This window comes from Malus sylvestris, chromosome 2, assembly GCF_916048215.2.
Source record: "Malus sylvestris chromosome 2, drMalSylv7.2, whole genome shotgun sequence".
Classification (NCBI taxonomy): domain Eukaryota; kingdom Viridiplantae; phylum Streptophyta; class Magnoliopsida; order Rosales; family Rosaceae; genus Malus; species Malus sylvestris.
This window is the reverse complement of record NC_062261.1, coordinates 11,886,019-12,029,759: the sequence shown is the minus strand read 5'-3', so window position 1 is coordinate 12,029,759 and position 143,741 is coordinate 11,886,019. Positions and strand designations below refer to the sequence as shown.

Below are 143,741 nucleotides of genomic sequence, written 5' to 3'. Positions count from 1 at the left end.
CACTGAGCGAAATGTTGGGGGGCTGGGATCATCATTCGCGATTCCTCAGGAGTTTTTGTGGAAGCTGCATGTAAAAGCTTTCAAGGTGTCCAGTCATCTTTGTAGGCAGAGGCCCTGCTAGCTCTTCCAGAAAGGCGTGGCAATGTCAGCAACAAGGGCTAATTCTCAACGACTTGATATTAGATGCAACCCATTTCAAATTGTACCGTCAATTATGGACCCGCAACCAAATTGGTCTAGGATAGACCAAATCATTAAGGACACCAAAGCCTACCTCTCTACAATCACTGAAATTACATTATTCACCGTTCGTCAATATGTCAGTGGTGTGACACATAGCCTAGCTCGTTATAGTTTGCATATTAGAAATCCTTGTTACTATTGTGTGGATCTTTTTACTCTTATTGTAGACCTATTGATTGAGGAATTTAACATCATGTAATTTGGTTTCTGTATTTTTTCTTTTTCATTAATGAAATCCTATTGATTGAGGAATTTAACATCATGTACTTTAGTTTATGTACTTTTTCTTTTTCATTAATGAAATCAAATCGTTTCCTTTGTAAAAAAAAATAAATAAATAAAAAATAAAAAAGATTCGGGAAATTAACTGCCACGTGGAAGTTGGATTTAGTAACTAGGTTATGAAGCTGATGTTTGTTCGTGCATCGCATGGTAGTGTAACTTTTAGTCGTAGTTTTATTTGCTCTTTTCTTTACAATAAAATCAATTTACGGAAAGGAAACAAAAAGAAGGAAGAGTTGTTGTCAATCTACACTTTTTAATGTGCATTTGCACGTTGTATTTTTACTTTTTTAAGTGCATAGGATTTGAAATATTAATAACAATTTTTTTAATATAAGCAATATTTCTACTTTAAACTATATTAATATTAAAAAGAAGGGATAGGAGTTGAACTCAATACGTAATAAGTTGATAAATAAAAAATGTCTGGTAAAGTGGCAACCATAAACGTAATTCACAGCAAGATCTGAAAAACAAAAATACAAATATGATTGTAAAGTTAAGATAGTTTATGATTCGATTCTTTCTAATATAACAAAGAGAAAAACACGATAGTAAAATTAAACTCTATTGATTGTCTTTGTATAATGTACAACAAAAACCTCGATCGAGAGGGTAGAGAGTCCAGAAGCCTGAGTATGGATCAGTATAGTTTGCTCACCCGTACCTAAAAATTTCCATGGACAAAAGAAAAAAACAAGAAGAAAATATATATTTGTTTTTCTTTATTATAAAGAAATTAACTGTGTAGTAATGAATTAGATAATTTGATGATTATTTGTCTAATTTAATCAAGACTCCAGCGCGAAGGGTGTCTGTAACAGATCATATGGGCCCCACAGAGCATCCAATGGGCACGGTCGGTTGGCGTCCAGTCTCACCCACGGCTTCCCCTTCCCGCTCCAATGCAGCAAGCTCACCGGACCCGGATGCAAATCCCGACACAACCCACGAAAGTTATCTCCGCCCAGTCCGTGCTGGTTCCATCGGTGGTCGACTGCGGCGATGTTTCCGGCGAAAACCAATAGGAAAGGCGGGAGGGACCCGAGCTCGTAGATCCGCATCCGCTTCTGTAGCTCCATCCACTCCACGATCCGTTCCGTGTACCCACCGGATCTCCACTTGTCCAAGTCGATGACCATGACGCCGGTGTTGAAGTAGCAGGCCTTGCGGTTCTCGAAGGTGAGGGAGAGGGTCGGGTTGGACCAAAACGTGGGCGTAAAGTAGGAGGAGAAGTTGGCGTTGCAGTACTCCGGCGCGGCGAGGACTTGGGTGGGGCCCAGCGGGGTGGACGCCAGCTTGGAAATGTCGTCGACGAGGATGAGGTCGGAGTCGAGGTAGACGACTCGGCGGACACATGTGGGGAGGATGTTTGCGAGGTAGTTGCGGGCGTAGTTGAGCGGGCAGTCGAGGGCGGAGCGGATCGACGTCGATATGAGCCCCGCCACGGCCGAGTCGTCGAAGGGGTAGACTCGGAATTTCAAGTAGGGAAATGACGTCGCGATAATTTGCTGGAGGAGTTGGGAGTTGGAGGTGGAGGAGGAGGAGACGAAGTGGAAGATGACATTTTCCGGGCAGGAGGAGTGTTGGAGGACGGAGAGAATGGCGGCCATTGAGCCACGGAGGTAAGCGGCGTCGAGGGTCATTGCCACGTGGACCGCCTCATCCGAGCACATGGCCACCGCTGTGTGCTCGTGGTTGTTGAGGTCCGGGCAGCTGGGGGAGTTGTAGAATTTCGGTGCTTCCTTGAATCGTTGAGTGGTTGCGGTGGCGAGCGCTTCCCTGAGTCGTTCGGAAGTAGTGATGGCGGCATTGGTGGTGGTCGTAAAGAGAAGGATGAAGCTGATGAGGAAAGAGAGCATGTTAAGAAAATTTGGACAATTAGGAAAGGTAGTGATATATGAAAGAGAGGAGGTGTGTGGTGGTTTTGGTTTTTGACGGGTGGAGAGAGGGTTTAATTTTTGAAAAGGAGAAAGTTAGAAATAGGGGAGAGAAAGAGGAGTTTCTGTAGAGTGTTTGGGGAGAAGACACTTCTGCGATTTCTGCGTGGCTTTGAAACCACGTTGGTTTCAAACCTGAACTGCTCGGGAAGCCAAGTCAAGGGAGGGGGGGTCTTTGTTCAAAGACAACCAAAATGAAGGCAGAGAAGATTATTTGGATAATATTTGCATTCTCTATTTGCAAATAATGTATCTTGACTATACAAATTTTATAATCAGAACCATTATATATATATATATATTTTTTTTTATTTGAAAATCATCCTTAAAAAAAAATTTCCCAAGAAAACAATGAGATTATTCTTTTTTCCATATGTGGTATTTTACCAAATTTTTTGGAAACTAACATATTTGGTAATATGCCATCAAGACCTAGACCGCTAGCTAAGTGTGTGCATTCATTTTATCCATTCACATCAGTCTCTAGTTTTTACAAAAAAGTTCTCGAATTAAAACTTACAATTAATATCGTGGGAGGAAAAACTTGAACACAGAACCTTAGTGTACAGGTCAATACTCTTAATTACTTGCATTACAATTTAGGAACCACTAGCAATTTGCATAGCTTGCTAAGGAAAATTTGACATACATATGTGTCAATTTATTGATCATGTGATAAGTATTAGGTTATATTAATTCAAACATTTCCTTAATTAAGAGGATAACTTAATTAACATTTATATTAATTTCCAATTACTAATTTGAATATTCATTTAGTACTGGAGAGAGGGAATTGAAGCAATCCCCATTCCCTAACTCTCTAGGTTGTAAAATATAAAGTGATTAGGACATCATAACCCTGAGCTGGACTACTTTTTAAGCAAAAGTTGAGCGTGAAATATGAATTTAGGAACTTTAATCTTCTTCCCCCACCGCATCTTATATCCTTTAGGTGAACTGGTGAGGTATCCCCTTCAGGAAAATTAAACTCCAACCTCATATCATGTCTATATGTGTGTGCTTCCGTGCAAAGCTATACTCTATTTTTATATACAACTCCCAGCAAGAAGTGATTCCAAGAAGGGTGAAATGAGAATTAGAATACACAAAAGTCATTAGATGGGAAAGCTACTCTTAATTTGTAGAAATTTTCGTCACCAAGTGCATGTGCTCTAATATTCTAGTAAACAGAGAGTTGGGTTCTACCCAATGTAACACAATGTCAACAACTTACTAAACGACCGGCACACACATGACATAACATTTTTTTTTTCCCGTAACATTTTTATCATAAAAACGTACCTTCATTAAAAATTCAAACATTTCTTGTATGGACAACTTTACTAATTTTTGGGTGGGGGCTAAACATAGAAACAGTTCTAGCGATTCATGAGGAAATATTTATTATTTTTCTATTATCAATTAGGGATGACAAATTAACTTAAAATCTCTTCCAACGTTAAGAAAGACGACTAAACTAAAATACAGCCATAGTTTATTTTAATTACAATCTACGTAACATGGATGCTGATCAGTGTTCTACCCTGCATTTGCAGTAGTCCTCGGATCCCTTTATTTCCCTAATCATATAGTACCATCTTAAATCCTAATTATAATTAAATCAAACTAAACTTGGACCTAAAATGATTAGAGCAAAAGGAGAACCCCACATAGACAATTCATGTCTCACGCGATGGGGGCAACCGTGATTTGGGATCCGAAATTTGTGTTTATATTTTGAGCCACCTCATTACATTGTACACCCTGATAAACTTAAGAGAGTTGCCACCTGGCCCTTTGAATGGGACCCAAGGGGTGAAGGTTGGTTGTTTCTGAAAACGGATTGAGACGGCCAAACTAAAAAACGCATTAGAAAGTGATTTGTTTCTTGTGATCCTTCTAACACTTTTTAATCTTTTCTGGATATCTTACCTTTTAATTTAGGGATACTTTAAATGTGTTCTCTAATCCCTAACATTCTTTGACTAAAACCTTAATAATATTTAAAGTTGTCCCTTGACTTTGTACACCTCATTATATTACAATTAATGTTTATATTTTTATAGTTTTGACATTAATTGTTTGATATTTTATGAGATATATAATTCTATAAATTTAAAATCCCTTATTATAATACTATTAGAAACGGTTACAATAAAAAAATTCAAACATTTTGATAGAATAAATAGATAAAAACTATGTAAAAATAAGAAATAATAAATGGCAAAAGAATGTATCCATAGTGTTAAAAAAATTGGTACATTTCACATATAACAAAGTGGTACATTAATAAAGAAGAATGGGTACATTATAAATAAATTATGGTACATATAAAAGATTAAAAAATTATGAGTAAAAATGAATTTTTAAAAAATATAGGCGCTAAAAGAAAATAATACATGGGTACAAAATAAAACTAAAAAGAAAATACTACAAATTTAAAAAAAAAATGTTGCAAATTAAAAGTGGGTACAAACTAAAAATATAAATATATGATACAAAGTTTAGGCATAAAACATAAATATACCATATGTAATTTTTCTATCATTGATTAAATATACAATGTCACGTGACGGTATACACATGGGTACAAACTGTAACATCCCACATCACTCAGCGGAGTGATCCTTAAATGTATATTCTCATCCCTACCTAGCACGAGGCCTTTTGGGAGCTCACTGGCTTCGGGTTCCGTAGAAACTCCGAAGTTAAGTGAGAAGGAGGCCAGAGCACTCCTAGGATGGGTGACCCATTGGGAAGTTGCTCGTGAGTTCCCAAAAACAAAACCGTGAAGGAATGGTAAGCCCAAAGTGGATAATATCGTGCTATGGTGGTAAAGTGGGCCCGGGATGTGACAAATGGTATCAGAGCCAATCTCTGGCCGGAAGTGTGCCGACGAGGACGACGGGCCCCTAAGGGGGGTGGATTGTAACATCCCACATCGTACAGGGGAGTGATCCTTAAATGTATATTCTCATCTCTACCTAGCACGAGGTCTTTTGGGAGCTCACTCGTTTCGGGTTCCGTAGGAACTCTGAAGGAGGCCAGAGCACTCCCAGGATGGGTGACCCATTGGGAAGTTGCTCGTGAGTTCCCAAAAACAAAACCGTGAGGGAATGGTAAGCCCAAAGCGGACAATATCGTGCTATGGTGGTAAAGTGAGCCCGGGATGTGATGGACCCGGGCCGGGATGTGATACAAACACAAATAAAACTTTAAAAAATATGGGCACAAAAAGAAACTAATATATGGGTACAAATTAAAAATGAAAAAAAAAATTGGTACAAACTAAAAATAAAAATATATGATAAAAAATTTAGCCATAAATATAAATATAGTAATTGTAACATTTTTAACGCTAAAAGAATATATTTAAAAATAAAAATATTTTATTATTCAAATAATTAATGATGTTATTAATATCCAAGGACCATGATCAAAAATTGAAAATGAATAGGATTTTAATCAATGTACTAGCAAAAAGAAAGGTATGAACCTAATTTCTCCTTTAATTTATTACAATTATTCAAGGTTTAAAAAAGAGATTTTGATTAAGTTATTCCCTCCTTTTTGGACATTTTCAAACTAAACGCGATCACATTCACATTTGAAACTACTAGTTAAAATGAAAGAACGAAAGATTTAAAAGTCTTGATTAATTTGGAGGATTATTTGTATTTTGATGGTTAATGCATTCTTTTGTATAGAGATAAAAGTGGTAGTTTATACTAAATTAATTTAATTCAAAGTCGGGTGAGGAAATTTATAACTTAGTGCCTTAACCAGCTCGACTAAGTTGAAGTTTGCCTTCTATATCGTGTTTAGACAAATATTTTTCGTGAATTAGTTACAAGTTAATTGAAAAGTTATTCATGCATTATATGTTTTCTTGTTTATTTTGTTTCTCTGTTATCCATGCATTCTATAAATTAACTATTCTGTATACAATTTGAAAATAAATCATTTTGCTTGTATTTTGGTCATGTGTCATACTTTCTATTGAGATTTATTATATCAACGTGTTTGATATGCTATATTAGTCAGTAATTTTCGCTCTCGTGTTATATTTCTCTCTGCTTTTGTCATTTGATTTTTTTTTTTTTACAGTTAATCCAAAATAAGAAAATAATAGACGAGTACCGAGTGCTGTGATGGAAATAGTAAATACAAGAACAAGATCAGAAAAACCAACGTCCTGAGACTGTTGATCACAATGCCCTAAACCCTAAACCTTAAACCATAACTATAAATGAATTGTTTTCTTAAAAACCTGATACATCATGTATATTCTTTATTCTTGTAATTCTTATTCAGGATAATATTAAACTAAAAATTACTCCAATGAAAATACAGCCTCATGCTGTATGCCCTTCAATTATAAGTACCTTGCCTTTTGACAGAAAAGATGGAGAAATTCTTTCCATTATTTGAGCTTGGTTGCAGCATTTTTTTTTCAAACCACCATGAAACCAAGCATGTGCGACACGACAGCCACATGTCAAGCACTTTCACTCGAGCACTTTCCAATTATTTGGGTACATCTCGACTCCTACTAACACTTTTGTTAGGCCATATAAAACCCTACGTTAGTAAATATAAGCATTGTTTCACAATATATAGCGTAACCAGAATTTGTCATAACAGAGCATGATGGTGAAGTTTTAACAAAAATTCCATATGTTTCATCAATCACGATATTTTTCTCTTTAAAGAAAAACTCAAAGACTGAGATCAAAGTGTATCCAAACCTTAAATTATTCAAAGATTACAAAAGTTACTTCTCCATAATCAGGGTTGTAAATCGGCTCGAAACATTTCGAGCTCGCACAGTTCAGCTCGTCTTTGGCTTGTCGAAGTTCAGTTGTGAAAGAACCAAGCTAAGCCTAGTTTGGCTTGATTAAGAAACAAGCCAAACTTGAGCATTAGTGTGTTTGGCTTGTCGAAGTTCAGTTGTGAAAGAACCAAGCTAAGATTAGTTTGGCTTGATTAACAAACAAGCCAAACTTGAGCATTAGTGTGTTCGGCTCGTAAAACTTGTGAACAACAACAGCAAAGTTTGTTCCCACTAAGTGGGGTCGACTATATAAATCCTAGAACGCCATTGCGCTCAGTTTTGTGTCATGTCCTTCGTTAGATCCAAGTACTCTAAGTCTTTTCTTAGGGTATCTTCCAAAGTTTTCCTAGGTCTTCCTCTACCCCTTGGGTCCTGAACCTCTGTCTCGTAGTCACATCTTCGAACCAGAGCATCAGTAGGCCTTCTTTGCACATGTCCAAACCACTGTAACCGATTTTCTCTCATATTTCCTTCAATTTCGGCTACTCCTACTTTACCTCAGATATCCTCATTCCTAATCTTATCATTTCTCGTGTGCCCACACATCCAACGAAGCATCCTCATCTCCGCTACACCCATTTTATGTGTGTTGATGCTTCACCGCCCAACATTCTGTGTCATACAGCATCGCCGGCCTTATTGTTGTCCTATAAAATTTTCTCTTGAGCTTCAGTGGCATACGGCGATCACATAACACGTCGGATGCACTCTTCCACTTCATCCATCAAGCTTGTATTCTATAGTTGAGGTCTCCATCTAATTCTCTATTCTTTTGCAAGATAGATCCTAGGTAGCGAAAGTGATCTCTCTTTGGTATTTCCTAATCTCCGATCCTCACCCCTGACTCATTTTGGCCTCCATTTGCACTGAACTTGCACTCCATATATTATGTCTTTGATCGGCTTAGGCGAAGACCCTTAGATTCCAACACTTCTCTCCAAAGGTTAAGCTTCGCATTTACCCCTTCCTAAGTTTCATCTATCAACATTATATCGTCTGCGAAAAGCATACACCAAGGAATATTATCTTGAATATGTCCTGTTAACTCATCCATTACCAATGCAAAAAGCTAAGGACTTAAGGATGAGCCTTGATGTAACCCTACAATTATGGGGAAGCTTTCGGTTTGTCCTTCATGAGTTCTTACGGCAGTCTTTGCTCCATCATACATATCTTTTATAGCTTGGATATATGCTACTCGTACTCCTTTCTTCTCTAAAATCCTCCAAAGAATGTCTTTTGGGACCCTATCATACGCTTTTTCCAAATCTATAAAGACCATGTGTAAATCCTTTTTCCCATCTCTATATCTTTCCATCAATCTTCGTAAGAGATAGATTGCCTCCATGGTTGAGCGCCCTGGCATGAACCCGAATTGGTTGTCTGAAACCCGTGTCTCTTGCCTCAATCTATACTCAATGACTCTCTCCCAGAGCTTCATTGTATGACTTATTAGCTTAAAACCCCTATAGTTCATGCAATTTTGAACGTTGCCCTTATTCTTGTAGATAGACACCAAAGTGCTCTTTCGCCACTTATTTGGCATCTTCTTCGTTTTTAAAATCCTATTGAAAAGGTCAGTGAGCCATGTTATACCCGTCTCTCCCAAGACCTTCCACACTTCGATCGGTATATCATCTGAGCCCACTGTTTTTTTGTGCTTCATCTTTTTCAAAGCTACAACCACTTCGTCCTTCCTGATGTGGTGGTAAAATGAGTAGTTTCTACACTCTTCTGAGTTGCTTAACTCCACCAAAGAAGTACTCATTTCATGTCCTTCATTGAAAAGATTATGAAAATAACTTCTCCATCTATCTTTGACCGCGTTCTCTGTAGCAAGAACATTTCCATCCTCATCCTTGATGCACCTCACTTGGTTTAGGTCATTTGTCTTCTTTTCCCTTGCTTTAACTAGTTTATAGATATCCAACTCTCCTTCTTTGGTATCTAGTCGCTTATACATATCGTCATAAGCTGCTAGCTTAACTTCTATCACAGCTTTCTTCACCTCTTACTTTGCTCTTCTATACCTTTCACCATTTTCATCGGTCCTATCCTTGTATAAGGCTTTACAACATTCCTTCTTAGCCTTCACCTTTATTTGTACCTCCTCATTCCACCACCAAGATTCCTTTTGGTGTGGAGCAAAGCCCTTGGACTCTCCTAATACCTCTTTTGCTACTTTTCGGATACAACTAGCCATGGAATCCCACATTTGGCTAGCTTCCCCCTCTCTATCCCACACACATTGGGTGATTACTTTCTCTTTGAAAATGGCTTGTTTTTCTCCTTTTAGATTCCACCATCTAGTCCTTGAGCACTTCCAAGTCTTGTTCTTTTTTCTCTCCCTTTTGATATGTACATCCATCACCAACAAGCGATGTTGATTAGCCAAGCTCTCTCCCGGTACAACTTTGCAATCCTTACAAGTTATACGGTCCCCTTTCCTTATTAGAAGAAAATCTATTTGTGTTTTTGACGACTCACCCTTGTAGGTGATCACATGTTCTTCTCTCTTCTTAGAGAAGGTGTTGGCTAAGAAGAGATCATATGCCATTTGCAAAATCCAAGATAGCTTCCCCATCCTCGTTTCTCTCCCCAAAACCATGGCCACCATGAAAACCTCCATAGTTGCCTGTCTCCTTGCCCACATGTCCATTTAAATCTCCTTCTATAAATACCTTCTCCATCTGAGCAATTCCTTGCACCAAGTCTCCAAGGTCTTCCCAAAATCTCTCCTTCAAACTCGTATCCAACCCTACTTAAGGTGCGTACGCACTAATCACATTGATGAGTTCTTGTCCTATTACAATCTTGATTGCCATGATTCTATCTCCTACCCTTTTGACATCTACAACATCTTGTATCAAGGTCTTGTCCACGATGATGCCAACACCATTTCTCATTCTATTTGTGCCCGAATAACAAAGTTTAAAACTTGAGTTTTCTAGATCATTTGCCTTAAGACCAACCTATTTAGTTTCTTGTAGGCACATAATATTTATCCTTCTCCTCACCATAACTTCCACTACTTCCATAGATTTTCCCATTAAGGTTCCTATATTCCACGTTCCTCCCTAGCTTCTTCACCATCCCCCGTCTAATAGGATCAAAGTACTTCTTTTGTGTGTCCTGTGTAAAGTTGATAGGAGCATATGCTCCCAAACAACTTTGAGTGGTGTCGTTCAAAAAGAAGTTTCTATGACCCCCTACTCATTTAACACTGCATCTAGGTGCCGATGGAGATACAACGACCCTTGCTCACTTATCACTGTGCTCGAGCCACACAGCGAGCCACTTACGAGTGACGCCCTAGCTTTAGCGCGAATTTGTTCTGGATTCATTTTCATAAGGATTCGACATAGCCTAGGAGTGCTGGTTGTCAACTACCTGATGCCCTCCCCCTCCTTCTTTATTCCGGCTTGGAACCAGCAATGTAAGATAAAATTACACATGCGGAGTTCGTAAAACTTGTGAACATCTCAAAAAAAAATTAGGAGACAGCTCGAGGTAGGCTTTTTGCGTGGCTTGGTTATTCGAGGTCGACTATTGTATAGTGCATATTTTGGAGGCCCAAGTCCAACTAAATCAATTACTACGATCTAATACTTGTAAGTGAGAGGTCTTGTATTCAAATCTCGAGAATGACGAGTTCACATCCAATTAATTCACCCACCCTCTTAGTCTATACATATTGTAATCGTTGTATAAATAAATAAATCTAAAAAATTATAGTTTAATGGGGTTTCTTCTTTATGGTTGCCGCTCAAAGAAGCCTAAACCATATAAAAACAAAACCAAAACCAAAATCTAATTGCCGATTCGTTCATTGTTCCCATATCTAGTATCTACTTCAAAACATTTGAGGTAAGATGTTGCTATAAATTTAATGCTCTTATATATATAATAGTGTATATAAAACACTATATCGTGATATTAGTGACTACTGTGTAATATTTTTTTTTATAAACAAACGATATTATCTACACTAAGGGGGTGGGAGACTGGGATGAACCTCACAATGGGCAAGTCATAATAATTTGGTTCAAATTCGCCTTTGACGCTAGAGAATCGAACCTTCGACCTCTACGTAATTAACACTATATTAAAATTATTTGATATAGTAGTTAATTCTTAAGCCTAAACCCTACCACGATATCGCAAAATTTTTTAAACAACCGAACCAACTTACTATTGAAAATAGTTCGAAACAGTTTGATCCACCTGGTTATTCAGTTTTCAAAAAGAAATGTGATGGTTGAACGAAATGATTATATATCAAACAACTTTATCTCACCTAGCTAGCTTTTATATTAACCGAGGAGTACATTTTCGTAGATGTTGACCAGAACGGAATATAATATAAGTGGTTCACATTTTGCTCCTTGATTTGTACTCAAACTATATTTTGATTGAAAATTTGGAAGATTTATTTTTGGAGGGGTTGCATTTGCATGTGCTGAGTAGTTACTGTGGAGGCAGTGTCACCGACACAAATGGTGGGGCAGCCGGCGGTGGGGGCAGAGGCAATAAGGGCGGCCAGAAAAGTCAGCTGAAATGGCCAATGCATCAATCCTCCCTTATCGCTTAAACCTTTGGCTTTGTGTCTCTGTGGTTTTCTGCAAGGCTATTATGACAGTAACAATGCACATGCAAAATGCAAATGGAAGTTTCCACGATTTACTTTACCCTAAAAGACAGAAGCCCAGTGAGATCCCAGCCGTCTATATCAGCCAAGTCATTTCCTAAAGGCCTCCAAAAATGGATGGTTGAGTTTTACTCAGCCCTTTGGTGAGGTTTAAAACAAATGGTAGAAAACCTCATCTTGTAGTAGGTTTTGGATATTGGCAATTCATTTGATGACAGAAAATCAAAAAAAAAAATATTTAGATGTACAAAAACCGATACATTTGTTGACACATCATTTAATAGCTTGAAAGGGGTAGATCTTAACTTAATACTACATGTAAAGTTCACTTGTATTAAATTGTATCAATTTTGTTAGTCCAAATAACATCACTCGTAGAAACAGACTTAAATCCAAAGTTCAATCTAATGTGCCATCTTGTTCATAGAAGATTGCAGCATGCAAACAAACCGTACAACGACTTTCAAATTTTAAGCCTAACGAAACAAAATTGAGTTGGGTGGGAGTCAAAGAAATGGAAGATGAATATTCATGGAAAGTACCAAACCATTCTAAAACGTAGAAGAAGCAAATATTATTCAATTAGATTTGTCCTTTTGAATTAGGTAGTCGTACACTCATGGTACACCAAATCACCGACGCGGTTTTGTTTAGTAGGTCGGTAACAAGAAGTTAGATTGGTCCTGAGAGTGTTATTAATGTAATGAAATCTCCACTTGTGGTTTGTTTTTTATACTTTCCATTTTCGATTATTAATTTAACCAAATAATCAATTAGACTAGTTTTTTATGAGAGGGCCTATAAGGTTGCAAATCTTTGAGATTAAATACTTAAATTGGTCTCAATTTTTTTAAATATTTACTAAACCTATTGAAAATGTTACATCCGTTAAGCACCAATTAATTTTTCAAACATAGATTATATTCAAAACCCACCAATTGGGTATATCATGGTCAACATTATTAGTTGCCTCAAAATCTGAATTTCAAACATAAATCATATAATATGGAACTCAATGATCAAACGGGTATTGAATTGAATCGAAAATGGAGCTAAATTGAAATTACATTAGGAGAGCAATCTCCTAACAAAGAGGGTTAAGAATTCATATATGATTTCAAGGAGTTTGTAGGCGGTGAAGATGGTGGTGGTTGTATCATGACAGTCCATACTATTTCAGTAACCTCCATCACCTTCTTCTTGATGTTTGCAGCTTGAGTTGTAACTTGGAGTTGGTGGTTCTGTGATGGGTTTGGAGGTGATGGCATGATGGGGGTGGTGACCGTTAGTTAGTAGACTATGCTTTTATGACCTTTTATTGATTTTGAAGACAAAGTAAGGCCTAGTTAATTTAACAAATTTTTAACTAATGCTTTTGACATTTTTAATAAATTGGGTACTTGTTTGAAATGTTTAACAAGGTTGACACCAATTTGAAATAACATTAAAAGGTTGGATAGATTTAGGTACTTAATCCAATCTTTTATCTACTTCTTCAAGCAAGTGTTTGGAAAAGGATTCGAGCACGGAGCGCTTTGAGTGCCAAAACTAGAGGTGGGCTCGAACAACTGAAAACCTAATTTACACCTTTTGTTTTAAGTTAACAATTAAATTTCTGTATGGATTACTCTGCCTTTTTACAAGATTGCTTATGAGATTTATGATTTTGGACGTGTGATGCCAATCCCATGACGATGCTGACGACGATACAGAGTTCTGCCATCACTCTTCCGATAAAGCTATTTGTGAAGACCATATTCATATGGCCTTGTACAGCTCATATGACCATATTCATAACACCTCCAGCCCAGCCCAAGCCAATCTCTAGGCCGGAGTCGGAGCCGAGGAGGAGGAGGTCGGCGACGAGCATGACCTTGAGGTCGTCAGGGTGGTGGTGTTCCGGGATGGGTTCAGGAAGATTAGGGTTGGGTGTGGTTTTGCAGGAGGGGGTTGAGACCCACTCTTCGTAGACGAGCAGAGATGAGACTGCGATTAGCGGCAATAATGGGTCGAAGATGAATACCCTATATTCACTTTTAAAAAAAAATGAATAGAAAAACTGAATAAAATAATTATTAAACAACTCCAAAATGATTATCAAACGGTTCTAAGATTATCAAGACTTCAGTAAAATCAACTTCTTAACTGAATCCAATAAAATCAACTTCATCAAACATTTCAGCATCGGTCCCTGGTGGTGGCAGTGCCCACAGATCAAAGGCACATGATGGAGAGATGAATTATAACCTTGTCCCTTGTTCTTGTGTTCTTATTACGTTCATCATTGCACAGAAACCAGACAGGAAGAATACGATGTTTGCAACTCATGGCAGTGCCAGATAACATGGACATTTTCAGAATACAGTAAAAAAAATATCAGAGAGAGAGATCAAGAGAGAGCTAGAGAGAGCAAACCGTTTATTATAAATCGACCCCAAACTTCTAACCTTGTTGGTCTCAACAAACAGATATGCGACCAACGTATGTTTACACATATAAGAGCAGGAACACTAAACAACCCTGTTGGTTTCAAATCCTTGAGTGGCAAATCATTTTACGAACCAAAAATAACCGCCACGATCACAAACACACCGATAAACAAAAAAAAATACTTCCAAACATCAGCCGGCTGCCATTGGTGGTTTTCCGGCTGAACGAATCCGTGACCATGGCCTCCGTGAAATGAATTGAATGGTGCGAAAGGGAAACCAGAAGTTGTTCCATATACAGTAGCATCCGGGAACCCGTGATACTGAACGTTAAGCAAAGATGGTAACAGACCACCAAATGCAGTCGCCAAGGTGAAGTTACCAATCCGTTGAGTTGCCATTGGTACAAATCCCCCCATGAATCCAAAGCCATAATTGGCAAATTGATTGGTGTTCGGAGGAGGGGCAGTTGGAGGCCTCTGCCCAGACGGGCGATTGGGAATGTTGATCCCTGGATACGACTTTGATCTTGGGTCAGTTTGCGTCTTGCCCCTACCATAAAGCGGAACCAACTTCTCTTCCTCTATGAGGGCCTTGCAAAACGGGCACTCTTGTGAATTCGAGTGATGGTGGAGCCACCTGTAGAGGCAAGGCCAGCAAAAGAGGTGGCCGCAACGGGTTATGATCGGGTCTTGGGCTAGTTCGAAGCAAATATTGCATTCGAAATCTCCCACATCGTTGGCATTGTTACCGGAGCAAGAGACGCTTTGGGGCGGGACGCTTGTTGACTCTCCAAAACCACTTGCCATCTCAGTAACCACAAAACTTCACAGTGGAAACGCCTGCCTGCACTTCATACAAACTCATCACTAATTTATTCATTTTTCTTATGACTCAAATAAATCAATTGATACCTCGACATGAATTAGATTCAGATACAGCTGAAATACAGAGAAAATATTCAGAAAAGTTAAATTATTCAATCTCCAAGACAAAGAAAAATTACTCAAAAAAATAATTAAATTATTCAATCTCAAACCAGATTCGTATTTTACATCAAAATACCAAATTAAATCTAGAACAAGATTAGATCAGGAAAAATCAAAGATCTAGACCACGCAGATCAAGAGATTTAAGCAAAAGGAAGACCCAGATCAGAACGATTAAGCAAGTATATCCAACCAATTGCACAAATTATTCAATTTATTAGAAAATCCCCCAAAATTCCAAATCCCTAAAACCCTAATCCCTAATCATAAAGCATCTAATAAGCAAACCGAGAAAAAACTCAGAAATCCAAAACGGGAAAAATAATCGAATCAAGGTGAGAGAACAATTAAAAAGCAATTAACTGAAATTAAACTATAGAAACAATTAAATTAGAATTAAAATTACCTTTTGGGCGAGTGCAATTTGATTGGGAATCGTATGCCAAAGAGAGAGAGAGAGAGAGAGAGAGAGAGAGAGAGAGAGAATGTGCACTGCTTAAGTGGGTAGGAAAAGGTCTGTCTTCTCTCTCTAATATTTGGAGGAAGACAACCGAGAACCTCTATCGGCCCTCTCTCTGCGGTTTGTGGAAGATTCCACGCTTTCCTCCCACTTTTTCGATATGAGGACTCTCTGCGGATCTTATTCGGGACGATTCTAGGATCCTCAACTTTTCCCATTTTATCATACATCGTACAGTTAAAAGTTAAAAATTATTTTTAGTATTTTTTTAAATTAAATAAAAATAGTATTTGATAAAAATTAATCGTACGATATACAATAAATAAACATAATTTAAGAATTTCTAAAATCCCCACAAAAGATCCGAAGAGGATCCTCATCCATTTTTTCTCTTTTGGCGGGCTGTCTATTCCATATTTTAATATATAATTTAAGAATTATGTGCCCTATTAGAATCTGTAAGTATGCGTTCGTTATAATTCCCACCAAACTGTCGGATTTCCATCCGATGGCTATATTGCGTTCAGGTGTCCCAATCGGACGGTTTTGGTCATCCTAGTTCTATTCTGATGTTGGTGATGGCTTTTCTGTGATGTTGACATCTGTATTTTTGCGGGCTTACCGCTATTTACAAAACTTTTACAAAAGCCCGGCCCATAAACAGTCTTAACACATTGGATCTGTTCGAATACCCTCTCTCGAGTCTCGCTTGTTGGGCTTGGGCTTGTTTACCTACAAGTAATGACAATTGTATTGTAGAGCAAGACAAGGAAGCCCAGCCCATTTTTTGCATTAGTCTTAGCTTTCTCAAGGATCAACAAACGGCCCACACTAATGAAGTAGGTTTATAAACATTTTAACTTAGACGATGTCTTCATGGGGCATCCGTATGTAAGAATTTTTCCTCAATTTACAGTAAAAACAACCCCATTACGGTATAACTTTACTACGCATACTTCTTAGAGTTACTTATTAAGAGAATTATTTTCAATACACTCGTTTTTTCCATTGCATAGTTTATGTTTGACAGTCGGATCGAAGAAAAAAAAATCGGGTTTGTAAAAGCATTTCTCTATTTTCGGTTAACTAAATTCAGATAGTACTTAACATCGTTATACGAATCGAACCTGGTGGCTGGAATATTTGGAGTATGATTCTCTCCCTTTTTAGTCTCCATCTTCTTTTCTCCATTCATATTTGAACGATTACGATTAAGTCAAGTCAACTTTTTGTGTTAATTTTTTAATAACCAAAAGAACACAAAAAACAATTTGTGAGAAGATGGGGGAAGAGAATAAAAATAGGGTTAATCTCAGTTTACTATCCTGAAGATTCTGGATTTTCAACATTTAATACATGAAGTTTTTTTCACCCCAGAGTGGTACATAAAGTCATAATTTTGGGATACTTTCATACATTCGTTAAGTTTGATGTTAAATCAGCCGTTAACTGATGACGTGATGCTCATGTGGACAGTGACTAGGCACCACGTGTCATAGGTGCCCACATAAATATTAAAAATTTTAAAAAAATTGAAACAAAAAAAAAAATTTTAAAAAAGTTTCTAGGCTGTCCCCTAGCTCTACCCCAAGACTTTCTTCTTCGAACCCAAACACCACCAGACTCCTCATCCGCAACGACGGAAACTTAATTTACAGCACATGGGAGAGCTTCGCCTTCCCCACTGACACCATGTTGCCGAACTAGAGCATGACCGGAGCGAATTTCACCCTCATCTCCAACAATGACAAGTTCAGCGTCGTCAACGCGAGTAATTTAGTCTTCAACGACACCGACGTCTATCAGAGTCTCTTCAACGCTTTCTAGTCTTTGGACTCCGAAGGCAAAGTGCAGCAGGCAAATGGCGAGTCGTTTATCGCCTCCGATTTCGACCTGAATCGATCTCGAATACTGACGATCAATGACAATGGGAATTTCAGAATTCACAGCTTCGATCCCAGTCTATGGCAATGGAACATCGTCTAGCAAGCCGGGTATGAATTTTGCAAAGTCCACGACACGTGCAGGCCGAACGCCATCTACTTCAGCGACGGTTCGAGCTCCTTTTACTGCATGTGCGCACCGGGATTTAGAGAATCCGCCGGCGAAATCAAAGATGGAGGGTGCGAAAGGAAAATTAAGCTCACGAATTTGGGGAACAACAAATTTGAGCGGCTTGATTACGTGAATTTCATGGGCGGCTCCAACCAGACCAATCAATTTCAGCGTCTGCAAATCGAGATGCCTGGCGAGAAACGATTGCCTCAGATTCATGTTCAAATACGATGACAAAGGCTATTGCGTGCTCCAGCTTGAGAGATTGTAATACGGGTACTGGTTGCCGGGATCCGAAACCGCTATGTTTCTCCAGGTCGAAAAATCAGAGACTGACAAGTCGAATTTTACAAGGATGACGGAACTGCTGGAGATGACCTGTCCCGTTCAGAAAAGCCTCCCGCTTCCGCCAGAGAATTCCAACGCGACGACAAGGAACATTGTGATTATATGCACCCTTTTCGCGGCGGAGCTGATATCCAGTTCCGACATGCAGAGGAGAAAAGGGAGGGAGGGGTTCAAGGGTTGAGGTAGGGGACAGCCCAGAACCTTTTTTTTTCTTTTTTAATTTAATTTTTTTTGTTTCAAAATTTTTATTTATTTTTTAATATTTATGTGGGCCTCTATGACATGTAGTGCTAGTTATTGTCCATGTGAACGTCACGTCACCCGTTAACGGCTGATTTAACAGTAAACTTAACAGATGTATAAAAGTATCCCAAAATTTTGACTTTATGTACCACTCTAGGATGAAAAAAAACTTCATGTATTAAATGTTGAAAATCAAGAAATTTCAAGGTAATAAACTAAGATCAATCCAAAATATAAATGAAGAGAATCCTACGCTGAAATATTTATCCCAAAGAAGAAAAATAGATCTTTATGGCCGTGAGCATTTGATGAACTTTACCATGGACCATTGTCCTCACTGCTCTGCCACCAGTTTTCAGAGTGGCACTGAAGCTTATGGCTGGTCTACATGCATCCCATTAGACATGTTTTAGTATTAAGATGGCAGGCTTTTTTTGATCGACTCGAACTGAGTGATCTCTTTACGGAAATGGATCCCCGTTGGATCCTTTTCTTAAGGATATTTTGTGATTGTAATTGTTTATCGTACATTGTGGGATCAGAAATTATTTTAAAATTTAAATTTTTAAAATTAAACATAAATAGTACCTAACAAAAATTAACCATACGATATACGATGAATGGTCACGATCACATGATCCCTAGGATCTCTAAAAAAAGGATCCACCAAAAATAATGTTTTACTGAGAAAAAATGTGATAGAGAAAAAATGTGATAAAGATTTTCTTAGAAGTAAGATTTTTTGTGAATTTTTTATCATTTTATATTTTTTGTACAAAGTTTTATACTTTGATGCACAAATTAATGTTAAACAGTGAGGTGGCATAAGTCGATAGAGAGTTCCACTTTTAGAGTCTCATTAGCATTTCTTTTTTTAGAATTTAGGTTTGCCCAAACTTTCACGTCTCGATCTCAAGCTTGTTCAGTAAATATTTATTTAAGGGTTTATATTAAAATTAAACTTTCTAATTGACGTAACTTATTATTTTAGTCTTGAAATTAAAGATTGTTTAATTTTGTCTTTGAAATTGACCTAAAACATCAATTTAGTCTCTACAGTCCAATTCCATCAAATTCCTCGCCAATTTCAGAAATTAAAATGGCGAGTTAGATCAATTTCAAATACTAATAGTAAAAACCCTCTTGTTTAAACACGCATGTTGAAACTTGGTCCAGTTCTGAGTTCTGGCGTCCCCAGAATACCATGCACGAGTAGAGCAGTTCAAGTTAATAAACTTAATTATATGAAATGGCCTTGCAGTAACTTACTACAAGAGACTAGAGGACCCAATTACATTCGTCACCTTCAAACTTTTGGGAGACAATTTGATTGAAAGTAACTTAAAAGGAAAGTTGGTTTCAAAGTTGGGTAATGGTAGGGAGACCAATTATATTTAGACCAAATTTTGTAAATTATATATGACGTAGTTGTTGATAATTGAGTTACTTGAGTTTAATTAACATATTTATTATCTATCAGTGACACACCACATAATTTACAAATTTGATATAAAAAATTAGTCTACCTAACATTACTCTAGAACGTTAAGCAAATGATATTAGTTTAAGTATAGCTACCGCTCTCCTTCTGGGTATCTTCAGCAAAGAGATGTTCTTGTTTCCAACTTCTCAATTATATTGATAGAGACCTCCACCCGCCAAATTTTCAATAAAAAAAAACAGAGAGAGAGAGGATCTTCGTCGCATCCTCTTTGTGAGAATTCCGGGAATTCTCAAATCACATCTATTTATTATAAATTGTGCGGTCAATTTTTGTCAGGTACTGTTTATATTCAATTTTAAACAAAAAAAAAATTTACAATGATTCTAACTGCATGATATATGATAAACGAATGTGATTAGAGAATTTTCAGGATCTCCTGGATCCTCCTGGAAAAACAGATGCCACACATCACTATTTGTAGCCACAAAATCCATTAAACATGACAACTGAAATCTGGGATCATTTGAGTGTCTAGTTGACTAGTTGGTACGATGATAGGGTTACGGTGCGCCGCCCACAAATGTATTAAGGGGTGTGATATTCATGCATCTTTTTTTACTTTTCATATATTTTTTAAAATTTTTTGCCTTCAGATCAGATGAATTGAATAAAATCAAAAGATAATAAATAATAAAGAGTGTGTGAAAAGTAAAAATATATGTGTAAATAATACACCCCATTTATTAAATGTCGAAAATCACTGTATGTGCCTATACGTGCTTCCCATAACTAGTAAAATTAATAAATGTTTTAGTACACAAATCATGAGTTGGTAGTCAAGTGGTAAATGTCGGATTATAAGGTTTTTTTTAAAACTAAAAACTAGATGTCTTGAGTTCAAATATGCCGCTGGTGTCGAAGCCAAACTTGTGGTCAGTAAAGGCTGAAATGCCTCTGCGAGTCTTCCTGGACCCCGATATGGATGGATAACTGTGGCTTGCCGCCAGTCGTCCCCCTATTTTAAAAGAATAATAAATGTTTTGGTACACATGTGACAAATGTGTTTTTTTTTTGGCAAACGATATTATCTACACTAAGGAGGTATGAGAGTAGGCTAAGCCTCACAATAGGCTAGTAATAATGTGGTTCAAATTCGCATTTGACGATAATTAAACCTAAGACCTCTCACTTACAAGTGTAGAGGAATATCACTAAACCGTAGTAATAAGTAGCTAACAAATGTGTGCATGTATAGGCACATTTGAGGTTCCATGCATACATTTTCCAACACTAAAGGAATTAAAGAGCATGGAAGCTCATATGTATGCATGGACTCTAAAACTTTTTTTTCTTTTTAACAAATAATATTATATATACTAAAAAGGTGGGGAAGTGGGTTAAGCCTCACAATAAACAAGCAATAATATAGTTTAAATTCGTCTTTGGTGAGAATCGAACCTAAGACTCTAAGACTTAACTTTTAATTTTTTTGAGCAAACAATATTAACTACACTAAAGGGGTGAGGGCGTGGATTAATGCCTAGTTTGGTATTGCATTAAAAAAAAAACTACTTCACTTTTAAAAATACAGTTTATCAAACGTTTAACTAAAAAGCGCAGCAATCCCAAACTTGCCTTAAGACTCATAATGAACTAGCAATAATGCAGTTCAAATTTGCTTTTGGCAAGAATCGAATATAAAACTTCTTACTTACTAGTAAAAAAGAATATCACTAAACCGTAATACTAAGTGGCTATGTTATATATAGCAAAGAAAATGGAAGAATTGATGGATTATTTTTGTTGCCCATGGTTGACCTAACAAGATTAACAGTCCTAGCTACAACTACTTAATTTGTGATCATCAATCAAATTAATCACCTCCTAATTACATTCATAAATACACTTGCAAAAAACCCACACTTCCTCCCGAAATCCCCAAACTTTAACAGACAAACCTACTTCCTCCTAAGACTACCAAAACAAACCTTTATTTTACTCATCCCAACACGTGACAAAACTGGCCACATCAAGTATTACACACGCATCGACTACCAAACGTCTCCACGTGTCCTCCAAAACTGCAGTTTTTCCAACACTATTCCTTGGCTTCATGCGCACCAGTCATTTGATTCACTACCAATTTTCCATCCCTCAATTGAATCCCAGCACTGCCTCTCTCTCCTCTCTCTTTCTCTCTCTAAAACTAAAACGTCCCCCAAATTCCCAAAACGAAATATAAAGTTAAAAAAATAATGGTGATTGAATGACTCGATGTGAGCCAGAGTCACCAGACCCACCCGCCACCGCGTGAAGGGCCGTCTCCCGTCGTTTACCCTGCCCCCTAAAACGACGAGACACGTCACTTCCACCGTCTGATCCGCCCCCAACCCGGCAAAACCAAAATGTTGGGTCAACCCGCCATCCAGGCTCTCACATTCTGGCTCTCAGAGCACCCGTCCATCGTCGGGTTCCGCTGGTCCCACACCCACTCCTGGGGCTCCACGTGGTCCTTCCTCTTCACCGCCATCGCCGTCTACATAGGCCTCTCCATCCTTCTCCACCTCTTCCTCCTCGCCGTTAACCGGTCGGGTCGACCAGTCCCGCTCGGACCTATACCCGCAATCCACAGCCTCGCGATGGCCCTAATATCGTTCACAATCTTCGCCGGGATCACCCTCTCCTCCGCCGCCGAAATTCACGAGACACGGTGGTTCTGGCGGCGGTCCAAAACCCCGTTCCAGTGGCTCCTCTGCTTCCCGCTCGGGACCCGGCCGTCGGGTCGGGTATTTTTCTGGTCCTACGTGTACTACCTGTCCAGATTCCCCCACATGCTCCGCACATTCTTCACCATCCTCCGCCGCCGGAAGCTTGTCCCCTTCCAGCTCTTCAACCACTCGATCCTCACCGTCATCTCGTTCCTCTGGCTCGAGTTCTCGCAGTCGATTCAGGTCCTCGCCATCCTCTGCACAACGCTCGTCTACTCCGTGGTTTACGGGTACAGGTTCTGGACCGCCGTGGGGCTGCCGGGCGCGTGTTTTCCGGTGGTGGTGAACTGCCAGATTGCGCTGCTGGGTTGCAACGTGGCGTGCCACGTCGGCGTCCTGATGCTGCATTTCATGAAAGGCGGGTGCAACGGGATTGGCGCGTGGGTGTTCAATTCGGTCCTCAACGGTGTGATTCTGTTGGCATTTTTGAATTTTTACATCAGAATTCATCTGGGGTTTTTCAATAAGAAGGGGAAGGGAAGAGGTGTCAGCAGCGGAGCTGGCGGTGGCGATACGGCGGCCAAGTCCGTTGGAGTTAAGGACAAGGAGCTTTGATGGTGTAAGATGCAATTTTAGGGGGGCGGAAATTAAATTTTTGATGCGAGGGTAGGTTTTTGGAATTTGTACATGGTCCACAAATTAATACAATTACGATGACGGAAATTTTATATTTCTGGTCAATAATATGCTTCGGAAGAATGAAGTATTAGGGAAGAATCTGGAATTCAACGGTTGCAAATATTAATAATATAATATACACTGATGCATTTTAAAAAATCACTCCTAATGAAAGATTTTGTTCAAGACAAAGGACGGTTTTCTATAATATACACCGATGCATATAGCAATTCATTAGATATTATAACGTTTAGTTTTAATAGTGTGCGTTGAGGGTTAATGCAATCTCGGAAGTTTTATACCCTAAATTAGATCTTTTAGCCCCAGTTTGGGGTTGAGGTGATTTTAAAAAAAGCTCCTATGAAAAAAAGCTGGGAGTGTTTTTGGTGTTTGGTAAACTTAAAAAAAAGGGCTTATTTTGGAAGCTGCTGTGAGAATAAGCTGAAATCAAAGGAAAAAGCTGAAGCTGCAATTTGTAGCTTTGAAAAACTGGCTTTTTTTCAAAGCACACAGAACTACAGTGCTCCTTTAATGAAAAGATCCACTATCAGACTGCTTTTTTTTTCAAAAGCACTTTTTACAAAAAAGTTTACCAAACACTCTGCTGATTTATTTCACAGCCGCTTATTCTCACAGCACAACCGCTTATTCTCACAGCAGCTTTTTTTCAAAGCACAGCAATACCAAACCAGCCCTTAGTTTGGCAAGGAATTTGTACCTCATTATATTTGAATTTGGATATAGTTGATTACTTAGTTATAAACAACTTTTAGGGGTCAGCTTGATAACTATTTTGTGGAATAAATATTGGTGGAAGAAATGGCCGAGAATGTCACCCTTTCGTAAGGGTTGTTAGACAATTATTAAGGAGTTGTTTGGTATTCAATTTGAAAACAACTTATTGGTTTCAAAAATGATGACTGTAGTTAAATTACTTAGCACTCAATGGTTTAAAAACAAAAAATTGGATTCAAGAAGGATATCAAACAACCCCTAAGCTATTAGTGTTTTTCTATACAATGGTCTGGTACTATATGAGTGGGAGAAATCTAACCTAAATCACACAATGAACAAACAATAATAGTTAAGTATTAAACTCATTATTCAGGTGAACTGAACTTGAGACCTCTTATAAATGAAGATGAAAATCATTGAACCGTAATGCTAATTACTACGTTACCAAAGGTCTGAGTAAAACACAGTTTGTGCAGATAACTTAGTTTCGTTTTGTACTGGCGTTAATATCAAAGATGGGAGATTTAATTTGTTATGGAAATGCGTATATCAAATTCCAAATCAATTTGGCAAGGACACTTTAAATTAGAGTTTGGGCTTGATGAGGAAGTGACTTGGACCACAAGTTTTTGAGTCCTCCATGAATGCGAGCAATTACGTTGTGAACGTTCCCATGTTGATATGTATCGATCAGAGGTTCAGATGGGAGAGATGACACAGAAACAGAAAGGAAAAAAATACATATTACATTTTGATTTGTTTGAAATGCTGAGGTTACCAAGCATATGGAATTTCATGAAAATATCGATGCATGCTTTTTCATAGCTGAGGAGGATTTGGTGTAAAATTAGCAGTCGAAAGGGAAGTTGTTTGGATGAGAAAGTTCATATCGGAATTTGGAGTTGTAGTTTGAAAGTTAAGGAGAAAGAAAAAGAAAAAAGGGTAAATTACATACTAGCTCCTCAGGTTTGAGGTCTATTACGATGCATGATTTTTCATAGCTGAGGAGAATGTTTTAAAGATGTTGTATGAGGTTGTAATAGATCTCAAACCTAAGGGGTTACTATGTAATTTACCAAAAAAAAAAAACTAACCCAAAAGAATAAGTTGGGCCTAAATGAATGTTGGTCAGGGCCTCCATATTTGTGGTTTGACTCAAATCCAATGAACCATATAACTAACTCCACTTGATTCTGTGTCAAATTTTATTTGATTTCAGGCAATTGACTAACTCATAGTTCTCAAGTCTGCATTACTACGAAACCTTGGTTGGCATATATGGTCCATACGATTGCATATCATAGCACCGTCACATAAACAATTTCACACTTGTGCCTCTTGGTTGAATATAGATTTAACGTGTAGAGTGTGAAGAAAAAAGAAAGAAACAAAGGGTTACAAATCATGCATAGGTTTACCTACTTGTACACCGATTCGTAACTAACGTAATTTGACGTACAAAATTCATAATCGAAACTGTTTATCTTCTTTATAGTCATCAAAAGATCATCTCTTAAAAAATATTCAATTTGGAGCTCGTTTAGTCATCCATAAGTTTTAAATAAATCGATTTTAGCATTCTCATGATAAACCGTCTAATTTGTATGCATATGAATGACTAAATGAGGTCAAAATTGAATTCTTTTTTTTTTCTTTTATAAATATCATACTTAAAACATGATAAAGAAAATGAGATGTTTTGATTATGAGGCTTGTACAACGATAATATGCTAATCACAAGTAGAGTGGACAGGTAGGGGCACTCATGCGGTGGACACAAGTATTTTTCTTAATAAAAACAAGCTAAACAATACACAATTTGAAGAGTGTGTTAAAGCTTCTAATTTGTGTTTAAGAAAATATTTACGTATGAATCCGACTGTAATACGTAAATAAATAAATAAACTTCTTATTAGTAAAGAGGAAAACCATGTGTTTAGAGAACATCATCGATCATATAAACTAGGATTAAAATTTTGAAAAAGAAGACCTAACTTACACCCACATGCCTATGTCACAACAAATGTGGATTGAACCATTTCGCAAGAGCTTAAATTTGGAAATTAAAATTGCAAATTAAATGATGTGAGTATAACCATTATTCATTGAGTAATGCTAAAGAGATTAAATTTGGAGATTAAAATTGCAAATTAAATGATGTATCACAAATAGAAATGAACACGTCTATCAACATTTAAGTAAAATCAATATCCCAGCCATCTTCAAATCCAAACAGAAGAATTGTATTATTTTGAAAGAATAATTACATATGGCAAGCAAGAAAATTAAGTCGGTGGCAGGCACCATATCTAAATTGCTACAGTGCCAAGAATGGTATAGGACTAAGGGCTGGTTTGGTATTGCTGTGCTTTGAAAAAAAGCTGCTGTGAGAATAAGCGGCTGTGCTGTGAGAATAAGCGGCTTTGAAATAAAGCAGCAGAGTGTTTGGTAAACTTTTTTGTAAAAGTGCTTTTGGAAAAAAAAGCAGTCTGATAATGAGTCTTTTCATTAAAGGAGCACTGTAGCTCCGTGTGCTTTGAAAAAAAACCAGTTTTCCAAAGCTGCAAATAGCAGCTTCAGCTTTTTCCTTTGATTTCAGCTTATTCTCACAGCAGCTTCCAAAATAAGCCCTTTTTTTTTCAGTTTACCATATACCTAAAACCCTTACAGCTTTTTTTCATGGGTGCTTTTTTTTTAAGCACCTCACTTCCAAACCAGGTCTAAGATGGGTCTGGATCCACGTTACACGGCTCCACATTAAAAATTGACTCGGTCCAAAACTTTGTCACCTACCAAACGGGCAGTAAGCATAATCGTTTGACTGCGCCAGCTTCTTGGAGGTTTCTTGGTGCTCTCGCTCTACCACACGCAAGTCTGCAAATCTCTAGTTCTGAAATAAGAAATAGACGCATGGTTATAAGCATCTTTTGTTAGCAAATTGTGGTCTCTCAAATAAGATTATTTAAAAAATCTCTCAACGGTAGAGGATTGTGTTGTCACGTATCTATTTTCTACCATCTAATCCGCCAACCAAACGGATACGTAGATTGCACACATTTATGTTCGTTATCTGTGAAAACATGTATACATGAAAAGATTAATGTCATGGCGACCAAATGTTTAAACCATATATGCGAACCAAGTGATGTGTCATCTCCATCAACGCTTAATTAATAATACAATCATCTACAATTACATCATTTGGATTGCAAATTTAGTTTAAAAAATTTGATCTTCCTAGCATTGCATATATGAAAATATTACGTGGGATAACTAATTAGTTTTCTTCCTCAAGAATCAGACCCATGAACTTGGACTTGACATCAGGCTTAGTTGGAGTGAGTTTGGAAAGAACAAGCGCTTGTCCGCCTTCAATTTTGGAAGATAGGTTGCTTGACAACTTACATGAAACAATTTTATCCAACGTTGCGTTCTGATCTAGTAATACCATAACACATTATAAAAAAACTTACACATAATATTGTATCGTTATACCAATACGGTACCATAAATCCGTCATGTACAAGTCTTTCTCCAACTTAAACCAAAATGGTTAGACAGTCGATGCATTCGTTTAAATGGTCCCAATGGACATAATCTATCCCGTATAAAAAAAGCTAATAACAAGGCCGAAGGTTGGACCATGAACTGAATGAAGACATGGACTGTCCAGCTAAAACCTCCCCTGGCCGAAGCAATTCCCCACTAACCAGGAAGGCTCATATGATAGGACAAGGATTGTTTGCTCTCTTACTTCCGGTACCCTCTCGTGCATTTCTGTTTGTGTGGTCAAGGTTAAGCCATGTTAACATTTTATATTATTATTCATTTTTATCTTATTATCTCTATAAAAAATTAATATAAAATATTGACGTGACTTAACCATGATCACATAAAACAGGAGGCACGGAAGGACATCGAAAATAGGAGAGCAGACAATCCTTGTCTCATATGATATTGTCAGACGGTGATGTATTGACTGGTAAGTTCAAAACCAATGCACTTTTATTCTACGGCTGCGATTGGTTGCCGAATTGTGGACGGAAAGTAATGTTGTAGCATAAAGTGATTGACTTTCTTAAGTTCAATCGTTCATCCGTGTTGACCGATTTTTATTAAATGATGATTTAGATCACTTGTTAGAAATTGTTCGAGCGTGTAATATAACATGAATTGATAATTAGATATTAATTTTAGGGTCTATCATGTATCTGTGTCAACTCTAGACACAAAACCTCCTCTATAACCCATTACACCTTGTTTTGGTACCCTGTTACATGATAGTATTATAATATGGATAATGCTAGGGAGTTAAAATTTGTAAATTAAATAATGTGTCGCCAATAAGAATGAACACGTTTATCAGTGCTTAAATAATAATCCAATCATTAACTTCCACAATATTTTTGAAAAACTATATACTTGTTTTAAGCAAGGGGTACCCTTTTCAAAAAAGTTTTACAAAACTTTATTTTTAGACTCATTCACCCTCATTTTTCGTCCCTTCGAAAATTTAGTGGCAGAGCTCATGTTGTCAATGAGTATTACTGACAGAAGCTGACATGTAGGTGGATCCCTCCTTTCGATATAAACGTTCTAACTTTATTTTTTACTGTTGTTTATTTATGCTCTGACATCACTTGTGTGACAAGTGTTCAACCTCGCTCACATACTCACTCTAGAATTAGTTACTTTAGGTTTAAATTAGTTCGCAATTACTACATCACCATCACTTTATGACTTCGTTATTTTTCAAGAGTCGACCAATACAACTTGATTCAAGTGTCCTCGTTGAATTGGGTGTCAATGAAAAATCTTTATGTGAGCTGCAAAAAGAGACCAAAAAGAAGACAACATATAGTGATCTACCGTGGATCTTTATTTTGTAGGAGTCTATTAGCCCATAATATTACGAGGAGGAATCAAACTGAAAATCTCAAGCACACACGGATGGCCATCCAAACTACGAATGAGCTTCTTTAATAAAATTGTGTACATTATTGATGATAGGGAATTTGGCCACTAAGATTGTCAAGGAGGAAATTTGAGATAATTTTGGTGCGGGATTTTGACTTTTGTTTTTCCACCAACGTGATCGGTGCGTTTTCAGAATTTCCAACTTCATAACTTTCGAATGAGATCCTCGTATTCTTTTTGTGAGGATCTCGAAGATCTTCCAATTGCATCCATTCATTGTATATCGTACGATTAAAAATCATTGTAAATCTTTTTTTTTTTAAATTAAATATAAATAATACATGATGAAAACTACCTACACAATGTACGATGAACGGATGTGATTGAAGAATCTCTGGATCCTCACAAAAAGAATCCTCATTCATAAACTTTCGCTCTTAAGTGATTATGATATGGATAAAAAAATTAAATAAAAGAGAAATGCTAATGAGATTCTCTTAAAGTAGATTATTCATGGATTATCTGTCACTTTATAGTTTAACGTTAATTCATATCAACATAATAAAATATTGTGCCAAAAACAAAAAATTTATAAAAAGTCTCGCTTTTGAGAAAATATCCTTAGTATTTCTCTTAAATAAAGTTTAAAATACTTTTCATGGAGTACCTAATAGCACTTTCTAAAGAAGAAGAAAAAAATCACTGTTTATAAAAAAAAAACTAAAAAAAAATCTTTAGTAATGCATGAATTTAAATTTGGGTATTGTTCTTCACACATTTGTTTTTACTTTTCACACATTTTTGTTAAACATTGTCTATTGATCATCTTTAATTAATTCGATTGGGCAAACAAAAATTGAAAGTGGTGTGTGAGACCTAAAAATAGATATGTAGATATCATCATCCTTAATTTTTTGTCAAACATTGTCAAATTGTCAATACTCTTTCACTTTTATAAGTCTTTTGGATTTTAATCTATTGTAAAATCAATTCAAAACCGTAAGTTCATAAGAAATTAAAATTAAAAATTAAAATGCTTGTTTAACACTTTGTCTATTTGTGCCATTTAGTCTTACGGTAATAATATTATTCTTCATTTGTAAGCGAGATTGAGAGGTCTTAAGTTTAATTTTCTCCAAAAACGAATTTCAACCGTATTATTACTAGTACATTATGAAACTAAGTCCATATCTTCCCATTCGTATGGATAATATTGTTTATTTCAAAAAGAATAAAAAAACACTTTGTCTATTTGTGGAAGTGCTTTTGGTGGTAAAATATCGAAGTTTAGATACGTGATGCTTTTCTTTTTGTTGCCCATTTTATATCTACCCAATAAAAAGACAAATTAAATAAAAGTTTTCAAAAACTTCAATTTCATGTTAGTAACTTGTAAATCATGAACTGATAACCTAAACACACTCAACATCATTGTTTACATAAAGCCGGTGACTAAATTTGTAAAGTTAAATTTGCGGGGAAGGGAAGGGGTGTTAAAACAAAATTGTGGTTTTCCAATCAATTATATTGTTGTTTTTCTTCTTCTATTACTTTTATATTTTTTTCTTTAACTAGTGTACTGAACCAAATTGCTTCCTCTTCGCCCCATCAAAAGCAGTTGTCGGGGTCATTTCCGATGAATCCGACGAGCACGGATAACATGCTTTACGAAGCTCGTCATACCTTCCGACGTCGAAATTCTCAAGCTTCATGAGGCGCTTCTGCTTAGCCTGAAACCGGCTATGGTAAAAGCCTTCGAAAGAGGGCTCTATCGACGTCCTGAGGAAGAAGGCGTATCCAGCCATGAAATACATTGAAGTAACGTAGAAGCAGATGGGTTCCATGATGTCCCATGAGAGCTCCCAGAACGTGAGCCTCATGAATCCGGCTGTTTGGACAACCAAAAAGCCAAGACCGCACCAAAGCTCCTTTCGGACAAGGGACTTGGCCTTTCGGTCTATCTCAAACTTGTGCCTCTCCATGTCTTCCAATTCCCTAATTCTGGGGTCATCGGAGTCGGGTGGTGTTCCTGGAATGGGAAACAGTTCTTGAATTGCTTTGGCTACCTGCAGTAACCAAACAGGTTGAAACAATTGGGTAAAGCATGCTCAGCCTATCACCAATTAATCCTCACCAACTACAGGAAAAACTTTTACAAAAATTAACACAAAAACCTGTGTTTTCAACTAATTTTTCAAAAACAATAAAAAAAATTCTGGATTGAGGGGAAAAACTTATAAATAAATTTCAAAGTTATTTCAGTACACATGGAATTTTTCTCCAATATACCGGAATTAAATCTAACGACTTTAAATAATGAAATATGCCATACATACTCTGGAATAAATTTCAAAAAGATAAGTATATGGGGACAAAGTGGAAAACCCCCAAACCTAATTCGGTATGCAGACCAATTACAAATCCATAAAAGCAAATCCGATAAGTAAATCTACAAGCTATCATTACTAAGGTATGCAGACCAAATACAAATCCATAAACAAAAGCAAATCCAGGAAGTTAATATGCAAGCTATCATTACCTAAAGAAAAGCACTTCACTTTAAAAAAAAAAAAAGCACTTTTCCTATTTCAAACATTCCCATAATGTTTGTTGAGCTCAGCAAACGCTTTACCACCACCCAAAAAAGAGAAACAACCACACCCAGCTTTTCAAACTTCATGCCACCCAAAACACTAAAACACCCTCTAATTTTCTAATTTGAGAAAAATATGTCCTATATTTTTTTAGGAAAATTAATAAAAAGTTAAAAAGATAAAATTATTTTTAATAAAAAATAATAAATAAAGATATAATAAATAATACCAAAAAAGATAAAAATGAACAATAATGTTTTGTTAAAACTTCCTTTTTTTAAAATAATTTCTTCCTATTTTTCATCTACACCGTGCCACACAAGGTACTGCAGAGCATAATAGAATACTGCTAATCTCCCACCCCCTAAAACAGCCACCCAACAAAAATGTAACTTTAATATTATTATTTTTTTTGTTAATTTTAATATTATTATTTTTAAATCACTGTGGTCTCCTCCCAAAGATGAAAAACAAAATCTGCCACGGTGAAAGACTGACACCCTTTTTCACGTTTAAAGGTCTCGCCTGTTGAAGAAAACAAAATAAAATCATAAAAACTATATTAGGTTTCGGAATTTCCCATATCACACTAAATAAAATTCACTGCTCGTAAATTTAATTCTACCCTCTCGGCCATCAGACCAAGATCACCACAACATTTATCTGAATTTCTGAAACACAAAAAAAATTATAAAAATAAACAAGAACAAAAATTAAATTTGAATTTAAATTCGGATAAATTAAAAACGATAATTTAATTAGGATTTAATGAATTAAGAAATTAATTTTTTACCTGTTCGGGCTTCAAACAAACGGAATTTCCCAATACGATGACGGAGCCGTTTTCGTCCAGCGATTTCGCAAACCCCAGACCCATATCCGGATCCGCGCAGCTTTCCCTGCAGATCCGAACAAACTCCGAATACGATACCCAGCTTTTCCGGACTTCTCGAAGCTTCAATTTCACCGCCTCCAGCTGGGCCACCCTCAGCAGCTTCTTTGTTTCCTCCGTCGTCAATCCCGATTTTGCCACCGGCAAGCTCTCCGGCTCGGGCTCCGGCGGAGCCAAACCGTCCAATCGGATCCGATCCTGGCCAATGGCCATGACTTTGAGCTTCTCCATTAGGTTTTCCCCCATCGGCAAAGACCAGATCGCTGGCTTCTGGAAATTTCCCGCCGACGGTGTCTTGTGGAGGAACCTCCGGAACATGGCATTGTCACCCGGGTCGGGCGCGATGCTCGTCTCGCGAGGCTTGGAAGCGGGTCGGATGTGGACCGCCGACGACGAAATCCGGCAGTTTCTGAGGGTTTGGGTCGACGCCTTGGAGATGTTGAACAGACGCTGGGCTAGGGTTTTCTTGAACGCCATTGTAATAATCTAGAGAGAGAAAATCGAGAGAACTGTAGAGATAGAGAGAGAGAGCTGTTGAAGCTTTGTACTGGTTATTGAGCGTATCAACAATGGAGGCCTCTGGCTCTTTATATAGGTGTCCCAATTCACGGGACGACCACGATTTTTTGAAACCCTCGCGATATTTCCACTAGTTGGGAGAATTAAAGTCGGGAGATGTTTCGATTTGCGCGGCTCCCCATGACTCTAGCGATGAACTTATCCCTTACGTTCTGGGCATATTCGTTTTATCCGTACTCCCGAGTTTATCTCGCTCGTTCCAATTTATCGTACGCGGAAAAATGCAGCCGCGTTCACGGGTGATAAAGATCAGGGGTTGGTGGATTAATCACCGTACACGTGGATGGTTCGCTTCCAGCAATGTGACCTTATCGACTGTGGACGGTCGGATTAGATGACTCTGGTTACCTGTTGATGTTGACTGATTTTTGTGTGGACTAGCGAGGTGGAGTGGCGTAATGAACACGTGGAAGGTAGAGAGGCGATATTAGAGTATCCCTGGTGAGAGGGCTTTATATGAGACTGGAAAAATAATAGATATAGCCTATTTTAAAGATCTAAGGAATTTTTAAGATTTTATAAAAGAATTTCTCTTAATTAGAGGTTATATCTTTTGAGCTCTATATGAGGCTATATATATATATATATATATATATATATATATATATATATATATATATATATATATGTGTAGTAATTTGATTAAACGATGATTTTTTTCTTTTCTTTTGTGTTAGCTTTTCTTAAGTTGATATTGGGACGTGATATCTTAAATTAATTTTTTATGAACCTTTCAACCTAAAAAGTTCAAATTGTGACAAATTTAGATTTCATCACTTTTGAATCGTTCGTTTGATTATATTCTCTTATCTCAATCTCATTTGTTGAAGAAACAAACCCTCACTTCACCCTCTGAAATAATTTTATTTTTTTTTCAATACATTGTAAAAGACTTGTTGAATACTTAAAATAAACACACATTATATGCTTGTTCCCATGTTTTCATTATGTTTCAATAGCTCATAAAAGATATGTCATTCTATTTTGTAGTTTATGATGAAATCATATATATTTTATGCATAAACATATACTTATATACACGAAATATAATAGATTTAATTAAATTCGCCTAGCCGCCTTGCCGCCTATCTAGACCCCATCTAGCTGCCTAGGCGTTAAGCCCCAGCTCACCATCCAAGTAGCGCCTAACCTCTTTTAGAACCTTGAATTTTCTCCATAGATATGTCAAATTCTACGTTTTAACCCTTCTTCTTTTTCAGATCATTTGTTGTAAACTTGGTTTTGTCAAATTTTGTATGTTTCCAACACATGTTTTAATCTCCCTCTCTGTGAAATCCCGTTCCCGGATTTCATTATTTAAAAATACATATATTCGTATTATTAATTTCAACACGTTTATATTTACGACTTATGTTTTTTTATGGAAAACACATCGATTGCATATTGTGAAAAAGGAAGCCACGTGAGTGGCTGGAAAAAGAAAAAAAAAGAAGAAGAAGAAAAGAAATTAGAGCTACCAAATGGCAGCTAAAGAAAAAATAAAGGAGGCTGCTTGATGACATAAAATGAGCGGGGAAATAAGGGAGAAAGGGAGAAAAAGGAGGGAAGGGGGCGAATCGGGGGAGGAGAGAGGAAGCAGGGGGATGAATCAGAGAGGGGACGGGAGAGAAAGAGAGCAACACGGGATCAAAGATACCTACCCAATTTGTGCGACTCGATCTGGACGGAAGTAATGGAACCGTGGGTTCCTCCAGCCAAATTCCGGCGTTTTGAGCCAAGCCACCACCTGAAAATGACTCACCATTGTTCCACATTCCTGTCTCATAAAATAAAAAATGGAGTTGATTGGGCTCGGATTTGGAAGAACTGAAGTCGTCGGCTTTGAGGACACCCGGCTGCAATCCACCCATTTCTGAAACAATTATCTTCAATCACCACCACCAAAACACTTTCCTTGAGGCCTAGAACAAATCCCAAATAGCTATTGGGCGGCGGAACACCAGTGGTGTCGAATAAAAAACACCTAAATTCAAGGGTTTTCGACGGATTGAGGCAGTTTTTAGGTGTTTTTTTGGCCAAATTGGACTTTGGCCCAGGTATGAAATTTGCTCCCCTCATTGAGATCTTCATTCCTGTAAAATTTGAGAAATTTTGGACATAGTTGAATTGTGCGGCGAGTCATGGTGGCCGGCCACCGCATGCGGCGGCGGAGTGGAGCCGAGACCCCACCTGACCTTCTTAGACTAAATTGGATACCCTGATTCCATATGTGATGTTTGATTGACGAAATCTCGTCATATGACTATAGTTTGATAGAGACTGCCACTTGGACATTAAATGAATCGACGATCCGACCGTTGGATCGTCATCAAACTTTAATATGTTATAGTATGTAATATTTGAGGATCATAGGAACTTAAGGATCGGGAGACCAACGTATGGATCTTTCCAAATTGGATTTGTAAGTTTGTAAAATAAAACGGTAACCGTCATTGGAAATTGTGATTGACGAAGATCCGACCGTCAGATCGTGAAGAGACATCAGTATGATGTTCTATGAGTATAATGAGGACTTTAGGAAGTTACGGATCCAAAATCCGATGGGCGGATCTTTTGGATCAAATTATGTAGAGTTGTGGATCCTACTATTGACCGAGAGTTGACTCTTTGTAAACATGTCTCGAAACGTTCTAAATACTAGAATTGATACTACCAAAGATTAAGTGAAGTCTAGTGGACCCACATTGGTTAGAGAGTGACTTGAATATATGTGATAGGGTTATTACCTTAATTTCTTATATTCGTATCCGTTGTGAATATGAATTGGTTTTATAAATATGATCTCTATTGAAATGTGATTCTTATATATTTAGCCATAGACCTATGTTTATTAAACATGATTTGGCTTGTGTACTGATGATGATTGTGACGTATATGTGTTTAATTATCTTTTTAGTAATGTGAATGATAAATATGATATATGTTATGACAATGAGATCTTAGAATCCTATTAGAAGTAGTTTGTAGAATTTATATGCTTGTGTAACATATTAGTTGGAGGCCATGAGAAGTTGATAGTGTAGGTGACTACGTTGTAAATTATAGGGGTTGAGGTAGTGGTAGGTTGAGTGGTCCAGAATCGTATCTATTCGGATTCCGTTGAGTGATGGTCCGGAATCCCATCTACTCCGCGATTCCGTTGAGTGATGGTCCGTAATCGTATCCATTCGGATTCCGTTGAGTGATGTCTGGAATCCATTCTACTCCACGATTTCGTTGAGTGATGGTCCGGAATCCCTTCTACTCCGCGATTCCGTTGAGTGATGTCCGGAATCCCTTTTACTCCGTAATTCCGTTGAGTGATGGTTTGGAATCCCTTCTACTCCGCGATTTCGTTGAGTGATGGTCAATCATATCCATTTGGATTCCATTGAGTGATGGTCCGGAATCCCTTCTACTCCGCGATTCCGTTGAGTGATGGTCCGGAATCGTACCCTGGGTTGGATATCGTTGAGTGGTTCGAAATCTCATTCTTCGAAGAAGTAGGCTTGGCTTAATTGTGTCACTCTAGCCTTTGTTTTAGTATATTTGTGAATAATGGTTTCTAGAATCTTGTGAATTGAATTAGAAAAGTGGTTGTACGTTTGTATGACTCATTCGAGATTTTCTACGATTCGATTATGATTTCATAATATATGAATTTAGAAGATATGAGAATGATTGTTATTATTTTGACCAGATTAGTTAATTAATGTGGCTAGTGAATGGTTTTGTACTTCGTTGGTTCCTAAATATGATGTATGTTGTGAATTGCGATATCATGTTGGACATAATGATTTATAGGTTGGATGGAAGAGAAGTCGTGATTTTCATAGGGGTTTGTTATGTAGCCCTGAGTCTAGGAATTTCATGCTTGTCAGGTTCTAATAAATGTTTGATTGAGGAATGTTATGCCTTTCGGCTTGAACGGACTGTGATATATGTTGAGTTGTAGTGAATGACGAACTACGAATGGCTTGATCCCTGTTGAGGGTACGTAGGCAGTCTAATGAAGAGGTTAGATGCAACCATAAAGTATACGCAAAATTATTATGCATTTGGATCTTGAATTATATTTTGTACACATAAAAAAGGTGGGGTACGTTGAGTTACGAGCATTTAGTGACGTCACGTGTCGATCTTGGACGTATGTCGGGATCTGGGCATGACACTCTCAATTAGTTTTTCGTAAATTTTCTTATTAAATAGTTCACATAAGAATTAATATATGCTTGTATCTAAACACTTATAATTAGGGCTGGGTTCGGTTCTCAGCAGTTCGGTTTTTTCCCAAAACCGAAATCAAACTGAAATTTCGGTTCAGTTTGGTTCGGTTCAATTTTTTTCGGTTTTTTCTCGGTTCGATTTTGGTTTTGGTTTTTTTTTTTCCTCCTCCAAAAAATAAAAAATTTGGAAATAAGAAAGTTCACAATCAAGGTCACTTCAGAGTTATCCACATGAAAACCTACAAGTATGAAATCAATTTTACACATCTATATTTGACAGAAAAGGAAAGATATGCCATTTGAGAAGTGGTACTACTATCATAACCTTAGACCATATTCAACAACAAAACCATGATGAGAATCCAAAGTTGCTCCACGGTCCACCAACTTCGGGAAAGAACACTACAAGTCTGCAACAAAGAATAAGGCAACAAATTGACATATGCCAACGTTACTGACAAAGTTTAAGTCTTCCAATTTCCAAAGTCCAAACTTAAATAAATATCAAAGTTTAAGCCTTCAAAAAGTCCAAATTTAAAATAAACATCACACAAGTCAAATAAACCTTCAAGGTTTCATCACTTCATGTCTTGCACAAATAAAATCTTCCAAGTTCCCAAGCCCTAAACCAAATGTAATAAGTAAAATTACCTTTCTCAACTTCTTCACAAAACTCAAATCTCCTCAATGGTTGGCTCATGATGTAATGCTACATGAATTGACCTAAGCCAATTTTGTGTACATATCAAAGCCTCTACTATTTTTGGACTCAAAGAACTACGATATGGATCAATTATTCGTCCACTTGTGCTAAAGGAGGATTCCGAAGCAATGGTTGATACGGGAATAGCTAAAATCTCTTTTGCAACTCGTGCCAAAATAGGATACTTAGGGCTAGTTTGGTATTGCTGTGCTTTGAAAAAAAGCTGCTGTGAGAATAAGCGGCTGTGCTGTGAGAATAAGTGGCTGTGAAATAAATCAGCAGAGTGTTTGGTAAACTTTTTTGTAAAAGTGCTTTTGAAAAAAAAAAAAAAACAGTCTGATAGTGGGTCTTTTCATTAAAGGAGCATTGTAGCTCCGTGTGCTTTGAAAAAAAACCAGTTTTCCAAAGATGCAAATAACAGCTTCAGCTTTTTCCTTAGATTTCAACTTATTTTCACAGCAGCTTCCAAAATAAGCTTTTTTTTTTTTCAGTTTACCAAACACCTAAAACCCTCACAGCTTTTTTTCATGGGTGCTTTTTTTTTAATCACCTCACTCCCAAACCACCCCTTAGAAAGCTCATTCACCCTTCAAGATATCAAAGTTTGCCTCTTCTTCCCCTTCATTAGGATCCGAGAGATACCTATCCAAATCATTGTGCACAATACATGCTCTCTTTACTTTTCTCATTTCACTTTTCTCTTTCAACTTTCTTTCAATCTCTGTCATGCTTGATAAAGGATCTCCATTTGTAGTTGCCAATTGAGAACTATCACCACTACTTGTGCTTTGTTGTGTATCAAAAGACAACTCTTCATGAATCTTGTAATGATCAAACAACAAATCTTTCACCACATTTGTTGCAATTTCAACTTTTTCCTCGTCCTCGCCATATAGTATCTCATAATAATCAACCACCTTTTCCAATTTATGACGAGGATCAAACACATGTGCAACAAAAACATATTGATTCATATCCTCAATTGAACCCCAATATTTGTCATATTTTTCTTGCATCGACATGGAGATCATAGACAAGAATTCGTTATCTTTGTTTTCAAGGATGAGACTTTTGATCTTAAACAAATCACCAAAAGTAGTATGAATTGTTGGAGTATTAGAACAACAAACTTTTAAAGTGACTTCATAGAAAGGTCTAAAAAGGATGCAAATATTCCTGCCTCACTCCAATCATGAGTCGAAGGTGGCCCCTCCCTTACATTATCATGATTTTCTTTAGTAAAGTAAGGAAGGTAATGACCATCATCTACTTTCAACCTATCAAAAGCCATTTTGAACTTCAAATCTGATTCTAACATTAAAAATGTGGAATTCCACCTAGTAGGGACATCTAAAATCACAAGCCCTTTACTTTCTATTCTCACTTTCTCAACACACCTTTAAAGCTCTCTAACCTTTGAAGGGAAGATCTTACATACCTAACCGCATTACGAATGCTTTGTATGACGGTATTCAACATCTTTATCCCATCATTCAAAACCAAATTAAGGATATGAGCAATACACCTCATGTGCAAATATTTTCCATCATGCAAAAGTGCATTAGGAATCCCCCACCCACTTATTTGGTGCACCAAATCCCTTAAGCCGGAATCATTTGCCGAAGCATTGTCAACAGTAATAGTTAACACCTTCTCTATGTCCCACTCCACCAAACACTCCTCCAAAAGTTGAGCAATGGATTCTTCTTTATGATTTGGAATGACACAAAAGTTCAAAATCTTTTTCTGTACCATCCAATCATCATCAATAAAATGAGCGGTGAGAACCATGTAATTTATTTGTTGAATAGAAGTCCATGTATCCATTGTTAGACACACCCTAAATGTCTTCAACTGACTTTCAATTTCTCCTTTTTGGAGTAAAACAAGCCAAGTACATCTTTAGCTATTGTCTTACGACTAGATACTCTCCACAAAGGATATGCATGCATGCAAAAATGATGAAAACCATCTCCCTCGACGAAAGAAAAAGGTAACTCATCTATAATTATCATCTCAACACAAGCCTTAGTAACTTCCACTTGAGAAAAACCAATAGCTTCCAACTTATCTTTTGTGCCGGCAAAGGTTAAGATCTTTTGCCTATTTGCAGCAAATATTTCCTTATTAGGACCATAGCTCCTACATCTAGCTAAGTGATTTCTTATACTAGTTGTACCATTTTTATCCGTGTCGGCCATATACGATTTGTTGCAATACTTGCACACCCCTTTAACTCTACCTCCCTCAATTATCCTATCAAAATGCTCCCAAATTGTAGATCTTGAATGACTTTTTAGTGAATCCAAGAGAGTGTTTTCTTTACTTACTTGATCACTTGAGCCACCTTGTTTTGGAGTTGCATCGGATAAATTTGTGGATCCACCATGAGTAAGAGGAGTTTGTTGAGTTGCCACCATGGGGAGTTGAGGTGGAGTTGATTCACCAACAATGTCCTTCAAAAATAAGAGAAAGAATCATTACAATTAATTATTAAATAAATTGAGACATAAGAACCATAGAGAAAGTATAGAGATGACAACTTACTTGCGATGGAGTAGAAGTAGATGAGTTTATTTTTTCACGGGAGCTATTTGATGATCTCATTAAGTTTGAGTTTGAGCTTGAGCTCGAGACCTTTGATGCACTTGACTTCATCTAATTAAGATACAAAACATATAATAAGCAAAGGTAGGATGCACAAGCAAAAGCTACAAATGCACATAATAAACCAAACCGAAAAAACAGCTTTACAATATTGAGTATATATGAACTTTGGAAAAGATATCAGCATCAAAATATAAGGATTACAGATAGCAAATAACAGATCAAAGACTACGAATACAAAACATATATATATAGTCATGAAACCATTAGCTACCAACCATAATGACTCCATATGGTCCTCACAATATTATAAGAACATATTTATAATTAAGTTTTCTGATGCCATTAACATGAATTATAATACAATCTGTGGCCATGATGCCATCAACAACAGACGACTGACCACCAAAGAATAAAAATTAAAAGAGTTGTGAGCTTTTGAGATACATGATACTGGCACCTGGCAGGATTTTTCTTTCTTATTAACAGAAATATCATATCATAACTTGATCAGAGACAAGTAGTACATTTCTTAAACACCAAAAAGTGAATATACAAGGATCATTGATCAACTGAAGCTAAAACAAAGAAAACGACAGTAACTATTGTTCTAAAGACAAAAGATACGGAAAAGAGTTCACATGTAGGAATATTTTAGTTTCCCATCCTGCATATCAAATAATGAGTTGAAAAGCTACATATCAGAACCAATGAATACCCAAAACAAATTGCAGTGCATAACCAAAATTTCTCACAAATTAATCAAACCTCAACTAATAGTCTAATAGTGTTGTTCAGAAATTAAATTACCCAATGTTTATAGCATACCCAATAGAAATGTCTAAAAATGTCTACAGATCAGAACCAATGTTTATAACCAAAACTAGAAATGTCTGAACAAGGTTACCCAATGTCTATTGCAGTGCATACCCAATGTTTATAAACCAAAAGTAAAACAATGGTTATAGCATACTCAATAGAAATGTCTACAAATCAGAACCAATGAAATTGAAAAAAAAAAAAAAAAATCTGCACAACGCATCACAAGGGTGACTGGGTGAGAGACTAACCTTGCAAAGGAGGGAATTTGTGGGTCAAGACTCGAGACTCGAAACGGTGAGAGGAAGTCGTGGGTCGCGCGTGGGTCACGGGTCACGGGGGTGAGAGATTGAGAGTGAGATAGCGTTGCGTCGGCGAGATGTGTGAGACAGGTCGCAGGTCGCTGGGAAGGAAGAAGACGAAGCCGAAGAGCGGCGGAGTTGGGAAGGAGATGAGTGAGAGTACAGAGGAGAGGGATAAGGGAAATGGAAGGGAATGGATTGATCAATCGATATGTTTAGTGTTTAGGGTTTCTGACTGAAGAGAGTGACTGAACAGCGTCATTCAAGGAAAAACAAAATCATTAATTAACAACGTCGTTTTGCCTATACTTCGGTTCGGTCCGGTTTCCGAACCCCATAAACGGAACCGAACTGAACCAGATTTGGTTCGGTCCAGTTTTACACTTTCGGTTTAGTTTTTTTGGCCTTTGTTCGGTTTTTTTCGGTTTTCGGTTTTTCGAACCCACCCCTACTTATAATACTACCAACCAATTCACTTCATATTGTAATACTTTAATTTATATCAGTATTGGTGAGCGGCATATCAGGCTCTTTTCTTGTCAATCGATAGATTTTTATTGAATCAAAGACGAATAGCAATGTTTACATCCTCGGTTAAAATATTAAACAGAAATTCGAAAAAGAGAAAACCCCATCTATGATAACCCGTCATTCTGTTTACAAACGAAGCCACCGAATGAACCGCCCTATTGCAGGTTCGAGGCACAAAAGCAAACTCAATGGACTCTACTTGGGTTGCTAACTCTCGGATATCCTTTTCTCCCTTGTGCATAGAGATCAAGTTAATTGAATCGGATTCTACTACCACATTTTTATAACCCTCCTCTGGAAGCTGTCAACGCTTCCCTTACTGCCTCCGCTTCCACTGCTAGACTCGACGGCCATCAAGCCCCCACGCCCAATCCACCGAACACCTCCTGGAGACGTTTCCACTTGCCATGCTCCATCTTAGTTGACTTATCATCTACTCATATACTTATATCATAGCACGTAGACTAATAAGATCACCTGCTGGTCGTTTCGGTCATATTTTCTCCAAATATTTGCTAAGCTGGTAGTCATACTTTGAACACCTCCGGAAACCTTATCACGAGTGACGACGACACTTTATTTGATTTTGATTATCTGAATAACACTACAAACTTGTGCCTAATACTCCATGTAAATAATGATATCATATGCAATTATCTAGTCGATGCATTGCAAATTATCAACCACGAGTTGCAAAATGCTGTTTAATTAACTCAAATAAATCGTCACGTACTCAAAACCCTTTGTTCTTGCTACTAAAATATTGATTAGCTTAATCAAACCACGTAACCATGTTTTCCCACAAGCCTAACAGCTGTTGATTAGTATAACTAAATTATTATATCTATACACAAATATAATTTTCTATTATTTTCAGTCGAATTTAGGTTTTTTTATATTTCCATGGCTGAAACCCATCCACCATTTCTGAGGTGTCTAATAGTCATGAACCACGTAATACACTCTTCAATTTGCTTTTTATATTTTGGAGATAAAAAGCTATATAATTAGGCATACAGAGAACAATTCATTGGGGATGACACAGCAATAATTTTAGATGGATAATGAGATTCTTAGTACCTTGATGTTATGGTTTTGTAACCAGTTTAGTCTACGTTTGGCAGGAAAAGTTAAAAGCACTTTCTTACGATCATAAGCACTTTTATTACATTTGGCAAGAAATTTGAAAGTGATTTCGGGTCATATTAGGGCTTCTTGAAAAAGCAAATGCGTTGTCAATAAAAATGTGAACATTTCTCTAATACAAGCACTTATAGTGTAAACAATAATGAGTAGAAGTATTTCCTATAAAAGCAATCTCAGGCGTATCCTTACTCTTTAGTCGGTTTTGGTGTCTAAGATTAAACAAAACATGACAAACTCAAAAGAATTAACCACCTTTTCCAATGTGCGATGAGTTTAACAACGGTGGAACTAATCAATCGAACTGGACACTCGTTGAACATTTGGGGTACAAATAGTCCCCTTTCCAAAGGGGAGACTCTCTAAAGGACCGGACCACACTCAGTCTCAATCTTGTTCATTCACAGCCACCAAACGAGGCGTGTTTAGACTCATTTTGGTAATGTTATGTGCCACACATGTCACCATATCTTCAACTCCGAAGGGCAATAACGAAGCTTCCTTCACACCAAAACTAAAGGCTTCTATTGGTTGCCACTTTCATATATTCCTTGTCGCATCCAGATCTCAACGAATATGCTTTGATCTGATAGCTAATCAAGTATTAACTAACCAAAAATAATGAAATGATATAATGGGAATAGACTGCTATGGTTGACAATATTGCTTAATACCCCATTGTTATATAGAAATGTCCATTTTTTTTAAAGAAAATCTCGACGGTATGAGATGAATTTTGTGGAGCCAAAAATATTCACTGGGCGACACGTGGACTTTTGGATAAAAGATGACAAAAATACCCTCGAGGCATATCGGGATTCCTACGCGCGAGCAGTGGGCAATCATCTTTCAATCAAGTCAAAAGTGCCCAAAAAAGGTAACAATTAAAAACCTCTTTCATCAAATCCTTTCTATAAGGTATTTCCCAAGACCTAGTATTTTCTATTTCATTATTTAGCTAATCAATTAGCTAAATAATATATACCTACCATATCTCCTAAAATCATCCTTAATAGTCAATAAAATCACCCAAATTAATAGTCAAAGCCGGCCCCATCTGTTTCCATCCTCACCTTTCCCATTTTCCTTATTAAAATAGTCATTCATTTTTATAACCACCCATTTATTCTTTTCATATTTAATTAGCCAATAAATAGGCTAATTAAACATGAAATTGAACCCCACAAAAACCTTTAGTGGCCGGTTACCATTATTCAAAATTGGGCAAGGCCTAACTCTATAAATAAGCACCTATTCTCACCAAAAATTCATTCCAATCCTCTTGCAAAAAATCCTAAACACTATAAACACTTTTTTTCTCTAAAATTCTAACTTTGGCATCGGAGGTTCTTCGGCCAAAGTCCCCCCATTCATCTTGGGCGCGTAAGGCTTTTGGCCTTAACCTAAGGTGCTAGTTGTTTTGTAGGTGCAAAATCGTCCAAGATCGAGGAAGAGAAAATTTGCATCCACAAATTGGTGCTTTCATTGAGAGTTGAAATCCATACTCGTAAAAGACTCTCGTGCAAAAAGGTTTTTTCTTTGTTTTCTAGTCCATTTGAATATTTTTCATACGTTCTTATTTATAGAATTTTTTACTTGCAAAGGTTCTTTGATAAAACGTATAAGAAAAATATAATGGCTAGAAATTTAGAAAATTCCACAAATGAAAATTCTAATATTCAAGAAATGGGATTGCGGAGATCCGTGAGGCAAAATGCGACAATAAGGGGAGTGGCATCACCACCACGAGTTTCCATCATGGGAACCACATCGGTGGCTACCGAGGTAGCCACCCGCGGCGAGGTCCATGGTGCCTTCACCACGGCCACCATGGGAACCACCACGGTGGCTACTTCGGTAGCCACTCGTGGTGAGGTCCATGGAGCCTTCACCACGGCCCGAGCCGTGCCATCCAAGGCTCACGGTACCAAGATCACGACCCAAGCCGTGCCATCCAAGTTTACGTGGACCCAAGCCTAAGCCTCGCATTCACATGCACCGCGCATTGAGCAGCCTGCTCCCGTGATCCAGCCTGCTCTTGTAGCCCAGCCTGCTCCAGCGATCCAACCTGCCCCAGTGATCCAGCCTGCCCTCGCAGCCCAGCCTGCTCTCATGGTTTCCCAAGCTGCCCAAGTCGGCCCGAGACAATCTCAACCATCCGGACCAATCATTGAGGCTGTGGCGTTTTCACCACATTTCTCCGCAGATTTAACATTCCCCAACTCAAATCTCGCACTTGGAGTCAACCACCCTTTTATTGTTCAAGGAGGTGCATTCCATCCAAGTTCCTCAAATCCGAATGGCGAACAAAACTTGTCCCGACAAGTCATAGAATTGACGAGCACCCTTGCATTACCTTGGTGAATTAACTTTTGCAACGCACTGAGATGCAACGCGCCCACGATGAAGTTTTCCGAAGTAGAACAAGGGTAAACAATGAGTCTTTTAAGCAGCGTCCTGGAAAGCAGCCGTTTAACCAATCACAAGTCGAGCATTTAGACAGTGCACACTCTCGATTGGGCCCCCGAAATAGCATATACTCCCGTCTTAGCGCGCGGAGGAGCGTGCACTCTCAATTAGACCCACTGACAAGTATACATTCACGGTTGGGGCCACGCTTTGATAATCAACATGAGCAGCCTTCTAGGCAAAACATTCATTCGCGATTAGGCCCACAAGGAGTATCTTCCACATCACATCGGAACAGGCAGCCTGACAAACAGAAGGAAACAATCGTTCAATCCGGCTCTAGTTTAACCGGTAGCTTGCAAAGAAATCTCTCGCCTGCTAGGAATCCATCTCATACATTGCAGCCACGGCATAGACGAACCGAGCGAGAAGAAGAGCAGCCTAGACCGGTAGATAAAGACCAAGGGCAGCCGAAGGCTTTGCTACCCCAACAAAAGCAAATCCAAGAAGATGTAGAAAGGCTTTTCAATGAATGGATGCGTGATTTTCGACGCAACGAAATGGTTGATGAAGCACTAAGGCGAGATATGACCAACATAAGCATGTCACCTTTCACGGATAAGATCGAGCAGGCAGAGCCTCCGCGCAAGTTTAGCATGCCACAGTTCACATCTTTCAAAGGAGACGGGGATCCCGAAAGACACTTGAAGCATTACCGAAGTGCGATGGTCCTTTATCGGAATAATGACGCCCTTATGTGCAAAATATTTGCCACTACCTTACAAGGCGAGGCACAAGATTGGTTTCATACCTTGCCGACACGATCCATCCAGAATTTTGATGATTTTTCCTTGGTTTTCACCAAAGAATACTTATCTTATCGTTCGATCAAGAAAAAGTCCGATCACCTGTTCAACGTAAAGAAAAACCCAAAAGAGTCACTTCGCGATTACGTGAAGAGATTCAAAGCAGAGAAAGCGAAAATCGTCGGATGCGATAACATGATAGCAAGTGCAGCCTTCCAAAAAGGACTCCCAGCAGACCACCCACTGTTTAGAGAAATGATCATGAAAGAATACCTAACTCTAGCAGATTCTTTTGCTCTGGCAGAGAAGCATGCACTTTGGGACGAGGCTCGACAAGCAGAAAAGGTGCCCGAATAGCCTTGAAAAGAGTTGGCAGCTGCTCAAAAGAAGGAGGATGGAAAGCAACCCAACAAGGGCAAGCAAGAGGTCAAGAGCAGGGACTGACCCACGACCAAAGAGGGCCCGATAACCAATAACTATTCTAAGTTCTCAATTCTGATTCATCAAATCCTTCGTGACATCAAGAATGAACCATGGTTCAAGTTGCTGAAACAGTCAAAAGGAGATACTTACAAGTTAGACCACACCAAGTATTGCGCATTCCACCGAGGTCATGGTCACATAACCAACGACTGCTACACTTGGAAGAACTACCTAGAAAAGCTCATGAAAGAAGGCAAAGTCGATAGATACTTGGACAAGCCAGCTGCGCAGCCAAAAAGGAATGCAGACGGAGATGAGGAGCCACCAACTAAGATGATTCGAATCAATGGCATTTTCGTCGATTCTGAGCACTTGGGGGCCACTAATAACTCCAAAAAGAGGAAGATCCAGCAGACTTTACTAATCTCACAAGTTCAAGCAGTCGACACCCAACCTGGACCTGTTATTGGCTTCACGGAGCAGGATACGGAAGGAGTCGATTTCCCACACGACGATGCATTAGTAGTATCTGTCCAACTAGCCCATGCTATAGTCGACAGGATGATGGTTGACAGTGGAAGTGTAGTCAACCTACTTCAACTTTCGGTCATTCAGAAAATGGGCCTGGAAAGTACAATTATACGTCGGGCCGAGGTACTTACTGGATTCAACGGACATACCTCAACTGTCATCGACCATATCACACTTGACATGAAAACACCGCCAGTTGTCTCAAAGCAAACATTCACAATCGTAAGTGACCCATCTCCCTACAATGGGATTCTTGGGAGACCTTGGTTGATCAAGCTGGATGCCGTCACTTCCGTCAAGTATTAAAAAATCTGATTCCGCATCCCAGGATGAGGAGTCGGAGAGATCAAGTCTGACCAGGCTTCATCCCGACGATGCACTGTGCAAATGTTGAAAGAATCAAAGAAGAAAACCTTTACCCCCGTAGAGGTTACTGAAGTCCGAAAAGACAAAGAAACTACCAAATAGCAATTATAACAGGTGGATCGAGAAGATGGCGCCTAAGCAGACAAGATAGGATGGAAACCCGAAGAGGATGCCGAAGACATCATTCTTGATCCCCAGCAGCCGGAAAAGACGGCTAAAATTGGCTCACGACTAAGCCTAGAGGAGAATGAAGAACTCACAATTTTCCTTAAGAAAAACCGAGATATCTTTGCATGGTCACCATCCGACATGCCCGGTATTGATCCCAAAGTGGCCTGCCACAAGCTGCACATCGATCCTACTGCCAAACCGGTAATTCAAAAAAGAAGACATTTCACACCCGAACGAGTAGCGATCACCGAGGTAGAAATCGACAAACTATTGGAGGCCGGTTTCATAGAAGAGGTAGCACACTCGGCATGGCTTGCTAATGTCGTACTAGTCATGAAGAAAGAGAAGGGCAAATAGAGGGTTTGCGTAGATTACACCGACCTCAACAAAGCATGCCCAAAATACCATTATCATGTCCCCCGGATTGATCTATTAGTAGATTCAACTTCTGGAAACCAATTGCTTAGTTTTTTAGATGCATACTTCGGCTACAACCAAATAGCCATGCATGAGCCCGACAAAGAGAAAACTGCGTTCGTGATAGAGCGAGGCACTTACTGCTACAAGGTCATGCCCTTTGGCCTCAAGAACGCGGGAGCCACTTACCAAAGGCTAGTAAATATGATGTTCAAAAAGCAAATTGGGGTAACCATAGAGGTCTATGTCGACGATATCATGGTAAAGGGCAAGCAGCGATCAGATCACATTCGCAATTTAGCAGAAACTTTCAATATCCTTAGAAAGTACAAGATGAAGCTCAACCCCACTAAGTGCACGTTTGGAGTATCTTCAGGCCGATTCCTAGGGTACTTAGTAACCCAACGAGGAATTGAAACACATCTCAAGCAAATCCAAGCAATCATAGAGATGAAATCTCCAACTACCTTGAAGGAGATCCAAAGCTTGACCGGACGAGCAGCCGCCCTCAATCGTTTCCTCTCACGATCTACCGATCGATGTAAGCCTTTTTTCAAAGCTATCAAGAGGGCACAAAGAGACAAATGGGATGAAGAATGCGAAAAAGCTTTCCAAGACTTGAAGAATTATCTCACATCACATCTCTTACCATCTAAGCCAGAAGCAGCGGAGGATTTATACATTTATTTGGCAATTTCTGAAGTAGCAGTGAGCTCTGCTCTCATTCGAGAAGAGCTGGGGGCCCAACTACCGGTGTTCTACACTTTTAAAGCTCTTCTCGATGCGGAAACAAGATATCCGAAGATCGAAAAAATAATTTTGGCATTAGTTGTTGCGGCTCGGAAGCTCAGACCATACTTTCAAGCTCATACAGTCATTGTCATGACTCAGTATCCCTTACGATCAATATTACATGGTCCAGACGCTTCTCAACGAGTGATGAAATGGGCATTGGAACTTGGCCAATATGGTTTAGTTTTCCGACCTCGCACAGCGATAAAGGCCCAAACCTTGGCAGACTTTGTAGCGAAATTCACGCCTAGCCTAGGCAACGCAACAAAGCGGCCCAACAACGCCCCAGAAGCAGCCGAGAGTACCTTAGCCGCACTTGATCCATCCAATAAAGATTTTTGGAATTTGCATGTCGACGGAGCATCCAACTATAAAGGCTTGGGAGCAGGTGTAGTTCTTGTTACTCCGGACGGCTCAATGCTCGAGCAGGCGATCACTCTAGGTTTCAAAGCATCCAATAACGAAGCAGAGTACGAGGCTCTACTAGCAGGCATCCGAATGGCAAAAGACTTGGCGGTGAAGAAACTCGCAATTCATTCTGATTCCCAACTAATCACCAGCCAGGCTACTGGGGAATACATGGCAAAACACCCAAGGATGGCACAATACTTAGAGAAAGTACGTCAGTAGCTTGAAGCATTTCAGACTTACACTCTCACTCAAGTTCCGCGGGCAGACAATGCACATGCAGATGCACTAGCTGGTTTAGGCTCCGTCCTTGACCACCAATTTAAACGCTCCACTCCGGTGGAATATCTAGACAAGCCAAGCATAGAGATGGAGCCGATAGCCAAAGTGTCACAGGTCAGTGTAACTCCCACTTGGCAAAGTTCAATTATAGACTACTTGGTCAACAAAACATTACCCACAGAAAGATTGAAGTCAAGGAAGCTCCAAATTAAGTCGACACGCTACTATATGTGGAATGACATTCTCGTCCGAAGATCCTACACCGGACCACATCTCCGTTGCCTAGCACCTCCCGATGACTTGAAGGTTCTAAGCTCAATCCACGAAGGCATTTGTGGGAATAACTCTGGAGGCCGATCCTTAGCCCAAAATGCTCTTAACGCAGGCTATTACTGGCCTACCATGCACCAAGATGCTAAAAAGTTAGTACAAAAGTGCGACAGCTGCCAACGCTACAAATTAGTACCAGCACTACCCGCCAGTGAGCTACACCCGTAAACGAGTCCTTGGCCATTCATGCAATGGGCAATCGACCTGGTAGGGCCTATGCCACCTGCTACGGGGGGCAGATGCATGATGATCGTGGCAACCGACTATTTCACCAAATAGGTAGAAGCAGAACCCATGACGACCATGACTCAGACGGACATAGAGCGCTTTATATGGAGGAACATCTTTTGCTGATTTGGCATCCCTCAGTCCATCGTCACTGACAACGGCCCTCAATTTGTGGGAAAAGATTTGGCAAAGTTCTTCAAAAAATACGGCATCAAACAACACATGTCAACACCAAGATATCCTCAAGGCAATGGGCAGGCCGAAGCATCCAACAAGACGATCCTCGACTGCCTCAAGAAATCCCTCACCGACAAAAAGGGAAAATGGCCAGATAAGCTCCCGGGATGTTTATGGGCAGATCGCACCACCAAAAGACTAGCAACCGGTGAAACTTCTTTCTCTTTGGCGTTTGGTTCGGAAGCAATCATTCCTCCCAACATCATCGTGTCAAGCATTAACACTCTATTGCCAAGCGTTGAGCAGAACAGTAAAAAGATGGCCACAGATTTAGATCTGGCAGAAGAGAGGCGCGAATAAACCATCACCCGCATCGCAGCCTACCAACAGCAGCTCATTTCCAGCTACAATAAAAGGGCCAAGATCCGGCAGTTCTAACCCGGAGACCTAGTCCTAAGAAAGACATTCATCACTGCCCGCAGAGAAGGCTCGAAAAAAATGGACCCCATCTGGGAAGGTCCTTACAAGATCAGCAGAGTAGGCGGCAATGGTAGTTATACTCTTGCTACCATGAATGATAAAGAGATCGAGAATCAATGGAACGCCTACAATTTGAGGAAATACCATGTGTGACTTCACACTATATCAAGACCCGAAGACTCGAGCAGCTCAACGGGCACCACCTCGTAAAACCGAGAACTATCTAATCATCATGCAATTTTTGCAACCAAGTTATTTGCTTATTTTATTCATTTTTCAATAAAGAATTCAGAAGTAATTTGTAACTTGGCTTTATTATATGTCTACAACAACTTATCTTTTTCTGCACTTCAAAAGAAGATTGCACCCCCTGAGGGACCAACTGTGCTCTCCAAGGAGGGAGGATAAACTCAACACTCTGAATATCCAGACGTGGATGAGCTTGGCTGCCCTAGTATAACTAGGTGCATGATGGCTTGCGCCGGGATTCCTAGAAGTAGCCACAATGGTATGTTTCAAGGCTTAGCTAGTTGAAGGATTATGGGTCTATCGGCTTAATTCGCAGGGAACCGGGCCCTAGAGACGGAGGGGGCACATTATTCAGCACACCCAATGGGGGCTGCCCTGGAAACCTAAAGCTGTTACCGAGTGCACTAAGGTAGCCTACGGATTTCCAGAAGACTGCCTACGGCTTGCCCTTTGAGCAGTAGAACCACGCTAGACTTATGCAACCGCACATTCTTGTGAAAGGTTAAACAAGTTAGCGTGCGCACGCGAAGATTTTATCCACTGCCGACATGCTACGTAGTCGATAAGCTTCACCTCTGCCAAACGCAGAACAACCTACCCCAAGTCCTAAAGTGTTGTGATACTTGCTACATAACCTACGGAATTGGAAAGAGCCAAGGTTAAATAGGCAAGTGGTTACGCGGATTCGTCTGCTTTTGTAAGTAAGGCATCCGACTGCCAACCCTATGGTTAACAGCTTTGCAAAAGTTCTACATCAACACCTACGGCTGCATAGGCTATGTGGGCTTGTCTACTTATAGAAAAGTAGCACGCCTGCCACTGGCCTATAAGGTCTAAAGGTTAAGGCAAAAAAAAAAAGCAAGGATGGGAAAAGCAAAAGAAGCAAGTTTATTAAATTTTATAGCAAAATTGATAAACAACAAGCAAATACCGAAAGAGTTCAAGCAAAAGCAACCAAGGAAAGAAAAGGAAATCCTAAAAGCTACCTAGAAGACTACTCTTCAGTAGCTTGGACATCTCCCAACTGCTCGGTCATTACACCTTCAGCAGTCTTGGTGTATTCGGCAGTGGCATCTTCCGACTCTTTACCCTCGACTGCTCCAGCCTGGGTATCAAATCCTCCAACTATTTCACCGATAGAAGACTCAAAGGTAAAAGCGAGCAAGTCTTCTGGAGAAATAGAGAAGGTCTCGAAGTCTGTACCGGAAAACTCAAAGTCAAACGGCCGTCCATAGAGATGATCTACATAGCCCAACTTGTAGAAATCAGCTTGATTCCGAATAAGCAAAGCCTCGAAACCATTATTCTCACTCTTCAACTGCTCATTCTCCTCAAGCAGAAACCCGCTGCAACTCCTCAATTTCCTTCTTCAGATTGTCGTTGGTCTTCAAAACACCTTGAAGTTCCGATACTTGAGGTTCAAGCCTGTCAGCAACCTTTTTGAAGTGGATCACTTGGTTGTAAGTAGCAATCAATTCTTCATCCTTTACATAAGCAGCGGAGCGAAATTCAGAGATGGAATGCTCAAGATCTTGAATCTGAGGTATGTAACGCTCGACTTCCTTCTCTGCACTTTCATACTTTATTTGGATCGCATCAAGCCTAGTCTTCAAATCCATGATCTCCTGGCAAGTGGCATCAAGTTGCAGAGAAGTAGGGGCAGAAGTATTAGATTCCTTCAAAGCAGCAAGCTTAGATTCCAATTTCTTGATTTTTTCAGTCGAGAAGTAAGCTTGGGCAGCCATAGTTCTTGCCATCTCTTTAGCAGCCTTGGTATCCTCTTGGTCAAGGAACATAGACTCAGCTGCCAGAATTGTTGATTTCTGCATCATGGCTAGCAGAGCAGTCTTCCTATACTCGGGTGTGTGCTTTGCAAAAAGACTCGGACCAACAATCTCTTTGACGCCATCAACAAACTTGGCACATACATCCATGTCTTCAAGAAGATCTGGTTTCAAAAGCGCACAAGTATTAGCAGCTGCCCCAGAAACGGCCTTGGCGGATTCTTCAAGCCTGCCTGAACGAGAAACTTCATTCTTATCAGCAGACGAGTTGGTTGCAGCAGCGGAAGAAGCAATTTTTGGCGCCACTTTAGCAAATAAGGGCACCTTATCACTCTTCATAGTAGCAAGCCGCTTCAAGGGTAAGCCAGGCTTAGTCTCAAACGGACGCTTAGGCACAAACTTCGGTATTAGAGGCACAGAGGAATTTTTACGATGGGCAATTTTTTCAGCAATCGAGCTAGCAGCCTTCGAAGTAATAGGCGTTACTGGTACAAATGTAGCAGTTCGTTCTTTCTCACCCTTAGAGGAAGTCAGGTCAATCACAATCTTGGGAACAGCCGGAGAATCCCCACGAGCAGTCTTTGTTTTCTTCTCAGCAGACATCTCTTGAGCAAGCGGGGAATGTTTCTTTTTCCCACCTTTATTGATAGTAGGCTCCATCACAGTGATAGGACGAGCCATCGCGTCTGCCTTGATCTGTTTTATTTCTTCTTTTGGGGGCATCCCACATTTTTCCCTACAAAGAGGACTAAGCAGCCAACGCCACTCACGATACTCGGAAAGGATACCCAGAGCGACATGTACTTTTTTCATGTCCGAAGAAACCCTAGGAGTTGAGCCAAATTCCGAATCTACAAAAAAAAAAACAGAAGACAATTAGAAAATTGAAGAATAATTTGGCACTAAAGCAAAACAGCCGAAAAGACTAAGCAGTCTGCTTACCAGATATGAAGACCGTTGGTACACGCAGCTCGGGGGAAGAATCAGATTCCCATTCTCCACTTATCTCCAAAGTCTCTTTGGCCCAATCATGATCTCCTTTACTCGAATTATCAAAAAGCTTATGACGAGTTCGCAGTTGTCCAACTCCATCAATGCGACCTATGTCAAAGAAATACCAAAATTCGTTGATGGTTAGTCCCAAGTCAAAGAATTGGTTCAAATTGTGGAACCCCACCATCACTCAGACTGCATTCGGGGAACATTGGGCAGGCGCACATTTCATGGAGCAGAGCACTTCTTGGAAGAAACGTGGCATAAGGAAAGTAAACCCTAACACAAAATAGTAAGGATGGAACTTGATAGCTCTCCGAGTTCCACTGCATGGTTCCCGGCTGCTACCATCCTTAACTCGCCTCACACGCACTCCCGACGGAATGGCATGCCAATACGCTTCAAGAAAATCTCTAAACAAATCGTCGGAGCTAATCTTGAGGTGAGCAGCTTTGAAGTAGCCAACCTTGCTCAAAGACCCGCCTTGACGATACAACGAGGGCACACCATCATCATTCTTGTGGCTCGAGGAAGACATGCTTGAAAATTCTGCAAAAGTACAAGGAAGATTTGTTAGAGAGTTGTTTTAAAAAAAAAAAGAAACAGCTCACGGGTTCAAAAAAAAAAATTAGAAAGGCTTAAAGCCGCATGGCCCAGCTAACCTACCAAGCCTCATGGCTTGGCTTATTACCCTTCATGTCCGCGCCCCTGCGCCCAAATCAAAGAAGTCATCCACGGCACAACTATGCCATGGTCTCCTAAGCTGTTTTCTCATGCAACCTCGACACCCAGTCGAGCCATTCACAGGCCCCAAGGCATCCAAAAAATCAAGAAGACAAGAAAAGTAATCTTTTCTTACCAAGAAGCAACGAGAAGACGAAGCACGCAACGAAAGACGATCCTTTACACGGGCAAGACGTAGAAGATTGCTAGAGGAGGGGGAACAAATATCCTCTAAGCTCTCTTTCTCTCTTGTAAGGTTGAATAAGTTTCTCTCTAAAAGTTGATTTAATAATCCACTTAAGGTGGACTTAAATAAGCTTTGAGGAAATTTATTTCCTTTTCCTAGAAGGATTAAATTTCCTATTAAAAGAGAGAATCAACAACAAAATAAGAAGCAATTCAGAGTTTCCTAAAGCAAGAAAATCTCTACACCTGTTGCCCTTTTCTACAAGCAGCCCAACAGGTGTGGGGGCATTTGTGGAGCCAAAAATATTCACTGGGCGACACGTGGACTTTTGGACAAAAGATGACAAAAATACCCTCGAGGCATATCGGGATTCCTACGCGCGAGCAGCGGGCAATCATCTTTTAATCAAGTCAAAAGTGCCCAAAAAATGTAACAATTAAAACCCTCTTTCATCAAATCCTTTCTATAAGGTATTTCCCAAGACCTAGTATTTTCTATTTCATTATTTAGCTAATTAATTAGCTAAATAATATATACCTACCACATCTCCTAAAATCATCCTTAATAGTCAATAAAATCACCCAAATTAATAGTCAAAGCCGGCCCCATCTGTTTCCATCCTCACCTTTCCCATTTTCCTTATTAAAATAGTCATTCATTTTTATAACCACCCATTTATTCTTTTCATATTTAATTAGCCAATAAATTGGCTAATTAAACATGAAATTGAACCCCACAAAAACCTTTAGTGGCCGGTTACCATTATTCAAAATTGGGCAAGGCCTAACTCTATAAATAGGCACCTATTCTCACCAAAAATTCATTCCAATCCTCTTGCAAAAAATCCTAAACACTCTAAACACTTTTTTTCTCTAAAATTCTAACTTTGGCATCGGAGGTTCTTCGGCCAAAGCCCCCCCATTCATCGTGGGCGCATGAGGCTTTTGGCCTTAACCTAAGGTGCTAGTTGTTTAGTAGGTGCAAAATCATCCAAGATCGAGGAGGAGAAAATTTGCATCCACAAATTTTATTGATAACAAAAAATGAAGTAATATCTAGTCAAGAGGGGATAAACCTTATCCCTTATAAACCAAAGAAAGAAAGAAAAAAACATGAAAAAGAAGGGGGATATATAAACCTTACTTCTCTAGAAACAAAAACAACAATGATACATAGAGGGGGACATAAAACTTAACCCTTCAAGAGCCAAATGTAAAGGTCTAAACCTGCAATACAAGTCGAACAACACCACAAAGTTAGGGAAAAAAAAGTGAGACAAATCTGAATATCAAGATACACATTAATTTGAGAAGCAGTAGCTAGACAACAACATAATCCAAAAACAAAGCATCATGAACCACCAATAGAGAGAAATCATATCCACATTTTGATTGATTACATCATATCCCAGTGAGGGGCTTTATATGGGGCTGGAAAAGTGGTGGATATAGCTCATTTTAGAGCTTTGAGGAATCTTTAGCGCTTTATAAAAGAATCTTTGCCAATGAGGGGCTACATCTTTCGGGCTTTATATAGGGCTATATATATTTATTTATGTAATAATTTGATTAAGCGATGATTTTTTTTTGTATTAGCTTTTCTTAAATTGATTTTTGGATGTGCTATATTAAATTTTTTTAATGAACCCTTCAACCTTAAAAGTTCAAATTGTGAAAAAGTTAGATTTCATTACTTATGAATCGTTCGTTGGATTAGATTTCCTTATCTCAATCTCATCCGTTGAAAGAAACAAACCCCCACTTTACCCTTTGAAATAATTTAATTTTCACGTATAACACAACAATTTACCTAGCACCAATTGATAAATTAGTATCAAACAATTTTGAGAAAAAAATTATTTGAAAATTTCACCCATCAATGCCCATGAACGTTAAATCAATTTGAAATTTTAATTCTTATGGAATTTAAAGCAATCATTAATTAGCCAAATTGCAAGAAAAACAAGTAAGAAAAAATAATTAAAAAATAATAAAAGGAAAGCATAAGTGTATTCGCAAGTGGAGAGAGAGTGATAGAATTTTGCTCACATAGGTTCCTACTTTTTTGTGGGACCCACTGTTTTTTGGGGCTAGATGTGGCCCGATTTTATGCTACCCAAGAAAGGAAGTTGCTAGCCCCAATAGTTGATCTAGTCCCATTTTCCGGCTCATTGGGGATGAAATTTATCACTAAGGCTAAAAATGTGGTAGCCTCATGAAGGATAAAGCCCTCGTTGAGGATGCATCACAATTAGAAGAAATAATTGTGCCTTGCTGCAAAAGCAATGATTGTGAAACCATTGGATTTTGTAATATCGGATAGCATATGTTCCCACAAAAAAAAATAAAAATTTAGTACAAATAATATTTTACACGAATCTATTCTAAGAAGAAGAGGAGACAATTTGAATTTGAAACACGGTTGCCCTAACCATGGCAGTCCACTGCGTTCCCTGACAAATTATTTTGTTCTCGAAGTTTAAGCAATGCCAGCAAAACCAATATTGCCGAAGTTTAAAGCAATGCCAGATAAAATCAATTAAGGTGGTTTGAAAATAATATGAGAGAAAATCAATTAAGGTAGTTTGGACATGTGAAACGAGACCTATAGATGTTCGTTTAGAAAGTGCAATTATGAGACAGATTGACTCAAGACGAAATGGGTAAAAGAAGACTTAGGAAGACTTGGAAATAGATTTTAAGATAAAAACAAAGAGTACGTGAAGCTAACAGAAGACTTAGCATCAAAAGTGAGCGTATTGACGTTCTATAATTCATACCGCCAACCATACTTAATGAAATAAGACTTTGTTGTTGATTCTTAACCTATTATTGATGTGCTTAAAGGCTCCAATCAATCTCCGTTGAGAATTTCCTTTATCATAATAGATGTATGTTTCTTACTCAGAACTTTTAATGTTCGAGGAATTCAACATTTTACCGAAAAGAAAAATTTGCTAGTGACGCTCTAGCAAACTATGGACATACTCTACCAAATCTTTATAGCTGGTTTCATAATTTTCCTAAGGTGGTGGTACTTAACTTGTTCGTAAGTTTTTTTTCCTCTTCTTTTTACCATAAAAAAAAAAAGTGGAGTCATTTTTATCACTCCAAATGTAACGAGTGTATGATGATAATTTTGGAATGCTAATTATAATAACCACCTACAAAAGCATAAAGAAAATGAAACTTGGAGAACTAAATTAGCAGTAGCTTTTAGCCTTTTGTAAATGAAGAAAGTTGAGGTTTCACCATGAAACCAACTAGCTTATGAGGAGTAGCCCAATTACTTATAAGCACATTGTTTAGGCCCAAAATAATAGTTTGGGCCGAGTAGAGAATCATTCTCGGCCCAGAAGGCCTTGCGGCATGGATCGTTCAGTACGTGGGCCTCCAAACCTAGGTCGGCTAGGTCAGGACGTAGGATAAGTCGAGTCCTGGTGCAATAAGGAGTCTCGGCAGGATTAATAACCTGAGAGCGAATCCGGCTCAATAAAGGACTAGGTTCACAGTCATAATGAAAGTAGGATTGGTCGAGTCAGTGTTTGATTGGGAGAAGAAGTCCTAGTCCGAATGGGGTTTTAACTCGGCCTTGGGGGAGCCGTTGCTATAAATAGAAGAGGCTGTGCATCATTCGAGGCCCCTGCAATTCAACACAAAACTGCCCTGCGCAAACTCTCTCAACAACTTGAGATTTTTCTTCTTTTTTCGCTGACACATCTTCCGTTGGCATCAACAGCACTGTGGAAGCAACCAGTGATATCTTAAGTCGGCATAGATAGCTCTGTCATCGTAGAATCAGTCGGTCTCGCAGTATCTTCCGTTGGCATCAACAGTACTGCGGCGAGGACGGTTGGTTACCTATCCAAGTCTCGGTCGAGAAGGATTTCCGGATCCTTATTGATTGAGGTCATCTCATTAGCCTCCTCAGCGAAGTGAGGTGTTACAGTATATCGAGCTCGGCGCATTGCACGCCGAGTTATTTTATGATTGGATACTCCCAAGTGGGATTTAGGGTTCGGCATTCGGACGGCCGAACCACGTTCACTATTAAAACTTATATTTGCTTTGAGTATTTGTACCCTTACACTTTGGTGTCGATTCGGCGTGAGTTTACTCTGACGAATAATATCACTGTGACTGAATCCGACGACGACGACTCGTGAACTTCGTAAGAATAGTAACCTTGTCTTCAGGTTCGAGAACCCAAGAGGCCGAGACGCGTTCCTTCCTCGGTCGCAATCACAAGACGCATGAGTCAGCCGCGCACCCAACGCAACATCAACAAATTTACTCCTCGGCCGAGCTAGGCCGACGAGTTGGCACGCCCCGCATTCACCGAAGGACGTAGTTAGCTTATATATTACTCGGCCTGCGCGCCACGTAGGCTTGGTAGTTTTTAGGGTCAACACACATATAAGGTCCCTCATTTCCCCGATGCAAGACTGATACTCTTAACATGCCCCTCATGTGTGATGAATTTTCAAACATAACATGTGGAAAACATAAAGGGGTGACATTGAGTACATGTGATCGTTGGGCTTCACACATAAGACAACCTGCTCTGATATCATGAGAAAGTTGAGACTCCACTATCAAACCAATGAATGGTATGAGGATGTAAAGGCAAGAGAGTCACACATCCGTGAAATGAACCTTGCATGTGATTATAAGTATTACGTCGTTCTCCATATTGTCAATTGATTTTATGTTGGAACCTTAACTTTCTTCATATTTTATAGCATGTTGTCCCATGTGTGAAGCCCAATACCCACACATGTTTTACATCATCCGATTTGTGTTGTCTATGTGTTAAGATATGTTCATCCCACATGAGGAGGCGTATTGAGAGTCAATCCAACATCGGGAAAAAGAGGGGACCTTACTTATGCTACAAGTAATTGAAATACTCCCTTTAAACTTTAATTCTATACTTAATTAGTTCATTTACAATGCTCTTTATAAATGGATTAGGGCAAGAGAGGAACCTTAATGCAGACAGCCAAGGGAAGAGTACTCACGAAAACCAAATATCGTTCTAATTCGTCCCGTTAATTGAAGGCAAAACTGGACCCGAAGAGTATCCGCAGAGTTGCAATTCCACTGTGCATATCATTAATCATGTCAATAAACGGATAAAAGTATGTTTAGCAAGGCCTTAAACCTTCCCCTACATACAAATCTAATTGCCCATCAAGACAACTCAAAAGTGTGTCAACCACATAACTTCCACCCCAATCTATTGAATTTGAACTTGGTAAAAAATAACAGAATATCGAGTCTTGCCCCCGCAAAAGTTTCATTGCATCCATTAATTGGATAGCTTTCTTTCTAAGCATTCGAATACACGAAACCCATGGGTGATTTCTCTTCCAGAGTCTGGATTTTCGACCAACAACTATTGCCTTAATCGTACACACAGCCATCGCGTTGACAGGAGAAGTGCTTCCTTATCTACGACATATTCTCTCTAGCAGCGACACATTGTTTTGCACAGCGAGACCAATTGGGGAATCTCGTTTGCCCAATTGGCATCAAGACACAACATCCCCAGCAAACAGAAAATCACAAATCTTTTGGTCAATCCGGACAGCATTCTGAAACTCACCATCTGCCTGCATACTCTTCTTTTCCTTCCTAAACATTTCAGCTTCATGAACTCTACTGCACTTTCGGAGACCAGTTAACAGCACATTGTATGTGCCCAAAAAGGGACAAAATCCTTTCCCTCGCATCGCTTCAAATATTTGAAGCCCTTTATCAGCACTCCCAGCAGAGAAGCCCCATTCAACGCAGTGTAAGTTGCAGTGCACTTGTGATCATAAAGCAATAAATTAAAGATTTTTGCAGCACAATGTGTCCTTCTAGCTCGCCCGAGCCTATGTATGAGAAGTGCACTTAAGTATATTCCAAGAGAACATCCAGCCCTAATCATCTCTGCAGCAATCTCCACCACTTTTAGAACTGACCTTGATCTGATCAAAGCTCCTACCAAAGCCAGATATGTATTTCTCTCAAGGATTATACCCATTTTCACACTATATTCGAAAGCCAATAAAGCACCATCAAGTCTGCAACGTCCACAATTTACCTCAATGATGGTTGAGGTGATAGCACAATGCAATTGTATATTCTTATCTCCATTTTCAGCAAGCAAGCGGTCTATGGCAACGAGATTTTCTTTTTTTCAAAAGAATCAATACAAGCCCTTCATCAATTGTCACAAAAGCATCAGCAGCGATGGTCTAAACTCACTTTCCTCCTGATTGCCAGAGCCAACTGAAAAGTGAGGATGAACTTGCCTGAGGAGGGAATCACTCTCGCCAGCAATTTTGAAAGTTCTGACTGCCTCTAGAAATACAGGGTAACGAAGGGCAAGGCGATTTTCTTTCATAAACCAAAGGACATGGTTCATTGTCCATGTGTCTCCTGCTTTGCACAATTTCTGAATTAAATATTGTAAGCCTCTTTATCAGGTTGTACTCCAGCGTCTGGCAGTTTACCGAAAATGTCAAGTGCCTCTTTGCATTTCCCTGAAACACATAACAAATTCAATAACTTTCTCGATATTTTGGGGAGGAGGGAGAGGAACATCGCAAAGATGAGTCCCTGTGCATCCCACCAAAAGTGCGTATATGCATAGAAATCATAGCATGATGAGCAGAGGGGGCGTTAGGGGTATGCAAAAGGTGCAGTGGCACAGGCCCTGGATTTTTTAGGAGCCCCAAATTTTTTGATCCTCTCTTATATTACATATGAGTATAAATTTCTAATAAAAAAAGTTTTAAGCTTAAAAGAAAAATCATCATCATTACAATTGGTTAAGCGGAGCTTAAACACATTCTTTTTTTTGACAATAAAAAACTTGTGTACTACTTTCTTTCACTTTTTTTATTAAGCAATAAAAAACTAATTTGTGTATTACTTTCTTTCACAAATACAAACGTATTTTCATATCTCTATTTCAGCTATGCTCCATTTTTTTTATAGATGAACCCAAAATCATGACTTTATTTTGGAGATTATTCAATTAGTAAGAGGGATGCTGATTTTAATTAAGTTTGGTTATTGATTGTTGAGCTTTGTATGGATATATTGTCCAACAACATTTTTTTTTTAAATAAGGAGGGCCTTTTTATTAAATTCGCACAGGGTCCCAAAATGTCAGAGACGACCCTGATGATGAGTCCATTTATGAAACTATTAATATGCAAGTTACACAAACATGATATCTTTTCTAAATACGACTATGAAAAGAAATGTAAGTTCACATCATCTTATTAAGAGGGGGGTAATGCAAGCAATCACAATGTGGAAGCAACTTCATATCATAGCACGAAAACTCTCATCTTCCTTTAACAAACACACACCGTGCGTAAACAACCAGTATAACCGTATGCACAAATTGGAAACTTTCAAGAAAAAATTATCAAACAATCACCCCATTCAGACATTACAACACATAGAGTGCAGTACATATGCGAAAGCAAATGCTACTCACCAGAACCAATTAGGTAGTCCATTAACACAGTGCAAGTACGACAAGTTGGAGAACATCCACATTGAGTCATTTCCCTGTAAACATCAGTAGCCTCCTTCACTCTGTTATCACCAAACAAAATCTTCATATAAGCAGTGTAAGAAACAATTGTGGTACTGTGGGAGGATATCCCTGAGCTTTCATCTCCTCCCAAGTCTGCACAGCCCCATCGACATCGCTGGCATTCGAAGGCCAATACATCAGAGTGTAAGTAACGGCATCGATTTTAACCCCCTTTTCCTGCATTTGCTTGAAAACATGGGACATTGATGAAACCCTCCCGGCTTCTCCGAAAATGTCCAGCATTGTCGTGTAGGTGAACTGGTCGTGCTTAAACCCTTTAAACCCAGCAACCCAGTTGAAAAAAAAAAAAAAAAAAAAGCCACGACTTTTCCATCGGAGAGTGGGTTTTGAGCACCTGGCTCACAGTGTAAGAATCCCATCTTAAGGGAAGGCTGTGCTGTTGTTCTTTAGCGGAATCCCATGTCGAATATTTGAGGATTCTGTAATGTTTGCGTCTGTTTCTCGCATGTAAGTCTTCGGGTCCAAAGGTTGTTGCTTTGGAGTGGATTTGGGATGGTTTTTTGTGTTCTTTCTGGGAATTGGATTGTTGGGTTTGTGGGGATAGATTCGGTTGAGGAAATGGATGGATTTGGTGGAAAGTTTTCGACTTTGGTGATGGCAGATGCCGGTGAAAGCTGCAAGGTGCTTCAGAAATCCATGGAGGTTACGAAAACTGCGCATAGGAGGAGTCGTTCATTAGTGTTGCGCATAGGAGGTTACGGAAACTGTTAGCGATATACAATCGCAAATGAGTTCCCCACACATTTTTTCTTTTTCCGCACTCCTTTGTTAATTCATCTTCTTTGAAAGTAAAAATGTTTTGAGTCCAATTCTAGCAATTTGTAAATTGTAATTTGTGACGGATAATAATGAAAATGATTTTTGCACACATATTTTCACTTATGCACACCCCTATCTATTCATGCCGTTTGAATATGCTTTAATTCGTTTAGTTCAATGACCAAAAATAAATAGGAAGGTACAGAGATAGAAAATAAGCGTGCGGAAATCACTTGACAAAGTCAATATTCAGTAACTTTTGCGTTAGACCACATATAACTGCATACAATGTTAACCACAATTTTTGAGTAATTACTAATATCTCATGATCCAATCCATTGAGTACAAAGCCTCAGAAAAATACTTCTAATACGTGCAATCATCTGCAAATATGTGGCTCGCCTCGTGCTCATATTTTACCTTCGGACGCTTAAACATATATCATATCAACATGTTTCGAAGATGGCAATTAAAGAAATCCGTTCTTTTTTTGAAGTTCTTAAATCAATTAATCATGTAACAGTCGAAAACTAGAGATTAATGTGTCCCCAAAAATTCCACAGATGAAGCGATATAATCAACGAAGCAAAATCATAAAACAAATTTCTGCCTATCAACAATGCATGCTTTCTCAGCTTATTGACTAATAAAACCAAGTGTAACTTCAATACCTCGCCCCTTCATCATGCAAAAACTCTTCAGCCGTTGGATTCATTAGGCCGTCCAATATATATCAGACTGAAGACGAACGATCTTTATCTCTACCTATATGATAGAGAATCAAGAAATATAACTATTCTCAAACTCATCTCATTTTGTGAATCCATATAACCATTCAAAGTACAGAAAGTGAGCTCCAAATTCCACATTCTTCTAATGCTTGCAGACATTCCAGCGACGAAATAATTTCTTGCACATACCACGCACATGGCACCTCCCTTTCACAAGCTTGCGGTGGGATCAACATCAACTACACAATGGTGAAGAAAGAAAACCACTCGTGAGAGGGCGGCACAGTGCGTGCACGCACAAACTATTAATCAGTCTTAAAAGAGATCCCTTAGTGGCCATCAAATCCAAATGTTCAGCATTTAGCAGCAAAGTAAAGTAAAATCTATCAAGTTCTAGTACGTTTTGCAATAAGAAAACAGATCAAATAGTAGGTAAGTAATCCTTTTGATTTAAGCTTTCTCTGATATTTTACACACCGATACTATAACCCTGTTTAACAACGTAACTCCTTCAACCCGAAATATATAAATAAATAAAAATATAGACTCTACCATTTGCCTTTAAGGAATGCCAAATCGAATTCATGTGATCCAAGGTGAAGAGTTAGCTTTAGAAGGGTGCATACGTTTCACTAATAGACCACCAGGAAGAGAAGGGTGATCAGAAATACATACCGAAAGGGCCTTTCATTTGTTGGGATACCCAATTATTCTCTGCGAAATCACTGTCCTTGCCTTCCTTATATCCCGGCTACACTTATCAGCATGCTGGCTTAGATTATCAATGGTTTCCACAAACACATCAAGCTTTTTCTTGATCTCATCCATCACTAGCTTCACAGCCGACCCCTCTTCTCTAATAGCAAAATCAGCATTGTGCAACAGTGACTCAATCCCAATTTCAAATTTGTCAACAAGCACCCGGATGCTATCCAGGTCCTTCATTGTGACGAACGTTCGAATCTGCATTGAGCTGATTATCTCCCTCTGCCCTTTCAGTCCTTTCTCGTAGTTATTCCAAAGAATATTACACCATTTTCCAACTGAACCTATTGGGATAGCCAATGCTCCTGCCAGGGCCGTTACAAGTGGTGGTGCAGCAATGGCAGCTGCCACTACAGAGAAAACCAATACTGAGACAAATGTAGCAACGAAAATAACATTTGACAGCCTCCTCCAAGCTTTCATTGATTTGAACTTCTTATCAAGTTTTCTCTTACGAAGTTGCAGTTTCTCAAACATGGATGCCTGGTTCTTGTAAACTGCTTGAAACAGTATAAAGAACTCGTCCGTGAAAGGATCCCCAGCCGCCTTAAACGCCCTCAATTCTTTTAAGGTTCTTGCACACCCGTTCCCATCTGCCCCAGCACCTACTTCTTCCTCAAACTGCCTAACTGCAGCTTGAATTATCAGCTGGGTATTGAGCGCACGCTTAAGACATTGCTCGAGGGAAGTACAAAAATCCAACGTTTGAAGACTGTTCTCAAAGTATTCCTCCACAAGAGAGAACATTTCTTTACTTTTCCATATATCCTTCTTGCATTCTAGAATCACCTTGACCACTTCCTGGTTCATGTCAAGCAAGCAATCGGTAACCTCCTTGAGCGAGTCAAGGGATAGGGACCGAAAATCCAACCCAGCTGAAAGCGAGTGAATGACACGGCTTGTGCGCTGCTGGAGATTGACATCAAACGATTGCAAGGCTGGATCGAGCTTACAAGCTGCCTCATAGGAGCTCAAATCGGCGCTGTCCTGGGAGATGGTAGTAGTTTCAAGGTTTTCAAGGTTTTTACTGGATTTTCCTCCCATCATTTGGGTTCAGATAATCAGAACTTCCCAACACCTAACTATGCTCGACTAGTAAAAAAAATAATTACTTTTCCTCCTAGTGCTCTCCAAGCAGCCAAATGCTCGAAATCGAATCGAATACAATCTATGAGTAAGTTGAAGAACTACAAAATTAACCACAAAGACTTGGGATTTGGCTAGATCCTAAGCAACCCAAGAGCTAAATATTTCACTAGGTAAAGCAAAAGTAAAAACCAAGATGAGATTTCTGCACAAAGTATAAAACTTAATGGATTTTTCTCACCTGAAATTCAGCTTGAATGCAAAGAAAAATATGAACTTTGTAGCTTTGCTCTCTCACTCCAAACCCCCACACCCCCCAGAAAGTTCAAGACTCCCAAACACAAGCAAAATCCAACACGACGAACCGAAGACTGAGTCTTTGCAAAGCCCACAAGTCAATGGTGCAGAATAATGCAAAGAAGTAGGTGAAATGGGAAAAAGGAAAGTGAGAGGAAATTGGGAAAGTGGCAATGGGCTAGAGCACAATTTCTCTTTCGTTAATCAGGAAGGAGTGTACCGCATACTTTAATGCCATGGTCCTACGAAGTTGAAGGAAAAGACCAAGAGGAAAAAGTGGAACCAACGCCAGGCGAATGAAGATCCTCTCCGGATCAATTTTCAGGATCTTCAAATGGTATACCTTTATCTTACATTGTGTGCAAGTTAAAATTATTTTAAATATTTTTATTTAAAATTAAATATAAATATACGATAAACAAATATAATTTAAATATCTCCTCACAAGAGTATCGGAGAAGATCACGTTCAATGCAGGCAGATAACCCTTCTTTTTGCTCTGGCCTTCTCAACCGAGTAGCTCTCACACAGTCACTTGTGAAGCAAAAGTATATTTAACCATTAATTGAATATTTGAGGATCTGTGGTGGTCAAATATTTTCTAAAATTCTAATCAACGCCATTTCGCCTTCCAATTCTGACTTTTCATTTGTATCTGAGTCTAGTTCATTGACTCCATGCGAGAAGAATTTTAGACTATGATATTTTTGTCAAATAATATAATATTATCTACAGGCCGTTTGGATCAAACTCCCTTTGTTATGGTGAATTTGTTTGATGTAAATATTCAAACAATTTTGGGTATGATTGGAGAAAATCATTGATTTTTTTATTTGTTTTTTAGAGTTTTAATGAAAAGGGCTTGGGCCAACAAATATTTAACCAAAAATCATTTTAAAATGTTATTTAACCAAAATGGCTCAAAGTTTAATAAAAAATCATCCAAAACTATTGTCCACGGGTCAAACTTACAAGCTCAACCCGCTACAAATTTACACTTCCGTAAATACCCCTAAATGATTCGATATTATCCTAACTCTTCACCAACCTCAACCTAGCACGAAACCACCATAATAACTCTCTGTCTTCCTATCAAATCGAATTCCCCAATTTCAAAAACAACCAAATCAAAGTTGAAACATGAAGCATTCATCGGAACAAAGCTGCCGAAACAAGTTTAAAAAAATTTAATGGCAGAAACCGGCAAAAAAGTGTCTGGAAAAAAAAATAACCAAAACATAAAACTATTTCTAGACAACCCAAAACATAATACTGTTTCTGGAAAAAAAAAATCAGATACAGTGCTTGTTTTGTCTGTGCACAAACAAACATTGTATTTGGAAAGAAAATAACCAAAATCCAAAAAACAGCGACTTAAATTCCAGAAACATTGACTTAAATTTCAGAACCAATAACTTAGATTCCAGAAACAGTCTATGTTGTAACCTTTGACTATTTCTTTTCTTTCATGCATTGGTTGATTATATTTAAGAAACATTGTGCTTATTTTGCTTTGAATCCAAAAACAGTGAATTTCACTATTTATTTTTTAGCTTACATTTAAGAAACAGTGTGTCTATTTCATTTGGATCCAGAAACAGTTTATTTTTACAATCCAAAAACAGTGACCCGTCGTTATTATTGAATAGCATGCAGATCTCAAAATTATTTTATGGAGAAACAAACGATGAACTCCATTGACGAAGAAAAATTGAAAAACAATACCTCGAATACACTATGAATAATAACGACAATCACATTTCAACGAAATAATACAAAATATAAATTAAATAGCATGAGGATCTATATTTTTGTTTCAAAGAAAAAGAATAAGGTTTGCAAAACAACGATGAACTCCATTAACGAAGAAAATCTGGAACTCAACCTAAAAAAGTTAGGGGTAAAATCGACAAATCATAATTTATTATAGTTGGATCATTTTTAGTTGGACTACTTTGATATGGGCCTTGTACTAATCATTACACAAAACTTATAAATGATAATTTTTAAGATTTTTTCTTTTTTACGCGCCTGACGCAAAAATATATATAAAGTAACTGATGTGAAATAAACTCAGGAGCTCACATGGGCAATCCCTACCTGATTGCTTGGTCTGATTTTGTTGGGCCATGTGTGGCCCAACTAATTGGGCTATGGTAGAGGGGGGATTTTTGGGTTTTACAATATTCAATGCCCAATTGCTCGGGCAATTGTGATTGGGATGAACTTGCTCTAATAGAAAAGAAAAAAAAAACATATTTAAAAACATACTACAAAGCAACTTAATGCCAAGTTACCAACACGCTAAACATCCATATTGGTAAAAGTTGTAGGTTTTATCTATTTATATGAATCCAATAGGTAAGATTTATGAGTACTCTACACGTTATAATACAAGTAAATGAAATAATATATTTTTTCATGTCTCACCATTTATTTTTGACACAAAATTGTCAGATGTATTTAGCTCCATTTTTAGTGAGATTAATTAATCTCAACCGCATATTCTAATGAGTTAAAATCTTAACCGTTCACTAAATGTGCAAAAGAGAACCATCACTTCACTCCTAATCTGAAACCCTACTCTCTACCACATCCTAAATTCCAGGTTGGCACGGGCCTAGCCAGGTCCACTTAAGGGTGGCACGGCCGGGCCAGGTCCACATTTAGAGCAACCATACATGACCTGTTTGAAAATGAAACAAGGTGGGGTTGGACCGATCATGATATTCTCAAAAAAGACCCGAACCTAACCCGATCCGTTTGAAACTGGCCGGTCCCTACGGGTCCAAGTTTTTGTTTTTCAATTTTAGTATTTTACAAAAGTGATTTCTACAAGCTGTATAGTTGCCAAAAATCCGAATCACAATTAACATAACTCTGAAAGATACAACAGGACCAACCTCCTGTTCATTGTTATAATCTCCACTGCATCTTCCACCACAAAATAACCATCCGTAACTACACATACAAAATTTCAACCGATTTCTGCAAATCCTTAACTTAGAAGATTGAAGAATTGGCATTCGTACTCAATTGAACTCAATGCAGAGAGTTAAGGGGTTAGAACATTTCCTTAATTTGGGAGGAGATGAGATGATGGTGAACTGGTGGCCGATTTCGATTTGCAGGCGTTGGCCTTTAGACGATGGTGGTGTTCGACAATCTCTACGGCAGTGATGGGGTGGTCGTTATCGGAAGGTTTGGCCGTTTGGGAGGAGACGATGGTGATGGTGGTCGCAAGTCGGGAGACGAAGACAAAGTGATGTCCACGACGTCTGCGTCCCGGTTCGAACCATCCCCTCTCAGAAGTTAGATAAATTGTGTAGACTATCTTATCGATTTGTAAAAAGGAAATTAAAGGCATGCGAATAGCTAAACACATTAATTTCACATAAATCAAATGTAAAGACACGGACTGAACAAGGAGAAGAAAAAATGTGTATATTTGACCCAACTCTGTGTCGACTCTTATCCAGTTCTCCAACACAAACATGCGCATCAGACATTCTAAATTCCCACGAACAAACATTAAATTCTACGGTACAACAAAGGGGTGTCTTTAGTTTTGCCTGTAAGCAATGTAGTTCGCCAGAGCAATCAAAGGGGCAGCCTTTTCGGGATCGAAACCGGCGAGTTGTTCCTTGGCGTCTTTGTTCAGTTTCTCTGCAAACTCTCTCGACTTCTCGATCCCCAACAGCTTCGGATAAGTCACCTTATCCGCCACCAAGTCCTTCCCTGCCGTCTTCCCCAATTCCTGGGAAGATTTGGTCACGTCGAGGATGTCATCGACGACCTGAAACAACAATCCAATGTACCGAGCGAAAGTCCTCAGCTTTTCGATTTCGGAATCCGACCCACCTCCCAGAATCGACCCCAGAACCACCGAGCACTCCAGCAGCGCCGCCGTCTTGTGGAGGTGGATGAATTCAAGCTGTTCGAGTCCCACATCGGACAACCCCTCTGAGTCTATATCCACCACTTGCCCGGCCACGAGTCCCTCGGACCCAATTGACTTGGCCAATTCCCCGACTGCCCTGATGATTCGGGCCGGCGACACGCCGACGGTAGACAGGGAGATGTGCTCGAATGCGAAGGCCAAGAGAGCGTCGCCGGCCAAGACCGCGACGTCCTCGCCGAACACCTTATGGTTGGTGGGTTTTCCGCGGCGGAGGTCGTCGTTGTCCATACATGGCAAGTCGTCGTGGATCAGCGACATGGTATGGATCATCTCGACGGCGCAGGCCGCCGGCATGGCCATGGATTCCGACCCACCAACGAGCTCGCACGCGGCGAGGCAGAGGACTGGTCGGACCCGCTTGCCGCCGGCCAGAAGCGAATACCGCATCGCCTCGTGGATCGTAATCGGGTCACGGAGGGAGACGGCGGCGTCCAAGGCCTGGTTGACGGATTCCGCCCTCTGGAGCATGTAGGACTTGAAATTGAAGGTGGGTTTCCGGGACTCTTCGTCGAATTCCTCTGTGAGGGTCTCTTGCTTGGTGAGGACGGCGGAGACGGCGAAAGGGGAGGTGGGTCGACGGCGGTGTGGGGCGGCGGAGGATATGGGTATGGTGGTTTTGAGGGGGTGGAGGAGGTGGAAGGATTGGGAGGATCTGGATCTGCCTGCTTGATTCAACATTGAGCAGGTCTGGAATTGGACCCATGAGCTCAGATTCATGCAGCTCATTTTTTCTTGAAATTCTTTGAAATTCTATCGAATTTGCTCAAAGATTGTTGCTTTTGCTCTGAAATTGCAGTAATGCGGGGATGAATTTACAGTGTTATATGGGGAACTTGGTGAGTCACGAGGGGTCCAAATAAGGTCATTGACACATTGCAATATGCAAGCTCACATCCCCATTTTGGAATTCTAGAGAGAGAAAATGAAAAGAGTAACAGTTTAGAGAGAGAAAGTATGTGAGTGAGAGTGAGAAGGGAGGGAGGGGAGGTGGTGAGAGCAATACGAGTACAGAGAACCAACCAACCAATAGACTAGAGGAGGACAAGGTGTCAAGGAGATAGGATTTTGGGTTGGGTGGAATTCCTAGGCTGCATGCCAATTCGAATGTTTTTTGTTTTTTTTTATTCTTTCTAAAGCGGTATTCTAAATTACTCTAATTCTACGAGTGTCATTCGAATTCAGTTTAAAGAGTGTGGACACAATATTTTGATCAACTAGTTACTATCTGACACCACGAAGCAAATTTTACATGCAACCAAGATCGACTCCATAGGAGAAATTCACATGCAACTCTATCAATGTGTTGGTTGTTTGAATTTACTCACATGACATACGTGGTTGGTTTGAAATACACTACCTTGTCATCAGAGTTACGGAAAGAAGAATTCAAAAAACGGAAGAAAACATACACACTGCTACGACACCCTATTAATTACAAAATTGACATCTTATTAGTCACGCCTCTTTTACATGTTGAATTTTCTGTGCGTTTCCACGTACTAAACAACGTAGAATTGGAATCGTATTTATCATTTATCTAATTATAACAGATTCTTTGAATTTTGAACACCCAAAAGAAAGGGAAAATAAATTAATCAATTTTTTGAATTTGTACAAAATTTAAATGGCCAGAACTTACAAAATGGGTCCGTTTAGCGTTTGCTGCTGACGAACGGGCACGGAGAAGGACCCAACTTCTCTGCTCTTTCGGTTCATATTCTCATTCTTTCCTATTTTGTGCGATGATATTTAAGCCACGTTAATATTTTATATTTTTTTTTATAGAGATAATAAGATAAAAAGTAATAATGATATAAAATATTGACATGAATTAACCGTAATCGCACAAATAAAATGAGATAAAAGTGTATAAAAAGAGGGCAGAGAAACCAGATCCCACGGAGAATTCACAAGCATTAAGTTGTTTGGTTTTACTTGTTTCCCGGCCGCTTTTGGCTTTTAGCTTGTTTTAGTTTTGACTCAAAAGCTTGTTGGCAAATCAAATCAAATCAAAATATTTTTATTTTACTAGCAGAAATTATCAAAGAGCCCAAGATTTAAAGAGAAAAGGGGACAGCCAACTAAACTGACTCAGACGTGCAACTTCTCCAATTATAATAAAGTACGGGTTCATTCGGTAGATTAGATAAGATTCGGCCATTAAGATACATTAGAGGTGGATTGTCTGTCCTCCTATTTTCATACACTTTTTATCCTCTTTTGTTTTATGTGGCCACGGTTAAATCACGTCAATACTTTATATTCATATTACTTTTTGTTTTATTATTTTTATAAAAAAATCAATATAAAATATTGAAGTGCCTTAATCGTGACCACACAAACAGAAGAGGATACGAAGAGTATGAAAATAGGAGGGCAGACAATCCACTTCCAGATATAATTGGATTGATAGAGACTTGTAACTTATGTACAAGGATATATTAGATAACACATTCTATTGTAGACTCATAATCCATCATATCTAGTCATATTTATCTTATATTTGACACAACAAATAACGAACTGTACTCAAATCCATTTTAATTGATTACAACCTATCTCATCTAGCCATCAAATATTGCCTATGAGATTTGATGTTTTTTTCGTCCTTAAATCGGTGATTATCTGTCAGCTACCTTAACATCTTCTGTCCCTCGAGACCAACAAGGGGCAGTACAAAAATATTCACTTGGGGTTGTTGTCCATTGTTATGCCCTGTGGAAGAACCCTTAAGTTTTCATTGTATTTACACAAAGTGGGAATTGATAAAACAGAGATTCGAACATAAAATCTTGGATGCAAAATAAATATATTAAGTTTTAACTACTTGAAGTACAAGCATTGAAGGATTTGTTGTTCTTGTTTAAATTCAGTTTGTGTAATTTTTGCAGTACTTTGTTTGTAAACTTTTACCTTCTAAAAGTTACTTAAATCCAATCTCCAAGACTCCGAAGTGTCCCATGTTACATTGAGAGGGGCCGTTGCATCCCATTGTCATCTTCAAAGAAGAGAGCTAAGGGTATAAAAATTAAAAAATAGCTTGATTTTTCAAAAAATTCATTTTCAACCAATGACTAGGCTATAATTCTATGACACCCACCAGACCATTATTTGGCCAAATAAGCATCAGTCTGCCCAAATGTAACCATCCTCCTAACCTTTTTTTGGGCAGAGCTCCTTAATTGCAATTATTGATTCAAATTCAACGGCTAAATCTGAAAACATCTAGAGTTAATTTAATTAAATTAACTAATAAATTTAAAATATAAACTTTAAAAAAACTAATAAATTATTGAGGAGGCTATGCTTATCCCCTTCAGTTGGAGATGGTATATGAGTATGGTCTGACACTGATTATTTAAAATTTAATTTTTGTAAGGCTATAATTTTGGACTTGGCTATGTTTAACTCTTTCAATTGGAGATTGTCTTAGCACTTTCCTAGTTTCTTAAGCATGATTCCCATGAGGATTGACAAAACTGTGATTTTTTTATTTTCTTTAACAAAAAAAAATCCCATAACTTTCAATTTCTTTTAAGGGTTAATTACACTAACACCCCTTCAGGTTTATCGTGTTTTCACAATACCCCTTACGTTTAAAACATAACACTAACATTCTCTGAGGTTCTAATTTACTTTCACATAACTAGAGATGGCAACAGGATAGATTGGGTTCGGATGTGCCATCCTCATACCCAAACCCGTTTATTTTCCCTGAACGCGAACCTGTAGAATTCCCGAACGGGTTTTCCCCATAACCGAACCCGTCCGGTGATGGATTTTTGATCGGGGAACGGTTTTCCCCATTATGATATTTATATATTTATTTATTTACTTATATTATTAACTAAATGAAAAATATCAAAAAACGATATTAAATAAATTGCTATTATTAATACAATTGATACATTGCATCTAATAAGTAATATTAAAAAATTTATATTACTAAGAAAACATTTACACTCTTGAAAATTATAAGCATATAATTGTCGCATCCCGGCTTGGGCCCCGACCACATCCCGAACTCGACTCCATTGTAGCACGATATCGATATTTTTACATTAGGGGAAAGGGAAGTTCGGCTAAGCCACACAATGGACAACCTAATTTGGTATCGAATTCGCTATCCACGAGATTGGAACCTAAGACATCTTACTTATAAGTGAAGAGGAATATTACCAGACCATAGTACTGAGTGACATATGATCTACATTAATTAGGTATGAGTTTTCTTCAAGAAAGAATGTGATAGACTAATAGTGTTTTTTTGACTTTCGGTATGAATTTTCAATTCTAACAACATTTCTCATTTAATACTACGTTCTAATGTTATTCCTCTTCACTTGTAAGTGGGAGTTCTTAGGTTCGATTCTCGCTCAAGGCGAATTCGACCCACATTATTACTAGCCCATTGTGAGGCTAAACTCACCTCATCCCTCTTAGTATAGATAATACCGTTTGTTCAACAACAAAAAAAAACATTTAGATTCAAAATTTTGAGTGAATTTTAACATATGTACGTTACAAAATTTTTTGAAAATTCCAAAATCGAAATCAAAATGAATGTTGAAATTCTGAAAGTTTGGCATATCTTGAACTTAGAGATTCGTTCTTTTGGTGACCAAGAATTCATAGTTACCTACTCTTAAATTTAATGTCCAAGATGAGATTAAACATTAAAAACACATCTTTTTAACCTTCACTCTTAATACAAATTTAAAGATGAGTGACCAAGAATTTTTAATCACTTCTCGACGATGACTAACATTTTGCCTTAAACATCACATTGAAAACAAAGTTACAAGTCTTTTGGTAAGCCGCAACAACGTAGTACACACGACACAAAACGAGAAATGGACCTAACAGAAAAAAGAAGAAAATCGATGTGACATAATGCTCGTGAAACTCGATGCGACTTTTAATCCAAGAAGTGAATCGGTACACCTACATTGTGGATGCTGGTCCATTTTTTGCACTGGCAAACACACGACCAAGTGAAAACAGCATTAGGGATAACGCCAAGTTGTAGTTACAAGGACAGTAAGACAGTAAAAACCGAAATTACTAGTGTAAAATGATGCCATACCTATCTTCAACGTAACTATCTGAAGTCCCTCAACAAATGTTAACAGGAAAACTGAGGATCTGCGTCATGGAAAGTTGTCTCGTGCGTTATATTGGCAGTTTACTTGTAGTACATGAAGACAATGCTGAAGATGAAAAAACCAGCCATCTGCAGAATCGAAAGCCATGGTCGCTGCAGATTTGTCGACAAATAAGATCACAGGAGAGGGAGAGAGCAAAGAGACTTGTGTGGTAAACGAAGCTCCGTAATAGGGAAAGACACAAATGGCACATCCTCGGAATTTTGGACAACTTCTTCTGAAATCTTAAGATGTTTCCCTATATTAGCAGTTGAGCACCGTAACAACCTCCCACGACAAGCAATGGACAGTATCTGTCTCTAGAGTTATTTTCACATAAGGGCTAATCACGGTGAACTGCACTCGGACACCATTTGCGACATACGTATGGTTCCCAGCTCTTTTGAGATCACTCATATATCTCAATACAATACTCCTGCAAATATAAATAACTAAACGGCTTCAGATAATTCCTGCTACTTATAAATCATAACTTCAGCAAATATGTACATATATATATACATAGACAGAGTGTAAAGACATTACCAGGTCATCGTTAATCCTATAGATTGCAGGTTCATTAGTTTCTCTAAGTTTATTGTGTCTAACAAGAAGGAGAGTTAATAATTGGACCCAAGGAAATATACATCATATATGTGTCAATGTGTCTATATACATACCTAGATAGGTGACAGAAACAATATATATATATAATTCATATGTAATGAACGTGTCTTAATCGTGTATTGACCGTATCTTAACCCTATCTTAACCGTGTCTTGACCGTGTCCAAACCCTGTCCGGAGCGTGTTTGAGACTTGCCAGGGTTAATCCTATAGATTGCAGGTTCATTAGTTTCTCCAAGTTTATTGTGTCTAACAAGAAGGAGAGTTAATAATTGGACCCAAGGAAATATACATCATATATGTGTCAATGTGTCTATATACATACCTAGATAGGTGACAGAAACAATATATATATATATATATAAAGTTCATATGTAATTAACGTGTCTTAATCGTGTATTGACCGTATCTTAACCCTATCTTAATTGTGTCTTGACCGTGTCCAAACCATGTCCGGAGCGTGTTTGAGACTTGTCAGGGTTTCGCAGTGTCCATGCCACGTAGCCTGAAACATACCGTCAACTACATAAAGCAATAACCCATCATCTCAAAGCCATTAAACCCCATGGAGAGGTCATTTCCTAGCTTCCAAGAAAAATTAGGGTTAAGCGCATTAAGGAAAAAAGTTTGAAACTTGAATGTAGAGTGGAGCTTACCAAGCTAATGAATGCGCAATCCTTTTGAAAATCATCATTGGGAATCAAAATCTGGTCTCCAGCACCGCGTAATTGGTGTGATCAATACACCATATTAAAACCAATTCATCAAGTCTGGGCTATACGTTGTTTTTCTATCTATTGGGTGGACAAGGATTGTCTGCCCTCCCGTGCTCTCCTGTTTTGTGTGGTCACGGTTAAATCACGTCAATATTTTATATTAATTTTTTTATAAAGATAATAAAATAAAAATAAATAGTAATATAAAATATTGATGTGACTTAACCGTGACCACACAAACAGGAAGACACCAGAAATGGGAGGACAGACAATTCTTGTCCTTATTGGGCCTTCCTACTTTGTGGAAATTTTTGTTTATGAAGTGACATTACGCTAATAATTCAAATGTTATAATATTAATAAACGATATATTTATACTTTAAGAATAATAGGTGGGCAAAACAAGCTGAAAACTCAAAAAACCAACCAAATCAAATCGTTTGGGTTGGTTTGTTATTTTCTTTTTGTCCATTCTTTATAAAACCGAATCAAATTTGAAATACACGGTTTATTATATACGGTTTTCGTTTTTACAAACCGTGGATTAACGGACCAAATTGCTTATAATGAAATATATAAAATAATAAATAATATATGTAACATCTTGAAGTTATGAGATTATAAGTTTAAGACTTTTAGTCCATTTATGAGATTTAAGTATTTTGAAGTTATGAGATTGTCAAATTAAGTTATGAGGTTGACGGTTTGATGATTTTTTTTTTAAATAAAAGGATTTACAAAATATTCTAGTATTTATTTCGACATTGCTCTGAATTTGTTATTTTTTTTCCAAATGAATTTGTTATTTAATAGTAGAAACATGTTAAACCAAAAACCAAACCGCAACATTGGTGAATCGATTAATTACATCATTTTTATGTCTTTATGGTTCGGTTATGATTTTGATTTTAAACAAACCGAAGTGTGGGATTTGGTTCATGATTTAGACCCAAAAACAAACAAACCCAAACCACGCCCCAACCCCAGTAAATACACCTCAATTTTTTTTTTCAAAAAGAAGATATTATATGTAGTAAGGAGGTAGGGAAGTGGGCCTAGCCACACACTGAACTAACCATAATAATGTAGTTCAAATTCGTCATTGGCGAATCAAACTTAAGATTTTTCACTTACAGATGAATAACACCACTAGACCGTAGTACTAATGTCACATCCCCACCCAGGTCCACCACATCCCTGGCCTGTTCCACCACCGTAGCACGATATTGTCCACTTTGGGTTTACCATTCCCTCACAGTTTTGTTTTTGGGAACTCACGAGCAACTTATCAGTGGGTCACCCATCCTGGGAGTGCACTGACCTCCTTCTCGCTTAACTTTGGAGTTTCTACGAAACTCGAAGCCAATGAGCTCCCAAAATGTCTCGTGCTAGGTAGGAATGAGAATATACATATAAGGATCACTCCCCTGGGCAATGTGGGATCTTACAATCCACCCCCTTTAAGGGGCCTGACGTCCTTATCGGCACACCACGACCAGGGTTAGGCTCTGATACCATTCTATCACATCCCGGTCCAGGTCCACCACATCCCGGGCCCGTTCCACCAACGTAGCACGATATTGTCTGCTTTGAGCTTACCATTCCCTCACGGTTTTGTTTTTGGGAGCGCACTGGCTTTGGGTTCCATTGGAACTTCGAAGTTAAGCGAGTAGTGCATGAAAGCACTTTCATGATGAGTGACCCACTGGGAAGTTCTTATGTGAGTTCCTAGAAACAAAACCGTAAGGGCGTAGTCGGGGCCCAAAACGGACAATATCGTGCTACGGTGGTAGAGTGGGCTCGGGATGTGGTGGACCCCGGGCCAAGATGTGACAACTAAGTAGTAAATACACCCCCTTTTTTATGTTTGGACCAAAGAAATAGCTTTTTAAATTTTACGGAAAATAAAAAGTAGAGAGGAAAACAATTATCTTTGATAAAAAGATAAACAAATAATCATGTATTAATCAAAAGAGTAAATTGTAGTTATGGTCCCTTAACTTTAACTCAATTGGAGCAATGGTCCCTCAACTAAAAATCCATTACCTTTGGTCCCTCAACTTATCAAAACGTGCAGCTATGGTCCCTCAACTAAAAATCCATTACCATTGGTCCCTGAACTTTAATTCAAGTGGAGAAATGGTCCTTTAACTTTAATCCAATTGTAGCAATGGTCCTTACAATATAACTCGTTTTGACAAATTTTTTGACATAGTTGACGAAAAAAACCATAATTATACACTTTGATGAGTTGAGGGACCCTAATTATATAAATAGTCATTCCAACATAGCTTATTTTGACAAAATTTTGACAAAATTGATGAAAAGGACTATAGCTACACATTTTGATAAGTTGAGGGACCAATGGTAATGGATTTTTAGTTGAGGGACCATTGCTCCAATTTGATTAAAGTTGAGGGACCATTTGTACAATTTACTCTAATAAAAAATCACGAGAGGTGGCTCAGTGAGTCAAAGTTGAGTTGTAACCAAAAAAAAGGTTGAGTTTCAAACATTTTCGTTTGTCCGTGTTGCGAAGAAAAAGAAGGGGCGTAGAAATAAAGCGAGACGCGAATACTACTCTGTCATCTGTAGCAGCGTAGACCCAAAGAGACCAATCATCCAAACCTCCCCGCAAAACCCCTAAAACGACATCGTCCCATCCCAAATCTGCCCCCGCCCCCTTTCTCTCTCTCCGTACTTTCCCACTCATCCACAAAGTCGTCTTCTCTGCAGCTTCTTCTTACCAGGTCAGCATCTATGCATCCCAATAATACACTTTCTGTGTGTGTGTGTATATATATATAGGTGTATGTATATGTCGGCAAGTTTCTTTCTTTCGCTTTGCTAGATTTTCCAGGAAATCCGATCATCAGGTGCTTATAGTTTTGAAATTTCTTGGGTTTTGAATCTGATTGGTTGATAATTATGTCTGTTAATTTTTAGGGTTTATTGGGTTTTTAGTTGTTGGTTGTTCCTTTTGAGCAAGATTTGATTTTGTTTGTTTGTGTCCGATTTAGCAATTTATGATGCTTGTTTATTTGATTTTTGTAGAGAAGTGGTGTTAATTTGAAAAGGGTACTTTAAAAAGGAGTAATTTGTAAGTGTTTTATTACTTTAGGATTATTGTTTTAGCGATCAACGTGAGATTGTAAATTTGTAATTTGTTTGAAAATATCAGATTTAGTTTAATGATTTTGAGTATTAAGCTGCCAATGAACCGACAGTTGTATAGCATTTTAACCCGAAAGGGTCCAGAAAGATGAAAAGATTAAAACGAAAACAGAAGAAACGAAGAATAATTAAAGGACTGGTCACCCTTGAATAGAACGGTTTCTTGATTATGTTTTTCATGGTTGGTGTGTACTAAATTTGATGTTCATTTGGTTATTTTCAGCTTTCTGCATGAAATTTCAGTTTATCGATCTGCTTGGCATGCCTCTCACATCATGATTGATTCAACCTGTACTTGTAGACCAGCACAATTGTTGTATGTAGCACGAATGTACAATCACTTTAGGATTTTTAGGATCATTGTGTTCTTTTTCACTTTTTCAGGAGATATGATTAGGCTATTCAAAGTAAAGGAGAAGCAAAGAGAACTTGCTGAAAATGCGAATGGAGCGTCACCTGTGAAGAAGCAATCTGCTGGGGAATTGCGTCTTCATAGAGGTATTCCTTCTGTCCAATTGCAAATGGAGTATCACCAGTTATTTGTGATGGAAACTTGTACATATTCTTCTAGTTTTTAAATGCCTTTGATGTTCTAATTCCACAAATTAATTGAAATATGAGAGACGAGTGATTTTTTAATGTCAAGCAGTTTGTTGATTGTCAAGCAGCATGGATCAAATCTGTTAGATGGTTTTAATTTTTCTTGGTTGATGTCTTTCAACAACAACAACAACAACAAAGCCTTTTCCCACTAAGTGGGGTCGGCTATATGAATCCTAGAACGCCATTGCGCTCGGTTTTGTGTCATGTCCTCCGTTAGAACCAAGTACTCTAAGTCTTTTCTTAGAGTCTCTTCCAAAGTTTTCCTAGGTCTTCCTCTACCCCTTTGGCCCTGAACCTCTGTCCCGTAGTCACATCTTCGAACCGGAGCGTCAGTAGGCCTTCTTTGCACATGTCCAAATCACCGGAACCGATTTTCTCTCATCTTTCCTTCAATTTCGGCCACTCCTACTTTACCTCGAATATCCTCATTTCCAATCTTATCATTTCTTGTGTGCCCACACATCCCACGAAGCATCCTCGTCTCCGCCACACCCATTTTGTGTACGTGTTGATGCTTCACCGCCCAACATTCTGTGCCATACAACATCGCTGGCCTTATTGCCGTCCTATAAAATTTTCCCTTGAGCTTCAGTGGCCTACGACGGTTACACAACCCGCCGGATGCACTCTTACACTTCATCTATCCAACTTCTATTCTATGGTTGAGATCTCTCTAATTCTCCGTTCTCTTGCACGATATATCCTAGGTAGCGAAAACGGTCGCTTTTTGTGATCTTCGCTAGATTGCTCCGATCATTAGTGTGGATAAGTATATAAATGGATATAGATAGGAAAGCAAACACAAGATGTACGTGGTTCACCCAGATTGGCTACGTCCACGGAATAGAGGAGTTCTCATTAATTGTGAAGGGTTTACACAAGTACATAGGTTCAAGCTTTCCTTTAGTGAGTACAGGTGAATGATTTAGTACAAATGACATTAGGAAATATTGTGGGAGAATGATCTCGTAATCACGAAACTTCTAAGTATCGGAATGTGGTATCGTCTTGACTTGCCTTATCTGTCTCACAGGTAGATGTGGCATCTTCTCTGGAAGTACTCTTCCTCCATCCAGGGGTGGTATCTTTAACTGGTGGAGATGCACAAGGTAATGTATCAATTTCACTTGAAGCTTACTTGTAGTTTCAGGCTTGGTCAAGCGCGATACAAACCATGTAGTAGGAGTCCCTCAAGTTGCCGAGCTAGGGGATTTGCTGAAAGAGGTGACAGACAAGGTAAGCAATCAGAGCTCCGGCTGATTGTTCACATTCTCCCTATCTTGCAGGCAGCATGAAGGATAAAGAGAAGAAAAATGAGAAGAGATGATATGGGATACTTTTGCTTTTGAAGAAGTAACTTTCCACAGGCTTATTCTTGAACTGAGCTGGAGGGTTTTCTGGTTTCCTCCAGAGTATAAGGCCGACTGAAGAATTTGAGGGTCAAAACAAGTCCATCAAATCTAGAGTACGTTCGACCCTACTGATATGGGATACTTTTGCTTTGACAGAGTAATGGATGTATCGGCACGTGTGCTGTTACGCTTGTCTCCACATGCTTCCTTGTATCCTTCTCACTTGCCCTATCTGTTCCTCAGGCAGATGCGGTATCTTCCCTGGAAGCATAAGATGTTGAAGATGAGTACTCGAGAGCAATGCCAGGTAAGTAAGTTCCAGGCAGTCAGTTCCTGGCTGGAAGCTTGATTCCAAGTGCTGACTGATTGCTCTCTTTCTCCTTGTCTTGCAGGTAAGAACAAGTCCAAAGGAAAAGACAGGGAAAAAGCATGATATGGGATACTCTTGCTTTTAACCCTGATGATATGAGATATTCTTGCTCTAGTATAACTTGTTTGCAGAGGTATTATCGGGGGGAAAGAAAGCTGAATATTTCGAAAGGCTTCGTTGAGAGTGCCCTCTCATATATGAGGAAGGGTTGAGCATTTTTGCAGGTCTGTCTGTCCGTTGGGGATGGAGGTTGACATATATAGGAGTCTCCTTAACAACAAGTAGTAATGCTATTCCTTTACCCTGTCAGAGCACTTTGAAAAAGTGGTCTGTGGTATGTGGAAAGCTGATGTTGCGTGTGAAGATTACAGACAGCTTTATCCAAGGAGATCCGGCTCTTGTAGTTGGGAAAGTGTTGCCTCTTCGGTTTTCGAACAAGCAATCCTATCAGGGATCTGGCTCTCGAGATTCGGAGAACGATGTCTCTTCGATTTTTGAGAAAGCAATCCTGCTGGGGGTCTGGCTCTCGAGATTCGGAGAGCGGTGTCTCTTCGATTTTTGAGAAGGTAATCATGTTGGGAGTCTGGCTCTCGAGATTCGGAGGGCGGTGCCTCTTCGATTTTGGAGCAAGCAATCTTGTTGGGAGTGTTTTCTCGAATGTGAGTAAAGGTTGGGCATGTTTGCTAGTCTACCTTGCCACGAAGCACAGAGGTTGACACACAGGGACTTTCCAATTATCCAGCAATGGTACTGTTCCTTTACCCTCTCTTCGATTTTTGAGAAAGTAGTCATGTTGGGAGTCTGGCTCTCGAGATTCGGAGGACGGTGCCTCTTCGATTTTGGAGCAAGCAATCTTGTTGGGAGTGTTTTCTCGAATGTGAGTAAAGGTTGGGCATGTTTGCTAGTCTACCTTGCCACGAAGCACAGAGGTTGACACACAGGGACTTTCCAATTATCCAGCAGTGATACTGTTCCTTTACCCTTGTGGGTAATAATATGGGGTAGCTAGACCTTCAAAATTTATGTGTCTAAACTTTGTTAGTGCTGTTTCTTTGCTATTCTTTTACCCGTCTTGGTCAGAGCGATGTAGTGGAAGCTGCAAGCTTCACGTGCTCAACTTTGGCAGAGAACTTTGGCAAAGTTATCTGTGATACACATGAGCTACTATTGCGTGTGGGAAGTGGGTGATTGAACAGTAAGACTCATGTGCTTTCTACTTCACCAGAAGTCTTCGACAGAATGCCCATAATTTCCGCAAAGCTGAGTGTGCGTGTGACAGGTGCTGCCAAGGCTGGAAAAGTAGGTGCCTCTTCGATTTCTGAGATCGGCCCTCGTTGTCTCTGAGCAGCCCAACTTTTGAGAAAGCAAGCGCCTCTTCGATTTCTGAGATCGGCCTTCGTGGTCTTTGAGCAGCCCAACTTTTGAGAAAGCAGACGCCTCTTCGATTTCTGAGATCGACCCTCGTGGTCTCTGAGCAGCCCAGCTTTTGAGAAAGCAAACGCCTCTTCGATTTCTGAGCAGGCGCCTCTTCGATTTCTGAAGCTCCGTCGAGTGCAGATTTTTATAGGGGCTGGCATTAAGTTCCAAAGCACACTTGAATCTCCACCAGTAGAAGCTCCATTCTTACACTTCTAAGATCTTGATTTGTTCGACCTCTTCTCTCTTCAACACCTTTGAAAATGTCTGGCCCCTCCGACCGTCGTTTTGACTTGAACCTTGTTGAAGAGGCAGCCCCGCCTTCTCCAGACAACATATGGCGCCCATCCTTCGTCTCCCCTACTGGTCCTCTTACCGTTGGGGATTCCGTTATGAAGAATGATATGACCGCTGCGGTGGTGGCCAGGAACCTTCTCACTCCCAAAGATAACAGACTACTTTCCAAACGATCTGATGAGTTAGCTGTTAAGGATTCTCTGGCTCTCAGTGTTCAGTGTGCAGGTTCTGTGTCTAATATGGCCCAACGCCTATTTGCTCGAACCCGCCAAGTTGAATCATTGGCGGCTGAAGTGATGAGTCTCAAACAGGAGATTAGAGGGCTCAAGCATGAGAATAAACAGTTGCACCGTCTCGCACATGACTATGCTACAAACATGAAGAGGAAGCTGGACCAGATGAAGGAATCTGATGGTCAGGTTTTACTTGATCATCAGAGATTTGTGGGTTTGTTCCAAAGGCATTTATTGCCTTCGTCTTCTGGGGCTGTACCGCGTAATGAAGCTCCAAATGATCAACCTCTGATGCCTCCTACTTCTAGGGTTCTGTCCAGTACTGAGGCTCCGAATGATCCCCCTCCGGTGCCTTCTCTTTCTGGGGCTCTACCGACTGCTGCGACTTCTCCTAAGCAACCTTTGTGAAGGCTCTCTCTTGTTTGTTTATTTTGACTCATGTATATGTACATATTTGTAGCTTATCGGGGATATCAATAAATAAGTTTTCCTTCATTTCAACGTATTGTGTTTATGAATGGTGAAATAGGACATCGTTCTTGGTCCATAGTGACGCTGTATAACTTATTTATAGGGTTTTCAGGCTGGTGGTGCTTTAAGTCAATTCAAAAATCAATTTTAAAACGTAACTTCTTTAGCAAATGATTTACCCTGGAATGATTAGGGTTTCATTTTTTTTCAACTCAGGTAGACATTTGAAGTTGAGATAATTTCATGCTGAGTACAATCATTATTTAAATCTGTTTTAATTTTGTTAAAGGATAAAGGGGTTTAAACTGGTTTGTTGCTAAATTGTGTTTTGGATGTGTTGTTTTTTCGAAATGTGGCCACCATTTATTGAAAAAAAAAAACATTTTTGTGGCATCTGATGCAGATATATCTGAGCTGAATCTCGCAAAAACTTGTAGCATTTCATTTCCTAACGGCAAGGATGACCTGATGAACTTTGAGGTTACAATTCGTCCAGATGAAGGATATTACTCGTAAGAAGTTGAACTTTTTGTGTGTAAAAGATTGTTCACATAAAAGCTTTTGCCACAACTGCACATACTAATTTTAGACACCTCTCCTTTGTCAGAGAAGCTGAGTTCTTTCGTTTTCCACTCACACAAACACATGTAGATACTTGCTCGCACAAAAAATTGTCTATAAATTTAGATGTAGGCGGGGGATTTTCAATTGTAAGACAATGCATTGACTATGAAGTCAACACCGAAAATATTCAATATTGTTGTTGCTCAGGTGAACAATCATATATTGTTTCAACATTGTGAATGTCCTGCAGCCATTGTTTGCATTGACTATGCAGTGAAGTCAACACGAATACAAGCATTGGTGTTGAAGGTTTCAATATTTTTGTTACTTCTAAAAGAAAAATATATATTGTTTTTGTTCTGGAAAACAATTATCTATGTTGTTTTAAGATGTCCTATAAAATTAGCATAACGATCAATTAACTACATTCTTTTCCATTTGTTATTACAGAGGAGGTACGTTTTCATTTACTTTCCAAGTGGCGCCTATCTATCCACATGAGGCACCAAAAGTCAAGTGTAAGACCAAGGTAGACCTGCACATCACATATATTTCACCGAGTCTTGTTTAACCGTATTTGTTTCTTCTCTTCTGTTTGATTGCTTATATGCTACATTGTCTCGTACATGGTACAAACCCTCACAGGTCTACCATCCTAATATTGACTTGGAAGGTAATGTCTGCCTCAACATCCTACGAGAAGATTGGAAACCTGTCCTCAACATAAACACTGTCATTTATGGATTGTATCATCTTTTCACGGTACTAATGATTGTCTCGATGGTCCTTTGCGATTCGTTGCCATCTGCTATATGAATGCTTATTTTTCTCTTTGGTTTTGGTTCCAGGAACCAAACTATGAAGATCCACTAAATCATGATGCAGCAGCGGTGTTGAGAGACAACCCGAAGATGTTTGAGTCTAATGTAAAACGTGCTATGGCTGGTGGTTATGTGGGGCAAACGATTTTCCCCCGGTGCATGTAGCTTTTGTTTGGTACCACCAAAGTGCCAATTAAGGTATTTACCAATGCTCGAAATGCAAGTGGGGTTGTAATATTTGTTTGCAGATTGCACTTTCTTTGTTCATCCTTTAAAATGAAAGAAAATTTATCGACGGAGCTGGGGGCAGTAAAATGTATGTCACTGTAACTGTTGGTATGCTTTGTATGTTGACATGAATTTTAATCTTCATTTGTAATAAGGATTCATCTCTCTCTCTCTCTCTCTCTCTCTCTCTCTCTCTCTCTCTCAACAAACAAATATACCAATCTCGACGACAAGATGGATCATCGTTAAAGAATCACGGCATTTTTCTTTTGGCTCTTTATCCAAAATAGTTCTTGAGATTAACGAAACTCTTCACTTTGGTTTGTGGGATTTAAAATCAATAGAAATGGTCCTTAGATGGGTCATGATCAATCATTTTGGTTATTGTGTGAGAAATTTTATTAAATTGAGGGTATTTTTGTCAAATTAACAATTTCTCTTGAACTGGTAGTTTATTCAATTTAATAGAGATTTTTCATAGAAAGACAAAAATGATTGATGGTGGACAATCTTAAAAATTATTTCTGTTGATTTGAAATCTCAAGGATTAAAATGAAGGGTTATGACAATCTCAAGACCATTTTAATTAAAAAAACTTTTCTTTTTTCGTACTTGAATTACAACATTAGTTTTGTTAACGAAAATCTTTTAGTTGAACCGTAAAGTAACCGGTTTGATCCGGTCCCAAGCAGTTTGGGCTTTAACCCATTTTATTTGATTTTCGTTGCTCTTGCCTTATCATATAGGGACGTGCTATCTACATACCTCATTTTATTTCTCACACATCCTTTGATAATTTATGTCATTTGATTTTTTTCAATTCATCCGATCTGAAGATTGAAAATTAAAAGTGTGTGAGAAGTAAAATGGTATGTGTGAATATCACATCTCATTATATATTGCTTGAAACTAAATCATAAAACCAATTTGATTTTTTTAGGTTATACTAAGTTGGGTGTGGTTTGGGTTGGTTGATTTTGGGTCTGAACAGCGTATCGACCGCACGCTGGAGCTTGCCTTAATCAACAGCCGAATCACAATGGGTGAAAACCGATGTAATTGTTTCAGCAATATTGCAATTTGATTTGGTTCCTAAAATATATATAATATATTATATTTGTTTTTTAATCAGATAATATTGTACATAATACGTGTTACTTTATATAATTTTTTTCTAAATTATAAATTGTTTGGTTCGATTAACCCAACCTTTGTAAAATCAAAATTGCATACTAAATGGTTCGGTTTGGTTGGACTCTAGGGTTTTCAGTTTGTTTGCCAGCCTTAAACCATATATAAAACTCCATAAATTGTTACTAATATTTGCCTACATATTTTGTGTGTATGAACATATTTTTTTAGAAAATGAGAAGGAGAGAGGGAGAGAGAGCGAACGTGGGGGGAGTGGAAGGTTTAGGTTTTTGTTTTTTTTGGTTTTTTGTTTTTTGTTTTTGTTTTTTGTTTTTTGATATTGGAGGTATTTTTAACATCACCTATAGGTGATGCTTCAATAAAAAACAGTAAAATTTGGACATGTGAAATTACATTATTGCCCATCATTTTTTTTGCATGATAGAAGACTAAGTAGTCTTTTCACATTCTTTTGGTTGACAAAAAATGTTTAATTAATTAATAGAGATTGTATACTCAATAATACTATTTAATTCTTGACACTGGTGCATTACACGATAGTGGGTAAGAGAGGCTGAAATCTTTCCAGTATATGAAAAAATTAACAAAAAATTGGCTCCGAAGCCAACAGTTGGTCCCCTTCAACAAAGAAAAATACTATTACACCATAATCCTAATTGAAATAGAGCTCGTTTGGATATGCTTTTAAAATGACTGAAAACGTTTTTGGAGAAAATGTTTTTAGAACCAATCTTTAGTAAAGATGCAAATAAATCCTGAAAAAGCACTTAAAGTGTTTTATGCAAGAAGCACCAGTTATGTGTTGCTTTCAGGAAGCACTTTAAGTGCTTTTGGAGCCCAAATTTTTTTTTCTCTAAAAGCGCTTTCAGTCATTTTAAAAGCACATTCAAACGAGCTCATAAACTTCTTAAAGTTTAAAACACAAAAATTATTGTGAACTTTCCTAGTTTAAGTGTGATTGTGTAAATCCTAGATGAGATTTGATTATAATTATTATTTCCTTGACTTGTATTCCTTGTGGATGAGGATTTCTTCTCTACTTTTACCACGTATGGGGGATAAAACATCCTCAATAAACAATTCCCCTACGATTCTACAAACACATCTCTCATCTCTCTCTACTATTGTCGTCGGCCCCCTTCTCCTTGTCAGATAAAATAGGCTACAACACGTTATCAACACACTCCTACCGTTGTGCTTAGGAATATGACGTTGAAGCTTTTTTCTGCCTCAAACCAGTTCATCCATATCATCACGCAATCAGGTTTTTCCAAACAACGGTTTTATCTTGATATTTTTGCAACCCTGATAACATGAACATTTACCATTATGCATGACCCAACTTTACGTTTTTCGAATTTTAGATTCTACATAAATTGTATATGCATTATATTCATAATTGTTGAATTACGTGAATTTGATATTTGCCATAAATTGCACCAAATATATGTACATGCATTCAAATATTTGAATTGATTATGCATTGAATTGAATTGAAAAAAAATAGAAAAATTGAAATCAGGAAACCTGGTTCTTTCGAACCCGTGACCTCTATCACCTATCCATGTAGATGGGCCCCCGAGCCAAGAACCCAGACTGGAGCTTCTGCCCCTAGCCCAAAACCTAGAACTCGACACCCAAAAAGTGTTGCCACCCTTCAGCCATCGTGCTGCATGGCCTGCAGCCATGCCCAGCCACCTCGGCTACCCCCCCCCGACGACTTGAAGATCGTCCATGGTGTCCCTTGGTTGAAGATTCCTTTGAATCTCATCGAATTTCTTGAAATTCTGATTTTAATTTCCGAGGTTTTGGTTGAATTGTTGAGATTTCACAATCTTGATTCGTAATTGTGGTTAAAAACACCCAACAAGGGTGCCCCGAGTCCCCCAATCCAAGAATTGGCCACCTACAGTGGCGGTGTAGGTCACTTTCTCCGGCAACACCTCCTAGCTCTGGTAGGACTTCTTGGTCCATCCCTACCCCAGTTTGGGCCTGGTATGATCTTTGGCCAGAATTTTTTTTTCCTTTTACCCAACCATACAAAAAAAAAATTGTAGGGCCTGCCAACTTGGGTCGACCCAATTCTTGACACCAGCCTATGCGACTTTGGTGTCCCGTATCCCCATAGCACCAGATATGTGCCCTTTGTTTGGGCCTGCATCCCAACCAAGCTAACCTAGCCCAATTTTTGGGCTTGGGCTGCACGTCCCTAATTACTTAGCCCACCCATGGGCTTAGGCCTTTCTTTTGGGCCCCGAGTTTAATTGCCTAATTATTTTTAGGCTTAATGGGTTTTATATTTTTTCACCCACACTTTAAATTTGGCCTGAAGTCCAAATAATTAATTCAATTATAATTTTAGACCTGAAGTTCTATTTGCAAATTTTCTTGTTGCATATTTCTGTGTATATATTTGCATTTGTCTGTAGGAACATATGAACTTGAAATTCATAATTATTTTAAAACCTGAAGTTTCTATAAAAATGCCTTGTTTGAAAGTCTGAAGTTTTTCACTTAAAACATCACACATGAAAACCCGAAGCTTTTTCATGCGAATATTAACCAAAACATGTTTATTAGAACCTGAATGTTCTACTCCTACGTAAATGGATTGATTATTTTTCTCCATTGCACTAATCACATCTTGTCCTTTATTTTGTGATAGGAACATGTCAAATTTGAATAAGCTTAACTTCACTGCTTTGGAGGTCTCTGGAAGGAACTACCTTAAGTGGGTCCAAGATGTGAAGCTCCACTTCATTGCAAAGAATTTGCGTCCTGCCATTGAAGATGAGACGGACAACCCTGTTGGTGAAGCTGAGAAAGCCACCACTATGATCTTTATCCGAAGACATATCCACGACCTTTTGCAAATTGAATATCTTGCTCAGGAGGATCCACGAGCAATGGGTCGCTTTGGCTGGTCGTTTTGATCACCAAAAGGACATCTTCTTGCCTGAACTAAGACATGACTGGTAGCATTTGCGCTTCCAAGACTTTAAGTATGTGAATGAATATAATTCTAAAGTTTGTTGAATCCGATCACTTCTTAAGTTTTGTAATGAAACTTTGATCGAAGAGGATCTCTTGGAGAAAACCTATTCGACATTATCTGCTACTAATATTCTCATGCAGCAACAATATAAAGCCTAGAAGTTCATTAAGTTCTCAGATTTGATCTCTGTTTTACTTCTCGCTAAAACGTAGAACCAGTTATTGATGAAAAATCATCAAGCTTGACCTACTAGGGCAACTGTTGTGCCTGAAGCACACTATAACATAAGCCAATGCCCAAAACGTCAAAAAAGGCACGGTAGGGGTGGCTAGAAACCATCCCACCAAGGTCAACAGAGTCAAGGCACATCCAAGTGAGGAAACAAAGCCCAGAAGAGCCCAAACCTCACTCCCAAGGCCCCAAACTTCAAGAATAATGGCAAGGTATCTGAAACCATGGATGTAGATATGTGCTATCGTTGTGGTTAAAAGGACCATTGGTCCCTTATTTGCCAAGCTCCCCAGAATGTTGTAGCTGAATATCATTCTCATCGTAAGAAGTTTGAATCAAACTTTGTGCTAGTGAACGGTCCAGAGAGTACAAAGATTGAGGTTTCTGACTTTCAGGAGGCTATCACACCTATGAAAGATTAGAATCTTAGACATGGACTTATTTTTTAGTTAAAATAAGACCATGGGGCCGAATTCCACAATAGTGGCCGAAGCCCTCTTCATTTTTAGTTAAATTTTGAACAATTTTCCTTTATGTTTGGATTATTTGTTGGTGATTCGTTTTTGGATATTAAGCTTTTAATTAATTTCCGTCCTTGAATACTTAAAAATTATTTTGAATGGATATTTGTTTTTAGAACTTTTATGCATGTGACCGATTCAAATTAATTTTTTATTCTAGGTATGACTAGTGAGGAAGTTAGTTGTCTGACAGATAGTGCAACCACGCACACCGTTTTACGTGAACGCATTTATTTCACTAACTTCGTACCTAAGAATGCACCTCTGACAACCTTCTCGGGCCCATCCAACCTGATTGAAGGATACAGTAAGACACATATAATGTTGTTTAATTGTACAATCTTGACCATTGATGAGGCTCTTTATTCTCCACGTTCCGGAAGAACGTTGTTGAGCTTTAAGAACATTAGAGATAACAATTACCACGCTGAAACCCACTTAGAAAACAGAGTTGAATTTTTATGCATAACTTCTTACGAATATGGCCAGAAGTGTATTTTAGAGAAGATGAAGCGTATCTTGAGTGGTCTGTATGCTACGACCATATGCCCCATAGAAAGTCACTATGTGGTTGGCCCTACCTCTGGGACCGCTCGCCAAATTACATTATGGCATGATCGTTTGGGACATCATGGACGAACAGCGATGCGCCGTATCCTCAAATCATCACACGGGCATCCATAAACCCGAAGTTTAGGTTCGATTCAAGGAATCACATGTCAAACATGTTCTATGGGAAAACTTATTACTCAACTTCTTATGATAGGATTCGTTCAAATCCTCCCATTTTTCTACAACGGATTCAGAGGGACATTTGTGGACCGATTCACCCTCGATACGGACCATTTAGATATTTTATGGTTTTGGTTGACACTTCCACACGTTGGTCACACATGTGCTTGTTGTCCACAAAGAACGCTACATTCTCCAAACTATTGACTCAGATTATCAAGCTCAGGGCTTACCACCATGATTATCCGATCAAAACTATTCAATTGGATAATGTTGGAGAATTCACATCTAAAACTTTTGATGACTATTGCATGTCGGTTGGGGTTGAAGTTGAACATCCAGTACCCATGTTCACACCCAGAACGGCATGGCATAGGCATTCATTAAGCGTTTACAAATGATTGCTCGATCGTTGGTCATACATACCAAGCTCCCGATCACTACTTTGGGTCATACAATATTGCACGCAGTCATGTTGGTCTGCCTGAGGCCTGTTGCGACCCAACCATATAACGCAATTCAGTTGGTTACTAGATACAAACCCGACATATTGCATCTGTGCGTTTTTTGTTATGCGATCTATGTGTCGATTTCGCCGACCTTACATACCAAAATGGGGTTTCATCGAGGGATGGGAATCTATGTTAGATATGGTTATCTTTCGATTATTCGTTACTTAGAACCTTTGATAGGCGATATGTTTATCGCTCATTTTGCGGATTGTCACTTCTATGAGACAGTATTTCCATCGTTAGGGGGAGATAAGAACGTCAACATTCCTAAAGAACGATGTGAATTATCATGGACGACTCCCACTTTGTCTCATTTAAATCCCCCCATCGCTCAATCTAAAACTGAAATGCAGTGTATATTAGATCTTTAGAGCAAGCCAGATGCTTTCATCGATCTAGCTCACGTGACAAGATCACATATTCCAACTGCAAATATGTCTGCAAAGATGGATATACCAAATGTACGACGAACTTTCTTCCTGAAGGCCTGGGACGCCAATCTTGGTGATCCACGTACATTAGCGGCTAGCCAATCATCTGCCCCTACACAAAAGCGTGGCAGACCTCTTAGTTTAAAGGATTCACACCCTCGGAAGAGGAAACCCACGGCACAAGCACCTAAAGAACCTATCGTGAATCCAACTATCGCTTATTCATTCTATCCAACTTATAAGGAAATTCTAGATTACGGAAGCGTCCTTGAAGAGACAAATACTCATCTTACGAATCGTGAGATTTTGGTCTATCATGCTAGCTTAGATAATGTGTGGTGTAGAAATGAGATGATCGTCGACAATGCATTAGCATATGCTGTAGCTACTGAGATCATGTTGGGCGATGACATTAAACCGTGTTCCGTTGATGAATGTTGATGTAGAACCGATTGGTCAGACTGGAAACAAGTAATCCAAGTCGAACTTGATTCGCTTGCGAAATGTAAGGTGTTTGGACCTGTAGCTCCTACTCCTCCACATGTGAAACCCGTTGGCTACAAGTGGCTTTGTTGCACAAGGCTTCTCACAACGCCCCGAGATTGACTATGACGAAACTTATTCACCCATTATGGATGTGATTACTTTTGGATACCTTATTAGTTTGGTAGTTTCCGAAAAAAACTGAGTATGCAGTTGATGGACGTAGTAACTGCGTATCTCTATGGGGATCTTGATACGGAAATCTGTATGAAAGTTCTCGAAGGACTTACATTGACTGGTTCAAATATTTCCAAACCCTGGAACACGCTCTCAATTCGGTTAAGGCATTCACTTCATGATTTGAAGCAATCCAAAAAAATGTTAGTGAGTATTTGACTAATCAGGAATACGTGAACAACGAACTATGCCCTTGTGTGTTAATTAAGAAGTCACATTCCAGTTTTACGATAATTGCAGTATATGTCGATAACATGAACCTTATCAGAATTCCTGAAGAGCTCGCGAGATAAAGCACCATTCGGATGAAATCCTAGTACATCAAACGAACTATACCCAAAAGGTGTTGCGCCGCTTTAACGAGGATAAAGCGAAACCTTTAGGTACTCTTATGGTCGTTCAATCGCTAGATGCAAAACGAGATCCGTTTAGTTCGAATGAGGATGATGAAGAGATTTTGGAGCCTAAAGTTCCTTATCTAACATCGATGGACGCCTTATTGTACTTAGCTCAATGCACTAGACCAGACATCTCCTTCGCCGTTAATCTTTTAGCAAGATATAATAATGCACCGACACGCAGAAACTGGACCGGCGTGAAAGACATCTTCCGTTACCTTAAGGGTATAACGAATTTGGGCTTGTTATATCCATAAGGATCCTCAAGTGATGCCGCACCCTCTGCTTCTCGAGTCGATTCCTGCCTTATTGGTTATACTGACGCAAGATACTTATATAATCCGCACAAGGTGCGTTCTTAAACGGGTTATGTCTTTACCGTTAGAGGCATCACAATCTCTTGGAGGTCAACTAAACAGACCTTAGTTGCCACTTCGTCTAACCATGCTGAAATTCTCGCCTCACATGAAGCAACTCGAGAATGTTTTTGGTTGAGAGCAGTAGTGGGCCATATTCGAATCTTCTGCGATCTCTACCCCGCCGTAAATGTCCTTACGACAATCATTGAAGATAACGCAATATGCATTGAATAACTCAAGAATGGTTACATCAAATGAGACAACACCAAACACATTGCGCCGAAGTTCTTCTTTTCACATTAACAATAAGAGCATCATAAGATTGAAGTCACACAAATCCATTCACAAGACAATCTAGCTGACCTCTTCACCAAATCACTACCAAAGACGACATTTCAAAAGCTTGTTCAAGGAATTGGTATGCGTAAAGTTTTTGAGTTGTAACATTGTTATTTCTCTTTGGAATTGTGTCAAACTCATGTGGAGTATCCTGAAGATACTTACTTGATCTTAATGTACTCTTTTTCTTACAATTAGGAGCATTTTTCCCACTGGATTTTTGCTACCTAACCAGGTTTTAATGAGGCACCCATCTTGGGTTGGTCATGTCCCTGATGACGTCCCGTAGACGTTTCTTTTGACTTTGCATTTCTCACACATTTTTCCTTAGACTATGGATTTTGTCCCTACTCGGGTTTTTGCCATAGCCTTAGGGTTTTTTTTTTGGGTGAGATTTACTACTTTATGCAAGTTCTTACCTTATTGAGAATAAACGTTGTTCCTTAGAATCAGTGTCGACAAGTCGACTTACTTAACTTCTGCATGATGCTGAATCCACCTTGAGTATTTACACACTCAACGGGGAGTGTTGTGAACTTTCCTAGTTTAAATGTGATTATGTAAATCCTAGATTAGATTTGATTATAGTTATTCTTTCCTATATGCACTTTTATTCCTTGGGGATAAATGATTTCTTCTCTTCTTTTACTACTATAAATAAATGCGTTACATAGGGGATAAAACATCCTCAATACACAATTTATCTACAATTTTACAAACACATCTCTCATTTCTCTCTACTCTTACCGCCGGCTCCCTTCTCCTTGTCAGATAAAATAGGCAACAAAAAAAATTATATTTTAATTAAATTGTTTCCATCCAAAACGCAAGTGCATACCAAACTTTTCCTTATCCAGATTGTGTAAAGAAACAGTATAAATAATGGAACACCAAAACCACCGCATAAACAAATCAGGCATAAACCCCAGGGAGAGGAGACGATCAATCTTCCAAGGTTCCCCAAACCCATAAACGACAGGTCGTTCCCTTCCAAATCTGCCCCCTTGCTCTCTCTCGCTCTCTCTCGCTCTCTCCTCACTTTCTCACTCGTCCCCAACTCTTCCCTTGCAGAGCTTCTCTTCTCTACCAGGTCAGCATCTACCCATCGCAGTATTATGTATATATATGTCTGCAAGTCTCTTTCTTTCTTCTGATCTGTTAGATTTTCCAGGCAATCCAATCAGGTGCTTAAAGTATTCAACTTTTTCTGCCCCTACCCCCCCCCCCTCCCCAAAAACCCCAAATTTTGATATTTTATTATTTGTACCACTTGGGTTTTGGCATCTGATTGGTTGATTATGTTTGTAAACTATGGGGGTTTATTAGGTTTTAGTTTTTCAGAATGATTTGAGTTTTGTTTCCCTCTAGAAATTTTTGATACTCGTTTATGTTCATTTTGATTGAGAACAGAACTTAATTCGAAAAAGGGTATTAATAAAAAGGACTAATTTGTAAGTGTTTGATCACTTTTGGGTTATTATTTTAGAGGAGATTGTAATTTGTTAGAGATCATATCATATTTTGATTCAGGGTTTTGAGTATTACCATTAACCCTAAAGGGTCCAGAAAGAAAAAATAATACAGCAAAAACAAGGGCAACAAAAATAATTAAAGGACCAGTCACCAGTGAATAGCAATTCTTATGGTTTCCTGATGATGTTTTCCTTGCTTGGTGTGTACTCCATTTGATGTTCTTTTGGTTAGTTTCGACATTATGTAGTGTATCGATCCGCCTGACATATCTTGTATGTTCTATGCCATTGTTTTCCCATGTCACAGATTTGGGCCCTTTGGGGGTAATTGTGTTTTGTTTTCTCTTATTCAGGAGATATGATTAGGCTATTCAAAGAAAAGGAAAAGCTGAGAGCACAAAACGCCAATGGAGCCTCACCAGTTACGAAGCAATCTGCTGGGAAATTGCGTCTTAATAAAGGTTTTCCATCTATGTCATGATTACATCAGTTGATGTGTTTTAATATTGCAACTGAAACTTCCACATTTTCATCATTCTTCTCCAAAAAGAGTTTGGTGATTGTTAAGCAGTATGGATCAATTCCGTTAGATGGTTTTCATTACTATTGATGGTTTACTTGTCTTATTAGTTTGGGTTAATGAGGAGTTGGAGTTTGTCCTGGACTGAAACTAAATTTTTAAGCCTGGTGCTTATGAGTGGTTTTTGAATGGTGAAATAAAACAGCCATCTTGGTCCTTGGTTCCACTATAATAATTATTTAGCGGTGTTGAGGCTGGTGGAGTTTTTAGTCAAATTAAAACATTACAGTTTTTAGCAAATGGATTAACACCATGACTACTTAGCGTGTCATCTTTTCTCAAATCAGGTTGATATACGAAATTGAGATGATTTTTTTTCGGATTACAAAGCCTAGCAAATGGAATGGCAGCTGAATCTTTTCTAGCATTCTTGATTGAACTTTACATGTCATTATTTAAATCAGTTATAATTTGGTTGAGGATGCAGGTTTTAAACTGGTTCTCATTCTGAATTACGTTTACTCTTTTATATTTTGGACTATGCGTGGAGTTGTATTGTTTCTCTAGATCTACGCATCCGTTTAATTAAAAAAAAATGACGACTTGGGGCTTCTGATGCAGATATGTCTGAGCTGAATTTACCAAAATCCTGTAGCATTCATTATCCTCATGGCAAGGATGAGCTGATGAACTTTGAGGTTACAATTCGTCCGGATGAAGGATATTACAAGTAAGGAATTCTACTGATTGTTTGCAAAATTTTGACCAAACTTATTATTTTAGACACCTTTCAATTGTAAGAGAAGTTGGTTTCTTCTTTCGTTTCCACATACACGAACACTTTGTCACACAAATATGTCTATGAATATATGTGTGCATGAATTTACAACTGTAAGACACTTGACAATGTGAGTGCCTGCAACCATTGTTTTAGTTAACTACACAATAAATTCAACACGACCACAAGAAGCAATGGTGTTGAAGGTTTCATATTGTTGTTCCTCTAGAGAACAGTTATATGTGTTGTTTCTAATGTCTTGTAAATTAGCATAACCATCAGTTTTCTACATTATCTTTCCGTTTGCCATTACAGAGGCGGTGTTTTTATGTTTACGTTCCAAGTTGCCACTATCTATCCACATGAGGCTCCAAAAGTCAAGTGTAAGACCAAGGTAAAGCTGCCAAGAAAATATTTTTCACTTAGTTTTGTTTAACTTCATCTCTTCCCTATGATCGCTTATATGAAACATTCTCTTGTACGTACTCCAACCCCTCACAGGTCTACCATCCGAATATTGACTTGGAAGGAAATGTCTGCCTCAACATCCTACGAGAAGATTGGAAACCTGTCCTCAATATAAACACTATCATATATGGATTATATCACCTCTTCACGGTACTAATGACTCTCTTGAATCTTTGTAGTCCTCCACTCCTATGATTTGTTTCCATCTGGTATTTGAATGTCGCTTATTTTTGTCTTTGAATTTTGTTTGCAGGAACCAAATTATGAAGATCCACTAAATCATGATGCAGCTGCAGTGTTAAGAGACAACCCGAAGATGTTTGAAGCTAATGTAAGAAGGGCTATGGCCGGTGGGTATGTGGGGCAAACCTTATTCCCCCGGTGCACATAGCTTTCGTTTGGTAGCACCAAGGAGTGCCAATTGACATTGTGCTCGGAACGGAAATGTGGTTGTAATATTTGTTGCAGATTGCGGTTTCTTTTTCAATCAATTTAGTTGGAGGCTTAAAAATGTATGTCACTGTAACTTTTTGGAATGCTTTGTAGTGTCTTGACTTGCCCAAATATTATCTTGTTATCTCACACACACACACTCTCTCTCTCTCTCTCTCTCTCTCTCTCTCTCTCTCTCTCTCTCTCTCTCTACTATCAAACTGATCATGTCATGTGACCGTACATTGTACTGTGTGCACATGTTGTATGCACGATTTCTCCGCTCCCGGCCCTGTACGGTTGTAGTTTGCTGTATCCGTGCTCGTGTGATATATTGCAGTGAGTAGAGCATACAATACTGCATTTGGGGAAACGCTGGATGACAGGATTTCAATGGTCATATGCGATTTCAGATGGCAGTTTTGAAGCATGTAAGTTTTATTATTTCCTAATCAGCCTTATAAACGTGCCAATCTCAGAACAATTCACGGCATGCTATCAACTCAATTATGCTGAATCAATCACAAGATCTAGTGTGCAAATGGAAATTTGCTACCGAAAATCTTTTGGTGTCGAAGTAAACGTGTATCGCTTCACGAAGCGGCTTCTCGAACTGGTCAGTATTGCAGCTGAAAGCTTGGGAGAAGCTAAAATGGTAGTCTCACGTGCTTGATTGCTTCTTCAAACTATAGAATGACTTCTCACGTCATCTCTTCCTCTTTGACACTGGCGATTCTGGCATTTTCGCGGTCCTTTCTGAAAAACAGATACAAAGGCGTGTACAGCAAGCTACACAAACCAAACGGAACTGCCATCATCGAAAGAAGACCTTGTGATAACGCCAAGGCCTCCCGAGTAGACCCTTTAGTCGGATCCACTGATTTTGCATCGTAACCAAACATCTTCTCTGAAAGGATTCCGACCAAGGGAGCTGCAAAAGAAGAGAGTGATCCTTCGAAAGCTCGATCAAAGGCGTAGATCATGGTCCGGTGTTTGACAGGGACAACCTCGGCAAACATAGGACCATTTGCAGCAGTAGCATTCCAGCTGATAGTCAGGCCCATCAGCAAGAGGGTGACCGCGAAGGTGTAATAGCTGTCAACTGACTGTGGGATGACTTTGAGTAAGAACCAGGAAAAGGGGATGCCCATGAAGGCGCTGAACTGTGCACACATGATACGGCCTGAGTGAGGATAGATCCGTGACATTCGATCTGCTATTAGTCCACCCAGAAGAGACCCCATAGCACATCCAACAGCAAAAAGACTGAGCAAGGCTGCCGTACTGCTGTGATCAAAACCTACCAGAATGATTAAAAGTCGTCAAATGACTTGAAGGTAAAAGTTAAAGGTTAGTAGCTCAGCAAGGACAGGAGAGGTAGAAAGAGAACCAACAGCGGTTCCATTGACACGCAGAGTATATATTAAGCTACAGAATAACAAATATATATGCATAGAAATTTATGAATCAGTGAGAAATGAGAAAGATTTCAAACTAAAAACCTCATGGATCTAGGCCTTTGATTTCCATGCTAGAAAATTATTGCACTCGAATTGCTCGAGTAGTTAGAAATGAGAAACAAATCAATGTCTAACAAGCTAACAGTAGCATGCCAATTCTACCTTTGAAGTATTGTGCGCATAATCTAAACAGGAAAAGAATTTTCAGTAGCTCATACCGATTAATTGGAACCACATTGTGAAGAACACCATGGCAGTCCAGGGTAGTGAGCCAACAACGCCCTGCAAAACAATTATTTGAAACGTTCGCACTTTAACAACTGCCTTCATGGCCGTCCAAGACTCCAGCCAAACTGATGCTGCACTTGTAGGTCCCTTAATTATCAAATCTTCCCTGCAACATAAAGGAACCAAGTCATCACAAATGATAGATGCTGAGAACACATTCAATGAACTCTTTCTTCTTTCACAATCACCAGAGCTACAATTTGTTCAGGGATTTGGAAACTGAAATAATCAAGGAAATTAGGTGCAGAAGTGATAAAATGATCATCTCGTACCTCTCAAAACTCGGGTCAGTAACTATTTTTCTCGGGTCAACCACAAACGCGAAAACAAGGAACCCAATTAGAGAACTAAGTGATGCCATGAGAATGAAAGCACAGCGCCATCCCGGTATATTCCAGTAGTGTTCACCAGCCATGAGTGTAGCCAGAACACCACCCCCAATTCCACCCAAGGAACCGACAAGGCTTACCATCCCAAATCCAGCTCCCCTCACACCATCCTTATAACTATCAGCAATAAACGACTGAAGTGCCGGTATAACAATTGCCAATCCGAAGCCGTTCACTGCCCTCCAGAATGCAACTTGGGAAAAAAAATGACTTGCACCCACTGCGGCTGTTGACAAAGCCCAGCAAAAAGTGCCCATTGCAAGAACCGCAGGGCGGTCATAGTTAATAACTAGTACACCTGCAAGGGGTGATGCCATTCCCTGTATAAAGTTCCTAATGAATGTCAGATAGCCAAGGTCAGACGGCCCGGCATTGAAAGCCTCACTGACTTCTTTGTAAACAGATGGGAGTAGATTTTCGTCAGCGCGCTCCATTATAGCAGCCAAATTGATCAGAATGAGAGACAGCGAAATCCCAAAAATCTTTCTTGTCCTGTGAAAAGTGTACGTATTAAACGATATAGATAGACACTCAACCGCTCAATGCAATGTGAAACTACTCCACAGAAATCAGCTACATCAAGAGCATAATTCCTGAGTACATTTTCATCAAGAACACACACAAGCTTACTAGCACAGACATTAAAACAAAGGCCACTGCAATCTTGTGTCATACATACAGAAATTGTACACACTCCAAAATTCAAGGTGGATCAGAAAAACAAAGGCCGATTTTCTAAAACGTACAAATTGAAGGTCGTTTGATAACCATTTCGTATTTAGATTTCATTTTTCGGGTTTGTGCTAGATATAAGAGGGAAAACTAGAAAGTGAAAGCAACTTAAAATTGTTTTCACGTCCCTCCCACCGTTATTCCTCCGTAATTCTTCATCTCTCCTTTCTCCCACGCATTTCTTCTATCTCTAACGAAAAATAAAAACTAAACACGAAATTGTTATTAGACGAGCTCGTGTCAAAACTATATTGTGTTGAAAACCAAATCAATAATTTACATTTGGACATGAAACTCTGGACAAACGGTAATTTGAGAAATTAAAAGAATCGAACCAGACAATTATTGACCGAAAACACACACACACACACACATATATGCTTCATAATCCATGAATCCCAGAAAAAAAAAGAAAAAAAGGAAACAACTTTGGAAAAAATCAAGGGACAGCAACAACGTGGGAAGAATCAAACTCACCTCATGGCTTCCAAACTTCTGAAAAAACCAGGCTTCGACCGAGACGAAGTATGAGATGATGGAAATCTGATTAATCCCCAATTAAGGCCCTTAAGCAAAATTAATTAAGAACCCACGAGTGCAAACTCCAAAGAAACCGAAAGGACAAGCCCTCTGCATCTATATGGAAGATCTGAGACGAGGCACCCCAACTTTCCTTAAACAAACTGACCTCCCACGGGCTCATCAACAAATTTCTAAACGGATATTCAAAGACTATGTCTAACATAGGAATCTAGTAAATATACGTTTTTGCAATAATTACGATCGGATTTATTGATTTTATTACAGTTATTTACGGTTGTTTTCAAAACGAGTCTCATCATTTGGATGTACTTTTAAAATTGTTGAAAACGTTTTTAGAGAAAATAATTTTATGTTTCAAAAGTAGAGAAAATAATTTTATGTTTCAAAAGTAGAGAAAATAATTTTATGTTTCAAAAGTATTTTAAGTACTTTCTACAATAAGCACACTGGTCTTCCTTCTAAGAAGCACTTTAAAGTATTTTTTCAAAATTTATTTGTATTTTTATTAAGGGTTAGTTATAAAAATATTTTCATATTTTAAAAGCAGTCCGAATGAATCCTAAGATTTCGTTGATGGCGTCGTTGACTTTGAAGTATCAAAGTACAGGGCAATGGGCAAACGTGGGTTGCTTTCGATTTCGACCGTTGGATACTATGGTTCATGACCGACGTTGAAGAATTTGTCCAAATCGGCTGCGTGTCTCATGTCTTGGTTGCTTTTAGGCCGTCCACGTGTTTAGGTAATGATGATGTCTAGACATAAGAATTTGACATTAGAACCTTGATTTGGATTAGTGTGAGTTTGATAAGTGTGTTACAATAAATTTAACAGTGTTATTATGTAAATCTTAAGTACAGTTCTATAAATCTCTATCTAGCGCTGTTTAGGCTCTCGCACAGGTGCTAGACAGTTGGTCATTGACTTAACGTCCTGATTATCTCTAGGCATTTGAAAATTAAGAAATTACGTCTTGACCTGCTTAGGCGTCTACCTAGTTCGCCTAGGTCTAGACCTGCCTATGCACTCTATAAGATCGCGACTCTCACTTAGACAGAAAATTAATAACTTCTATTTTTCTTTTTATTTTTTTAATAAAATATAAGAGACTTATTAAATACTTGAATGAACATTCATTATACCTTATGTTTTCAACGTTCTAATATTTTATAATCTTTCATTTTATTTAGCAATTTATGTATTTTAATACAATTATATATATATATATATACATATAAGTATAAATAGGTACTTATTTATACGATATATAATAAATTTGTTTAAATTTGCCTTGTCTGCCTAGGCATCCGCCTAACCACTTAAGCACTAGGTCCCAGGCCCTCATCCCACCGCCCGACTCCGTTTTACTTGGAGAGCCTCTTTTCATTACTACTACTATTAATAAAGACACTAGGCATGAGAAATCATAACACAGAATTCCTCAAGCCTTTCCTTCATCTTCTCGTTGTCGCACCCTCTTTCTTTCTCTTCATATTTAGGTCACAACACGTTATCAGCCCTTCACCATTCCAGATCCTATTGACCCGGCTGATTTTGGAGGCATCCGATTACTTATTTCTTAATCGAAAGGCAGCCAAATCCAGTTGGGTGAAACCCAAATGCCTTGTAAACCGATGTGATGATAAAACCAGGCCGGAAATGGGACAGTCCAAGTGAATCCATGCCCTTGGCCTTGCTGTGGCTTCCAATTCGGGGCACTGTGACCATGAATTCTCAAGCTGCCTGCACCAGAATTGCCAACAAACGAAGAACAATAATGTATGCAGAATAGAGCCATTGACAAGAAGATGCTTGATCTATTATTTTTCTATATACGAGTTCCATATTCATTAACAAAATTCAATTAAATTAGCAGTACATGCTTAATCTGTATGTTGGAATTAGTGTTTTGGGTTTGAAACTTTGAAGGCAGCGTTTATTCATGGATCTTTTCACAATATAAATGGCAAAAATAACACACAAGTTTTAAATCATGTGTAGCATTGCTGTGAACAAAAATTAAAATTAAAAAACCATCAACTTATACAATAAAATTATTTGGACAAGGATTTCGTAACTCTAGTTAACTTTTATCGTTGCACACTAGGCTGTCTCCAGCAGGGGTGGGAAACAAAACAAAACAAAACAAAATAAAATAAAGGCTAAATCGGATTAATGGTCCCTATGGTGACATGGTGTTCGGAAGATAGTCCCTATGCTACAAAAATTAGGATTTAAACCCTTGTGGTGGAGATTGTTAGCAAATTTAACCCAAACTGACATTTCTGTCAAATGTCAATTAGATGTAGGGATAAAATTGTAAAAACGCAGCATCGAAAGTCAGAAGAGTCGCCTGGGATCACGAACAGATGAAGATCGCGTTTCACCAACTCAAATCTCAAATCCCAGTCGGTCTCCTCCAAGTATCCATCCATCTAATTTATCTAATTTTCTCAAATTTCTCGCACCTATTTCTGTATTTAATGGATACTTGGTGAAATGGGTGTCAGACCCGATAACCTGGAAACGGTATCCGGGGATTTCGAGCTGGTTTTTCCAGAATTCCAGAGAGATGGTTTTTTGTTGGAGTTTTCTGGTTGGTTTTTAGAGAGAGAGAGATGAGAGAGAGAGGGAAGGTGCTCTTCTGGAAAATTCTTATGTTTTTGGCTTTCTAACTTACTATGCTTTTGGGCTTTGAACACTCTGACTTGGGTTTGGGAATTTGGGTTTGTGTGTGCGTGTGACTTTTCTAACTTCTTGAGAGAGATGGAAGAGGAGCAGAGAGAACCAAAATTTGCAGTCTTCGTGGGACTACAGTTTGGTGAGAGACAAGATGTTGGAGGCTGAAGAAGTCTTTGCATCTCTCACAATTCCATTAATGAAGCTTGTAGGTCTCCAGACGCCGGAGATGGCGACGGAGGGCCGGTTCTCCACCATCGTCATCCAAACAGACCAATTCTTCGCATTAGGTTTCAATTTCAAAACAATTCAATTGAAATTTCTAAAAAAATTATGAATTAATAAAAGTTAGAATTGAGATTATTTGCAAAATTTATCGTCGGATTGGAATGGCCACGGGGGTTCATTATTCATTTGAAAATGTTGGTGGAGATACAGATTAGAGAGAGAATGGAGATGAAGAGAGAACGTGAACAGAAGGAATCGTGGTTGGACAAAATTACATATTTATCCCTTGATTTAACGGACATTGGATGGAAATGTTACTTTTGGGTTAAATTTGCTAACATTCTTCACCACAGGGGTTTAAATCCTAATTTTTTTACCACATGGGCTATTGTCTGAACATCCTATCACCACGGGGATCATTAATCCAATTTGGCCTAAAATAAAATATAAAAACCCAAATTTTGGGAGTGGGAAATTAGGATTTTGGTTTTCGGGTTGGTATTTGGGTCTGCAACCCCGCCCCGCCGCCCCCTTCCCATCGACGGGGCAGCCACATGGATAAGGAAAGCAAGTGGGCTGAGAGCCCCAGCTTGCAGAAGCATCATGTGAAGGGGCAGAAAAGGGTGGTCTCCACGCCAGAAGGAATAGGGCAGAGAGATCCTTTCGGGTGAGCGCACAACAAGCAGGCTTTCTATGGTTAGAATTGGCGCATTGTTGGCATTCAATGGTTGTAGATCGCTAGGTCTTTGGTTATTATCCAGTGTGGCACGCCGAGCTACATCACTTTCCAACGGATCTTTATTATGTGCCCCATATTTTTGACCGTTGCAATCCAACGGTCAGTTTTGAACTATTTTTTCAACGGTAACCTTTTAAATCCAACAACTCATATCAAATGTGATCAATTTTAACGGTAAAAAAAGATCCCACAGCTCATAGTATGTCAAAAATAATTGTGATATGGTAAAAAAATATCTTTAATTTTTTTTTTTGGGAATTTGAATTTTTTTACATTAAAATGTTCATAAAAAATAAAACAAGATAGATTATACAAAAACTAATTCCAAAATTATTAGTAAAAAATAATTCAAAGAAATACAAAGTTAACAAATTATAAAGTTAGGGGGTGAGAATTATATGTCCCTAACATGTATATGAAAAAAACTGACTAACCTCATAAATATAGGTAATTAGTTAAAAAATGTGAGACTAAATTTTTGCTTATTAATTGTAACATCCCACATTGCCCAGGGAGTGATCCTTAAATATATATTCTTATCTCTACCTAGCACGAGGCCTTTTAGGAGCTCACTGGCTTCGGGTTCCATCGGAACTCCGAAGTTAAGCGAGTAGCGTGCAAAAGCAATCCCATGATGGGTGACCCACTGGGAAGTTCTCATGTGAGTTCCCAGAAACAAAATTGTGAGGGCGTAGTCGGGGCCCAAAGCGGACAATATCGTGTTACGATGGTAGAGCGGGCCCGGGATGTGGTGGACCCCAGGTCGGGATGTGACATTAATTCTTGTTTGTTGTTCAAGAAATTGGACTTGTGATTTATATGTTAGTGATAGATAATTAATCTGCTCAAAAGTGTTTTCTTATTCAGTACATCTATAAATCAATGTATAATGAAACATGGAATTAACAAGATTGTATATACTTCATCTGCTCAAAAGTGTTGAAGCTATATACGTTTTGTTACATCCCGGCCTGGGTCCACCACATCCCGGGCCCACTCTACCACTGTAGCACGATATTGTCGGCTTTGGGCCTACCATTCCCTCACGGTTTTGTTTTTGGGAACTCACAGGCAACTTCCCAGTAGGTCACCCATCTTGGAAGTGTTTTGGCCTCCTTCTCGCTTATATGACACGTTTTCCCTTGTATTTTTTGTTTTAGCTATGCAAACCTAATATAATTAGTTTATGTCCAAAGATGATTATGGAATTATATGCTTTTGATGCAATAAGAAAACATTCAGCTAAAGTTTTCTATTTCTTTTAATTGTTAGATGAACAAAAATGACCAAATAATTTTGTATAGTTTTTCAGTCACAAAAATCACTTCTCTACAAATATCTAGAATAAAGATGTTGAGCTCATAAATTTTATGTTCTAGATCCCATGACTAATGTTTTGCTAATGGGAGAATTTGAAAGGTATTTGTTTCATTTTGTAAACATTTACAAAGTTTTTTTACTCTCTTAATCAGTGGGAGTAATAATAATTTATATAATTTTGTCTCTTTTAATCAGTGGGAGTAAAATATTACCTTTTGTATTGAAAATTTGAAGTTTTAGTGGCTGATACTTTAAGAGTAAATTTTGTTTAAATTTTGTTCATAAGTTTTAATAAGAGATCTTGATTTTGTAAACAGTATATCATATTGGGGTGTGATATCCACACACCCCATTTTACTTCTCACACACTTTTTTAATTTTCTGTTGTCGGATTGAATGAATTGAAGAAGATCAACAGACAAAAATTATCAAATGATGTGTGAGAAGTAAAATGAGGTTTGTGGATAGCACACCCCTATTGTATTTTACTTGTTCTCTTATTATATTCTAAATTGATAGAAAAGTTGGATTTTGTTACCAACGTTGTTGAGTTCTTTTGTAAACTACTTTTCGACTATTGTGAGCTAATGTTTTGACTATTAGCTCTTGATATCATGACTTTGTTAGTAACATAGTGTTTTGAGTTAGTGTGCATGTAATCATGGAGTGCAAGGAACTGTCCAATGTGTGCCTTGTTTTCCTTGGTTCTGCATTTAGTCTTAAAGTGACAAGTTACTTGAAAGGTATGATTGCACACTTTAGTGGATTCAAGTGATCACCATATATATTTATCTTGTTGCGGTATTGTCATTGACATTTTAGTAGGAGAATGTAAAACCATTTTGTGAATGACAATGAATTATGCTTAGAATAATTGAGGGAATGGTTGACTTGGCAATCAAGCTAATAAAATCTCTAGGACTCTCGGTGCCTTAAGGAAATAAACATATTGGAGTCCTAATTACATGCAATCAATTATGGACCTTTATTAAGTAAATACAAGGAATAAGAGTCATGATGAGACTCTAATTGATTAGATATGATTTGGGTTGATATCTTTTCCGATAATAGGGAGGAATTGGTTGAAACCAAGCTCTATAACCAAGGAGCAGTCCCTGCTTCCATACCAACTGAAACTCAAGAAAACTACAAGCCTATTTCACTAGTAGAGTTCATTGAGAGGTAGTGGAAGTAGAAGATTACTTCTACTTTGTTCGCAACGATCAATGGCTTCATCTTTATAACCATGTGTTCCGTATTCTACATATAAGTTTAATATAATTAGTCAATCTCTATTTTATATTGAGTTGATTTATTCGTGATCCTAATGTCTTATTGTTGTGATTTCAGAATATAACTTACATAGTGGTGAATTTTTAGTGAGTCTTGAAACTGTTGAGGAAGACATCAGTTCGGCGCTGCAGGCAGAGCTCTTAGCAACTCGGCGAGCCTTGTAATTTGCTCAAGAAATAGTTTCATGCAGCATAGGGATCTTTTTCGAAGGGGATTCCAACTTGACTCTTACGGCAATGAATGGGGAGGGCTATGATCTCTCCATTTTGGGTCTTCTCATCAATGATAATCGTATTCTCCTATGAAGTTTTGTTCATGCAACGACAATCTTCATTCGGCATGAGGGGAACAGTGTTGCGGCTGTTGCCCATTGAATTCTATAAATAGGAAGCCAATGCATTCATTTTCATTCACCAATTCACATCACACGAAAACCTTAAAGCTTTGAAACTCTAAAGCTTCCAAGTAAATCCCGGAGGATCAAGAACGCTCTCTTCGTTCTTCGTCAAATCCTCCTTCAAGATCAAGCCCCAACTGCCCTTGAGGAACTTCCACCAATTCAAGATCAAGCCCCAATGGCCCCTTGAAGAAAGCGTTCATCGTTCATCACCTGTTCATCCTAAGATCAAGCCATCAACAAATCTACACATTACGAAGATCGAATCAGAGACTAAATTTGTAAAAGAGATTGTAACCCCTAAATCATTAATACAAATATTATTTTGTACACGTGTTATTGTCTCTTTCATTTCAGGAATATTCGTGTTTACAATAACTTTAATGCTTTCTGAGGATAGCTAACTATAGTTAAGTTGTTTTACGCGGGACACTCTTTTTCCTTGGACTAGGTTAAAATTCCCGCCAAGGTTTTTTATCGAGGCCCTTTTATGCACACTATCCTCTTGCTTTATACGTTTTCTTCTCTTTAATGAATATCGTAATTCTTTAAAAAAAATTAGGATTTCCCACCCTTGGGTTAGAGATAGCCTAAGGCTCCTTTATATTAACTATTTATTAAAAAAAAAAAACAATTTGGAAAAAAAAGTACATGATGAAATGGTAATTAACTTTAGGACGATTTTATTCCTTTTTTTTTTTTGACAAATGACAAAATAATGTACATTGAATTCTTATAAGTTATGAAAAAGAGAAAGTTTTGAATTTGAAACTCGATGAATTGAGAGAAACCTCAAATCCACCAAAACAATCTATCGCTTATTTTGGACTATAATGATAGATTTATTTGTTACAGGGGATGGTTTGGGCCTATGGACCCCCACGTGGTCTCTTGGACCAATGGATAAGACCAAAATAAGAAGCAGAGAGGTCCCTTCCTACTTTCTAGAAAAACGAAGACGGACATGGGCGTTAGTCCTCGCATAAACGGCACGTGTGCCAGGTCTTGTTGCCTTCACGCCCCCAACGACTTGACTCAGCCTCTGGCCAGCAGCCCAGCAGCTAGCTCGCTTAATTAGCTGGATCCCCACGTGTATTGCTTTGTTTGCAATGAATATCAAATATCGTATTTCTCTCTCAAAAAAAAAAAAAAAAAAAAAGTTGGATTCCCACGTGCTGATTGTTAATTCATTTAGATTTAAGAGTTAATTAAAAGCTTAGTTGTTAATTGTTCTTCTCATACATTAACTTAGTTGTTAATTGTTCTTCTCATACATTATGTGACATCTTTCGTTTGTTGCACGTAATTTGAAATAGTCAAGCACCACGGGTAGTCTGGTGTTGTAGCATTGCATTCAAAACCTAAGTGTATGAATCTTACATTTCTACGGTTGAGATGAACCAGTTTCGAGTAATGTTAAAGAAATCAAACTATTAAAATCAAATTATATAAATTAATTATTGATTATTGAATTATTACTTTCGTAGATTGGAACTCGGAGATAATTCTAGTCCTCATTGTAGCAGCTTCATTAGAAATGTGACTTGTATTAAAAAAAAAACAAAAACAAAAAAAACAAAAAAAAATAAAACAATAAAACAAAAAGGACAAGGAAAAGAGATTAGGTGGGAACCACAGTCACATGGAGAGCTACTGGTGGACACGTCAAAGGTCGTCGTGGTCCCCGTCGTAGATGGCTGAGTTGGGGTGGCGTGGGGACTTTGAGTGGGGGGACCTGGAGGGGTTTTGCTACAATTTTTTATATAGGTTTGTGTGTCGCACGTGTGGAGGCGACTGCCAGGCCAGTGGCTTGTGAATTTTTGAGCTCATTGTTTGTCTGTAACTGTACCGTTCAAACTGAACATCATGTCAGGACTCCACAGGAAACCCTAAAGACCGGAGAGACAACATCTTTTTAATCTTCTCTGCACTCGAGAAAACAAATAGAACCTTAACGAGTCTTTATAATCCGATCATTGATAACCTAAGTTTGATGATTTTTAATTGATTTGCAAAGAACATTTATAACATTTCATGACAATATAACGAGTGAGATCATCAAACATCTCTTTAGTTGAGCTCAATAATAGATTAATAGTACTTATTTTCATCGCAAAAAACTTAACACATTTTCTTTCTAATCAATTAAACGTGATGTCGAATTGGGTCATGACCCATTAGTTTCAAAGAAAACGGCAATGCACATCAAACTCACCGCCTTGCCATAAGATATGGGTTTTTTTTTTCTTTTCCAGTTTTTTTTTTTACGTTGTCAGTGTGAAATTTGTTATCTTATCAAACTATCAATTTATAAAATTTGAGATTTTTGTTTCATATTTCTTATGGATTTCATTATTGTTGTTCTTTAAGATTAAGCTTGTTTAAGCTTTGTCATTAAGCGTCAAGAGAAGTATGTAGCCAGGTGACAAAAACCCCGATAAAGAAAAAAAAGTCTAACATATTAGAATGTGTACCAATATTCAACTACTTAACATATACTGTTAAGTCGACAACTCATTTGACATCTACAATAGTAGACACTTTTTGTATGATGCATGACTTGTTAGGGGGACCTAAATCGATGAAAATGATGGAATTGAGGTGCACAACTCAGTTTGCGTTGGCCAAAAATTCTACTATGCTCTAACGAAAAGATATTCCGAAACACACCAAGAAAATCCATGCTTTGAGCTGTTAATATGGTCGAAACCTTGTGATTGAGTCAACCATATCACTTGCCCCGTTTTGGAACTGGAAGTAGAGTTTTATTTTGACATGGTGGGATTACAGTTTTTTGCTCGAGTGAATATAATTTGGTGTACTTCTAACGCATCACTTTGAGTGGTCTAGGGTTCGTCTGGCTTTGATCCTTTATGTGAACATGGATCCCAAACGGTTTTTTTTTTTTTTTTGGGTACAAAGGTAAATTTTTCATTATCAACACAAGAAACATTTACAAACTGGGATTCATATACAGATAGAGCTTAAATCTGCAAAATGAATCCCAAATCAAAAGGCCCAACCTAAAGATTGAGCAAAAACAAACAAAAAACTCTAGAAATACAGACGCCCTGACCACGAATCCCGGTCTCTTGCAGTCACTGGAATCCAACCAAACGAAGCTTCTAAACCGGAAATCAAGAAGATTCCACCCTCCTCCATCATGCCACAAAATCCAAATCCGCAACCGTCAAGTAAATGAAACTCATGGGAGGAACATCCCGCAAAGTAATCGTGCCAACAAAGGCACATAGATGGAAGGTGGTGGTGTGACCACCCGAGCAGACGCTCTACACACCTTCCAGGAGAGCCGCGAAACGCGGTTAGAAAATATGGTTGCAGATCTAAAAAATAGTGGGATAGAGAGAGGCCATAACCCAAGGGGATAGGTAGAAGATAGTCTGAAAAGAGCCATGGATGTCGGAAGACAGCAGGGGGAGAGAAAGATTGACCTTAATTGGAATTACTACCCAAAATTTGGATTCCATAAGAAAATCCCATCTCATTAACATTAAACAATAATCCCCAATTATCCTGATGAAACCCTAATTACCCTATTCTCATGAAAAAATTGCCTTCCAAATCCAATTTGCACGATATGCGTGAATAAACCCTAATTATCCTAATGAAACCTTAATTACCCTTTCAAAGGGCATTATTATATGAAGAGGAGAAATGCCACTCGGATTCTTTACTGAGAAATGCTAATGAGACTCTTAAAAATGAAATTCTTTATAAACTCTCTGATATTTCATATTTTTAATATAATATTTTATAATATTAACATAAAATAACGACTTTAATCTGTGAGCTAGTGCGTTTGGTACGCAGACGGGACGGGACGGGACGGAACGGGATGGGACGGGACGGAACGAAGGTGTAATTTTTGAAAAAGACATAGGGTATATTTGTCTTAAAATGGTAAAACATTGTGTTCCACAGACGTGGAACAAACCCGTTCCAGGGGGGAGGTGGGACGCAAAAACACCCAAAATCTGTCCCGTGGAACAGCCTGTTCCACCCATTTTTGGCGCACCAAACGCGGGACGGAACGCCTCGTCCCGTTCCGTCCCGTCCCGTCCCACGTACCAAACGCACCCTAAAAGAAAGTTCTATATTTTGAGACATTTGTTTTTCTTTTTTATTTGTGGCAATTCTCTTCTTTCATTCAATAATACTCCTTTTGAATAAAGAGAGCACTTTCCTCGTGAGACAGCCACAAAAGTACTGCTTCCCTCTTCTCTTCCCTCCCCTTCCCACTGCAGCTCGCCACACCCCCCCTCTCTCTCTATCTCCCACGAGAAAACAGAATCTAGAGAGAGAAAGCTCAGAAAGGAAGGAGGTGGTCGACCAGGAAAAGCTAAAATGACAGGCGGTGGGTCGTCGGGGAGGTTACCAACATGGAAGGAGAGAGAGAACAACAAGAGGAGAGAGAGGAGGAGGAGAGCCATTGCTGCCAAGATATATTCTGGGCTCAGAGCTCAGGGAAGCTACAAGCTTCCCAAGCACTGCGATAACAACGAGGTCTTGAAAGCTCTCTGTGCTGAAGCTGGCTGGGTTGTGGAAGAAGATGGCACCACCTACCGCAAGGTTTGTGGGATTTCATTTGACTGTTATGCAGATTTAGCTGAATCGGCTTTTTTTTAATTGGGTTTTTTCTTTTGGCTTTTGGGTTTCATAGATCTCTGCATGCAATTCATAGTGGACTTGGTTTTGGTTGATTTTGTGAATCCTTGCTTTCTTGTTGAATCCCAGTTGGATTTTGGTCTTTGATGATCATTGGATAAGGAGGTGTGGATTGAAACTTGGTGATTCCAGCTTACTGAGCTTGTTTTTTTTGTTAATCTTAATCAGTGGGAAGCTTTTAATTGTTTGAATGAATTTGTTTTTTGTTTCACAAATTAATCTATACCACAAAATAACAAAACCCTCTTGGTTTTTGTATATCTGTTTCTCTGTTTTGGTTCCCATGAGTTAGGATCTGGATATCATGAATTGGGTCTCTCTCTAGATTTAAAAAAGGGATTATGAATTTGTCTTGATTTGTTGAAAGTTAAGATTTAATCATGCAATTTTGTTTTCAATCTTTTGTGAGATCTCCAATGTTTGTTCCCGAAAGGATCCGTTTTTCATTGTTCTAAGGATTCAGGAGGTCATCAATTTACTCTGCTCCACGTGCCAATATATTGAATTTCAATTGATATTAGGAGAAAACCCATGATATTTAAAGCTACATTTGCTGATAGAGCATTCTGTTAATCGGTTTCTTCGTTCATATTGAATCTTTGTTTGTTGAATTTGGGTGCTGAAATGCTTGTTTTGGTTGCAGGGATGCAAGCCATCTCCAATGGAAATTGCAGGCACTCCAACAAATATGAGTGCGTGTTCTTCTATTCAACAAAGTCCACAATCCTCAGCTTTCCCAAGTCCCGTACCATCTTACCATGCCAGTCCATCATCCTCCTCTTTTCCAAGTCCTACTCGTTTCGAAGGAAACCCCTCCTCTTACCTTCTTCCGTTCTTGTGCAACATAGCTTCCATTCCCACAAATCTTCCTCCTCTTAGAATATCCAATAGTGCTCCTGTAACCCCACCTCTTTCTTCCCCAACCTCTAGAGGTTCAAAGAGAAAACCTGATTGGGATTCCCTTACTAATGGTTGCATAAACTCCCTGCGCCACCCTCTTTTTGCAGCCTCTGCCCCTTCAAGTCCTACACGTCGCCACCATCTTACACCTGCCACAATACCAGAATGTGATGAGTCTGATGCTTCCACTGTGGACTCTGGTCGTTGGGTCAGTTTTCAGACAGGGGCGCCTGCAGTTGCTCCGCCTTCGCCCACATTTAATCTTATGAAACCAGTGGCTGAGCAGAATGTTCTTCAGAATGCTGTTGAAGCCCATGTGGGGATGGGATGGGGGAGCACTGCAGAGAGGGGACGAGGCTCGGAGTTTGAGTTTGAGAGTGGCACAGTGAAAGCTTGGGAGGGTGAGAGAATACATGAGGTAGGAGCGGATGATCTGGAGCTCACACTTGGAAATGGGAAGAACCATTAAGCATCACTCGAAGCTTTAGCTTGAGAATTTATAAAATCTGGAGGGAGTATCTTAACATGTTGTGTGCATTTCTCAATGGTAATTGGTTTTCTTTGGCAGCTGAGTAGAGCATCGCTTGGTGTCTACTTTGGTTCTGCTACCATTGGGGGACATCAAAATCATATTTGGTGCATTATGTATTTCTTTAAATGTACAGCTTACTCTCTCGTGGAGCATTACAGGAATCAATTCCTATGGAATTTGTTGGTTAAAGAGGGATTTAGCAATTCATAAGAAGGCCTGCAATTCTGAATCTGAAATACTCCATGTGTGGGAAAGAGAATCAAGCAAGAACTTGAAATCGGGGGTGTTAGTTCCCTTCGATATGTTTGAAGTATCTTCTTCAATTCTTCACTGATAGACCCCTTGTCAAGTTGTCATCAGTGGGATTATTTCACCAGCTTCAAACACAGAGAATGCATCGCATCTTCTCGCGAGCTATCATTTGTAGACTCTATTGGACAACCCCATGCTCAAATTTCTTGGAGGTAGTTAAAATTATTAGATCTCTCTATCTTGTTAGAAACTTCTCTATTTCCTTACCTTCTAGTACTGTATTATTAGCAATTCATAACATCAAAATCTTTCAGTCCATGTTTACAAGTTCTTATTAGATCATCTTCGTAACTCAAATTGCAAATTAATTTCATTGCATGCTTAGTGAATTATCAGCTGTGATTTCATGAACACAATCATAAACTGGGAAGGACAGAAGGGTGGGATGATCAGGATGCATGAGAGATGCAGTAAGTTTGAATGTTTGAATCAGTAGTTCCATGTCCTTCCGTGCCGATTAGGGTTTCGAGTTCTTATCCATTCATATGCAAAGCAGCAAAGTGATGGAGTGAGTGATGAGTTTCTTGTGTCTGTAGTCATGTAGTGTTTTGTTGCCTTGTTCTTGTGAGTTGTGTGGGTCAAAAAGCATCTCTCACAGAAGGGAAACCTCCAAGAGGGACCCTTTGGCATGTGATAATATGTATCTTGTGGAAGTCCATGTGACCTAAGCCACGCTTGATGTCTAAGTCAGTGTACCAACCAATTCAATAACTTTGCTGCTTCCCCAATTATTGGTGGATGGATCTCCCCTTTTGACCGGATTGCCCCCAAGTTCCAAATAGTCCTCTAAATATGATTGTGTGTCTTGGTGGTTCAGAAAACCTTGATTCGCTTGATTTTCTTCTACAGGGAAAACGCTTCGTCTCTTGCAAATTAATTGATAATCCTTTTAATATATTCAATTGATTCTTCTTTTTCAAAAAAATGGATCAGCTGCCACATAGTACTACGGTTTAGTAGTATTGTTCTTTACTTGGAAGTGAGAGGTTTTAGGTTCGATACCACTAAAGACGAAGTTGAACCATATTGTTATGGTTGGTCCAATGTGAGGGTTAGCGCATTCTCCCACTCCCTTAGTAGAGATACCTTTGTATAATCACAGGTGGTGTAACATTTGCTACAAATTCACGCATCATTTATTTTCCAGATTTGTGACTGCTGTTAGAGCATGGTTTCTATAATTATATTCCATACATGACAGTTTGTATTGGTAAGTTGACTGTAGATACTGTACAATCTACTCTCGCAAGGTTCTTGGGGTGCTTGACTGCTTGTCAAAATTGCAACAAAAATAAAACACTCAAAAACATGTAACGCAGCATAGAAATGATGTGAGGCCGAGCGGACCAGGATGGTCCCGGCCCATCCTAACTGAATTTTCACGCCGAAAAGTTAGTATTATAAGACAAGAATTGTATGCCCTCCCACTTCTAGTGCTCTCCCATACTTTTTTGTTTTGTGTGGTAACGGTTAAGCCACGTCAACATTTTATATTTTTTTTATAGAGATAATAATACAAAAATGAATAGTAATATAAAATGTTGACGTGGCTTAACTGTGATCACACAAACAGGAGGACACGGGAGGACAGACAATCCTTGTCCAGTATTATATGCCTATGATTTCGAAGGTTTTTCCTTGGGGCTTTGGGCCCCAATGCGACCTCTTTTCTTTTATTTCTTTCACTAGATTTCATTTGAGGTTGATGGTTCCTATAGAGTTTAGACAATTCGTTGTTTGTGAACTTTGAGGAGGTTGGAAACCATTGGAGGGAGAGGGAAAGACTGTAAAAGAGGTGGGTTTTTCTTTTTCTTTGTCGATTTCAGTTTCCTTGAAATCTATTAATAATTTTGTTTTTTTTTTAACTTTTTGTTTCTCTACTTTTATTCTTTTCTTATTCCTTTTCTCCTTCTTCCTTTCTTCTTCAAACAATACTTGGCAACTGAATATCACTTGTCAATATAGCCCTACATCAATTTTAAAAATTAAAAAATAAAACCTGAAAAGTCTCGAAGACTCTCACCCCCAGCCTCCAAATTTTTCAAAGCCTCTCACCTCTCTGGGGTTTCTTCTAACCCTTTCACCCCAGATCCCAATTTTTCAAAGCCCTCCCTCTCTCTGCCTCCATTCCAAAAATCTCCCATCTTCGACTTCCATCCCCAAATTCAATCAATTTCAACCATCCAAACTTATTAAACCCGCCCCCAGAAAACCCTAAATTTGAAAATGGAAAAAAAAAACCCCAAATTTGAAAGATAGGAGGAAGAAGAAGATGAAGAAATTTAGTGGGCCTATTAATGGTTGTTCTGGCCGTTGTGGGTTTTTAGAGAAATGGGGGAAGAGAGAGGTGTAGTGGTTTTGGGTTGTGAGAAATTTGAAGTGGCGGTAATGGGTGAGGTGGTGTTTTTTGGGAAGGTTGCGGACATCTGCAGAGCTAGCTCCATAGTCGGAGCTCCAAAAGAGAGTCATCAGACTATTTTTTTTCTTTTAAAAATTTTTAATATTCACGTGGACCATATTGACATGTAGCGTTCAGTTATTGTCCATATGGATGCCACATCATTAGCTAACAGAAACTCTAACTGAAAACTTAACGGATATATCAAAGTGTCCCAAAATTATGATTTTAGGTATCAATCAAGGATAAAAAAAACTTGATGAATTAAATGTTAAAAATTAAGAAATTTCAGAATAGTAAACTTAGATTAACACTATAAATTAGTATACTGCAAACATTAATGTACCAACATACACATGATTACACTCGTTACTCCAACATTGCTATTATGGGAAATGACAAAGAGGTAGAGTTATTAAAGATTAAGAAAATTACAAACATAAAGGGGGATATAAAGTCTAATTCTAACAACGACAATAGATGTAACAAACGAACCCTCCAACAATCAATACAAGATATGACAAGGCTAACAAAAGAAATCTATCTAAAACGATAGTGTGGAAGCTCTACATAATCACGATGGTAATATGACAATATAAAATTAGGAGGAGAATCCTCCAAACAAGACAAATAAAAGAGGAACCATGATTTGTAAGGGTATCATCGACTTGATTACCTTCTCTACAAATGTTAGAAGATAAAAAATATATTGGGAAATTCCATACAAGCAATTTCTCCACTCCACCCTCAATTGCCAAGGAACTAATTGAGGAGAGCTAGTGCAAGAAGTCGAGAACAAAACAGAATCAACTTCTAACCAAATAAAAACCAACGTTTCTCTTCAAAACGTGAATCATGCATGTTGTGACCGATTGGCGTAAAACCTTCGTACACTAATTCTGGGATTTTTCTTTGCGTGGTTGCTTTCTGGTTTTGAATGATAATTCATCAGTTAGATCAAAGGGTTGGTGGGGAATCTGTTTGATTATCAAATGATTGATATCATCATTAAGCCTCTAGGATTTGGGTGGTAAACAGAAGAGAGTTAATTAAGAGAAGAACATTGTGGATATCTTCTATGTTTACTAATACGTAAGAAATTAAAACAAAACGTGAAATGATATTAACTAGAATAAAATCCTTTATCTGATTGTCATCGTTTATTGTAATCTTTCTCTCATGCCGATCCTTTGGTCGCACACTTGTAGCATTTCATATGAATGCCTCTTGAAATAATTGGAAATGAACAGCATCCAGAAAAGTATTGTCACCCTCACCAAATAAAGATAAAATAGTCTGGAGACTTACTGCTTTCTTTGTCAGTTAATATATATCATCTTGGCCAAATTGGATAAATGATTTATGTGGTCATAACGTATTTGGAAGATAACCCATATGCTAAAAAAACTCGGATTTAAACCCTTGTGGTGTACTCCGTTAGCAAATTTAGTCCAAAAATGATTTTTTTCGTTAACTATCTGTTAATACATGAGTAAAATTGTACTTTGACATGTGCAACTTCTTCTTCCTCGTCTTAATATAATCGAAGCTACATTTTTCAGGTCTACTCTCCGCCTAGGTAACGATGGCATTTGCAGAGTCTGAGACCGAACCTGTCACAGCCCGTTCCAAAATATTACATTCGTGGCTGTGAATGGACGAAATTGCCCTTAAGAAATACTAAGTATGTGAAGCTCAAGTTGATAATTATCTAGGTTCCTAAGTTTTGAAAATAAAATGGAATTTAATAAGGATGGAACTTAGATTTTTAGGTTAAAATTTTGTGGTTTAGAGTTGGGGATTGGAAAAGGACCACGTGGGATCCCCATTCCTTATTTCCCTCCCCATTTTCCGTATACTGTCCTTCATACTCTCTTTCTCTTCCTCAGACCTCACTCTCTCTCTCTCACCCTCTCGAACACACGGGCAACCATCAAAACCACCTAAAACTATTACCAACGCCGGATTTAAAACCACCATTGCACTCCTGAGGACTCCACGATCACGTAGGTACCAGTTTAAGGTAAGTTTCACTTCGAAAACCCTAGTTTCTAAAGTTGCCGTGAATGTGTACTGTTCATGAGCTTTGAATTGGTTGATTTTCAGGACAATCCAAGCTCATAGTGAGCTTAGTGAGGTCCCAAGGAAGCTCGGAGTGCTTCGTTGGAAGGATTTGGACGTCGGGATCACGAGGGTTAAGTTTGGCCGGTTTTGCTTGGATTTTTCTGGTGAGATTTAGTTGTTTTTGAAGCTTAAAAGTAGTATATTGTGATTCTACATGTTGAGGGCTTTAAATTGATATATTATACGAAGAAAATGGTTGAGAAATGAAGGAGAACGAAGCATTTGAAAATTCCCCAGTTTTCCGGCCACCGGAAAAACCAGTCCGGCGAACCCGCGAGGAAGAAGGTGCGCGTGGGCGCGCGTGGACCCGTGCCTTCCTTGGCGCGTGGGGGCGCGTGCTACAGTAAAAAATTATTTTAAAAATATGTCGACGTCCGTGACGTCGATTAGATCACTGTGGTATATTCATATACCCAAATTGAGCACCGTATGAGAAAGTTATTAAGGATTGTTGGTTAGGTGTTCGAATAACGTTTTATAGTTTTCGCATTAGGTGAAAATGTGAATTGATGATCCGACCGTTGGATCGTTACCAAACTTTAATACGTTGCAATACGTAATGTTTGAGGATTATTGGAACTTACGGATTGGGAATCCGAGTTACGGATCTTCCGGAATTGGAGTTGTAAGTTCATAAAATAAAATGTTAACCGTCACTTAGTTTTGGAAATTGACGGAGATCCGACCGTTGGATGGTAATGAAATTTTAGGATGTTGTCCTAGAGGTATAATGTGGACCTCTGGAAGTTATGGATTTAAAATCTGAGTGGCAGATCTTCCGGATCGATCAACGTAGTGACATATTTTATATAAGTTATGTATTCTATCGATATGAATTCTGAGCCTGGATTTGATTACTATTCTAGGCGGCGATCGTCATGACGCCTTGATGTGTGGTGCTAGGGAGTTGTTGGACGAACTCCAGGTGAGTGGGCAGTTTTGTTTTCCGTATATATATATACTTAACGTTTCCCAGAAATTGAATTGAAATGAAAATATGTTTAAAATGAAATGCATATGAGTTATGTGGAAAAACGGGAAGTGAAATACCATGCATAGAATTGATATGAAAAGTATATAGAAATGTGAGTTGAAATGCCATGCATGAATTAATATATGATGCATATGTATGAATTGGTGCGGTGGACGCACATGTAAGAATTGATTTATGATGCATATGTATGAATTGGTGCGGTGGACGCACAGGTAAGAATTGATTTATGATGCATATGTATGAAATGGTGCGGTGGACGCACAGATGAGTATTTAATTACTGTTATGATGATGATGATATATATTGAGCTCAAATCCTGCACCATGATTTAGTGCTTATAGTATTCACCGCATCGCACGCTCGCCTTGGATCCAAGTAGATGCTAGTCGTACAGTCCACGCGGAGTGGGTACGACAGACCAGTCGCGAGAGTGTTAGTGAGATTCCGACTGGTGGGTGACCTTAGATTATGTGCACAGATGATTTATGAGAAGCACTAGAGCGTAACTTGCGTGCAGAAGGCCGGACGGGTCACAGAGGTGACTCCGGTAGAGTGATAATGATAGATTTTGAGCTCTAGGTTCAACCGTACAGGGCTATTAGAGGGCCTACGGTTGATTACTTTCTTGCACCTGATATGATTATGTTGATGCATTCATACCTTATTACTGTTGAGATGATGTGGCATGGCATAATTAATATGAGAAATGTTGAGATGATGTGGCATGGCATGATTGATAAAGAAAAATGTTGAGATAGTAAAAATGAAGTTTGAGAATATATATGTATATTTATATTTTACATTTCTGGGAAAGTATACAGGTTTTACGGAGAGGGGTTACAACGTTTTGAGAAATGTTTGGATTTGGAAAAGAATTGTTTTACTGACCCACTCAATTTTGGTTTTGCGCCCCTCCAGGTTCAGGAATCACAAAGGTGTGGTGACTACGAGGAATTCGACGGTGTTCTGACAGATTGGACAAAATTAGGACTCACCTTCGGGTGTATCAACTTATAAATTGTATCTTAAAGCTTCCGTACTGTGCAAATGGTCACGTCACTCTCACGTGACGGCCAGCATGCCCTCCTTCGGGACGGGGTGTGTCAGTTGGTATCAGAGCATGGTTGCAATCTTGGACATTTTGAGAAGTTCTAGTGAATTCTGTCAGAACTACACCGCCTCGTAGCAAACCACGTAGTTAGAGGAACTTAGTCTCCCCGATTTAGCGGGTTGGGGGAAACTATTATTATGGTGATTCGGAAAATTATCAAAATGGACATTTTAAGACGGGTTATGAGTTGAATTTGAATCACCTTATGAAATGATGAACCTGAGGGAGCGAAGTAACGGTTTAACCATTTGGAAAAGATGTTTCAGGTTATGCAAGTCAAAGGAAATTTCCTTCTGACAGGTGGGTCGAGACGACTACCTGGTTTTGGGTATGAAATTGTATCCTGGTGGAAACAGGAATGTTAATTGTTGTCACCAGAGGAATCAGCCGATTTAAAATTTTTTAAGGAAAAGTTTATCCCTCCGGCATTTATCTATGGTAGTAAACAAGAGTTTACAAATATGAGACAAGGAAGGTGATGATCGAGGGATATTATAGAAAGTTTTCAGACTTGCCTCGTTCCATCCAGATATGGTTGTTATTGGTGGAGGTGTTATGTTGTTTTAAGCTGGGTGGCAAAAAGGGAAGTGGTATTTTGGGTGACCACTATCCATTGTAGTTCTTATCAGGAGTATGCTAGATGTTGTTGAGCCTTGAGGACTCTGAGAACATGAGCAACGAGAATAAAGAAGAATAAGAAAAGAATGGGAATTAAAAGAAGACAATAAAGTTAATGATTCGTCATATCAAGGATATAGAAAGATTCAGAGCTTCGAAAGAAGTGAAGCTAGAGTTAATTCTTCCAGCTGAGGTTTTAATGTCGCTGGTCAGAGTAAAAGTGATGGATATACTGGTAATCCCAGATATTTGAGACAAGGTGTCTCGAGTAAAGGAAATGTACTTTGTGCAGCAGGTACAAAATTAACACTTTGGGAAATGTGAAATTAATGAATGTGTTTATGTGAACAGAGGGGACACAGAATTGTGAATCGTCCCTAGAATCAGTTGTACTCAATAATTTTCCATGATATCATAGTGTCGATTCAGCAGAGTTATGGACTTAGTAGTTTGGTCGGATTGACCGTGAGTACAGAGAGATTTGATGAGTTATATGTTCAGCTGTACAGACCATGAGAAGTGGATTCGATTGACACATGAGAAATTAGTGAGTTATAGGCTCGGCCGTACCGACCACGCGGAGTGGATCCGGCCGACGTATTATTGAGATAAGAGTTGAATCAACCGTATTGGTCATTCTAGTTGACTTCGGCTGATATATTTCTTATTATGAATGATATTACCTAGAGAGTGGTAAATAAATGTAGTTGAGACGAGTGTATGTATTTTGCATTGAGTGACAAAATAGTAATGTTATATCTTTGTGAGTGGTTGCCTACTTATCGAGACAACGATGATTTATCAGTATTGCGGGCTGCAGACCGTAATATTAATAACTCATTCGTGGATTCGTTAAGCAAGCAAACCGGTAGGTTATTTTATGTTAATGTTGTACTTATTTAGAATGTTCAGTATTAATAAAGTATGTATTGTGTCGGTTAAATTATTTCCATTAGAGTGGTTGGTTATAATTGTGACTAAATGGATTGTTACGGGAAACCAGTCACTTTCCATCGATCTGGATGACCAGAGATTACTTTTGTAAGTATGCAAAGTGAAGTGAGTTCAGCCATTATTTATGCTGTGAAAGCAAAGAGATTGTTTTGAAAGGCTGTCAAAAATACTTAGCTCATGTGGTGCTAAATGATGTTGTTTGGAGTAGTGTGAATAATGTCGAAAGGGTTAGACTTTTCTTGATGTCTTCTCTGAAAGTATACCTGGATTGTCTTCAGGCAGAGATATGAGGTTCATTATTGATTTGTTGCCAGGTATAAATTTATGTTAAAGATTGGTTCATGATGAGTTAAGGGAATTGGGAATTCAGTTGAGAGAATTGGTTGATAAAAGTTTTATTCAACCTAGTACAACACTTTTGAGGAGCCCCAGTTTGTTGGTGAGGAAGAAAATGGATCTTGAGACTGTTCATTGATTATAGACAATGGAGTCGGGTAACGATTGAGAACCGTTATCCATGGTGATGTACTGATGTTTATTTAACCAGCTCAGAAGTAAATTGCGAAGATTCAAAGATTGAATTGAGATCTGGTTACTACCAATTGAATATTTTAAGTGACGTTGATCATAAGATGGTTTTCTGGACTTGTTATAGTCTTTATGAAGTTTGGTGATGCTATATGGATACTCATGCTGTTTTATGAGTTGATGGATGAAGTATTCCAATAATGCCTTGAGAGAACGTTGGTTGTATGCTAAGTTTAGCAAAGGCTAAAGTTAAATGAATCAAGTGGCATTCTGAGAATTGTTATATATTCTTAAGGTATTCAAGTGAATCCTTAAAAGATAGCAGAAATTGAGAATTTGGAACAACCACGAGTCGTAATTGAGATTTGGAATTTCTTAGCTTACCAGGCTATTTTGGATGGTTGTGAAAGAATTTTTAGTCATTGCTTTGTCATTAACGAGACTGATGAGAAAAGAGGTTATGTATGAGTGGGAAGGAAATTGTGAGTAAGGGATTTAACAACTAAAGTATTTCCTCACTCATACACGTATTTTAGTAATCCTAGAAGATAGTGGTAATCATAAATTTTTAGTAATGTTTCTTGAATGGTATTGGATGCATGTTGATGTAAATGTTAGGGTGATTGCATACGTTTCACGACAAATGGAATCTCATGAGATGAATTACCCTACGGGTGACTTGGAAGTCATGATTACCATTCTTGCTGTGAAGTTATGGAGACATTATATGTTGATAAGAATGCAAGATTTTACAAATCAAAAGAGTCTCCAATATTTGTTTACTCGGAAGGATTTTGATATGAGGCAACAAAGGTGGATTGAATTACTTAGTGATTATGATTGTACGATCAGGGTGATCGTGAATTGTTGTAGCTGAAGCACTTGATGAGAAGACTCCAGTAAGAATTAATGCTTGGTACGCTTGCCAAGATTATCTTCTTGTGGATTGGAAATCAACTGAAGTAAAGTTGAGAATTGGAGATCGAGAAGAAGCTCTACTTGCTAATTTTCAAGTTAGGCATTTTTGGTAAGGTCGTACTCGAGACTCAAATGCTTGACGAAGAAATTTAAGAATTAACCAAGGCAGAGAAAGAAGGGAAAAAGAATGAATACATGATTCGTGAATCAAATGGTATGTGGATACAAGAAAACAAAAAGTATGTGCCTAATGCTGAGGATTTGAAGCAAGCAAATATTGGACGAAGTTCACTGTTCAACTTCTGCAATATTCCAAAAGTAATAAGATTTATCATACCATTCGACAGTTTTATTTGGTCAGCAGATTGAGGCAGAAAGAGATAAACCTTTGGATTGAGATAATTATTTTCTGTTTCGCAGTGGAAATGGAAAGATATTACTTTGGATTATGTGTACAAGCTTCCTTGTACACAAGATGGTTATGATCGAATTTGAAGTGATAGTTGGTCAATGTACCAAGTTAGTACAATTACTCCAGTGCTGAGTAATAACTTTTTCCCAGACAGGGCAACGGTACTTAATGTATTTTGTGTTCGATGCGTTGTCGCTAGGTGGCAGAGTCGTCACATGAGATTCTAGTGCAACTATTGAGAATTAAATTGGATTCGACTTGATAAGGAACCAAGGACGACTTTGGATTGGAAAAAAAAAAAAAAAGTCCTGAGAATTAAGACAGAGTAAGTGGTAAAAGCTTTGTGAAGGAAATCATTCAGTAGAAAATTATGTGGGAGAAAGAGAATCGGATGAGAGAGATTTACCCGAAGCTATTGTTGGAGTATGGTTGATTTAGTTGGTTGCTGGAATTTCGGGGACGAAATTCTATAAGGAGGGAAGATTGTCACAGCCCGTTCCAAAATATTACATTCGTGGCTGTGAATGGACGAAATTGCCCTTAAGAAATACTAAGTATGTGAAGCTCAAGTTGATAATTATCTAGGTTCCTAAGTTTTGAAAATAAAATGGAATTTAATAAGGATGGAACTTAGATTTTTAGGTTAAAATTTTGTGGTTTAGAGTTGGGGATTGGAAAAGGACCACGTGGGATCCCCATTCCTTATTTCCCTCCCCATTTCCCGTATACTGTCCTTCATACTCTCTTTCTCTTCCTCAGACCTCACTCTCTCTCTCTCACCCTCTCGAACACACGGGCAACCATCAAAACCACCTAAAACTATTACCAACGCCGGATTTAAAACCACCATTGCACTCCTGAGGACTCCACGATCACGTAGGTACCAGTTTAAGGTAAGTTTCACTTCGAAAACCCTAGTTTCTAAAGTTGCCGTGAATGTGTACTGTTCATGAGCTTTGAATTGGTTGATTTTCAGGACAATCCAAGCTCATAGTGAGCTTAGTGAGGTCCCAAGGAAGCTCGGAGTGCTTCGTTGGAAGGATTTGGACGTCGGGATCACGAGGGTTAAGTTTGGCCGGTTTTGCTTGGATTTTTCTGGTGAGATTTAGTTGTTTTTGAAGCTTAAAAGTAGTATATTGTAATTCTACATGTTGAGGGCTTTAAATTGATATATTATACGAAGAAAATGGTTGAGAAATGAAGGAGAACGAAGCATTTGAAAATTCCCCAGTTTTCCGGCCACCGGAAAAACCAGTCCGGCGAACCCGCGAGGAAGAAGGTGCGCGTGGGCGCGCGTGGACCCGTGCCTTCCTTGGCGCGTGGGGGCGCGTGCTACAGTAAAAAATTATTTTAAAAATATGTCGACGTCCGTGACGTCGAGTAGATCACTGTGGTATATTCATATACCCAAATTGAGCACCGTATGAGAAAGTTATTAAGGATTGTTGGTTAGGTGTTCGAATAACGTTTTATAGTTTTCGCATTAGGTGAAAATGTGAATTGATGATCCGACCGTTGGATCGTTACCAAACTTTAATACGTTGCAATACGTAATGTTTGAGGATTATTGGAACTTACGGATTGGGAATCCGAGTAACGGATCTTCCGGAATTGGAGTTGTAAGTTCATAAAATAAAATGTTAACCGTCACTTAGTTTTGGAAATTGACGGAGATCCGACCGTTGGATGGTAATGAAATTTTAGGATGTTGTCCTAGAGGTATAATGTGGACCTCTGGAAGTTATGGATTTAAAATCTGAGTGGCAGATCTTCCGGATCGATCAACGTAGTGACATATTTTATATAAGTTATGTATTCTATCGATATGAATTCTGAGCCTGGATTTGATTACTATTCTAGGCGGCGATCGTCATGACGCCTTGATGTGTGGTGCTAGGGAGTTGTTGGACGAACTCCAGGTGAGTGGGCAGTTTTGTTTTCCGTATATATATATACTTAACGTTTCCCAGAAATTGAATTGAAATGAAAATATGTTTAAAATGAAATGCATATGAGTTATGTGGAAAAACGGGAAGTGAAATACCATGCATAGAATTGATATGAAAAGTATATAGAAATGTGAGTTGAAATGCCATGCATGAATTAATATATGATGCATATGTATGAATTGGTGCGGTGGACGCACATGTAAGAATTGATTTATGATGCATATGTATGAATTGGTGCGGTGGACGCACAGGTAAGAATTGATTTATGATGCATATGTATGAAATGGTGCGGTGGACGCACAGATGAGTATTTAATTACTGTTATGATGATGATGATATATATTGAGCTCAAATCCTGCACCATGATTTAGTGCTTATAGTATTCACCGCATCGCACGCTCGCCTTGGATCCAAGTAGATGCTAGTCGTACAGTCCACGCGGAGTGGGTACGACAGACCAGTCGCGAGAGTGTTAGTGAGATTCCGACTGGTGGGTGACCTTAGATTATGTGCACAGATGATTTATGAGAAGCACTAGAGCGTAACTTGCGTGCAGAAGGCCGGACGGGTCACAGAGGTGACTCCGGTAGAGTGATAATGATAGATTTTGAGCTCTAGGTTCAACCGTACAGGGCTATTAGAGGGCCTACGGTTGATTACTTTCTTGCACCTGATATGATTATGTTGATGCATTCATACCTTATTACTGTTGAGATGATGTGGCATGGCATAATTAATATGAGAAATGTTGAGATGATGTGGCATGGCATGATTGATAAAGAAAAATGTTGAGATAGTAAAAATGAAGTTTGAGAATATATATGTATATTTATATTTTACATTTCTGGGAAAGTATACAGGTTTTACGGAGAGGGGTTACAACGTTTTGAGAAATGTTTGGATTTGGAAAAGAATTGTTTTACTGACCCACTCAATTTTGGTTTTGCGCCCCTCCAGGTTCAGGAATCACAAAGGTGTGGTGACTACGAGGAATTCGACGGTGTTCTGACAGATTGGACAAAATTAGGACTCACCTTCGGGTGTATCAACTTATAAATTGTATCTTAAAGCTTCCGTACTGTGCAAATGGTCACGTCACTCTCACGTGACGGCCAGCATGCCCTCCTTCGGGACGGGGTGTGTCAGAACCCATGATTAAGAAAATATTTTTCATAATTCATCATACATATAAAGTTAACGAAATAACAAATATTAACATACACAAATAGCAATGATCATACAAATTACTTATTCATCTAAATAATTATCAAATGGGCAATCGAACATAAGAAAGGATTAACTTACGACAGCCTCGACATCTTTTGAGGTAAGAACAACAAGAACAGCTCCAGGTATCACCTTCCTCTTGTCAGTTCTCAACTGATTAGCCCAAAGCTTGTTATTGAAACTCCCTCTAACCCTTTCCCCCAAAAACCCAGAACCACCACTGCAGAAACTAGGGGTGGTTCGGTATGGGATCCCATACAGAAACCCTTGTCCCGATTCCCAAACCGAAATTTTCGGGAATCCCAATTTCAATACCGATCCCAAACCAAATTTTCAGGAATCCCAATTTTCGGGAATCCCAAAATAGTTTCAGGATTTCGGGACAAATCAGGAATCCCGAAATGGTTTTGGGCTTTTGGACTAAAATTTGACATATTATGCTGTCTAGTCCTAGTTTATAGCATGGTCTCCCTGACCTTGTGTACAGCATAAAATGTGATACCTCAATAATCTGATCTATGATTCTACTAATGGTGTCTATAATAAATCCTACAGAATGACAGTTCATCATAGTCTAACACTTCCTTGCTTACTTTCTTTTGTGTTTACTGTTGTGAAAGTATACATTTCACATGTACACATATGTAGCCATCCAGTAGTTTACAATTAGAGAGTCATATGGTATGAGAAACAAAAACAGAACCACAAAACTTGATTTGCTATCAAACATTAAAGCAAGACCATGTATCTAAGATTCTATAGCCAAAACAAATATATGGAAATCCAATTCTCATAAAATTTTTTAGTGGTCAAGTAACAAAAAGAATTGGTAGCTAATGTAGCTGCACTATTCGTATGCTTCCTTGATATCAAGTTTGGCACAATCCTACCAAGTCCAGTGGAAAGTACCTAATTGACACACAGAACAACTTAAATCTTGATCACATCGATAATAAGAAATCACACTTTTGCAGTATCTGAACCTTTTAGTTACAAGTTACAACACCATGGAAACAAATTTAGACAGCAAAAATAACAAAATAGACTGGCAAAGGGACAAAATTCATGTTGTAAGCTCATAAACGCGATGAAGACAAAAGGATATAAAAAGTGATCAGACATCAGGAATAATGCAGGCAGTCAATTCAGAACAACTCTGAATTCTGAGATTATCCCCACTTCTCGTAAATGCCTAGTACTTTCATGGCTAACTCAAGGGAAAACCAATGAGCCTGGAAAGTTTTAAACATATGACACCAGTTAACTCAATGTCATCATCTTACTTTATCAGTTGCACAGTTAAGGTAAAGTTGTTTTGCAATCTTTATCACTATACAGATGAGGTTGTTTTCGGAGGTTTTGAAGACCTCCCTCATTCACATGTTCATTCAAAAGCATCAAAGCAAGTCTTCAAAAATTTTAAATATTGCTTTATCCGAACTAAAGTTGATTATTATGATCCATAAACTGGGTAGTACAGGCACCAAGCATTGTTAGTTTACCATCCATCTATCTAGAGATCATAAATAAATACAAATCAAATAAAGGCTAAAAAGTGAAAACATATAATAAACTTACTTCTTCAATTTCTTTCTTCTGGGAAGATTTAGAATCTGATGATCTCCAAGCAATGTAAAGTAACCTCAGCCCAAAAAATAAATATAGAACTGCAAAGAAAACAGAATTACAAAACTTGATTTGCCATCAAACATTAAAACAAGATCATGTATCTAAGATTCTATAGCCAAAACAAAAATATGGAAATCCGATTCTCATAAAATTTCTTAGTGGTCAAGTAACAAAAAGAATGGGTAGCATTACCTGTAGCTGCACTATTCGATGCTGGTGCTGGATCGAGAGTTATGTGATGTGAGAGCAAATCACCCGAGAGAGAGAGATCGCGAGAGAGAGAGCGGTGGCGTGGCGGTGGCTGTGTGGTGAAGGAAGGTTGGAGAGTCAGAGGAGATAGTATGGTGTGGTGGTGGGCCGGTGGCTGGCCAGAATTCGACACAGAGATGAGATGAGGGCTCGGTGAGGAAGGCTGCGCTTCAAGTTCGATCGAATCAATGGATCAGAAGTGAAATGGGAGATTGGACCTAAAAACAAATGAACGGTACAGATTAAATCCAAAACAATGAACAGTTGAAATAATTTTCTTATAATTAAAAAATATTATATATATAATATTTATTTTTGGTTCGGCATGGGAATACCGAAAATATGGAGATGCAAAACCGAATCCCATACCGAAAATTTCGGTTTGGTTCGGGATGATATACCGAAAATTTCAAAAATTTTGGTTTGGGATCGGGATTTTTTCGGTATGGTTTGGGATTTTTTTTCCAACCTTAGCATAAACCACTTGGTCTTCTCAAATGGGTGTTTTTCAAAGCCACACAGCAAGAATCCATTCCTGTTGCCTGCCAACTCTAATAGAATTCTAACCGATCACTCTAACGAGGAGTTAGATGCAGCCATAAAACAAGTAAGGTTAAATAATCGAGAATAAATTTTTAGTTGGAAATTTGATCTAAGAGAAGAAAATGGAAATTCATGGAAAATGTAATTGTATGTTGATAAGAGAATAATGGTTATGAATCATATGTGGAATGAAGGAATTTATATAAAGAATAGTGATTAATGTTAGTGAATTAAATTGGTAATGCAATTGTATGTTTTGATATTTAAAAATGTGGATAGTTTTGTAAGAAAATGAATTATTGAAGTAAAGAAATGTGATTAATGGTAATAAATTAACCACGATTTAAAATTGGGCCGACCAACGAAATTATTCCCGAAAAAAAATATTTCGGGGGCAGGGTGTTACATATATCATATAAATAAGTGTCTATTTACTCTTAAAAAAACAACTATACTTGTATTGAAAATTTGGGTTTATTATTTAACATATAATGTACAAAAAATATCACAATTTTTGCTTAATATTTTAGTGAATTTGATGGTATTAGATGAAGTTCAAATGATTACGAGTTCCTAGTACTTTGCAAAATATTTTTCGTAGGTTGTATGAATTTATGGTGAATTTAAAAAAAAAATTTGTGTCAAACATATGGTATAAAAAGTATTGGTTGAGCATACACTGTCTCTTTACTAATTTAATATTAGGTGTCCCAACCTGATTAGACAACAAATAAAAAAAGAAAAGAAAAATGAGGAGTTGATCAGTGGGAAATGGAGCGAGAAAGTTTTTTTTCTTTGTTGGAACCAAGGTTTAAGAACATCAGAGTCATGATGGTCTTTTATGTGTTTCTCATTGTATGAAATTAAATATTTCTTCTTGGTCTAAAACTTTTGTTGCACGACATTTGTACAGTCTTGATAGTCTTCTCTCTTTAACCATCTACCCAAATGGTTGGGTGGTCAAGTTCTTCACATGTGCTTCTTCGGGAGAACCCGGATCCTGAGTGAATCCTCCCCTAGTCACTTTTATAAAACATCAAAATAAAATAACAAATGATTTATTTTTACGAATAAAATAAAATAAAATAACAATGATTGTTTTGATTTACAAGGTGCAAGTGAACTTCGTTTCCCTATTTAAGCTCAAGCAGTGCACTAAAGGCTAAAGCCATTGCTATCCGTCTACCATGAGCTCAAAGCCACATGCAGCCATACTTTGCAGCCCAGGCCTGGGCCACCTCATCCCCGTCCTCGAGCTCGCAAAAAGACTTGTCATCCACCGGAACTTCACCGTGACGATCTTCGCCATCCCATCTCCTACTTCCAAGGTTGAGTCTGAGCTCCTCGAGGCAGCCACCACCCCCAAGTTTTGTGACATTATTGACCTCCCACCGCCCGACATTTCCGGCTGTGTTGGCCCTGAAGCTACGGCCTTTGCACTCCTTGCAGTCATGATGCGTGAAGTACGACCTGCGTTTCGGTCAGCCATACTTGGAATGGAATCTTCTCTTCGTCTTACATTGCTAGCAGTGCATTGCTCGTAGCCTTGACTGTCTACGTGCCAGTTCTTGATAAAACAAGTGGATGGAGAGTACGCGGACCAGACTGAACCGCTGAGAATTCCGGGTTGCAAGCCGGTTCAGCACGACGACGTGCTTAACCCGATGCTGGACCGGAGTGACCACCAATATTTGGTATACGTAAGGATAGGTACTATAATTTGCTGAAGAGTGATGGGATTTTGATGAATACATGGGAGGACTTGGAGCACAAAACATTACACGCATTACGGGACGAGGCACTCTTGGGTAGAGTGGCTAAGGTGCCAGTTTATCCTATTGGACCATTGACGAGGCCGGTCCAATTGGCCGGTTGCCGGTCCAAGGGAGGAGGGCTTGTTTAAATGGCTAGACAAGCAACCCTGTGAATATGTGATATTTGTGGCATTAGGGAGAGTGGGGGCAGTGGCGAAGCCAGGATTTGTCGGGGGTGAGGGGGGGGAACTTAAAGGATGCAAGATTCAAAAAAATCACAACAATCAAATCCTTTTATAGTAATATCTTCCATGGTTTATGAATACAAACACATTATAATAGTTGCCGACAACGTTTCATACCATGAAAACTTTGCATAATAGGCTCTTTATAGTATCTTTATATTAATTAATTGTATAATGAGAAGAAGAAAAAAATCTTAGATTCTTAATCTTAGAGTAGAATATACCATATGAGTATATGACAAATAACTAATTAAACCAATCAATACCAATAATCATATAAATTATTCAACAAACAAAAATTCAATTAATCAATATCAATAATCAATTAATCTATAATCAAAAATTCAATTTTTACCCTAAATAACAATTTCATCCATCAATAATTATAGAATTTCTTATCAATAATCATAATATATAGTCATTAACAATGTTGATCAATTACTCTATGATTCTATATAAATTAAACAACATGTTGTATTAAATAATGAATTAGGGTTAGGGATAATATAAATTTGAAAATGAAAGATTTCATCTAAAAATTTGGAGAGAAGTTGCCAACCAAACCAAAGGATGACGCTTGGAAGTTGGCAGCAGGGAGGTCAGCTTGAACTTTTGAAGCAAGGAAGGCTAACAGGATGTTGCGGCTGGGATTTAGGGAGCTACTACTCTCCAGTTGGTTTGAAAGTCGGAAGGTAAGGGGTCTGGGATAGTGAAGGCAATGAGGGACGAGTGATCTCCTTTAATTATTATTATTTTTTTAACTCAATAACCCAAACGATGTCATCCCACTGAAGGGAGTTTTTTAATTTTTTACCAGTACCTAAACGACGTTTTTTTGGCCTAGTTTTTACACAAAAAAAAAAAAAAAAAAAACAGGAACTTGCGTGCAGCAAAGCTGCACAACAGCAATGAACCCAGAAAACACAAACGTACATCATCACTTCCAATGGGACCAGAGGGGCGGAATCACCGCTCTTGGTCTTAATTTACGACGAGTGGAGGAGCGGACGTCATTCCTTACCCTTATGTAGCTTCGCCACTGAGTGGGGGGACCGTGTCCTTTGAGCAGATGATAGAAATGGCTTGGGGGTTGGAGTTGAGTCAACAAAGATTCATTTGGGTTGTACGACCACCATCTAAATCCGCAGATGCTGTTTTTTTACACTTTAGGTAATTCTCAAACTTACCTAATATATATCACTAAATTTTAATTGTTATCTTTAGAGAAAAAAATCTTATTAGTGTAATGTACTGATTTACAATATTTTAGCATTATCGATATTGTGTTATATTTGATATTTTTATTTACATTTAGTACCTTTATTTAAGGAAATGGAGATGATGACCCATCAACCTATTTACCAAAAGGATTTTTGACCCGGATCCGTGACGTTGGGTTGGTTATGCCTCTTTGGGCCCCTCAAGTAGACATTTTAAGTCATCCATCAATAGGAGGATTTTGATCATATTGTGAACGGAACTCAAGCCTCGAGAGCATCACCAATGAAGTGCCGATGATCGTTTGGCCACTCCATGCAGAGCAGAGGATGAAGGCTAAAATTTTGACAGGGGAACTTGGTGTTGTGTCAGATCAAAAGTGCTACCATTGTAGACTGTGATTGGGAGAGAAGAGATAGAGGAAATGATGAGAAAGATCATGGTGGACAAAAATGGTCAGGCAATAAGAGGTAGGGTTAAAGAGCTTAAATTAAACGCTGCCAAAGGATTGAGCGTAGGTTGTTCATCATATAATGCACTGTCTCAAATATCAAGTGGCAATCAAATAAAATGCTAAGGGAGTTGCGGAAAATGAAGGCTCTCAAATATGCTTCTTATTTTCAATATGCGTTTGAACCAAAATTATCTATGAGATTTGACTTAACTCCTCAGTTTAGTCCATGACATAAAAGTCGATAAATGTTATAGTGATCAAACTGATGAGTTAGGTCGATCTCAGCAATCATTTTACTTAAAAAGCCTTTTTCAATATTGTATGGTGAAGTTTAAGCGTCAATAATATATGGTTGAATGGTGTGTATTCTCTTACTTTTATGCAAACTAGCATCTCACAAACATGTGTAAAATGAATTTTGTTCTTTTGTTCTCAATCATACAAATAGATCTGGTCAAACACACATATATGTCCCCCTTTTAGGAGAGGTATCAATTCTGTTATCATACATGGATGAATATTCGTACTGCATAACTTGATTCATTGAAGTTTTCTTTAACACTCATGTTTGTTCTTAATTATGTCATATCCTACTCATATCAAATGAATGAGAAGCAGGTAGCTCGGCGTATAGACCTAAGACCATCTCCAATGGACAGGTCTAGGTCCTGAACGATAGGATTTCAGCCTCCCTAGCCAAGCCTAATTACGTGAATATCCTACCAATAAACATGCTAGAAAGACATACCCGGCTAATAGTTGCATCACTACTAGGTAATGTTACAACACAAAATTCCCAACAAAATCTTAATTAAGGGTAAGCTATCAATTTGTTTTGGCTTGATTGGTTTGAATTTGATATACACACTTATGCAAAAGAAGATATTAAAACCGGTTTTGCGGATTGTTAAATAGGTATTAGGTAAGCTTGAAAATTTCTTTGTCTCACATCGAGCTTTGACGAGCTACACTAAAAGAGGAAATTAAAATAAGGAAAACTAATGAAAAAAATTTGAAAACTTTGAGTTGTAAATGACAAAAACGTGTTGTAAAAGAATAGTACCAGGAGTGACTTTTTAGAGTAAAAATGTCATTTTTCGTTAAAGTGAACAGTACTAAGAATGTTTCGTTGAAACTCCTATTAAAATATAACCTTTATTCATATTTTCCCTATTAAAACAGACCATTGGTTTCTGAGGGCTTCAAAATTGACTACAGAAGCACCTTCTGAACAACTTTAGACATCAAAAGCCCAAAGCCCAAACTATGAAGGATAGTTAACCACGATTTTATTGCGACCCAATTCTTTTCTTTCTTGGTTAGATATTAAAACTTAGGGTAATTTACATTTTGCATTTTGAAGTTTGTGCTCAATTACAACTTCATACAACATTTTAAATATTTCAACCTCCTATATTTACTAATTATTTCATTTTAATTTCGTAAAACAATCTTAGTTTCTATTAGTTTCTCTGTTATTATGTAGAAGTCGCAGGTATGCACCTGAGTCCATTTGACATCAGCCACATTAATTTTTTTTTTTTTTTTTGTGTCAGGCATGTGGACTTTCGCACACGAGTCAAGAGTGAGCCGACCAAAAAGTCGCACTGCAGGTGCACTCAACGTGGGCAATTGTTGTACATTGAATTTTCAACGACTAAATTTATGTGCCGTTAAATTTCTAACAGTTTTAAAATATTGAACTCATTCTTAATGACAAGTACATGGAGCGTATCGTGGGCCGTTTGATTATGTAATGGCTATATCATCAATGGTCCATATTTTTTCAACTTAAAAATTGAAAAAATAAAGAAAATTAATCTATTTATATTCTTGGATAGTGACACATAGCGCGACAAGATTAGTTAAAATTCTTATTGAAAACATATCTACAAAATTCTTGCAGAATCATAACACGCAACACTATGGGGATTTCTTAAAAATATAATAAAAATTCTATTCAGAAAAAATTGTAAATTTGGATAATGACATGTGGCATGACATAATTTGTTAAAAATCCTATTTGAAATAAAACATAATTTTTTTTAATTAATTAAAAAAATAGCTTTTTTTTAATAACTTTTTAATACCGATTGTCCTAATAATTCACTTACAATATAGAGATACACTCGGCCGGTTATTTACTAAAGTAATAATTGCTTTTGTCCAATTGCCTGAGCAATTACTGCAGTAGAGTTGCTCTAAGGCCTTATGTTTTAATATTATAAACTAATAATTATAATTATGTGTATATCAGTACATCAATATTGTATTATGACGTACCTTAAACCGTGAATCATGCACACATGTTTTGACTGATTGGCGTAAAAGCTTCGTACACTAATTCCATGATATTTGTTTGCGTAGTTGGTTTCTAGTTATGAATTATTATTAATTGTAAAAATGTCAAGGTAAAAAAATCTCACTAAATCTTGTAAGGGTTTATAAGAGATTGAGATACTCCCTATATTGCCAATTAGTTTTATGGTAGAATCTCAGTTTTCTTCATGGTAACAGAGTAGGTTGACCCAACAACACGTGCTTCATGTTAGGCCTGGCATTTTGGACCCAACCCGTTAACTCGATCCGACCCAACCCGTTAATATTTGTATTTGGGTGGATACTTAACGGGTCGGGTCGTTAATGGGTGAACCCGTTAACAACCCGTTAAATAACGGGTCACTTTGGGTCAACCCGTTAGACCCGTTAGGACCCGTTAACACCCGTTAGCACCCGTTAGTTGAGGATATTTTAGTAATTTTAGTAAAATCTTAATGACAAAAAATAAACTTTATGCAAAAAATAAAAATAAAAATAATTGTTAACGGGTCGGGTTCGGGTGACCCGTTAGCTTAATGGGTTGGGTTCGGATGACCCGTTAACTTAACGGGTCGGGTTCAACCCGACCCAAACCCAATAAATCCGACCTGTTTACAGGTCTACTTCATGTCATCCAATTCGTGTTGTCCACGTGTTTGTCTTGAAAATTCGTCACAAATGAGAAAGCATGTGAGAATGTGAAGATAAAAGAGTCTCACATTAATGAAAGGAGAAACCTGTAAGGGCTTATAAGAGATTGAACTACTCTTCATATTGTCAATTGAGTTTAGGGAATTTTAACAAAAAACTCCCGGTACTGTTCATTTTAACGAAAAATTATATTTTTACACTAAAAAATCAATCATGGTACTATTCACTTTACCCTTTATTTTGTTCTTATCGTTAAAACTTAAAGTTTTCAAGTCATTTTCATTAATTTTTCTTTGATTTTATGATGAAACCTCAAGTTTCTTCGTTAATAAGTTCTATCAAAATTAAAGGTTGGTGCGGAGTCTCTTGTCTGGGAGGGGGTGGTGACAGCCGACTTGGGCAGGAAAGAGAATTAATTAAGAGAAGAAGATTATGGATTCAATTTCATTCCAACATTTCTCATATTTACTCATATGTAAGAAATTAAAAGAAAATATGAAATTAAATTAACCAGAAGAAAATTATTGATCTGATTGTCATAGTTTTATTTCTCGGTAACATATCATAGAAAGATATTTTAAGAGGAATGAAAGAGATAAATATGATTGTACCTATCACTGATGCCGATCCTTCAGTAGCATTTCATATGAATACGCCTCTTGAAATAATACGCAATTAACGACACCCAGAAAGCTCCCCTACAGAAAAGTATTTGTCACCTCTTCAAATAAAGATAAAAATTGCCACGAGACTTGGCTTTCCTTGCCAGTTAATATCTGTCATCTTTGAGCGGTGGCCATATAGAGCAAGAGGGGCGGTCGTCCTTTCGGTCGTAAAAAAGATTCATGAAACATTAAGAATTTGTCCCTTAAAATTTGCACGGAAGGTATTTGACAAAATGTTTAAATGAAATTCAAGTGTGTTACCGTCGCTGTCGCTATACTGCACTTAGCTCTATGTGAGAGGGCAAATTTTTATTTTCTTTTAAATTATTGGTGATTGCAACCTAGATCATCTTTACTAATTAATAAAACATTCATTGTCAACCAAAATCCTATGAAATTATCAGTTTAACACTTTAATTAAAACAAAATATGAATAAGAAATATGAGGCAAAAATGAAATTTCACAAAACCAAATTTTGTTGTTTTTTTTCAAAACATCACCTACATGTAATCCTAACATCTCTAATTAAAAAAAAAAAAAATTCTCACTCCCACATTCTCTATCACTCTCTTCCTCTCTTCCTCTCTTCCTCTCTTCCTCTCTTCTTCTATTTCAAAAACAAAAATAAAAAATTGTGCGTGTGCCCATATGCTAGTTAAAGTGAAGCAAATAGGCCATTAAAGAAATACAAACTTTTGATTTTATGTTTCATTTTCTTTATGAGATTTGTATTGGGAAAATGAGTTAATTATAAAATGCATTTGTTTGGACCCAAATTTACACCATCGGCCTGTGTAATCAAGGCCATTGAGTAAGCATATTTTTCAATCGTCGGATAGAAAAGTGAAGATATTTTTGTTAAAGGATAATATTATGGTTTTTGTCATAGTAATTATTTTGTAATTTGGATTATCTTAGCATTATATCTACGAACAAGTACAATTCGAGTGAACTTGGGATTATTGCTATTAGATTGGAGGAACTTGGCAGATGAGGTTTGAAAAGTCATGGTGCATGCATGGATGGATTATGGAGAAGTCTAGATAGGCTTGGTTTTTTATGGTGATGTGATAAGTCTAAGATTTAATAGTCTTGGATAACGATGACAAGCCTAGATAGGCTAGGCTATGGTGATAAGACTTTTATTTGGATAGGCTTTTGTGAAGTTTGGAAAATCGTGAACATCTATCTGAAGGATATGGTAGTTCTTTGATGTGGATTAGTTTTTGTTCCGTGGAAAAGAATTGCAGTTGGACTCTACAAGCACCATCAGGTTGTGCCAGGTAGATATCCAATGCTATAAATACATGAAGGCTGTGCAACGTTGAGGGACTCCAGTTCAACACACAAACTGCCATGCGCAAACCCTCGCTCTACGCAAAACCTCCAAACATCTTGAGATTTTTTATTTTCTTTTTCGCCAACACATTTTAGTTTGGATAAACAGCACTGTGAAGGGAACCGGTGAACATCTTCAGTTTGGATAAACAGTACTGTTGCCTTAGAATCAGCCGACCATGGAGCACATTCAGTTTGGATAAACAGCACTGCGTCAAGGTCGACTGGTTATCTATCCAAGTCTCGGTCGAGAAGAATTTTCGAATCCTTATTGGCAGAGGTCATCTCATTAGCCTTTTCGGCGAAGTGAGGTGTTACAAGTTATTACATTCGACACATTGAAAGCCGAATTTGATATTGAACTTCGTAGAACTAGCAGCTTTGTCTTCAGGCTCTAGAACCCGAAGGCCGAGAGTGTTCATTTCTCGGCCACAGTCGCGAGATTCAGAAGTCAGCAGCGCACCCAACGCAACATCAACAAATTTTACTCCTCGGTCGAGCTCGGTTGACGAGTTGGCACACCCGCATACAACCAAAAGACGTAGTTAGCTAATTAGTTACTCGACCTGCGCGCCATGTAGGCTTGGTAGTTTTTAAGGTCAACAACATTACAAAAATAAAAATCCTAAAACGAAAATAAAAATAAAGTACGGGGTGGAATATGCATGCTGATATGGACATGAGGTTAAGGAATTTAATTTAATTTTTAATCTTAGTTAAGGTATTAATCTAAAAGTAATCTTGTCCAACGATTTTAGAGCAAAGATTATTTTGATTCGCTCGTTGTCCCTATTTAAAGCTCAACCGGTGCACTTTTGTTCAAAAAAAAAAAAAAAAAAACCCCAACCGGTGCACTAAGGGCTAAAGCCATCTCTCCTTCTACCATGAGCTCACAGCCACATGCTGCCATACTTTGCAGCCCAGGCCTCGGCCACCTTATCCTCGCCTTCGAACTCGCAAAACGACTTGTCACCCACCGGAATTTCACCGTGACGATCTTCGCCATCCCATCTCCTACTTCCAAGACTGAGTCTGAGCTTCTCAAGGCAGCCGCCACCCCCAAATTTTTTGACATTATTGAACTCCCACCGCCCGACATTTCCGGCTGTGTTGGCCCCGATGCTGCTGTCGCTACCCTCCTTGCAGTCATGATGCGTGAAGCACGACATGCGTTTCGGTCAGCCATACTTGGAATGGAGTTTTCTTTTCGTCCTACAGTGCTTATCGTGGACCTCTTCAGCACCGAATCTCTGTCTATCGGCGACGAGCTTGGGATTCCTAAGTACGTTTACATTGCTAGCACTGCATGGTTCATAGCCTTGACTGTCTACATGCCAGTTTTTGATAAAGAAGTGGAAGGAGAGTACGTGGACCAGACTGAACCACTGAGAATTCCGGGTTGCAAGCCCGTTCAGCCTGAAGACGTGGTTGACCCGATGCTGGACCAGATTGACCAACAATATTTGGAATATGTAAGGATAGGTACTAATTTCTCGAAGAGTGATGGGATTTTGATGAACAGATGGGAAGACTTGGAGCACAAAACAATAGATGCGTTACGGGATGAGGGACTCTTGGGCAGAGTGGCTAAGGTGCCAGTTTATCCCATTGGACCATTGACGAGGCAGGTCCAATCAGCCGGTTCAACCTCAACCAGTATAAGGGATGAGGGCTTGTTTAATTGGCTAGACAAGCAACCTTGTGAATTTGTGATATTTGTGTCATTAGGGAGTGGAGGGACTGTGTCCTTGGAGCAGATGACAGAAATGGCTTGGGGTTTGGAATTGAGTCAACAAAGATTCATTTGGGTTGTACGACCACCGGCTAGATCCGCAGATGCTGATTTTTTCACTTCAGGTAATTTTCAAACTTACCTAATATATATCATCAAATTTTAATTGTTATCTTCATAGAAATTCTTATATATGTAATGTACTAATTTGTAGTATTTGATAAATTATTGATATTGTGTTACAATCGATACCTTCACTTACATTTAGTAACTTTATTTAAGGAAATCAAGACGATGACCCATCAACCTATTTGCCCAAAGGATTCTTGACCCGGACTCATGACGTTGGGTTGGTTGTGCCTCTTTGGGTGTCTCAAGTGGACATTTTAAGTCATCCATCAATAGGAGGATTTTGGTCGCACTGTGGATGGAACTTAAGCCTCGAGAGCATCACCAATGGGGTACCGATGATGGTTTGGCCACGCTATGGGGAGCAGAGGATGAACGCTATAATGTTGACTGAGGAGCTTGGTGTTGCCGTCAGATCAAAAGTGCTACCATCGAAGAAAGTGGTTGGCAGAGAAGAGATAAAGGAAATGGTGAGAAAGATCATGGTGGACAAAGATGGTCAGGCAATAAGAGGTAGGGTTAAGGGGCTCAAATTAAGTGCTGCAAAAGCATGGAGCGTAGGTGGTTCGTCATATAATGCACTGTCTCAAATATCAAGTGGCAATGAAAGAAAATGCTAGGAGAGTTGGAGAATGTGAAGGCTCTCAAATATGCTTGTTGTTTTCAATAGGAATTTTAACCTAAATGATCTTGAGAATTGTCTTAACTTCTCAGTTTAGTCCTTAACAATAAAAATGAACAAACTTTATTAGTGACCAAATTGAGGAGTTAGGTCAATCTCAACAACCATTTTAGTTAAAAATCTGTTTGAATATTGTATGATGATGTACAAACATCAATAAGATTATGGATTCAATTTCATTCCAACATTTCTCATATTTACTCATATGTAAGAAATTAAAAGAAAATATGAAATTAAATTAACCAGAAGAAAATTATTGATCTGATTGTCATAGTTTTATTTCTCGGTAACATATCATAGAAAGATATTTTAAGAGGAATGAAAGAGATAAATATGATTGTACCTATCACTGATGCCGATCCTTCAGTAGCATTTCATATGAATACGCCTCTTGAAATAATACGCAATTAACGACACCCAGAAAGCTCCCCTACAGAAAAGTATTTGTCACCTCTTCAAATAAAGATAAAAATTGCCACGAGACTTGGCTTTCCTTGCCAGTTAATATCTGTCATCTTTGAGCGGTGGCCATATAGAGCAAGAGGGGCGGTCGTCCTTTCGGTCGTAAAAAAGATTCATGAAACATTAAGAATTTGTCCCTTAAAATTTGCACGGAAGGTATTTGACAAAATGTTTAAATGAAATTCAAGTGTGTTACCGTCGCTGTCGCTATACTGCACTTAGCTCTATGTGAGAGGGCAAATTTTTATTTTCTTTTAAATTATTGGTGATTGCAACCTAGATCATCTTTACTAATTAATAAAACATTCATTGTCAACCAAAATCCTATGAAATTATCAGTTTAACACTTTAATTAAAACAAAATATGAATAAGAAATATGAGGCAAAAATGAAATTTCACAAAACCAAATTTTGTTGTTTTTTTTCAAAACATCACCTACATGTAATCCTAACATCTCTAATTAAAAAAAAAAAATTCTCACTCCCACATTCTCTATCACTCTCTTCCTCTCTTCCTCTCTTCCTCTCTTCTTCTATTTCAAAAACAAAAATAAAAAATTGTGCGTGTGCCCATATGCTAGTTAAAGTGAAGCAAATAGGCCATTAAAGAAATACAAACTTTTGATTTTATGTTTCATTTTCTTTATGAGATTTGTATTGGGAAAATGAGTTAATTATAAAATGCATTTGTTTGGACCCAAATTTACACCATCGGCCTGTGTAATCAAGGCCATTGAGTAAGCATATTTTTCAATCGTCGGATAGAAAAGTGAAGATATTTTTGTTAAAGGATAATATTATGGTTTTTGTCATAGTAATTATTTTGTAATTTGGATTATCTTAGCATTATATCTACGAACAAGTACAATTCGAGTGAACTTGGGATTATTGCTATTAGATTGGAGGAACTTGGCAGATGAGGTTTGAAAAGTCATGGTGCATGCATGGATGGATTATGGAGAAGTCTAGATAGGCTTGGTTTTTTATGGTGATGTGATAAGTCTAAGATTTAATAGTCTTGGATAACGATGACAAGCCTAGATAGGCTAGGCTATGGTGATAAGACTTTTATTTGGATAGGCTTTTGTGAAGTTTGGAAAATCGTGAACATCTATCTGAAGGATATGGTAGTTCTTTGATGTGGATTAGTTTTTGTTCCGTGGAAAAGAATTGCAGTTGGACTCTACAAGCACCATCAGGTTGTGCCAGGTAGATATCCAACGCTATAAATACATGAAGGCTGTGCAACGTTGAGGGACTCCAGTTCAACACACAAACTGCCATGCGCAAACCCTCGCTCTACGCAAAACCTCCAAACATCTTGAGATTTTTTATTTTCTTTTTCGCCAACACATTTTAGTTTGGATAAACAGCACTGTGAAGGGAACCAGTGAACATCTTCAGTTTGGATAAACAATACTGTTGCCTTAGAATCAGCCGACCATGGAGCACATTCAGTTTGGATAAACAGCACTGCGTCAAGGTCGACTGGTTATCTATCCAAGTCTCGGTCGAGAAGAATTTTCGAATCCTTATTGG

At 38.4% G+C, this 143,741-nt stretch overlaps 11 protein-coding genes, 4 long non-coding RNA genes and 2 pseudogenes across 24 annotated transcripts in view; 7 read left to right on the top strand and 10 right to left on the bottom strand.

Moving 5' to 3' along the window:
- Positions 1-1,077: 1,077 nt before the first annotated feature.
- Positions 1,078-2,706, bottom strand: LOC126589397 (probable galacturonosyltransferase-like 1). Its single transcript, XM_050254679.1, has one exon. The coding sequence runs from the start codon at positions 2,385-2,387 to the stop codon at positions 1,317-1,319; it is 1,071 nt and encodes a 356-aa protein (XP_050110636.1). The 5' UTR covers positions 2,388-2,706; the 3' UTR covers positions 1,078-1,316.
- Positions 2,707-14,348: 11,642 nt separating this feature from the next.
- LOC126589387 (uncharacterized) lies at positions 14,349-16,032 on the bottom strand. Its single transcript, XM_050254668.1, has 2 exons — positions 15,772-16,032; positions 14,349-15,222 (listed from the first exon to the last, which is right to left on the bottom strand). The coding sequence occupies exon 2, from the start codon at positions 15,183-15,185 to the stop codon at positions 14,502-14,504; it is 684 nt and encodes a 227-aa protein (XP_050110625.1). The 5' UTR covers positions 15,186-15,222; positions 15,772-16,032; the 3' UTR covers positions 14,349-14,501.
- A 5,897-nt stretch (positions 16,033-21,929) lies between these two features.
- On the top strand, positions 21,930-23,463 carry LOC126589377 (elongation of fatty acids protein 3-like). The gene has a single exon (XM_050254659.1). It carries the CDS (start codon positions 22,321-22,323, stop codon positions 23,236-23,238), a length of 918 nt encoding a protein of 305 aa, XP_050110616.1. The 5' UTR covers positions 21,930-22,320; the 3' UTR covers positions 23,239-23,463.
- Positions 23,464-30,301: 6,838 nt separating this feature from the next.
- Positions 30,302-33,094, bottom strand: LOC126589369 (calcium uniporter protein 2, mitochondrial-like). The gene is made up of 2 exons (XM_050254649.1): positions 32,341-33,094; positions 30,302-31,019 (listed from the first exon to the last, which is right to left on the bottom strand). The coding sequence occupies exons 1-2, from the start codon at positions 32,914-32,916 to the stop codon at positions 30,525-30,527; spliced, it is 1,071 nt and encodes a 356-aa protein (XP_050110606.1). The 5' UTR covers positions 32,917-33,094; the 3' UTR covers positions 30,302-30,524.
- A 27,091-nt stretch (positions 33,095-60,185) lies between these two features.
- Positions 60,186-63,819, bottom strand: LOC126611053 (pentatricopeptide repeat-containing protein At2g01390-like; annotated as a pseudogene).
- Positions 63,820-63,956: 137 nt separating this feature from the next.
- Positions 63,957-66,904, bottom strand: LOC126611062 (UPF0496 protein At2g18630-like). The gene is made up of 2 exons (XM_050279248.1): positions 64,894-66,904; positions 63,957-64,457 (listed from the first exon to the last, which is right to left on the bottom strand). Exon 1 carries the CDS (start codon positions 66,028-66,030, stop codon positions 64,906-64,908), a length of 1,125 nt encoding a protein of 374 aa, XP_050135205.1. The 5' UTR covers positions 66,031-66,904; the 3' UTR covers positions 63,957-64,457; positions 64,894-64,905.
- Positions 66,905-69,738: 2,834 nt separating this feature from the next.
- Positions 69,739-71,365, bottom strand: LOC126604373 (geranylgeranyl pyrophosphate synthase, chloroplastic-like). The gene has a single exon (XM_050271601.1). It carries the CDS (start codon positions 71,051-71,053, stop codon positions 69,929-69,931), a length of 1,125 nt encoding a protein of 374 aa, XP_050127558.1. The 5' UTR covers positions 71,054-71,365; the 3' UTR covers positions 69,739-69,928.
- A 3,612-nt stretch (positions 71,366-74,977) lies between these two features.
- On the bottom strand, positions 74,978-76,398 carry LOC126611431 (uncharacterized). Its single transcript, XR_007618867.1, has 3 exons — positions 76,018-76,398; positions 75,414-75,907; positions 74,978-75,302 (listed from the first exon to the last, which is right to left on the bottom strand). It is a non-coding gene; the product is annotated as an uncharacterized LOC126611431 (long non-coding RNA).
- A 2,972-nt stretch (positions 76,399-79,370) lies between these two features.
- Positions 79,371-86,507, top strand: LOC126604997 (NEDD8-conjugating enzyme Ubc12). 2 transcript variants are annotated; one of them, XM_050272353.1, is made up of 6 exons: positions 79,371-79,563; positions 80,372-80,485; positions 85,133-85,241; positions 85,744-85,822; positions 85,939-86,055; positions 86,142-86,507. In XM_050272353.1, exons 2-6 carry the CDS (start codon positions 80,377-80,379, stop codon positions 86,277-86,279), a joined length of 552 nt encoding a protein of 183 aa, XP_050128310.1. In that variant the 5' UTR covers positions 79,371-79,563; positions 80,372-80,376; the 3' UTR covers positions 86,280-86,507. The 2 variants fall into 2 exon arrangements, with proteins under 2 accessions (XP_050128310.1, XP_050128316.1); XM_050272359.1 differs by having other exon boundaries at positions 79,371-79,689.
- A 9,111-nt stretch (positions 86,508-95,618) lies between these two features.
- On the top strand, positions 95,619-98,534 carry LOC126605012 (NEDD8-conjugating enzyme Ubc12-like). 2 transcript variants are annotated; one of them, XM_050272372.1, is made up of 6 exons: positions 95,619-95,822; positions 96,512-96,665; positions 97,346-97,454; positions 97,818-97,896; positions 98,004-98,120; positions 98,224-98,534. In XM_050272372.1, exons 2-6 carry the CDS (start codon positions 96,563-96,565, stop codon positions 98,359-98,361), a joined length of 546 nt encoding a protein of 181 aa, XP_050128329.1. In that variant the 5' UTR covers positions 95,619-95,822; positions 96,512-96,562; the 3' UTR covers positions 98,362-98,534. The 2 variants fall into 2 exon arrangements, with proteins under 2 accessions (XP_050128329.1, XP_050128323.1); XM_050272366.1 differs by having other exon boundaries at positions 95,621-95,822; positions 96,558-96,665.
- Positions 98,535-98,816: 282 nt separating this feature from the next.
- On the bottom strand, positions 98,817-102,106 carry LOC126604978 (uncharacterized). The gene is made up of 4 exons (XM_050272331.1): positions 101,749-102,106; positions 100,423-101,031; positions 100,081-100,256; positions 98,817-99,702 (listed from the first exon to the last, which is right to left on the bottom strand). The coding sequence occupies exons 1-4, from the start codon at positions 101,751-101,753 to the stop codon at positions 99,104-99,106; spliced, it is 1,389 nt and encodes a 462-aa protein (XP_050128288.1). The 5' UTR covers positions 101,754-102,106; the 3' UTR covers positions 98,817-99,103.
- Positions 102,107-112,638: 10,532 nt separating this feature from the next.
- On the top strand, positions 112,639-115,156 carry LOC126604989 (BES1/BZR1 homolog protein 2-like). The gene is made up of 2 exons (XM_050272340.1): positions 112,639-113,058; positions 113,798-115,156. The coding sequence occupies exons 1-2, from the start codon at positions 112,834-112,836 to the stop codon at positions 114,521-114,523; spliced, it is 951 nt and encodes a 316-aa protein (XP_050128297.1). The 5' UTR covers positions 112,639-112,833; the 3' UTR covers positions 114,524-115,156.
- A 3,469-nt stretch (positions 115,157-118,625) lies between these two features.
- On the bottom strand, positions 118,626-130,224 carry LOC126605042 (uncharacterized). The gene is made up of 4 exons (XR_007616825.1): positions 129,953-130,224; positions 129,710-129,798; positions 128,054-129,363; positions 118,626-118,909 (listed from the first exon to the last, which is right to left on the bottom strand). It is a non-coding gene; the product is annotated as an uncharacterized LOC126605042 (long non-coding RNA).
- LOC126605051 (uncharacterized) lies at positions 119,369-128,056 on the top strand. Of its 4 annotated transcripts, none has more exons than XR_007616834.1 (3): positions 119,369-119,524; positions 126,816-126,874; positions 127,862-128,056. It is a non-coding gene; the product is annotated as an uncharacterized LOC126605051 (long non-coding RNA). The 4 variants fall into 4 exon arrangements; XR_007616833.1 differs by lacking the exon at positions 126,816-126,874 and adding an exon at positions 120,287-120,345; XR_007616832.1 differs by lacking the exons at positions 126,816-126,874; positions 127,862-128,056 and adding exons at positions 120,287-120,345; positions 121,333-123,252.
- A 1,515-nt stretch (positions 130,225-131,739) lies between the features above and the next one.
- LOC126605028 (anthocyanidin 3-O-glucosyltransferase 5-like) lies at positions 131,740-134,663 on the top strand (annotated as a pseudogene).
- A 4,521-nt stretch (positions 134,664-139,184) lies between these two features.
- Positions 139,185-143,741, top strand: part of LOC126604959 (anthocyanidin 3-O-glucosyltransferase 5-like) — a 10,509-nt gene continuing 5,952 nt past the window's right edge. The window contains exons 1-2 of one of the 5 annotated variants that reach the window (XM_050272324.1): positions 139,185-141,054; positions 141,212-141,919. In XM_050272324.1, the coding sequence (XP_050128281.1) occupies positions 140,082-141,054; positions 141,212-141,678 (1,440 nt within the window). In that variant the 5' untranslated portion in view covers positions 139,185-140,081 and the 3' untranslated portion in view covers positions 141,679-141,919. Of the gene's footprint in view, positions 141,055-141,211; positions 141,920-143,623 lie in introns of those variants that run through there. The other 4 variants (XM_050272301.1, XM_050272319.1, XM_050272309.1 and 1 more) reach the window with 4 other exon arrangements.
- Positions 140,707-143,741, bottom strand: part of LOC126605033 (uncharacterized) — an 8,100-nt gene continuing 5,065 nt past the window's right edge. The window contains exon 2 of the long non-coding RNA XR_007616823.1: positions 140,707-140,895. This is a non-coding gene — a long non-coding RNA (uncharacterized LOC126605033). The remainder of the gene's footprint in view (positions 140,896-143,741) is intronic.

Bases quoted from the DNA above. Each gene is read 5' to 3' on its own strand.
- LOC126604989 (XM_050272340.1), top strand. From the start codon at position 112,834: ATGACAGGCGGTGGGTCGTCGGGGAGGTTACCAACATGGAAGGAGAGA. The intron at 113,059-113,797 runs GTTTGTGGGATT...TTTTGGTTGCAG, and splicing joins ATGGCACCACCTACCGCAAG to GGATGCAAGCCATCTCCAAT.
- LOC126611062 (XM_050279248.1), bottom strand. From the start codon at position 66,030: ATGATGGGAGGAAAATCCAGTAAAAACCTTGAAAACCTTGAAACTACT.
- LOC126589387 (XM_050254668.1), bottom strand. From the start codon at position 15,185: ATGGCAAGTGGTTTTGGAGAGTCAACAAGCGTCCCGCCCCAAAGCGTC.
- LOC126604373 (XM_050271601.1), bottom strand. From the start codon at position 71,053: ATGAGCTGCATGAATCTGAGCTCATGGGTCCAATTCCAGACCTGCTCA.
- LOC126589369 (XM_050254649.1), bottom strand. From the start codon at position 32,916: ATGGCGTTCAAGAAAACCCTAGCCCAGCGTCTGTTCAACATCTCCAAG. The intron at 31,020-32,340 runs GTAAAAAATTAA...TGGTTACTGCAG, and splicing joins TTTGTTTGAAGCCCGAACAG to GTAGCCAAAGCAATTCAAGA.
- LOC126604978 (XM_050272331.1), bottom strand. The intron at 100,257-100,422 runs GTACGAGATGAT...TTTATGTTGCAG, and splicing joins ACTGACCCGAGTTTTGAGAG to GGAAGATTTGATAATTAAGG. The intron at 99,703-100,080 runs GTATGAGCTACT...TCATTCTGGTAG, and splicing joins AATGTGGTTCCAATTAATCG to GTTTTGATCACAGCAGTACG.
- LOC126589397 (XM_050254679.1), bottom strand. From the start codon at position 2,387: ATGCTCTCTTTCCTCATCAGCTTCATCCTTCTCTTTACGACCACCACC.
- LOC126605012 (XM_050272372.1), top strand. From the start codon at position 96,563: ATGATTAGGCTATTCAAAGAAAAGGAAAAGCTGAGAGCACAAAACGCC. The intron at 96,666-97,345 runs GTTTTCCATCTA...CTTCTGATGCAG, and splicing joins GAAATTGCGTCTTAATAAAG to ATATGTCTGAGCTGAATTTA. The intron at 98,121-98,223 runs GTACTAATGACT...TTTTGTTTGCAG, and splicing joins GATTATATCACCTCTTCACG to GAACCAAATTATGAAGATCC.
- LOC126589377 (XM_050254659.1), top strand. From the start codon at position 22,321: ATGTTGGGTCAACCCGCCATCCAGGCTCTCACATTCTGGCTCTCAGAG.
- LOC126604997 (XM_050272353.1), top strand. From the start codon at position 80,377: ATGATTAGGCTATTCAAAGTAAAGGAGAAGCAAAGAGAACTTGCTGAA. The intron at 80,486-85,132 runs GTATTCCTTCTG...CATCTGATGCAG, and splicing joins GGAATTGCGTCTTCATAGAG to ATATATCTGAGCTGAATCTC. The intron at 85,242-85,743 runs GTAAGAAGTTGA...TTGTTATTACAG, and splicing joins CCAGATGAAGGATATTACTC to AGGAGGTACGTTTTCATTTA.